Raw genomic sequence first — 144,179 nt, forward strand, 5'->3', positions numbered from 1 at the left:
GTCGGGGCAGTGTAATCTGATACGGGATACGCCTCTGTCCAACGGGAGAGAGCGCAGACAACTACGAGAACATATTTGAATCCTCGACAACGTTCCATCTGAATATAATCCATCTGGAGGACTTCAAAAGGATGGTCAGGAGGCTGAAATCCACCCTGCTCTACGGGAACACTCTTTCCTGGATTAAACTGACAACATATCATACAGGTACGAACTTTTTGTTTAGCTGCTGCTCGTAAATGTTTGTTGAACCAAATGTGCTGAATGCTGTCTAGCATAGCCTTCTCTCCTAAATGTGCTGGACTGTGAACTGTAGCTATAATGGCTTGAACCATGGAATCAGGGAGAAACCATACAGATTTCTCCTTCGTCATCCATCCTTGATCTGTCTGGATCCCTCCTAGTTCAGTCCACTTCTTTATTTCTTCTGCTGTGGCATGTGTCTGTATGTCAATTACGTCAAGTGCGGGATCCTTAATTGTCATACACTGTGTTGGTGTCTGAACTATTGGCTTTGTCATGTCTAATGTGTGATTCTGAGCAGTCTGTTTAGCTGTTCTGTCAGCTAAATCATTGCCTTGAGAAATGATATCAGTAACCTTCGTGTGTGCTTTACATTTCATAATCGATATAGCAGTGGGTAGATGTATTGCGTCTAACAAGGCATGAATGAGGGGTCCGTGCTGAATGTGGGCACCATGGGAAGTTAAATAACCTCTCTCTCGCCACAGCACGCCGAAGTCGTGTACAACTCCGAATGCATAACGTGAGTCAGTGTATACATTAACTTTCTTATTTGTGGCTTGAATACAGGCTTGTGTTAGAGCAATAAGTTCTGCTGCTTGGGCTGACAAAGTATCTATACAATTTGTCTCAATAACTTCAGTGTCTGTTGTGACTGCATACGCGGCCACTAAATCTCCTGTACTTGTTCTCATGCACGATCCGTCTACATACAACGTCAGGTCTGGATCTAACAATGGAACGTCTGTCAAGTCTTGTCTAGGTTTCGTCTTTATTTCAATGATTTCAACACAATCATGAGCTAGTGGGTCTGTTCCAATTACAGGTAATAGTGTAGCAGGATTCAATGTATTACACCGTCGGATCTCTATGTGTGGTTGAAACAATGTCAGTTCATAACCGGTAAGTCTTGCTATGGTCAAGTGTTGTGTTTGTGTTCGGTTCACAAGAACCTCTACTGCATGTGGTACTTGTACTGTCAATGGGTGTCCTAATACTATGGCATCGCTTTGTCTGATTGCTAAAGCTGTCGCTGCCACTGATTTCAGGCATGCAGGCAAAGCCTGAGCTACGGGATCTAATGTACTGGAAAAATAAGCACATGGTTTGCGTGATCCTGCTTGATCCTGAGTGAGTACTGACAAGGCAGTACCTTCGCGTTCTGTAACAAAGAGTGTAAAATGTTTGCTATAACATGGTGTTGCTAAAACAGGTGCTTGACATAAAGCTTTCTTTAAGCTCTCAAAAGCTTGTGTATGTTCCTGAGTCCAAGGGAGAACAGTCGATGTGGCTGCCTCCTGTGTGGTTAACTGAATGAGTGGTTTTGCTAGAAATGCGTACTGAGGGATCCACTGCCTACAATATGAAGTGAGGCCTATGAAAGCCCGCACCTCCTTTTGTGTCTGGGGTATTGACATGTTAGCAATTAACTGGATGCGATCTGGTGTAAGCTGCCTTCCCTCCTTGGACAGCGAGTGACCAAGATAAATAACTCGCTGGACACAGAATTGCAGCTTAGAAGGAGACACCTTGTGCCCCTTGTCGGCTAGGAAATGTAAAACTGTCAGAGAAGCTTTTTCACATTCTGGCTCGCTTCTCGCTGTGATCAGCAGATCATCGACATATTGAAGCAGTGCAGTATTGACTGGCATGTGGATACTGTCAAGTTCTCGTTTCAGTGCTTGGCTGTAGATGCTGGGGCTTTCTGTGAATCCTTGGGGAGCGCGTGAGAATTTAAAACTGCGCCCATTTAAACTGAATCCGAACAAATATTGGCTTTCCGGATCTATTGGGACGCTGAAAAAGGCATTCTTGAGATCGATTACAGTAAAGAATGTTGCTTCGGAATCAATTGCTGTCAACAATGATGATATATCAGGGACCACAGGGAATTGTGGTACAATGCACTTGTTTAGTTCACGCAAATCAATAACCAATCGGTACACCGGTGGGGCAGTAGGATCAGTTCGTTTAAGAATCGGAATTATCGGTGAATTACATACATTGGAGTCTGTTTCTACAACTACTCCCTGGTCAATCAGCTCATCAATGATTTTCAGCAAAGCCACTACAGCATCATGCGGTAACTTGTATTGTCGCATTCGTGGTAGTACCACTCCTGCTTTCAGTGTGACTCGATAGGGTGTAATGTTCATGCAGCCAACATCCGTAGGGCCTTGTGCCCATAGATGTACTGGTAAAGTCTGTAGTCGGGGATCCATGTCTCTAGACACATAGTGACCTTTAAAATCACGTAAAAACAACCTTACTCCTTCCGGAGAACAACATATTATGGCTCCTAGTGCTTTCAGAGTTTTAATTCCTAACAGATTTTCTGGGCATGATTTAGTAAGCAATAAATCTGTAGTTCGTGTCAAAGGTCCTATCGTAAGTGGTAGGGGCTGTGATACTTCATTAACAATAGGTTTTCCTGAAAAACCAAGGGAAACATTTTGAGAGCCTGAGAGGGGTGCCCCTGGAACTTCACTACGTTTTATGGTTGTTCGACTTGCCCCTGTATCGAGTAAGAATTTTCTATCTTGACCTAATAATTCACTATGTACATAAGGTCCTTCTTGATCTACAGGGATCTCGATAAGCGGTAAGTCAACTTCCCTCTCTAGGCTGGTTCATGCGTAACGCTGATACTCAGGGTATTCATACTGTGCAGTCTGATACATTTGTCGTGTTGTGGTTTGTGTGGCAGTAGCAGGCAACGGTGGTGCAGCTGGCACAAACTGTATGGGTTGCTGTGAGGCTGGCATGGACTGTCCATGCTGCATAGCTCCTTGTTCATTCTGATCTTGTCTAACTAATCGTGGTCTCTCCTTTGCAATACCTGTAGCTATATTACGCTTCAGGACTGGACAATCGTGTACATAATGGCCTAGTTGTTTACAGTAATTGCAGGTTCCCTTTACAGGAACTGCAGAATCACCAGAATGTGTCACACCCTTTTTGTGACCATCTGCTGGTACTGTCTGAGAAACTAGCATTTTCATTTTTGTATCCTTCATGCGTCTATGCTCGTGTTCTTGTTCATCCCTAATTCTATTGTGATGATACTGTAACATTTGTAGCATTTGCGACGGAGTGTTACTTTGCCAGGTACTCTCGAATTTCAATATTCTATTCTTCACTGGAGGCAATGCATTTTCCACTAATTTTGTCACAAATAAATGTGGATATGAGTCACTACTTGCTTTTATACCACTATTTATACCAAAACATTTTTCAAAACGAGCATAATAATCGCTTGTGTCTTCATCTTGCTTTTGTTTGCAGGCTGTGATTGCACCCCAATCTTCCTTTTTTGTAGTTAATAAACGTGGCAGTACCTGTACTAGTAAACCTGGTAACAGTTTAACTTTATCCCCGAGCCCTGAACCTGCAGTTCGGCCCCTTTCTTCCTCTGCTAATGCTGTCCAGTCTATCTTTTGGTCACCCACTTCCCACTCTTTTTCTTTCAGTTTTTCATAAATGCCAGCAGGCAAAAGCACCTTTAATATCGTCATAATATCAGGAAAGGTGTACTCTCCCATCAGTAACATGTCTTTAATTTCTCGGTGGAAACCCGCTGGGTCTTTGTCATGACTAGGTACTACTTTTTTCATTTCCAATAATTCCATTTTTGATATGGGTGTGTAAACAAATACACGGTGAAACTCATTGTCTTCGCCTTTTATTGGGTGCACTTCTCGTAAAGGATTTTGTCTATCCATATAGTACGGCGCTCTTTCTCTGCGGGGCAGCGAGAGAGAATCCGGACTTACAAAAAGGACATACTGCTTACGTGACACTAATATCTCTTTAATTAGCTTGTTACTAGAACCTCTCCATCTGTTCGTGAGTAGTTCCGTTAATATATCAGGTAAAGGACCAGGGTCAGCATGTTGGCTCTTATATAATATGAGGAGTTGCTGAATCATATATATTCCAGCTAAACGTTGTTCATCTGCACTGAGATTAAAAAACGTGTGTGCTACGGTCTCATCGCCGTATTTTTCAGGACTGTCAATCCAGTGAACAGCTGATCTGGCTAATTCTTGCTCATCCATGGAATCGAGGAAGTGGTAACCCCTTCGTTCTCGTAGTATTTTATCTGCGGCTTGAAACGAATGTTCAGGAGACTTCAGATTTATTATAAGCGTCGGATACGTTCTGCTATTATTTGGGCATACTGAGTGTATGGGATCAGAAAAACATCTAGTATTTTCACAGGATCTTCCTCTGCCTACATAGGCTATGGTCTCTGACTGTCTTGCGGAATTCCCTGATTCGGACACTTCATCTTGCTCAAACTCGTCTGTTCCCAATCTTTCTTCATGAATACGCTCTATTTCTTTACGGATTTTTCGGCACACGGCTATTATACAATTTTGCTTATCGTGTCTCCCTTCTGATATATTCTGACTCCATCTTGTAAGAATAAGCATTGCATTCGGGTCTACCCCCGGGCGGTCTTGATTTCTGATCACACAGTTTATGAGGAAACGTAACAGTTCCCCCTGTATTTCTACTTTCTGGAATTCCATAGCTCTGTTAATACATCCTGGATCTCGTCCTGTTTGAACAAAATGATATATGTTATCTAGATGCGTAGTCATTCCTGGTAACCTTGCTAAATACTCTGCGGCTCGCCTGATACGTAATGATGCCAGGACCATTTCGTCCTCTTTACCAACCACCGGATCATATCTACAATTTACAAGGAGTTCCTTAAGCGTACGTTCACTTACGAATTTAGGTGTACGTGAATGCGCTGACTCTTGAAAAACAAGTTTATTTATTCTAGGTGGTGTAAAGGTAATGCTAGCACCTCCCGTGGCCCCATCTGGGGCGTCGGGTGTGAATGGGTTCGTTGAACGTGACACGGCAACTATGGGTGTCGATACCTCTGTAGAGTCGACTGCGGAGACAGATGCGGAAACAGATGTGCTTGCCGAAGCTTGTGTCGGGACTTGCTGTTGCACGGGGACAGATACCTGATCCTGACGTTGAACCCCTACACCAGACGGTCTATGTGGTGGGGCGTTAGCATACTCGGGAGCTGCGTCGTCTAGATATGAGGAAAGAAAAACGTCTTCTGCGGTTCTGGGATGCCCTTTTGGATGTACCTTAATTGGAAATAATGGGGGTGGCAAGTCTTTTGGCATCTCTGGAGCAGCCTTAGGTAGTCCTTCGGCTAGAAGGGGATACATACCATTCATAAGAGCATTTCTTTGCCTATTTACTTGTTCTGATTTCACTCGGATACCTTCCTCAATTAATAGACTTTCTTGAGCTTTATTTGAACTTTCTTTACTCCTCTCTTCTTGTCTACGTGCTTTTTCTGTTCGTCTATGAGATTCTTTACGCCATAACTCAACAGCGTCTTTCTGTGACTGTCTGACCTTTCTTTTCCATAACTCTTCCTCTACTTTCATGATGCACTCTGCATCCCAGGTTCCCGCTGCGGGCCACCTTTGACTTTCCGGCAATCCCTTGGTATAGTCTACCCATAGATCAAGAAACAATATGGCATCTAAGCCATGCTTATGGTACATAAAATGCCCTGGAGTGTCCCTAGGAGGAATAGGAACTGCTTCTTCAAGCACCCCTTTTCTGGTAGTAATCTGTCTTAACTTCGAGAAGAGCGGCATATTGACAACTGATCTGATACTTACTCTTGAATTTACTTAATACGAAAAACACAATAATGAACAGTGAACAATGAACAATCATTCATACCACAATATGCAAGACATTTAAACACTTTAAATATTGAACATTAAATATTTTAACAATGACCGACAATGATGACAGTCTGCCTAACTAATCACCACGCTGAATTCTTGACAATAACTGCATACTTCGGAATACTTGATATACTGCTAAACAGTACATATACACTGCTAAACAGTGCAGACCGGATTTGTGTACCCAAATCCGTCTTGACCGGCACAACCTATGTGCGCGTCTACACGCCTCCCCGGCGATGGTACTCACCGAGTAGCTCCTTGAAACGGAAGGCCTCAGAGAATGGACAGGACTCGATGACTGCGGACAGCGGACCCTCTGGACATCGGGATTTCGAGAAACCTGGTGGGCCTCTGTATACCTCGGATCTTGCTCTCTCAGCTAGGCTCTGGTCGGGATACTTCGCACTTCTCACCGCCTCGTCTGGGTTGATCGCAGCCTCAGTCGCCCCCGCTTGACCGGAGGGAGCTTACAGGAAATCCTGCTGGTACGCGTTTATGGTCCGTCCAGCTGTGGCAGGAGACCGGGCCTGCAACGCACCGCCGGCGCGTGAGATGAGAAAGTGTCCCTGTTCGGGCGCCATTATGTGGTAAATAAAATCTTCTTTACCGGACTGAATTTTATACGGGATCTTAAAATAAAGTAAAATAGCTCAAAATAACAAGAGGCAGAATCCGTGGTATAAGAGTTTCTAAATGGGCTTTATTCCATTTTAAATGGCCGACTCGAGTCAAGGCCTTCAGGTTCCGTCACCACGAGGGTTCAGGAAGTGAAGTACAATACTTTATTGTCAGACATGCATTTTTATAATAAGTACATTACAATGAAACGAATGTAGAAGGCGTAACATTTGATAAGAAAAGTGACAAAACAGGTACGTAATCGAAACTAGGCGTAATAAGGAATAAAAGAAACATGATTGGTTAGGATTATCAGACATAGGTGGATTTATAAGATAATACTTGGCATAGATGCGCGCGCAGCAGCATGACGTGTGGGTGACGTGCAACTAGGGGGTGAAGGGACTTGACATTTAGCTCTACATGTGGAGACGAGAAGTCTGGGGGGTCAAGTCAACCTAATCCCAAATCATATCTAACATCCTATGTTTAAAGAACTATGTTATCCACAAGGAAGGACTCTCGGACAGAATCTAGTCTATACTGACTGTGTGCGTGCACAAACGCCTAAGTGTCTATATGAGATGCGAGAGGCAGAAAACTTTCCATGGCAGCAAGGCTATGAATCACTTGCAGGAGGACGGAAAGGCTGAGTCCTTTGCTTGTGAGCTAAAGGAAATGTTTACCTAAATCACTAGACAGGAATGCATCGGCTGAAGAGCAAAATAGATAATTCGAAGGTGAAATACAGCTTCTTGGCAGGCAGGCGAAAACTGGCCGAGGCAGGCACCGTTAGCTGCACAGGGAGTAGGACAAAGTTCATGGATACAGATGCGAGCTCAAGCTGAAGCTGTCAAAGACAGAGAGCAGGGAAAGGCTTTGAGGACAGAATCGGGCCTACTTGCCTGAACTGTAAAAATGGAGTAACTTAGCCATATAAAGTCGGTGGCCTTTCATGCTTAGGAATCGAATATCCAGCCCATTGATGGCGGATCTGACAGAGAACATGTCGACGGTAGACACACATATGTTTGCGTCTTAGAAACTGGAACTGGAGGGAACATACATGTACTTGTAACATGCATATAGAACCGTTGGGGTCCAAGATAGGGGACATAACTGATCAGGAAAATCCACATTTCCACACACCTTTTGCATCTTTGAAACCATTTTGAAGCCAATTCTGTAAATATTCATTGTATGATTGAACACAATAAAAAGAATCGCACATTATGAGTGTGGGGAATTCGCGATCCGTATTTTCAAATGCCATTTTAAATGCTTGTAGTTCAGCTCGCTGAGCTGAACAATCTCCTAGAGATTGCGTTTTTGTGACCATTGGTCTCAATTTGCCATCGAGCATACGACCTTTAACGATCGCGCATGCTGGACTATAAGCTTGCTTACCCTCCATAGCGGGTTGTGCGGATCCGTCAGTATAAATTATAAATTTGTACTGGTCAAGAGGAAGAATTTCAGTAGGCAGAGGAAATTCGTGTTCGTATTGCAGGAATGCGTGTGTTTTTAAATAAGGATCAAAAACATATTCAACACCAGTTGCAGCAAGAGAATTAACCCACTGTATCCATCTTGGATGTAAAGCTTATGCATTCGGAATACTCGCTTTTGTAACTGCCTCTAAGGCTGGTACCGGAGTTACGACCATAATGCGTTTCCCCTGTGCTAGTGCTCTTTCTTTTACTACAGCTGTTTGAACTGCAGTCAGAATTTTTGCTGTTGATGTAAATTTCAGTTCTGCTTGCGTATGCAAATGTGATTTGTATGCAATTGGTACTTTTTCACCTTTGTTCAAAGTTAAGTAGGTGAATCCGCAATCCGCAATGACCCGGAATGATTCGGATCACTAAGTTGCGTACGTTTACGCGTGTTTGTAAGTGTTTTGTTGCTAACATGTCAGCTTGAAGTGAACGCAGGACATCTGTGTGTTCCTGTGTCCAATGTGTGATTTTAAAATCAGGTTTGATTAATTCGTAGAGAGGTTTAACCCTTTCTGCGTAGGTTAGAATGTATGTTCTTTCAAAATTTAGGAAACCTGGAATCGACTGTAAGTTTTTCATTGATTTTGGAGGTTGGAGCAGCGCACACTTTTCTAAAAAGTTGGCTACCAGGCTTTTTCCTTCACTTGATAGTTCTTATCCTAGGAAAAGGATGTTGAGATGAGCAATTCTCGATTTTTTTAAATTGAGTTTATAACCTACAGAGGTGAAGTATAATGGTATTCACTCAGTTCAAGTGTCTGTTCAGGTCATTGACTGTTAGATATCATCGACATATGACAATGCCTTGTCTTCATAAATTTGAGGTAACTCTGTTACCCTTGCTGAGAATAACCCTAGACTATTCTTGAATCCCTGAGGGAGACAACAGAATTGACGCTGGGTCCCCATTATTGAGAAAGCTGTCAAATACCTACTTTCAGGTGGTATGTTTTGACAAAAGAAACCGTTAGAAATATCTAATGTGGTTTTATATTTTTTACGCACGATGTTATTCATTAGTGATGTACTATGTGCATTTTGCACTGCAAATGTTTTACAACAAGAGTTTAGGTGTCTGTAATCGAAAACTAGACGATATGTATTGTCTGGTTTGGAAACAGGAAACAAAGGATTGTTCATTGATGAGGTGCATGTTTCAATCACCCCTTGGTATTCAAGTTAATCTAAGATCTCCATGACCTGTTTTTTAGCTTCTTGCTTAATTGGATACCGCCTTTGTGCAGTTGGTTGGTTTTTTAACTGGACCCTATTGTAAGGTGAGTCCTCATCCCATCCTACATGATTTTGTAATAATGCTGGGGCTTGGGCCACTGCCCATTTCCTGGAATAAGTATATTTTAAATGTACTGGAACATGGTTAGAGAAGTCTGGCATGATGATGTCTTCGCCGTGTGGACACTCTCTGACAAATTCTGGTGACCAGTCCTGTTCTGCTAGAAGTATATCATAACCCTTTGAAAGTCGCTCCCAAAAGAGTGCTTTGACTTTTCTTGGTATGTCTTCCTCCATCCGGAGTGTTATTTCATATAATCTTTGTGGAGAACTATCCCTGGTGTCTGCAGTTTCAACTCGAATGTCTTCATTCAGGTCCACTGTTTCCAGAAGTCCCTTCAGGTTCTGGCGAGCTATTGATACTTCTGCTGCGCTGTCCAACATTGTCTGAGCCCATTCTCCGTCCTTGAGTTGTGTTCTCAGAATCCACGGCATGTATGATCTTCAGACCTGCTAATTTCTTCTTGGAGAATTGAGGTTTTGGTTTGTTTCCCTGAACGTGTTGATCGTCATTGGACTTCACGCGTTCTTCTTTTTCGATCTGACCGTCCTCCTCTTTCAGATGTCTGTGACGATATCTGAAAGGTACGAGAGGAAAGTGTTTCAGTATCTTGATACCTGTCAGGTTTTCTCAAATTATCCCTATTCCTGAGGTTATACCTCCTTTCAGAGGGCTCCTTTTGAGGAGACCTTTCTCTGGATTGAGAATCTTTCTCTTTTGAATGTTGTTTGTTATTTTCCCACTTCTTTTTAGAAGAGGTAGGATTGCTTTTAGTAAAGGCCTTTTCAGGACTTTCAGACAGTTGTGGTTTAACTGTGTAATTCTATTAAATTTTGTATCGGATTAGGTAGTTCTATGTCTGACATTGCTTCAATGTCCGGATGAGGTGTGCAGCCGGTTAAAATCGGCTATGTTGCTCCTGGTCTACCTAGTGGACCGAGCCTGGTAATGTGATTGTAATGTTTTAGGGCGTCTTTAAACCAGAGATCATGCTCCTGGTATGTGAGTGGAATTTCAATATTCTCGAAAGGAATATATTCCTCAGGTGGTTCAACTTCTTTGTAGAAGTGAAACGTTTTAGTTACTGGATTTGATTCTGGGAATACTATCCATGAATAGAATACCTCTGTCTGGTGAGATTTATGTGCCTCTATCACAAAAACTGCTCTACCACCTCTAGGTGTTAGGCCATGTTTTATAAGTTTTAGAGTGATGGCTCTCCTTAAATTAGGAGCGATGATTTTCGCATTTTCATTGGTTTCATTAAAACCTGTACAATCAAAAGCTGCTGCGACATCATCAGGTACAGCTCCACAAGTTCCGGTGTTATTACCCTTGTTTATGGACATTTGTTCAATGAAAATTGCAGAGCACATTTCAAGGGAACAAAGATAAGGTGCACAATATTTTGGAATAACTGTATCCTTCAATGTTGAACAAACCAAATAGCTAATGCATAGGATTTTTTGACCTACTCAGCTATGGCGGATATCATCCCTACCCACTCCAGACGTCTTATGGAGTATTATGAGTAGGAGTGTCTGAGAAAAGCACGACTGAGTTACTTCAGTATCTATCGTTAATTTAGTGCCTTACCAAACCATTGGGTGCCATGTAGTGTAGTTCCTATATCCCTGTAGGCTCTGTGCATTGGAATAATATACACTTTAGTTTTGACATAGGACTGAGGTCAGTATGTCTCTATCGAGTACATTAAACTTAATTACTTGTGTGTGCCAGCTAATTCAGAGGTCACTAGAAAACATCTCAAATAAACAAGAAGGGATTAGTTTCTGACATCCGCATAAACATGACAACTTTGTTTCCCTTAGAATCAGAACCATCTCAGAATCGTGGAAACAATAGATAACAGTTTCACTCAGTCAATCGTGCATGCTTCGTTTCTACAGAGTTACACAGAAATAGATAGACGGGCATTTCAATAAAAAGGGTTTATTGAACAGTCTTATTTCTCATTCAAGAGATATGAACTGCTACAATCGTAAGACAGAATGCGAAGTAAAATATGTACAGCGTTAGCAGTAAGATAAAATAATACTGCAATAGCATGGTTTGTAGCTATGACAGATATTCATAAAAATACATACATAAATAACACAGGCTAAAATGTTAATACTCATCTGATGCTTCTAGCTAGTTCTACCCCAGTGTACCTAACCTAAGTGTAGTATGAGGTAAGAAGTAGATGCTGTTTGTCTATAGTCTAGTTTAGCTATAGTTGCCAAGATTTGCCAAATGTCCCTCTAGGTTCTAGTCTGCTCCATACCTTAGAATGAGTGAGGTTGGAATCTCTTTCCGAGTCTCGATCTCTAACAACCCGTAAGGGGAGTCAGAAACACTGGAGCTGGATTCTCTGCGAGGAGGATGACAGCGTCTGATCAGTGCGTCAGGCGGGGACTTGGCTTCCTTCCGAACTTGCCGTGGCGAGCCACGTCATGCAAGTAGGCAGCCGAACCGTGGTTTGCCATGGTAAGTGAAGGTATATTTATACCTTGAGGGTGTTTAGGAATGCCAGTATTGACGTAAAAGTCGGGCAGAAGAACGTCATGAATGAACCCCTAAGGAATAGCTGTTCATGCATAATAAATGAGTTCTTTGAGAAATCAATATCCAAGCAAGGGGAAGTCCTAAAGGCTTAAGAGCCTGGTTTTCCAAGAACTCGTTGTGATGTAGATGAAGGGATGTAGGTGGCCATGCCTGTATTTGGTTAGCATGGATAATGCCTAAATAAGGGTAGGATTTCTATGCCTAAATATGCGCAATGCGAAATGTGCCCGTATAAGGACATAAATCAGTAAACCTATATACGGTATCTAAATCGACACACAATAGTCTTTTTATTAAAGGAGGGGATGGACAAGAAGTTAAAATGAGAAGATCTTAAGTTACAGCCAAATGTATATTTGTGGATACAAGCCGAGATAAAGGCCGGGCTACAATTCTGTAAAGATTTAAACACAATGCAGCAGGCCTTGAAGACTGAGTTTTGCTCAACTGGTAGCCAATGCAATTTCTGCATCAGGGGTATGAGATGACAATTCCAGGGTAGTTGATACAAAAGCCTGGCAGCTTGATTTTGTATCAATTGCAGTATACCAGCTAGACCATTAGGAAACCCCAAATAAAGGTTGTTGGCATAGTCAACTCTAGAAATAACCAGTGCAATGACAACTTGTTTGATAGCCTCAAAGGAAAGCAATCTCCCAATCTTTCTAATTTAGCAGAGTTGATAACAATAAAATGAGACTGTTGCCCCCACTTGAGATTACATTGACAGCTTAGAGTTAATCAGCACCCCAAGACTTTTAACTTACTTCTTGGGCTGGGGATGAGAGTGGATATAGGGGGGCCAAAAAGCAGAGTCCCACAGATCCAAATGCTTACCAAAAATAACCATTTCAGTCTTGTCTGAATTCAACTTTAGATTATTATTATTATTCATCTAATCACAGATGAATACCGTTGTATTCTGAAAGGATGCTTTCGATTCCGAAGAGTTATTGATGGAGAAAAATCCATTGTAGATCATCAGCATAATTGTACACCTTGACTGGCATTTCGTTCAGGGCACACACTAAGGGATTGATATATAAAATAAAATGATAAGGGGAAAGGGAGGAGCTCTGAGGAAGTCCACAGGCTAAGTTAACCTTTTGAGCTCAAAAGGAAGTCACTTGAATGACTGCAAGCGATCCTTCAGGAACACGATAACCCATTCCCGAACGATACCTTAGAGCCCCGCGGCCAAGACAAGGCCCATCAAAACCCCATGGTTGACTGTGTCAAAGGTCGCCGAGAGATCAAGTAGTACCAAGGCCTGGGTGGTCCCTTTGTCAACAGCCCCCGTAGATCATCCACGAACCACAGGATTACTGACTCCGTCGAGTGAGCAGGTCTAAAACCGGGTTGGTGGGGATTAAGGAAATTGGTTTCTTCTAAAACAGAGCATATACAGCCTGTCACATGTGCTTCAGGTACCTTACCCAAGTACAGAAGAAGTGAGATGAGGTGATAGTTTTTTCAATATAGAAGAATCGTCCCCAGCTTTCTTCAACAAAGGTACCACTGTTGCTTCTTTAAAGGCAATAGGGAATGAAACCACAGCTCAGGGACTGATTTAGAAGAGCTAAAGCTATTTCAGAAAACCGACTTAAAACCGTTACTAACACTTGCGGAGGACAGGGATCATCTGGTGATCCTGATTTCACTATGGTTAAGAATTCCAGAAGGTGCTCCTTGCTGATGGCAGGTAGTTCATACAATGTCACCGGATTGGGGATCTCCCGCTGTTGCCCCTTGATCAGAAGGCCAGGATGAGAAACTAGGCTTATAGCTCTACCTCCATTTGGTAGTCAATTGCTCTTGCCTAACTCCCAGGCTCTATTACTGTGACCAAATATGTTGGTGTATCTGTCAATACTGAGCTTTCCTTCTGCTTGCAAATCAACAAAACCTCGTGTAAACTTTTCTCTCTTTTGAAGAGCATATGGAAAATGTTTTCTTGTCTCCTAGTTAAAGGAAGAAGACGGACGATTCAGGCAGCTATTTCATTTTGTTTGAATTTCAGGAATGCATCTTGCTTGGCTTACCTAAATATCTTATCTGTTGCCTTCAGATTGTGCAAAGAACAGCTGCCACATCTGTTACTTTATTTTTTATACTTTATACTTTATGCTTCTGATAGACCCCATTAGACATTATCCAGTGAATAAACTGATATTCTAAGACACTTTGTGTGGTGTACAGGATGCTTGCTGGCACTTGAAATCTCAACTCTTGGCATCACCCATGCTTGATTGAACAAGACCAGACAGTCACGTTCTTGGGGATTGCTCCAAAACCCAGTACATGAAAACTAAAATGCCCATGTGAATGCAGGGTGAGTGTTGTGTCTTTGAGACTGCAAGGAGCATCACATTAAGGCCAGGCCTGTTGGCATTATCATTTCGTGTTTTAGTTGGCCTCTGCACGGGTCCTAATAATACTGCACTGGAACTTTATACAGTTGTGATTCTAAGCAGCCACGCTTCACTTCATGGTAAGTCTGCCATCTATTGGCACATATTGCATCTTATTTTGCCTTGCTTGATAGTAAGATATTAACATCAGCTAACTCATGGCAATACCTTTTAGCTGTATTTACAGATTGACTCTGCTTAGCAAATTAATGTCGTAAGCATTTCTTTATAATGTTCAAATGTATAAATATAATATTTACATTTTTAAGACCTTTTTTGTATTTGTCAATAATTTTTAAATAATATCTAAATTTATTTCACTGTTAAGTAAAGTCCCTTTTTTCAATTTTGCTACTTTTTTTGGCTATCTGTATTTTGTAGTCTTCTGTTATTCTTTAGTGTGAAGCAGCAGTTGACAAGGATGACAGTTCCGTGGATGCAAACAGTGTTTTTGGTAAGGGTATTCTTTTCCAATTCTTAATTAGTATTAAAAGGTCAGGTTGGTCTATAGGAAGGTTAGTGAAGGTTAGTGGGTTTAGTTATATTGGTTGGGTTAGTTGAGTTCAATAAATTGTATATCTGATAGAGACTTCTAGCCCCATAATCCTTAACTTAGAATATTCCCTATGAGTCAGACTGCATCCAGAAATGTTTTGAGCAGTCCCCTTGCAGGCTGGCATATGGCATCGTTCAGCTCTGCGTGGCGCAGGCCGCACCGCAAGTGCACCACCACAGCATGTTGACATCAGTTTCTTCTTTTCTGTGCCATCAGCATGGATCCAGATGACGTCCCCGCAGTCAATTTCTGAATGAATATTTCAACCGTTTTGTTGATTTCGACCCCCTGCTTCTGGACTATGTTCCAGAAGAAACAGATTGGTTTCAAGCCTTGTGGTGCCTGTCACAGGCTAATGTCTGTGACAGATCTCCTCTTGGTGTGTTTGTGGTGACCCGGCTCAACTCTTCTGCGGATTGCAGGACAATGAATTCAAAGACTGTCTGTGAGCTGGCCATGAAGCTTCTGGCTGTTTGCCACACAACTCAGCACCATTTCAGGTACCATTTACGAAGGAGGTCTGGAGACTGCTCTCAAAGTCTCTTGCACCGATCATCTTCGCAATGACAAACTTTTTCAGGCAATTCCCACAAGAAGAATTCCAAAAGTCATAGCATTCTTAGACTTCTCCATGCCGATCCAATTAATTGAATGAGGCACGGGAATGATGCCACAAGTCAAGGGCCCCCTCCCAGGTCATCCTTGTGGAGCACTAACACTGGGTCGGCTCTATGTTTGGCTACGTTTCCTGAAACCAGTGCGACCCCCACTAAACTACCGCCCAGCGCCAGTTCCGGCACTGACCAGTCCCACACAGCCTGAATTGGAGATGGATCCCAATTTCACTGAAGGGACCTCTGTGCAGGAAATCTGAGGATCCCTATAGCTATTCCGACCTAACATGTGGTATGGGGGCCTGGCTGATGCCAGTGGTCTGAACACTTCACCAGCACGAGGCACTGGCCTTCTCTCTCCTCCCACAGTAGCTACAGAGGAGGGATCTTAATTTGTGACAAGGGTCTGAAAGGTGACTGAGATCCTAGACCTTCAGCTTCCCACATTTGAGGCCAAACCAATATTTTGACAGAGGTGCTTTAACCAGGGTGACCCCTTCAGAATCCCAACTCCTCTTCAATGAAGCCCTCAGTGATGTCCTGCTCGTTCTTGGGCCAAGCCCTGCACTGGCACCCCTATGCATAGGACTTTCTCTCGCCTCCATTGTTCCGCTTCGGGGATCCTTCCTCACCCAGCCCTGAGAGTCTGGTAGTCCAGGCCTCTACTTCCAAAATCAACCCGGGCACATTCCCTACCACACCACTGGATAGGGAATCCAAGAAGCTAGGCACCTATTTATATAGGCTGTTATTCCCATACTTTGTGGGATACTGTTGCTCATGTGTTACCTATGGTCTTGGAGGAGGCGCTAGCTATACTTTCCCAAGCTATTGCTGATGGGAGAGATGCAGCAAAGTTCACAATATGATGTGGATTGGATACAACTGACTCGCTGGGCAGAGCTATTGCTTCCAATGTGGCACTCCGATGTCATACATGGCTGAGAAAAACTGACTTTTCAAGGGATGTCAAGGCATCACTTACGAACATGCCCTTCGACTGCACTTGTCATTTCGGCACAGGGCGGATCTGCTTGAGCGCTTTAAAAACAGTAGGCACACGCTAGTTTGTTGGGTCTCACCATGGCCCCTGACATCCCTCCTTCCACCCCTTCCTTTGGTATAGAATGGGCTATTAGCCACGTCCTTTTCCCACTAGCCACCATGGCCAGCAGACACCTCAGTCCTCTCGTGGCTGCAGACACAGTTTCCGCATACCTCGCGGGAACAAGAGCCAGAGCTCAACCCAATCCATCCCTCCCAATAGCCCTAACCTCAAATCTCTTTATTATACCCTCATACCATCATGGGTACGCGGTTGGTGGCAAGATTCTGCTCCATCTGCTCCAATTGCGGAAGATCAAAAGACAAATGGGTGCTTCAGACAAATGGAGCCACATAGGTGCTACAGATTGTCTAGCGGGGCTTTGCCCTACCTTTCCAAGAGATTCCCACCACCTTGGCCACTGTACCTCAATCAGCTAATGAGGACCACCTTTCGCTCTTGCAACAGGAAATACTGGCTCTACTGGCCAAAGTGACAAGAGTGTGCCGGCATCGGAAGTAGACCGTGGTGAGGGTGGCTCAATAGAGAACTACACTGATAATCCCACAACGATCATTCCAACGCATTCAAGGTAATCATGTTACTCAGTACCTCTTTTAACATACAGACACGAATGAGAATAGGGATTTCATACTCATAAGACCATCCCTTATCATTATCAGTTTCTCACTCACGTTTATATAACTATATACACGTTTGGGATTCCTGTCCCTTAATTTATCTCTCCCTTATATGATTACATCAGATTTGGTTTATGCTGCTCTTCTCGTCTTTATTTACTATATATCCCATATTTTAAGGCACTTTTTGCTTCCAGCTGTATAATATAATGCCTTTTTCCATTCTTATAAAAATTCTTTGTTTTTTTCTTTCCCTTTTTTGTTCTTGTTCATACATTTTATACTTTTTTAACTCCCTTTACTATATGGCTTTTCATAAAATGTGACATTGCAGCTAAATAAACTCATTGTATTTAAACCTTACATTGAGATTGCACGCAAATTTTATAGGAGGAAATATATTATAATCTCCCTTGACAGTCCTAGTCAATGTTTATAAAGTCTGGAGAAAAGTAGAAGATTGTGCCTTCTTGATTTGCGTGTGTTTATGCTGAATAAATTGCAAGCGCCCTTTGGTGCTTTTCAAATACGTAGTATTTATTTATGTTTCCATACATGGAACAGGATCAAGGGTAGTGAAGAAACAGCCGACACGTGTGTCGCCCAAGGGGCCCATCGGCCGAGGGCTTTTTCAAGGCATCGGTACGAGGTATAATGATCTCTGCAGTCAATTCAGAAGGTCTCTGCGGTCTCTTTTGAATTGACTGCAGAGATTATTATACCTTGTACCAAAGCCTTGAAATAGCCCTCGGCATATGGGCCACTCGGGTGAAACACGTGTCGGCTGTTTCTTCACTACCCTTGTTCCTGTTCCATGTATGGAAACATAAATAAATACTACACACTTGAAAAGCACCAAAGGGCGCTTGCAATTTATTCAGCATAAACACACGCGAATCAAGAAGGCATAATCTTCCACTTTTCTCCCGACTTACCTCGTTATGGTTCTTGGGTGTAGCCATTTGTGAGGACTGTGCCACCACAGAAAATTGGGCCCTGACAACTGTAGCACAAAAGCCCAGATCTCTCCACCCATTTCATTTGGCCACAATTTTTATAAAGTACCTGGGATAAGGGTGTTTTCCCACTATGATGATAAGTTATTATATCTGAATACTAGGTAACACTTGATCCATGTGAATATACAATTGAATATTTAAGTTTATTTAATGTACTATTTAATGCTTTGGTTAACATTGGTTCAAGTATTTCACATATATCTCAAATGTTTAGGATATCTGTCTCTCTCCCTTACCTCCCACTTACCTTTCCCTCTTAGCTTGTATTAAAGATTAATTTGTACTTTCTCAAACATCTAAAAAGACATAATATGTACATTTTAATTAACTTATTTATTTATTCATTATAATTGTTTGATCAATGTTATTGTCTTTAAAATTGTATTCTGTTTGCAAAATAACTAATAAAGAATTACAGCATAAAAAAAGAAGTAGACAGTGATTGCTATTCCCACTACTTTCAAGTACCAAAGAGGGATGGAGGCCTCCATCCTATCTTAGTTCTACACCCTCTCAAGTACTTCCAGGAAAAGGAAAGATTCAAGATGCTTACTTTGGCTCATTTGCTGTCTGCCCTCAACACTGTAGACTAGATGGTAGTGCTGGACTTGCAGGACACCTACTTCCACATCCCATCTTGCCTACCCACTGGCGTTACCTGTGGTTCACAGTCAGCAAAGAGCATTATCAGTTCACTGTGCTCCCCTTTGCTCTTACCCACGCCGCTCAGGTGTTCACTAAGGTGGTGGCGGTTGTTGCAGCACATCTGCGGAGGTCACTGTCTTCCCCTACCTCAATGACTGACTTTTGAAGGTGGTAACACCGCAGGCAGTTGTCTCCAACCTCCAGGCTATGGTGAACATCCTGCATTCACTGGGGTACACTATTAACATGCCAAAGTCACACCTAACACCCTCTCAGACATTCATAGGAGTTGTTGCGGATACAGTGCAGTTAAGGCCTTATCCTCTGGAACCGCGATTCCAGGCTGTTCCGGCTATTATTCTGATGTTTCAGCCTCTATCCTGGATTGTGGTGATTCTGACTCTGAGACTGCTGGGTCTCATGGCCTCCTGCATCCTGCTGATAAAACATGCCCGCTAGGATATGCAGGCTTTGCAATGGTATCTGAAGTGGGCACAGCGTCAGGGAATCTCTCCTACCTGACCCAGATATCGGAGGGAACTGCAAAAGATCTGCAGTGATTGCGATTAGGTCAGCAGCAGATGCCTTGTCTTTTCCTCATCCACATCTTACAGTAGTGACAGATGCATCACTTCTGGGTTGATCCTGCCATCTGAGAGAGGTGGAGATCAGAGGACTGTGATCTCCAGCGGGATCTCAGCTCCACATCAAAGTGTTAAAACTGAGAGTGATTCACCTGGCATTGAAATCCTTTCTATCTTTTATCAAGGGAAGGCTGGTCAGGTGTACATGGACAGTACCATCGCCATGTGGTATTGCAACAGGCAGGGCAGGGTGGGGTCGTGGTCCCTGGGGTAAGAGGGCCTGCTTCTCTAGACATGGCTGGAATACTAGGGCATTTTCCTCGTGGTTCAACATCTGGTGGGCTCTCTGAATGCCAGAGCGAACCATATCAGGCATCGATAACTCGCGATAACTCGCGTATCAAAAATAGCATCTTCATCCAGAGGTGGTGCAAGGTCTCTTCAGAGACTGGGTAGAACCTTGGTTACATCTATTGTTATCACTGAGAATGCGTAATATCAGCACTTCTACATGCGGGAGTTTCCAAGGCAGCTCTTGCTCGGAGACACATTTTATCTCGAGTGGAGCTCAGGTCTCCTGTACACCGACCTGCCAATACAATCTATGCCCAGAGTTCTCAGAAAGATCAGGAATGACTGGGCCCAAGTCATCTTAGTGGCTCCGGATTGGGCAAGGAGAGTCCGGTATCCCGAACTCCTGATCATGAGTATCTGTCCCCCAATCAGTTTGACCCTTTGGGAGAATCTCCTGTCACAGCAACAGGGCAGGGTCTAGACCCCAAACAGCATACTCATCATCTACATGCATATTGATTGAGAGGCAACATTTGAAAAAATTTGACTTCCCTCCTGAAATGTGTGATGCCATCCTAGCAGCCAGACGTCCCTTCACGAAAATAATTTACGCCTGCCGATGGTACAACTTTGTGGCTTGGTGTGTTGCCAAATCTGTTGATGCTCTACCTTCGCCCTTATGTGAGGTCCTTTTGTTTTCCCCATCCCTTGCTTTGCAAGACCTTGCCCTGGACACAGTTAAAGGGTACCTGTTCGCCACTTCAGCCATCTACGGTTGCCACAAAAGCAATCCCTGTTCCTGAAAGGTTACAGCACATGTCTCACCCTCCGACTTTCGTCATGCCCCAATGGGATCTGAATTTAGTCCTCACCTTATTAAAGTGTGTTCACCATTTCAGTCCTTGCACAGCTGCCCTCTGAAACTGCTTACCATCAAAACAGTCTTCCTTGTGGCTAAAATATCTGCCACAAGGGTTAGCGAATTGCAGGTGCTTTCTGCGTTTTCCCGAATAAGTTGATCCTCAGGACCCATGCCTCCTTCTTGTTAAAGGTGGTAACTCCTTTTCATGTCGGGCAGAACATAACACTGCCTACTTTACTCTCTCCACCTCATCCTACCAAAAAACAGAAGAGAGACTCCACTGCCTGGATAAAAAAAAGCATTGTCATTCTACATTGATCGCATTAAAGATTTCCGGATCGATATTCAACTCTGTTGGATGTGTGGAGGTAAGGCAGTCCATGAGAGAACCATGTCCAGATGTATTGTCCTAAGTACCAAAATATGCTATGCAATGACCAAGAACCATCCCCATGAGGGCTTGAGAGCTCATTCCACCAGAGCTAAAGCAGTGACCACTGTGCTTGCTCAAGGAGTCTCAGTTCTGGGCATCTGTCAAGCGTTACGTGAGCACACGTTAGCCAAAAATTACTGCTTAGACAGTCAGGTACAGTGAGATGGGCATTCCTCTATTTTAGTCCACAGACCCACCACCGGGGGGAGATTGCTTTGGTAAGTATTCTAAGCGATGGAATCTGTGGCTAAACGTCTTTATCAGATGTGTAAGTTACTTTTGCTAACACCCTGTCTGGGTACAAACTCTATCCAGCTACAAATTCCTTACCAACCCTTCCTTCCTCCTGTTCAGTGTACTGTCATTCTCACATAAAGGAGCTCCTCAGGACCTCACTCTGGTACAATGGTCATTCCGCCTCAGTTTGGCTTTGTGCTAATGGTGCAGGAAAATAGTAATTAACTAAGGTCAGGGCACTGAGGTGGCGCCTACATAGGCCCCGCACACGTCACTTCTCGATCAGATGATGTCGACAAGGCCACACAGAGCCAAATGATGCCACATACAGGCTCACAAGGGAACTGCTAATAAAATCCTTGATCCAATCCGACACCTGGGAGCTATTCTAAGGTAAAGAAACTGCTGCTGGATAGAGTCCAGATAAAGTGCTACCGAAGGTAAGTAACTCATTCAATAACCCTTGTATGTACATTTGGGCCTAATGTACCATAGCTAGATTATTCTAGTTGTGTTATGTAGGATGTGTATGCATTTCTGACTTCATGATGCTTTTTTGTTTTTCAAATAAAATGTTTTGAATTATTTAATCTCCCACATTTTACAAGATTATAAGGAAAACCATGCAATCCAGTTTACATATATCAAAGTGAAGAAACCTAAAACAACCCTGAACAAGGTGGCCATGTCCTGTGCAAAACGGTGGAAGAAAAGAATCGATATTATTAAATTTTATTTGTCTGATCTTGTACCTCCTAAGCAATAACGACCAACGTAATGATAGACAACCCAACATACCTCTGACTAATACTGTGCTAGTATTAGGGAGGAAAACATTAAATCAATCTCCGTAAAAGGTGTATTAAGGATCCAGTGCTTCTAAAAATCCCAGTGTTCATTCACCCTGAGGAGTGACTAGCAAGAAAGAAAATTTGTTTCAAAGGAAATATTCACCATGCATATTAACACAGTTGATGAATACAAAACCCTGTTCACATTATAATGATGAGGAATTGCAATGTTTCGTTTTATTTTCTTCATAACAATGAGTGTATATTAAAATTATGAAGATGGGTTGATGCAACAGATCAAATGGGGGACAGTGAAAATGCTCACGGTATGAAACGTGATACCGACACAAACTACGAGGGACGTTGATAATAGTCCACCCTGAAAGAGAGTTGAGATCGAAATTTAGATGTGCATTGATGCTGAAGTTGTAATTAACAATGCATAATGCTTCAGAAATTGATTCATCCAACTGGTGCTCATTGACGGACAAGAGGGACACTAAAGGGATTGAAGGCTAATATAAAGCTGGGTGTATAATAGTTCCAGTAGGAGTGAAGACCTTTGAGGGAATTAAACATATTGTAATAATGCTTCTGTAATTTCTCATTTGTTTATAGTTAATTGTAGTTAGCGATTAGCTACTGGAAAAAAATGTGGTGTGTACATATGTTGCATCTGTGGAACACAACCAAGAATATATGTATGCTTACCTATTTTCTCATGAATAAACTTCAATAAAAACAATTTAAAAAGGTATCTTCAGCTTGTAAAATATGTAATTTTTAAATTATTTTAATAAAGTCAAAATGTTTGGTGGAATAGAGTTTCAGTTTAAAAATGAGATATCTATAATGATATGTGTCTTATTATATGCTATTATAGTATAGTCTCTATAAGCATTGCTTCGTATAATGTATATTGAATAGTAGATTAATAACGGTATTATATTTGTAATGTTTATTATGAATTTTTGCAATAATTATAAAAAAATTGAATATTAATTGATGTTTTTATTAATGCTTTGTATATGTTTATGAATTGAGCAGGAATATAATTATTTTAATGTAGCAAAATGCTAATATATTTTATATCATTCTAATTTTTATTAGTGTTGTATTTTTAAAGTTTTTCTTATTTTGTAATGGTATAAAATACATTATAATTGTAATTATTTAAAAAAATATTAAGCAATTGTAGAGGTATTCGATACGGAGCAGTTTGCTAATATTTCAGTATGATGTTCCCATGTGTTTACTGTGGAGTATGTGATAGTTTAAGCTATATTTCATAGATAGTGTGGGTCTCGGTTGTTTGGGAAGAGTAGGAATTTGCTAGCTTACATTTCATGCATTTGGTGGGTTTGGAAAGTTTTAGGGTGAATTGTTGGGTTTGGGCTAGCTATTGGGATTGGTCCTATTAGCTTTGTTCTTTTTACATTTCTATTAATAGAAATAGGGTAGGGTAGCTTCTTAAAGAGCGAATTGGAGGTAATTATGCCACCCTCCCACTGCATTGTTCCATGGGATAGTGTACTGTTATACACATTCCACGATGATATATGGAACTTGTGTTACTGATGTGTCCTGCCTGGTGCATGCATTCAACTGTGTTATAAATGTAGTGTATGAATAGAGTTACTTGATAGATTGGTGATTCTACATATATGCTAGGACTTTATGTTTGTTTATTGTTAATGTTAATGTTAAGCCGAACTTTTTGAGCGCACGGCTACCCCAAAAGGGTGTCCCGGCGCTTTAGCAAAGAGGCCCAGAGAAACAGGAAACCAAAGGCAAACCTACTACAGTCACAGCGGATTACTTGGTAAAGAGCAGAGTCTTCAACTCCTTCCTGAAGGCCAGGAGGTTGTTCGCTTTCCGAAGGGAAAGTGGGAGCTCGTTCCACAAGCAGGCTGTCACGTATTGGAAGGAACGACCTCCCATCCGAACACGTTTGACCACAGGCACCTCCATTTTAGCCAGGTCCGCCGACCTCAGCAACCTCCGCGGCACATAGAAAGCAATACGCTTCCTCAGATAGTTAGGGCCAATCGCATGGAGGGCTTTAAATGCCAGAGTGAGGAGCTTAAATCTGATTCTCCCCGAAATTGGCAGCCAGTGCAGCCTAGCCAGGAGCGCAGAGGCGCTAGCTCTCCTGGGCAGCCCATAGATGGCTCTGGCCGCCGAATTCTGGACAATCTGCAGTCTGGATAACAGATACTTAGGTAGGCCTGCAAAGAGTGCATTAGCATAGTCCAGGCGGGAGCCCACAAGCGCCTGGACTACATTCCTACGGTACTGCAGTGAGAGCAGAGGAAGAAATTTCCTAAGCATCTTGAGGATGCTGAAACATTTCCCTGCTAATCCCAGGATGTGTGGACGGAAGGATAGATCATCGTCAAACACCACTCCGAGATTTTTTTGCAAAGACAAATTGAATGTTGGTAGAGAGGTCTACTTAAGGTGGATTTTTTGGGGATGTTTCATTAAAGCTTGATTTAAGTGGAATAACCTTCTTGTATTGCTGTACCAGGGATGTATATTTAGTAAGGGCTGTTTGATTTGTTGCCTGTTCGAACTCCTTAACAATTTTTCGGGGGTTTGAAACTGATATTTTTTCTTTAATTAATTGTAGTATTTTGCGATATGTGGGGCTTTGTTTATTGGCCGAGCACAGTGGCGACTCCTCCGCTAAGGCGGAGGAGTGTTGCCCCTCTGCTGCAGTGCAGCAGTATGAGAAATGAAAAATAAAATGATAATTATGCGATATTATTATCATTTTATTCTTCCCTGCTGTGGCAGCATGTGGGCGGGGCTGCTCTGCTGACAGAGATGGGGAGGAGTAGTGGGCACTCTCGGGCCAGCCAAACAGTCATGCGCACTTTAGCATGTTCTCCATGCAAGCTGCATTACAGCCTACATGGAGAACATACCCAGGCCCCCAGTCCCTGTCTGAGCGCCGAACCACGGCGCTCACAGCAATCACACTCCTGCATTGCAGCGTTGTGACTGGTTTAGGGGAGCCAATCATAACGCTGCATTGCAGCGTTGTGAATGGCTTAGGAAGCATAGCTGCTTTCTGTTCTGAGGAGAGACGACATGGGAAAGACCGGCAAGGAGGTAAGAACATTTTTCTTTTTTTCAAAATCATACCTCCTTACCTTAGCCAGATAGTGCATTGTGTATGTATATTGTTAGATGTGCTGAAAGCTATAATATTTTTTAATTATTTTCATTATCATAAATAATGAAGCTCTCCTTTGCTTAAGTTATTTTTAGGTGGTCAGGAATATTTATTTTTTGTTCACAACAATGTAATTTCTGATTGTAGCACAAGTATAGAAGTTCAATAATATTTACTGCACTTGAAATTGGTTCTGTTTTGGAAGTGTTGCTTCAGTGTAGGTATAACCCATTACATATAAGTAGGAGCTTCACATTCTGTATAGTCATGCAGGTAAATTATATTAGACACATTCAATTTTTCGCATTTGGTTTTTAGTATGTTTGAGTTTTGTTCTGCATTTGAAACATAGTAAAAAATGACTATGCACACTTTTGCTTATTGTAGTTTACTGTGGTTTAGAGGATCAGTTTATTATTTTGAAAGAGCAAGTAAACTTTTTTGATTGTGTAGTGGGAGGTTCCATGGTTCTGTTGAGCTTGCCCTCAGGCAGAGTGATATCAGGCTTTACAATGCAGGGGCCCGATTCACAGAACTAACTTAAGACAAAATCCTAAACTTACTACCATTTTGGTATTCACAGAAGGCACTTACTCTTTTTGGTATTCACAGAAGGCACTTACTCATTTCGGTTTTCACAGAAGTTAGGAGTCCTAACTTTAGGACTCCTAAATGCCTTCTGTGAATACCGAAAGTCTTAAAATTAGGATTTTTCGCAGTTCAGTAGTAGTATAGTTAGGACTCCTAACTTTAGGACTCCTAATTGCCTTTTGTGAATACCGAAAGTCTTAAAATTAGGATTTTTCTCAATTTAGTAGTAGTAAAGTTAGGACTCCTAACTTTAGGACTCCTAAATGCCTTCTGTGAATACCGAAAGCCTTAAAATTAGGATTTTTCTCAGTTTAGTAGTAGTATAGTTAGGACTCCTAACTTTAGGACTCCTAAATGCCTTCTGTGAATACGGAAAGTCTTAAAATTAGGATTTTTCTCAATTTAGTAGTAGTAAAGTTAGGGCTCCTAACTTTAGGACTCCTAAATGCCTTCTGTGAATACCGAAAGCCTTAAAATTAGGATTTTTCTCATTTTAGTAGTAGTAAAGTTAGGAGTCCTAATTTTAGGACTCCTAAACTGAGAAAAATCCTAATTTTAAGACTTTCGGTATTCACAGAAGGCATTTAGGAGTCCTAAGGTTAGGACTACTAACTTCTGTGAATATCAAAGTGAGTAAGTGTCTTCTGTGAATACCAAAATGAGTAAGTGCCTTCTGTGAATACGAAAATGGTAGTAAGTTTAGGATTTTGTCTTAAGTTAGTTCTGTGAATCGGGCCCCAGGTCTTTATCCCACATGCCTTTTACCCCGCGGGCATTACAACACGTTAACCTTTACAACACATTATTATAATGTGCAGGGCTTTACAACCAATGCCCTTAATTTGCACTGTAAAGTAGGTATTTGTGTGTGTTTGTTTGTGTGCATATATATATGACACATATGGAGCAGCCTAATTTAGGCTGTACTTTAACACATCATAAAAGCGCAATATATACGTGCACTTAGCAATACATACTTTGTGTGTCCTAACGTTACTAATGTAAAATTTTGCACTAAAATTCAATACTGAAGTGCATTCCTTAAAGAACTTAAAATCCATATACACCATTTGCCTTAACCTTGTTGAAATTAAATGGAGTCTTTAGAGATTGGATAAACCCATTCTCACACTATTAGAATGTATTTACTTCAGAAACTAGAAAGATTAATGTAAACGTGTACACTAATGTTTTCATATTTGCATTCATAATGTAGTTCTCACTTACACCTATATTCATGTATTTCAATTGATATAGTGCAACCTGAATCTAATGTTGAATTTATGCACTCACGCGTGTCATTTATTTGTAGTTGTACATGCATATATAAGTACCTTTTAAATGTGGACCATTGAATAATACATTTAGAGTCGACCTAAGTAGGCCTGTATTTCTTTTTGCATAAAATGCAGCTTTCCATTTCTGCTTGTGTGTCTTTTTCCTTGCAGATGCATATACATGGTTTGTTAGTTTGAGAATAGATGTAACACTGTACTAGTGATAGAGAGCCTGAGAAGAGGACCTTGACAAGGAACATGGAGATCCGGAGCCTTAACTGACAGTCCCTATTCATTAATATATCGAGGAGTTGCAGGTACCCAGGGACGACATCGTTCCCAGGTCTGGTCTGGGAGACTCTTCTGATTTGACAGCTCACAACATGAGAATGGACAGGACAATGGAGCTCCTGATTGTGTGAACAATGGGTGTTACCCAGAACATGTGTGTGGTATTAATTGGTGTTCTCACAGGTTGATGTTGGCAACTTTCCTTTGGACTTTGAGAGCCACAGACCTTTATGCTTTCATTTTTGATGCTTTGCTAAGTGTGACTTAGGCTAACACTTTTTGTCCTGTTCCTAGAAGACTCCTGACCGGGCTTCAGAAATGCTGACATTTTCCCACATTTTTCTCTGTTTTGACTTTCCCGACCCTTTTAGACTTGATCATCTTTTTAGTTTAGACTCTAAGGGGCATATTATCAAGAACTGGCGTTAAAATTATCGCCGCTTTAGCCGCAGAAAACTGCCGCTAAAGCGTCGATAATGGGCTTGATAATATGCCGCAGAGAATTCCCATAGAAGCCCATGTTCTGGTGTCAACATGGGCTTGTATGGGAATTCTCTGAGGCATATTATCAAGCCCATTATCGTCGCTTTAGCGGCAGTTTTCTGCCGCTAAAGCAGCGATAATTTTCACGCGGTGCTTGATAATATGCCCCTAAATCAGATGATTTTAGAGATGGCTCATGTTTAAAAGAGAGGATCGAAGACTCTTCTCTGAGCACCAGAATTTTCTGTATTGCTGTGACTGAACATTTTGTTTGCTTCATGCCGATGGGCCTGAACTTCTTTAGGATGTTTGGCTATCCCGTTGTTATTCACTATCATTACAGCATGGTATTGAAATTAATTTATTTTAACTTGATGGCTAACTTGTAATAAAACTACTTGACTTTATTCACTTATTCCCGGTCCTCATGGTTTAGCTAAAATGCGTAACATTGTTAATTATATGTGTTTGACTAAATCTAACTCCCTTCACCTCTCAGTTGACAAAGAAAAGATCTATTGTAAATTCAATGGTAAGAGGTTGGCCTACCACTGGATAACATTCATTTTGGTTTTAGGCATTAAGTGATTTACCCAGAATCACAGGATGTTGAGCCAATGCCGAAAAGCAAACCTAGTTCCCCAGTTGCAAAGCCGACAGCTCAGGCCATAACGCCACATGCTCTCCCCCAAGGTGCAACAAATATTCAAGTGGTAAACTGGATAAAATAAGCAATAATATAGCAAATAATTTAAAAGCGATTGGTCACTATTTGAGGACTCAGAAAATGCGTCCTTAATTAAGTTTTTTAGAGCACTAACCATAATTTCTATGTGAAAAAGACCCCCTCATTTTTACAATTTCTTACAATTAAGTCAAGGTAACTTCAGGCATGCCACACTTTTGAAATAAATATAGAAAGTTAGCAATCTAGGCGTTCAATAGAACACTGTGGGGATGCAGAGGTCAGGGGCATGGACTCGGACAATGGAGGACACAGAGGAGGGAGCAGAGGCAGCAAGTTAAACATGCTGGGCAGGTGGGAAGGTTAGCGGCAGCACAACAGACTAAGGAGGGCATGGGAAAGGGGCCGAGGGCCACAAACCAGCAGGACAGGCAAGAGAGGCAGCAGCAATACCAGAGACCATTGAGGACAAAAGGGAGAGGCAGTGGCAGTACAACATACATGCCAACAGACCCGATTCAGGCAGGAGCCCCCCAAAGGTTTTAAGTCCGAATGGGCTTTATTTTAGCTGTCTCTCACCTAAAGTCTCATCTTTTTCAATGTAAGCCAATGAGGGAAATCAATTTCCCAGATGTTGTTTCAAAATGTCTCTCTTACCAAGTTCAAAACATTGGCAAGTATGTGAAATTGGACCATGGAGGACAGGGGGAATAGGGTAGGGGCATGGACTTTTACAATACATGGCAGGAAGGAGGTGGGCAGGGGCTGACCTTACGGGGCAGGCACCAGGGTGTACAGCAGCACAATACCCCACACCATGGAAAGCAAGAGGGAGGAGATAGGGTCCAGCGCGTGGAAAAATGGAGGGCAGGGGGCAGTGCAGGAGCAGCAAGCTGACCATGCAGGGCTGGTGGGATGGGAGCTGAAAGCACAAACCACCATGAAGGGCAACAGGGAGACCATCATGGCATACACACAGACAACAGAGGATGGTGGCAAGTGGGAGGATTTGTGGCAGCACAACGGCCATGGCAGGCAAGGTGGAAGGGGAGGGCTATGCACAAAATACCAGGGAGCGTAAAAGGGAGAGGCAACGGCTGGGCACAGATAAGAGAGGGCAGTGGAAGGGGACAGGGGCTTTTCAACAGATTGTGCAGGGCAGGCTGGAGGAGCAGTTGCACCACAACAGGGCATGGAGCGCAGAAGGGAATTTCAGCAACATGGACCTTGGAGGGCTGGAGGGAGGGGATAGGGGCATGGAACTCGGACAATGAAAGGCGGGGTGGAGGGGGCAGGAACAGGCGGCACCCATCGGACAATGCTGGGCAGGCGGGAGGGTCAGTGGCAACTCAGCAGAACACTCAGAGTAGACAAGAGGGGCAGTGGCAGGTCAATGGGACATGGAGGGAAAAAGGGAGGGAGCAGGGGCATGTGCACAGACCTCGGTTGGCAGGAGGTTAAGGGCAGCAATCTAAGAGTGGAGGCTAAGGAGGGCAATGATAGCGGCATAGCCTCAGGCAATGTAGGGCAGGAATGGGCAGGAACATCAAGCTAACTGGAGGGCAGTGGCAGTATATCAAATCATGCAGGAGGGAGGGAGTAGGTACATGAACTCGGACAACTGCTTTTATCGTTGCATATTAAATCACTTATTACATATTCATTTATAACATCCCTAATCACATCTGAAATGCCATCATTATAGATGTTACTGTGCATGCCAGGGACGTGAGTTATAGTTACTTTAAGGTACGAGTTATAGTTACTCGAGGTAGGCAGGTGTCAGATTGAGCTTCTTCCTCTGGATCTGCTTGAAGATTGTTTATTTCACCTCCAGGCAGCTCCAACTCAGAAGCTATAATAGAACAGAGTATTATAGAGGCCAGGTGATGGAAGGGTAGGAAGGGGACTGCGGGGAGGGAGACCTGGAAAAGAAAGTGAAAAACACCCACACACAATACAGATCATCAAATATTCACAAAGATAACTTAATACGTCTTACGTTATTTGTTTATAAACAGTCTATACTCTCTTGGAGTACCTTTTAATGCTATTGTGTTGAATAAAGAAATATCTCTGCAAAATGAAAGTGCCAAAAGGATAATGCTATGATCCTGAGCAAACTTAATGTGGGATAGAGTGGGTAATGCTCTTATAGCGCTATCTGTATATTGCCTGCCAGTTTAAACCCCACTGGTGTTAGAAACAAGAAAGTGCGCTATCCAAACTCCCATTACCATTTCACTCATGCGAGCGATTGTTAATATCACAAGTGCGCCATCAACGCAACTGTCACTATATAACTCTGAGTGTTTGTTACATCACAAATACGTCATCACTCTTTAATAAGTAATTTATCCAAGTGCGCGAAATGGTTAATTCACCACCTGCGTTTTAATTCGAAACGTTGCCAAAGATAAACAAAACATACACTGAGGTGGAGAACCTACTCGATAAGCCTTTTTACAAGCGTTGCTTGTACAAACCTGAGTGAGTGCTCTTCCACCGCACCGCAAGCTGAATGCACTTGCCGGCCGTGAAGCGAACAACAAAGGGCTTACAGCAAAGACCGGGGAGAACGGACTGAGAAGAATCCCCACAAGCGCAGCGCCACCTATTCGGCTGCCCACGCTGAGGCACGTCCTGTCTGCTGAAGTGATCTCGAATAGTGAGCACCGACGTACGTGCAGACGCTGACTCATGGATCCAGCCTGCAACCAAGATGGCTGCCACCCAAGGATTCTGGGACGTGTAGTCCCTTCAAGAAATGGAGAGAAACACATACATCCAAGGGCTACAAGAGAAAACAAAAGAGGTCTCATTCACCCAGACTAGTGTCCAGCCCCTCATAACATAATCATGACGAGCATACAAATTTCTAGGCAGCGCACATTACAACCTTAAGCGCTTAGTATAGCACCACCACCAATGTGATCGTGTGGAGGGGGAATGGACCCTTCCACATGGTACATTCTGCAGGATAATGGAGGTGGAAGTGCCGCACCAAGTGTGGAGCATGCACGCCCTCCGCAGGCTCCCAGGAATCATTCTCAGAGCCATGACCCTTCCAAGACACAAGATACCAAAGTGTGGAGCCCCGCCATTTGGAATCCAAAATTGCCTGAACTACATATTCCCACTCGCCCTGAACAAGCAACGGAGGAGGAGACGTAGGACTCTCCCACGGAGCAGGTTTCAACAAGGAGGTGTGGGAAACGGGGTGATTTTTTAGTGTACGAGGCAATTGCAATTTGTATGTCACAGTATTGATCTGTTTTACCACACTATACGGTCCAATAAACCTGGGATGAAAAGGTGATTGCTTTTGAAACCGTATGTGTTTGGTGGACAACCACTCCCTGTCCCCTGCATGATAGATGGAACCCTCTACGTGGCTTTTGTCATAATGGTTTCTGTACCTCGGTTTCACCTGATCTAAATGATGATGAATCCAGAGGTGTACTTGATGTAAGTGAGTTATTGCATCCTGTGATAAAGTCCATGGAAATATTTTCCCAAGGTTTTCCAGGCGTGGGAAATGGTTGTAATAAGCCTACTGGTCTTGAATGACTAGATTTAGCCCATGCACATATGTTTCATTCTTTTACCATTTGCTGAACGTCTCTCTTCCAGTCTGGCCACCAGAAATATAATTGGACTAAATCCAATGTCTTCAGGAGTCCTGGGTGGCCTGCAACTGGATTCATGTGCAACCATTGAAATACCCTCTGACGCAATTCCTTTGTAGGAATAAACAACCGAGACTCGTACAGAGGCAGACCTTGTTCTATTGTTCTCTTGGGATCCACAGTTACCCAGTCTTTCCACTCAGGGAGCAAGAAAATGTTCCGTACTGAATCCAAAATGTTTGCAGCCGAAAGTAAACATATTACCTTAGAAGGGGCTATGATAGATTGTGCAGTTTCTTTAGCATGATCAATAGAAGACTCTTGACGTGATAAAGCACCCGCATTCTTGTTATCACTTCCGGGCCGAAAGGTCACTAGAAAGTCAAATTCAGCAAAGAAAGACATCCATCTTAGTTGCCGCGGAGTTAACATTCGTGCGGAACTCATGAACTCTAAGTTCCTATGATCAGTATAAACGGTAGTGGTGAACTTAGCTCCTAACAAATAATGTCTCCACTCTTTGAAAGCATTTCGAATGGCCAGCAACTCTTTTTCGCCGATGGTATAATTCTGTTCTGCTTCATTGAGTTTCCTGGACATATATGCCACAGGATGCAATTGGCCCGAATATGTATGTCTTTTGGACAGTAATGCTCCCACAGCTATATCTGAAGCATTAGCTTCAACGATGAAAGGTTTGATGGAATCCAGGTGAGCCAATACTGGAGCTGACGTAAAAGCAGTTTTCAAAGTGCTGAACGCTTTCTCAGCGACTGGCGTCCAATCAAAAGGTGTCTTTTTCCACAGCAATCGGGTGATAGGTGCAACAGTTTGTGAGAAGTGGTCAATAAATCTGCGGTAAAAGTTCGCAAAGCCAAGAAAGCATTGAATGTCTCGAATGTTTCTTGATTGTGGCCATTTAGCAACTGCGTCCACTTTCCTTTCAGCCATCTGCATTCCGGATGGAGTTAGTATGACTGCCAGAAATTCCACCTGAGTGACGTGGAATTCGAATTTGCTGAGTTTGCAATAAAGTTGGTTATCCTGTAATGCTTCCAAAACCTTTTTGACATGCTGTTCATGTGCTTCTTCAGTGTCCGAATAAATCAGGATGTTGTCGATATATACAATTACAAATAGGTCCAAAAACTCCCTGAAAATATCATTCAAGAAGAATTGAAAAGCAAAAATCCGATTGGCCGCACTCTGCTAGTCCTACCAGCGTGTTACCCCAAAGAATTATGGTCCATGAAGTAGCGTCGGCGGGTACGCCTATGCCGACAGTTTAAAATGAAAATGAATGTCGCGTTAGCCATCCCTAGACACGTGTTTCGAGGTAGTTGCCTCTCGTCAGCAGGGAGTAGGTATGTGTGTAGGGTTGCTGCGTAGGCTGCCAAAAAATATTCTCAGGTAAAGTACCACTCAAGGCGCGCAGGTGCGTAGCCATGGGCTCGTCAGCCCCACCGACTCAAGGGAGCCTGAATATAAACAAAAATCCGATTGGCCGCACTCTGCTAGTCCTACCAGCGTGTTACCCCAAAGAATTGTGGTCCATGAAGTAGCGTCGGCGGGTACGCCTATGCCAAAAGTTTAAAATGAAAATGAATGTCGCATTAGCCATCCCTGGACACGTGTTTCGAGGTAGTTGCCTCTCGTCAGCAGGGAGTAGGTATGTATGTAGGGTTGCTGCGTAGGCTCCCAAAAAATATTCTCAGGTAAAGTACCACTCAAGGCGCGCAGGTGCGTAGGGTGGGCTCGTCAGCCCCACCGGCTCAAGGGAGCCTGAATATAAACAAAAAAAGCAGCCGGGGCATTGCAGAGCCCAAAGGGCATCACCAAGTACTCGAACAGAACATAGCGAGTTTTGAATGCACTTTTCCATTCGTCCCCCTTCCTCATGCGTACCAAATGATAGGTACCCCCCAAATCCAGTTTGGTGTACATGACCGCAGTTTTAACTTGGTCCAATAGCACAGGAATGAGGGGGAGTGGATATCGATTTATGACCGTGATCTTGTTTAGCGCTCTATAATCGATACAAGGGCGCATTTCTCAATTTGCTTTTGGAATGAAAGTCAGGGGGGAGGCTGCGGGAGAGCGAGAGGGTCGAATAAAACCATTTGCTAAGAATTGATCTAAATATTGCCTTAAATGTAAATTCTCTGACTCTGATAGTGCATAACTACGACATCTAGGAGTATTGGTGCCAGGTTCCAAATCAATTTGCCAATCGTATGGTCTGTGCGGACGTAACTGACTTGCCTGTTGTTCACTGAAGACTGCAGAAAAGGCCGTATATTGCTCAGGCAACTGAATATCTTTTTCTGCCGCTGTAAGAAGTGCTAAGGGAGGGTCTTGCAGCTTGGTTGGACTAGGTTTTTAACAATGTTGTTGACAGTAATTGGAGGAAAACTGGATCGACCTCTCACTCCAATTGATCACAGGGTTGTGCAAAGCCAGTCATGGTAATCCCAAAATGACTCCATATTGTGGGGCTTGGATAATATTGAACCTAAGGTTTTCTGAATGTAGTTCTTTGTTGGTTGAATGACTAAGAGTAATTAGTGCCGTTTGAAGCGTCACAGGACCTCCAGATAGGTTGCTACCATCTACTACCTGTACTAATGCTGGAGCTGTTTTTTTCTCATAAGGCACCTTGAATTTCTGCACCATATCAAAGTCTATGAAATTACCAGTGGCCACCGAATCTAAAAAGCATTCACCTGGTACTTACTGGTACTTATCTCTAACATGACATGTAACCGGAAATGCAATGTATCTTTCCCTTCCAATTCAGCTAATGAAGGGATAGTTAAACTGCCCAAGCGTTTCCGTTCTGTCATACTCAGGCTATCTAGTTTCCCGCAGGCACATCCGTGCTGGCAATGCCTTGTTTTGGGGTATAAGGCACCGGAAACTTCCCTTTTGGCTTGGTTGGGCACTCTTTCACAAAATGACCTTTTCGACCACAATAGATGCATAACCCATTCATTTGCCGAGTTTCTTTCTCGTCCTTCGAGAGTGGTTGTCGAATGGTACTGATTTCCATAGGTTCGCCCCGATATTCCGATAGTGTTTGTTGGGTTCGAGGCCGCTCAAACCTCCAAGCAGTTTTCTCACGTTTTTTCTTATCTCCTCTTCTGTTCGATAATCGATGGTCCAACCGTAACGTGAGATTGATGAGATCTGCACACTCTGTGAGTTGGGGGTCAATTTGTACGAGGACATCCTTTAACTCATACTTGAGTCCTTGATAAAACAGTGCTGAGCGTTTTTCTTCAGGCCATTCCGTTTCGGCAATTAGACGTTTGAACTGGGCGAGATATGAAATGAGGTCTTTGTTCCCTTGATGTAGTTCTAATAGTTCCCTGTCAGCTTACAGGGTAACAGCTCGACGGTCGAACATTTTTTCAAATTCTTGGACGAATCTCTTCCAATGATAAAGTAAAGGACTGTCTTGACGCACCAATGGGACTGCCTAGGAGGCAGCGTCTCCTGTTAAGTAGGAAATGAGGAATGCTATTCTAGATTGAGGGTCTGGGAAGGCCGCGGGTCTGCACGTGAAGTGTAACTCTACCTGCATTAAAAAAATTTGAACCTTCCCTAGATCTCCTGAGAATCGTTCAGGTGCTGCTAAAGGGATTGTTGGGGGTACATGCACTGCAATGTTTGTAGTGGGGGTGACTGTCTGATTCAAATTAAATGTTCCACCCGAAACTCTCGCCCAAGGATTAGAGGTGGAATCTACTCCCACTGGCCATTCCCCAAGTCTCCCACTTGAGTTTGCAACTGCGACACCTGCGCGGCCAGGGTGGTGGTGGCTTGTTTAGATTCTGTCAACTCCTTCTGCATCTGTGATGACCCGAAGTAAGTCATCTAAAGTGGTCATATTAAAGAATCCACAAGCAGATCAGGAGGAATATATTAGTTGGCTCGCTATTCTGTCAGCTTGAGCTTCTTCCTCGGGATCTGCTTGAAGATTGTTTATTCCACCTCCAGGCATCTCCAACTCAGAAGCTGTAATAGCACAGAGTATTGGAGAGGCTAGGTGAGGGAAGGGTAGGAAGGGGACTGTGGGGAGGGAGACCTGGAAAAGAAAGTTAAAAACACCCACACACAATACAGGTCATCAAATATTCACAAAGATAACTTAATACGTCTTAAGTTATTTGTTTATAACCAGTCTATATACTCTTGGAGTACCTTTTAATGCTGTTGTGTTGAATCAAGAAACATCTCTGCAAAATGAAAGTGCCAAAAGGATAATGCCATGATCCTGAGCAAACTTAATGTGGGATAGAGTGGGTAATGCTCCTATAGCGCTATATGTATCTTGCCTGCCAGCTTAAACCCCACTGGTGTTAGAAACAAGAAAGCGCGTTATCTAAACTCCAATTACCATTTCACTCATGCGAGCGCTTCTTAATATCACAAGTGCGCCATCAACGCAACCGTCACTATATAACTCTGTGTCTTTGTTACATCACAAATACGTCATCACTCTTTAATAAGTAATTTCTCCCAGTGCGCGAAATGGTTATTAATTCACCACCTGCGCTTTAACCCCTTCGCTGCGGCGCGAATTCCGCCGCAGCGCTGGGGGGATTTGGGGGGGTCGACCGCGCCGCTGTGCTTATGACGGAACCACGCCGTCATGAGTCACAGGTGAGCTGTGCTCATGACGGCGTGGTTTCGTCATGACTCCACCCACTGCGCTAATCGCCCGCACAGGCGGGGAATTAGCGCTGCGTGGGAGTAGCGTCCGCCAACGGCCGCAGCATGACGGAACCACTCCGTCATGAGCACAGCGCACCCGTGGCTCATGACGGAGTGGTTCCGTCATGAGCGGGGAAGGGGTTAATTCAAAACGTTGCCAAAGATAAACAAAACATACACTGAGGTGGAGAACCTACTCGATAAGCCTTTTTACAAGCGTTGCTTGTACAAACCTGAGCGAGTGCTCTTCCACCGCACTGCAAGCGGAATCCACTTACCGGCCGTGAAACGAACAACAAACGGCTTACCGCAAAGACCGGGCCGGTCTTTTCTTGCTTTGGGGAGAACGGACTGAGAAGTGGGACTCTGCCAGAGGCCAAGAAGAATCACTACAAGCACAGCACCACCTATCCCGCTGCCCACGCTGAGACACGTCCTGTCTGCTGAAGTGATCCTGAATAGTGAGCAACGACGTACGTGCAGACGCTGACTCGTGGATCCAGCCTGCAACCAAGATGGCTGCCACCCAAGGCTTCTGGGACTTGTAGCCCCTTCAAGAAATGGAGAGAAACACATACATACAAGGGCTACAAGAGAAAACAAAAGAGGTCTCATTCACCCACTGTAGTGTCCAGCCCCTTATAACTTAATCATGACAAGCATACAAATTGCTAGGCAGCACACATTACAACCTTAAGTGCTTAGTACAGCACCACCACCAATGTGATTGTGGGAAAGGGGAATGTACCCTTCCACATGGTACATTCTACAACTGGCAGCAAATGCACCGCAACTTTGTTGCCCTAATAGAAACCCAGGGTTCTGGACACTGGGGACCAAAGGAGGGTGGGGTGGGCCCTAGACGCGCACCGCCATGTTAACAGCAGGAGAGAGTCTTGCTACATTGCCAGTTTAAAAATAGAGCTTATTCCCAATGTGCAAATTTTCTCCACAGGAGTCCGTGGGAATGAGCACTCTGATTGGCTGCCAGTAACATCAGAAAAATGTTGGTGGCAGTCATTACAGGACCAGGGGACCTAGTCCCTTGTCCTGAACATTAAAAAAAAGTGATATAGGGAAGCAGGATATGGATGCCCTGCCCCCTGCCTAGGCCCCATGGGGTGGGCCCCAGAAGGACCCTCCCCAAGACAAAGTTAAAAACAAAACAGCAATTTTTGCCACGATCCCACAAACTCCTGCAAGATCGAAAAAAACACAAAAAAATGGTGGCACATTCTTTAATTAAGGGGAGGAGGCAGGGAAATCCCCCGCCTGAGCTGTTTTCAGCCCCAGGGATCCTATGCCCAGGGCACAATTTATTAAAATGAGTAGGGGGGACACGCAACCCCGTCCTCTTAATTTGAAAATCAGCCATGGGGAATAGGGGCCTCAGGGTCTAATAAGGCTCAGGGAGAGGGGTGGTGTGGCGCCCCTATCCTTTAATTCATAAACAATTGGCCCTGGGGCATGGGTCCCCAGGGCTAATGAGGGTCGATAAGGTTGGCCACGCGGCTCCCCTCCCTTTTAATTAAAAAAAAGTTGTTGGGAATGGGATCCTGAGGGTCTAAGAAGGCTCGAGGAGGAGGGGCCATGCCGCTGCTCTTCCCTTTCATAAAAAAAAGCCCTGGGGGATAGGGTCCCCAGATCCTAATAAGGGTCAGGGAGGATAGCCATTTGTTCCCCCTCCCCTTTATATAACAAAAAGGACCTGGGGGATGGGATCCCTAGGACCTAAAGTGGCTCAGAGGGGCACGTGGAAACTTCCCATTTAAAAAACATAAGGTCTGGTGGCCAACTCCACGCCGCGCACAGATGAAGGCCGTGCATGGCATAGGTTTGACTTCATGTATGGTAATAAAATATTACTTTACGTTAAAAAAAAAACTAGAAATTCATTGAAAACAACAAAGCTTAAAGTAACATCATAGTTATGTGTGATAAAAAAGATCTATTTTTGTTTTTAAAAAACTTAAAAATTCACTGAAAAAAACAAAGGTAAAAGTAACGTGATAGTTAGCTGAATATGGCATTGACAACATCAACGTTTTGAAGTTAAAAAAACACAGGAATACACGTGCATCCTCGATGTGCCTTGTTTATGACATCACATATGACATCACTTTTGACATGTTTTATGACATAGTTTATGACATCACTCATTATATCTCAAATGACATCATTGATGACATCACTGATGGCATCACAGATTACTTCATCCAATGAGTGTGTTAGTTTGTTTTATAGTTGACATAGTGGCAGATAACATTCATATAACTTTTCTACCTAATTTTGTGTAGCCTGGGTCCAGCTTTACGGTATAACTGTTTACAAAACACATGTGCTCCTAATGTACCATAGGTATGTATAGGTATTTAACACACTATAAATCTTTATAGGCCTGGGCGGAGTTTGTGGAGTACCGATACGTGGAACTCATTGAAGTGCCCGAAAAACTCCTCCATGCTACGCGGAGTTCCCCAAGAGGCGGAGTGGGTTACCTCACGCCGTTCGCACTGATTTTTAGTGCCAGGTGTTTGTCCTGCGCGAGCAGTATACCACACAGAACAAGAGGGCGCTGCTTCTTTCTGCCGCTTGAGCAGAAGTTCAACTCGAACTGCAGCTTCCTCAACGTGAACGGAAGGTTTCTCAAAGCAAGTGGTATCGCCCATCTGCGACCGCCCGCATTGAGAAATTTCGCTGGGAAGTGGTCTAGCATTGGATTTTCCTCGCTAGCACTCACCAACATACTGTTGGCGAGCGCGAGCACGGATAAAACTCCGCTCTACGGAGTGGAGTTTTTCGGAACTCCATAAGCTCTGCGGAGTGCGAAAAACTTTGCATCCTCTGTCAACAGAGCAGAGTTCACCACCCAGGCCTAATATTGAAGAGTAACTCTGGGTGGAGGAGTCAGTTGACTTGTGCTAATTAAGTTTCCCACACGTTTTTTGGTACTGTCGAAAAAGTTTCCAGCAGAGGCAAAGATTCTTCATATTGCCTACTAGGGGGCAGATTTACAACCCCCTGCGCCCACCAGTATGTTACTTTTTGTGATGTCCTGGAGGCGCATTTCACTTCTCCATATTTACAAGGAGAGGAAAAGCCACCCTGTGTGACTTTTCCTCTCCTTCTAAATATGGCCCCTTCACACGCAGAACTTTGCGTGGAAAGGGTGTTCCATGGGTGTTGCTGTGGGTGTTCCTACGCAGCACCCATGGAAAGAGACACATTTCAAAATTTACGAGCAATCGTGTATCTGGAAATGCGTGTCAATGCTATGCCTCCCCAGGGGAGGCGTAGCGAGGCGCAACGAGGAGAAATGTTTTCATTTCTCCTCGTTTTTTCCTCTTTCAAAGCGTGCTACATTCTACAGCATGCATTGAAAGAGGAAAATGCCTGTAGTGATTGTTTTTGTGCAGGAAGGTGCCCCTTCTTGCACAAAAACAATCTCCACATGATGCAGGCATCCTTGCACCATGGTGCAAGCATGCGTGCGCCGGCACATGGCTGCAGTTTGTGCACCAGCGCAAGGGAGAGCACAGGAATATTATTGTAAATATGTATATATATACATATATATATATATATATATATATATATATATATATATATATATATTCACTGCAAAAACCAAAGGTTATAGGTTCATTATAGTTAGACTCGAATTTCACTCTTACAAAACCATTGAAATTCTGAAGTTATAGTTACCTGACCTAACTATAAATTACATCCCCACAATGCACTGCTTATGAACTCACATATTACATCACTCATGACATGTTCAGTGACATCATTGATGACATCACTGATGACATCTCAAATGACTTCACTGATGACATCACCCACAGAACCACTCACACAACCACACACACCCCATACAGACTCTCATACACCCACTCACACACGCACAAAACCACTCACATGAAAACTCTGCTCCCAGCAAGTAGTTTGACAGCTCCCGCTTGCTGGGAGTAGGTTAGTGTTTGCTCTCATTTAGTGGGAGCTGTCAAAGCTCCCACCAAGCAAAAGCAATCTGGTATCTCCTGCGGATTGGCACCTTAGGAGATAGCATGAATCGGCCCAGGGCTGTTGCCTGTGGATCCAGGAGGGGGGCCGAACAGACCCCCTCCTTTCATTTCAAGGGCCTGCCCCACTGGGAGGTTAGTGGTCTCTAGGCCGTACATGGCCCGGTTGTGGGACGTGCAGCCCCCCTTCTTCTATTATATATGTGGCCCCTTTCAGGCAATGGACGGGTGTCCGCGCGGCCCCGCTCTTGTTTTTTTCATAAAGCCGTAGGGAGGTGGTGGTCCCCGGGGCTCTTACAGCGTCAGGAGGAGGGCCTCATGGCATTACTCCACTCTATTTTAAAACTCAGCCACCCCCGGGGAAGGTGGCAGTCCCCGACGCCAAGATTGGCCAAGGGGAGGAGGGGTACGTGTGCAACCCCTCCCCAAAATATATTGTAAATTATGCTCCCGGGACATGGCCCATCTGGGGACTTTAATGAAAACAAGCACAGGAGACTGCACTCTTGTTTTTATTTAAAAATATATATATTTTTTGCCACAAATGCATGCCTACGGGATTAAAGAACCAGGGCTAGAGGCCAGGGCATTCCTACCCTGCCCCCTTTTCTTTATTTTTGTTTGGGACTTCACTTAAGCTGAGTCACAAAATGGCTGCCGCAATGGAGTTCCTTCGCTGACAACATATAAATCGGTCCCTTAATTGTTAGTTTGTGTCTAAGTATGCTATTCTGTGTTTGTATGTTTTTATTTATTTGTTCAGGTTGTTATTGATAATAATAGAAGTCAACAATATGCACAGTGTGCATTTCAGTTTATACATGGTACATAATAGCCACTATAAAAGACAGTTCTGCAACCCATAATCGCAGGTAACATCAGCAAGGGACAAGACAGTAGTAACTTCACGAGGTATTCTGTCAACACAGCTATTTGCGTGTTGTGCTGGTTAATAAATCAACTGTGTTACATATTGAGGCTAAGCAGTGGTAGTAGCCAAGAAAAAAAGTACGTGCTGTTTGTCATATAACTAAACTGTCTCAGAGTCTTTAACCCATTTCTTAGTAGCCGTAGGTGGCCCCTTCATCCTTGCAAGAACATTTTTTGTTTATTTTACATTTGTTTTAAGGTTTTCTCAATATCTTGGCAATCTATGTTTCAGTTTTAAATATTGGTGGCTGTCTGATGTTTTGAATGACTAAGGTACAAAGGGGAAACCTGCTTATTAGGTTTGTAGCCTGCCCCAGGAAAGGTGGCGGTCCCTGAGGCCAAGATTGGTTATGTAGAGGGAGGAAGTGTACTCCCACTCCCCAAAATATATTGTAAATTATGCCCCCGGATGTGGCCTACCCAGGGACTTTAATAAAAACAAGTGCAGGAGGAGACCGCACGCTTGTTTTGTTTTTTTGTTAAGGGTTTACTTTTGCCACAAATTCACAACTCTGTCACAATTGTGTGTAAAAAATGTTTCTAAAAATGCCTGGTGGACCCCAGAATCAGGGCTAGCCATAGGAAGGAGAAGCCTTTGTTCTTTAGGTCCAGGAGGGAAGCTAATTGGACACCAGCTCAATGGGAGGGGGAGCTGATCCCAGAACCAGTTTGGTGTAGCTAGAGAGAGAGGGACTGCTTATTTCTCTAAACACACCCATGCCTGGAACACAAGCTTCCTTCAAGTGCAGAAGGCCTGTGCCATCTTGGATTCCTCCTAGAATAGTGCATTCTAGGACAATGTGCAGTAAAACAAAAAGTATGTGCTGCCAAAGTGTGTAGGGATGTCCCCTGGGACCCATTTCCCCATTGGTTATGGGGTGTCCTGGTGTCAACAGCACCCACTAGCTACTGTATTATAAAAAAAGGAACTCACCACCAGCTCCTCAGAACACTTTCTGGACCTGTGGAAGAACACAATAACTGCACCTGCTGTTTGAGACCTGTGAGGAAACCTGAAGGGCTGGCCCTACTCCCTACTTATACTACAGGACAAAGACGGGGACTACATGGTCAAGCCTTTTTCCTGAAGCGACCATTGGTCAGTTGCTACTGAAAGAGGAGTGGATCCTGGTGGTGATCTCTGCTGGAGTGAGTCGTGACCCCTAAGTGCTGTCCCTGAGATCCTAGGAGCCTTTGTGGTGTCCAGAAGAACTTATTCTGAAACCTCAGAAAATGTTGAACTTAGAAACATCTGGATCTGCCAGAGCTCTAAAAGAGTGTGACCAATCACACAAATGAATCCTCTCAACGCTCAACCTTTTAAGGCACGAAAATCACGGTAGGTTCACATCTGAGATTTTTGCTGCTTGGAAATCCAGTTCAACAAACTCTTGCGGCAAGCTTATCCAACTTTGGTGCAATCTTGCTGTATACAGCGTTGCCCGCTAGAAGAATCCGATCTCCAAAAAGGGAGACTGAGTGCCTCATTTATGAGGGATTAGCATAGGGCAGCACCACAAGTCTTCTTGCTGCACTGCCCTATGCCAATGTGAAAGGGCAGGAATGCACCGTATTTATTAAATACAGTGCATTCCTGTCCTTTCCCCCTGGACAAGCACACAATTTGCTGCCTAGCGCCATGTTGCAAGGGTGCCTCCATTGTAGGCAGGATTGTTCTTGTGCAGGAAGGGGCACATTCCTGCTCACAGACAATCCTAACAGGCATTTTCCTCTTTCCATTCCATTCCATAATTCAGCCCACACGGAAAGAGGAAAAAATTAGGAGAAATACAATTATTTCTCGTTGTACGCCTGCTCTGGGGAGGCGTATGGTTTTGGTGCTGTCCCAGGAAAACCCATTGCAACTTTCATGAAACACCACCTTGACGCAGAGTAAGGCAAGGCAGCAACTTGGTGCTTTGTCTTAACCCATTTTTAGGAGACCATGGAAATCCACACAGAGTGGCTTTGCGTCTGCTTATAGATATGACTGAGAGGCTTGTGTCGCTGGACCGTCAAAAAAAGTGTCACTTGGGTGGCGCAAGCCTCTCATAAATAAGCCCCTGACTCCAAAGGTAGAAATCTTGACCAGGCGAAGGTGTAATGGACTTTTCCCTCTAAGAGCTTTTCCAGCCAAAAACAGTGGCTTTGGCGGCCCTTGCTCAATGCTTTATCTGACTTTGAAAGGAGGTTGCCAGATACAGCCTCCTGCCTTGACCTGCTGAGGTATTTTGAATTCTATTTCAGAGAATAAGCCAGAAGGTAAAATCTTTGACCAGGCTGACCCTGCTTGATAAAAAAAACCTACGTTCCATCACTGTCAACCTGATATTTGCCCCTAGGTCTTGGTCGCTCGCGATAGTGGACATCTGGTTGGTTCTTTACTTTTTTTGGGTGCGTTTTCTCCTAAATCTTTCAAAAAACATATCTTTGGTTACCTTTATTGGATTTATGTTGTTTTGATGTCATTTTATGTCTTGGAAGACACTTGTGGCGCTAATACTTTCAGCACTGTATCAGTGGATACAGATTATGCATAGTAATGCATAGTGAGGAAAAAACTGAGCTGCAGCTTTGAAAGGGTTGTGGACATGAGATTGATATCAAAGAACCAACCTATGGAAGTTACAGTGTGAAAGAGTGAAAAGGTTCCATAGTGCAGTTGGCTGGAGAAGGAAGAGCTGAGTGAAGACATAAAAAAGAAGAGACTAGAGAGTGTAAGCCTGATAGAAGAAAAGGGAGAAGAAAGGCTGAGAGGAGGGAAAGGCAAGATGAAGTCAAAAGGGGTAAAACTTGGGAGGAAGGGTTGGTGAGAGAGGAGACCAATAAGGTGAGTAGATGAAAAGACAGGAGAAGAGTGGAGGGAAAGAAAGGTATAGGCTAGGTGAGGGAAAAGGAGAAGGACTGACCTGGTGGAATACGAGGGTCAAGTGGTTGAGTGGAGAAAGTAGAGAATGGCTGAGAAAAAGAGAGGACAAGAGACTTTTGGACAAGAAGGGCTCAAGGAAGAGGACTGAGGGTAAGAGAGAAAAAGGAAGGCCAAAGGAAGTCGAAAGAATAAGAAAGTCAGAGGGGAAAAGTTAGAAAATGGGCGGGAGTTCCAAAGAGGTAAAACCCCCTAAAGGAAAGAAACTCTTATTGCAAGCGGAGACTCCACAAAGGGAAAAGGGTGAAAGGAAATGACCAAGAAAAAAGGCCAGAGGATACCAGCAAGGAATATGGTCCTAAAGACTGGAACTCCGGGCAAGAGAAAAAGGCTTCAAGGAATCCAAACAAGTTCAGGAAGCGAAAATACACCAGACAGGAGTAGAACGCACCAACAGGAGCAAGGGCACAGCAGCAGGAGCAAGGAGTGTTGCAACACAACGAAATGAAAGAATCGTCCCCTCATATACGAATAGACAGGAAGTGATGTAACAGGAATGTAAGCAGTCGCTATCTTGGATAGGGAAAAAGTAGGCCTGTTCTGACACTGAATGCTACAAAGACATTGTAGGTTCCTATGGTCTGTTCTGATTTCGAACGGCTCTTTAGTACCCTTTAGAAACTGCCTCCACTCATGGTAGGCTAACTTTATGGCTAACAGTTCTTGCTCAAGAACAGAGTAATTACTCTGAGAATCTGACAAGTCATGTCACAAATAAAACATAGGATGTTCCAGCCCATCATCATTTTGTCTTTGGAGGAGAACAGCCGTTATTGCTTTGTCTGAAGCATCTGTTTCTACAATAATCTTTTTTGTTGTATCAGGATGACATCAAAGGAGAGCTTGAGTGAATGCCTGTTTTAAAGACTGAAAGACACTTTCTGCAGCTTCGGTCCATTTGAATCCCTGCCGATTGTCCTTCTTTAAAGTCTGGAAAATATAAATTTGTAGGTGAGAAGAGTTATCAACAAACTGGCGATAGAAGTTTGTCAATCCTAGGAAACATTTGGTTTCTTTGATGGTTGATGGTGAAGGCCAGACTAGAATAGCCTTTACCTTTTGTGGGTCCATGGCTGTTCCCATCTTATTGATCCAAAAACTTCAAATATTCCACCTCAGGCTTGTCGAATTCCCACTTTTAAGGTTTACAGAACAGACTGTTTTGGCGTAATCGGTCCATGTCTTGAGTGAAGTGTGCATGATGCAGCTCTGGAGCTGAAGAATAGACCAGGATGTCATCCAAATATATTACAACGATCTGGTTTAGACAATCCGCAAACACATTATCCATACATCTTTGAAAAATGGAAAGAACATTGGTCATAACTCGATATTCAAAATGGCCCAAGGGGGTTCTAAATGCAGTTTTCCACTCATCTCCTTCCTTGATCGAAGGAGATGACAAGCACCCCGAAGATCCAATTTGGTATACACCCCTGCCCCTCTAACAGAATCTAAAATATCCTCAATTAGAGGTAAGGAATAGCAATCTTTTATAGTGACATTATTTAACCCCCTAAAGTCTATACATTTCTGCAGATCTTCTTTGGCACGCAGAAGAGGGATGTCCGGGCAGGTGACTAGGATAGTGTAATCCAACCACTATGAATATTGTCTAATTGTCTCTTTCTCCAGTTTGGTGAGAGAGTACATGCTTCCAAAGGTTACTGTTGCTCCAGGTTCTAGAGGGATGGCACAGTCAAAGTCCCTATGGGGACGAAACATTAAATGTTTCAGTTTCTAGAAGACATCCGCATACATCTGGTAATTACTAGGAACCCCTTGAACTACACTAATGGAGTTGCAGATATCTTCTCTCGCTATAGGCATCTCTTTGGGTGACCAGTATTCCTCAGTAGCATAGCAGAACTGTTGACAAAAATGTGATGACAAGGAGATAGTTCTGGTTTCCCAGATGATATAAGGATTGTGTCTGATTAGCCAAGGTATCCCCAAAGTCATGATATGTTTGGGTGAGGCGATCAAATAAAAAAACTATTACTCTTGATGTCTTCTGAAAGTCAGTTGTAAAGATGGCGTCATTTCTTTGACTGGGCCAAAGACAAGTAGGGTTCCTTCCACTGTATGTACGTGTTCCAAATTCTCCTTAGGAACTCTAAATATTTTTTTTTCCGTGGCCCATCTATCATTCAAAAACATTCCACTGACACAAGGATCTAACTGTGAGATTACCTTTCCTTCTGTACCATTAGGTAATCTTTGAAGCATATGCAGAAGAAAGAGAGAATTTGAAGTTCCTGTCAAGGTGCAGATTGAATGCATTCCAGACCATCCGGTTCTCGCCCTTCTTAGAGAGGATGGGATCTGGGGTTTCTGATGGCTTTGATGGGCGAGTAGGACAACCAGGGCTGGACTGGCCGTAGCGGGCACCGGGCAATCCCCCGGTGCGCCGCACGGGTGGGGGCCGGTTTTGGGCACATGGGGGCCGTTTTTGTTACAGGGCCGCAAAATCGGCCCTGTAACAAAATCGGCCGAAAACCAGCCCTGGCAAAGAGCTCGGCGGCACCCCCAAGCCCCGGAGGGCCGGCTGAGCACTTTGCCAGGGCCGGTTTTGGGTTCCAGTCCGGCCCTGAGGACAACTACGAATCATATGACCAGAAGAACCACAATATTAGCACAGTCCTTGTTTTCTCCTATCATCACGCAACTGTTGTAATTCTTGGGCTTGCAGTTGAACAGTTTGCACTAAAGTCTGTGCTGCCTCTACAGATTGTTCTGGAGGTGATGCTTGGGGAACATCCATGGCATCAGGATCAAAACTGGGTTTTGGCCATTGCAATCTGTCACAATCAGAACTTCTCTCACCAACTTTGGTGCAGTGGGATGGTCCCTGAATTCGGTTCTTGAAGGTTCTGTTCTGTCCAAAGTAAGGGCGACCCTTTCTGGTAGCCACAGTGCTGCTGACACAGCAGACTGTGTCTTCTAGAAGGAGTTCAAAAAAGGAAAATAATTGAAGGGAAACAAACTCTTATTGCAGGCAGAGACTCCAGGAACAGAAAAGTGTGAAAGGGTGAAAGGAGATGATCAAGAAAAACGGTCAGAGGATACCAGCAAGGAGTATGGATCTGAAGACTGGAACTCCAGGCAAGAGCAGAAGGATTCAAGGAATCCAAACAGGAACAGGAAGCACGAACAGGAAGCACCAGACAGGAGCAGAATGCATCCAACAGGAGCGAGGACACACCAGCAGGAGCAAAGAGATAGAAGATTCGGCCCCTAATATGCCCATGGACAGGAAGTGATGTAACAGGAAGTAAGCAATCGCCATCTTGGATAGGGAAAAATCAGTGAAAAGGATAAGAAAGGTTGCCATCTTAGAATGGTACGACAAAATAACATAACCAGGGGAATAGCTTGGTCAGTAAGATTGAGAAGGGGGATGAGCTTCAGATATTCCAACAATTTAATGTTAACATTTTTAATGATCTTATTCATAGGGAGCTATGACAGATAGATTTCAATATTACAAATGTGATTTATTCTCAAAACGTTTTTGAGCACAAAAAAAAGTTCTTCAGTTTCTTCTTTCAAATCAGTCTTGAAAAGTTTTAAATATACACAATTCGAATAATTCCAAACAACTAATACACTGATTACAATAACAACACCAAAATTCGAGAAGTACTTTCAACCTATTTAATTCAGTCAGCACATATGTTGTTCATTCTCATCTGTATTTATCAACATTATGAATTTTTCAGCCAACAGGTGTTTCACGGCGCAACATGCCGCTTCTTCAGGGCTGAAATATAAGAAGAGAAATTAGAATCACAATATTTGTTGGCATTTGGATATTTGCTATTAAATTAAAATTCCTGAATGTTAATATGCATGGTTAAATATTGCATGAAGACTCATACACATCATTAAACCCAGTGTTATCACGTTTACAACTTTCAAAGTTAAATGCCACATACGGACTCATATACATCCTTCAAACAATTGTTTTTATAGAAAGTGCAGGCTTACTTGTTTGTCAGTTGATTTCTCAAAGAAAATGTAGGATAATTTACATGTTTATACACAAACTATTGGGAGGCAATATAGCATTATTATTAAAAAAAACCTTCATTGCGTTCCAACCACTCTCATATGCATATTCTAGAAAGACTCAGGAGTTCATTGTCTAGCAGTAGGATAATTAGAGAAATTATTGTTACTAACTCAGATTTTCGGTGCTTTAGGGTCCTGCGAGTTTGCATTATTAATTTGGTCTCTGATAGCTGTCCCTACTGACCTTATATTTGATACAAAACATGGGGTTTATTGGTGTGTATGAGTTTTCATGCGGTTTTTAACCATGCATATTAACAGTCAGGAATTTTTGCTTAATAGCAAATATTCAAATGCCTACAAATATTTTGATTCTAATTTCTGTCATTTCTTACATTTCAGCCCTGAAGAAGCAGCATGTTATCCCGTGAAACAGGTGTGGGTTGAAAAATGTATAATGTTGCCAAGTACATATTAGACTGAACATGTTATGTGCTACCTGAATTAAGTCGGCCGGCAGTACTTTTCTAAAAAAAAGTTATTACCATTATATTTCATTCGTTGTTTTAAATTATTGGAATTGTATATACCTAAACCTTTTCAAAACTGTAATTTGAAGGAAGAAAACGAAGAAAACTTTTTTTTGCTCAAAAATATTTTTAGAATAAATCACAATGTAACTTGACATATGGAGTGGACACTGTATGTTTAATTGCAGTTTTGAAATCTATTTGTCAGAGCTCCTTATGAATAGGATGATTATATGTTTGAAGTATCGACCTGGTTGGGCCCCGGTCTAGTGGGTAGAAGCTCAGCCCATGGGCACTATTATCTTTGCCCAAACTTTTTGATGTTAATGTTAAAATACAATATACTACAAGCAGAACGCTTTAGAGGGGCTAAAGGGACGGTGAAAGGGAGAGGAATGCAGATTGGTAGGGACACTAAGAGTCTGATTCTGATCTCGCTAGGAAAGCCCTCTGAACGGCTCGGATCCGGAGCACTTTCCGAGCGAGATGTGCTCCTGGAGTCCGAACGAGCGAGTACGATGCTTATGAACTCATTTTGCTCGGACTCTCATTGAACTCAATGGGAGCCCGTGTACAGATGCCAACACATGCTCCCATTGCAGAAACGGGCGGGTGGAGAAAAGCGTACACCCTGTGGTGGGCACCCCATGGTGCCCACCACACTGGGTATGCCTGGATCGGGGTGACCCATGGCCACACTCCTGTGACAGACTTGGAGGGACCCCTGAAGTACGATTCCGACAGCTGTCTCGTCTCGCTGAGACTGAGGCGAAGCGGCTTTCTGAATTGTGCATATTACTCACTTAGTCGGAAGTCAGCTCCATAACGTGGCACGATTCGGCTACGAACGAGTCATACGGACAGGTTCAGGTCCCGGAAACGATTCGGTCAGCGCGCACTTACCTTCCCATCGTACTTGGTCATTTGGACCTGTGTACGATACGGTCATAAACAAGGGCGATGAATCGGATCTGGGAAAGTCAAATCCGATTCGGAGGTGTAGGATCCGGACATCCAGAGAGAAAGATCAAGCAAGGCAGATTTGAAGATATAAGTTGCAGGTTTATTGTATAGGAAGAAGATCCCATCCAAGCAGGACAAAAGGTACATCAGCTCTCCCGGTTACATTTCAAAAGGTAACATTCCAACTCATAGTAACCAAGCTGTAACAAGGGCATCATAACATACATTCCCTAGTAACCATGACATCAGTAGGAATGCCAAAGATACAAGCAGATGCCACAGGAGGCCTTCCGAACGTCATCGGATTCGGGCCCTAAGTGAGGAAAATCACAATATTTTGTAAAATAACCAACATTTTTTAATTCTTCCAAAACTGAGAGAGGGAGAGAATTTATGTGTGTTTTTGTCTGTGTGTTTGTAAAACGCTGTGGTGAAATCTGAAAGACACCTCACCGTACCGGACTGAAAGCACCTGTACTCAACTATTTCCCAGAAAATATATTTATTAAGAGAGGTGTAACAACCCCCATGAAGCTACACCCCTAAACATAACGTACCATAACATATCATGTTCCTTGTTTCTTGATTTACCTTTCCCTTGACTTTCTGACCAATCATTGTACAGAATGAGGTTGTTATACCATTCTGTTCTTAGGAAGATTAGATAAGATCCCATGATTGCATAGGACTGGTTATTTATTTTAAACGTTGTCCTTCATCAAGTGTACCTTCATCAAATTCCTAAAACAACATTCTTGCTTCTAAGGTAATTCCACTGTAATAATAAAAATAATGTCTGGTTTAAGGTCCTAATCTATGTACTAGCCTGCAATTCCCACGCGTCATGCGGGAAAATGCACCATAAAAGCAGAGAAAAAAAAGGGAGAAAAAAAGAAACTGCGCAGCACCATGGATGCACCCGGACCGAGTGCAGAGACCAACGCAAACCCCACAAGCCCCTCAGACCACCAGCAAGGAACCTCGTGGTCGGGGTAGGCCAAGGAGAAGGAGAAGAGGAAGAGGCAGATGGGGTGCAGTCGGGAAAACCGGATCAGCATCACGGAGGTGACAAAACACTACCATCCACTGAACGTCAATATAACAAACGTGAATGCAGTCGGAGTGTCGAAGGAGGTCTATGGAGGAGGACAAGATGCGCTGGCATGATGTGAAAAGCCAAAACAAGCACAAACCCACTGCCAACAGGAAGGCAGCAACGGTGACAGGAGTCCTGCACCACAGGAGGAGCAGGAGGAAATGGAGGCCACAGTCATCAGGGTGGAGATGGCGCAAGAAGTTGGGAGTCCAGACTCAGCTCGATAGGACCTGACATAACATCAACAGGGTGAGTAACGACCAGAGCCTGGGGGGACGGGGGAGATTGGCACAATGTCACACATGCACAAAGATGTGCAGCACACTGCACACCCACAGTGACCCCGGATCATGTCCCTGATCCCTGTGGCACACTTCAGCACACACACATAGCAGTAACAGCACATCCGACAACAAGTGGCACAAAGTGCAACACCGACACTGCAGAACAGAGGACACAACTGGGTCCGCACATGCGCAGAAACAGGCCAATCACATATAACATAGCAGGAAACTGTGAGTTGGAAATGCACGTGTACAACCACACATCCGTCATGTAGTCCAAATGTCCACTGTCCCACATCAAATACACAGTGTAGGAGAGTAGGGTCTGCAATCCTATGATCACCCAGATTTTTTGCTTTTGCTTCATTGGTTTACGACTTTCTCCGGCTGTGGGCCTGCCAATCAGACCCACAGCCTAGCTGTTCTCTCTCGAAATTAACACACATGTACATTAGGTGCATCCACTAATTGGAACTGGGCCGCCTTGTCAGTCCCTGTCTCAGCATACCACAGGTATCCAGGGCATCGGTGTACCCAGGGCCTACCAGGGGCTGCAGCATGTATTATGCCACCCCTGGAATGGCCGCCCAAATCTGACACAACTGGCTGCACGACAGCTGGGGCCACGTGGTGTAATCACCCGTTGCTGTAGGTGTAGTATTCCTACACCTAACCCTAAAATGGACACATGGATTCCTATCAGTCACTCCTATGGCAGGCCTTATCAATCCTGAAGGCAGAGTGCGGGGAGTCATGTGGGATGGGGCTCTGGCGCGAGCCGAGCCCGTCGACGGCTTGCGGAACCAAGTCCTAATAGCCGTTCCATGGTGACGCGGGCCAGCTATTTGCTAACTTTGGCATCGCATCACCTACACATGTCGAGCAAGGTGTCATACGAATTGGAATACGAACCCCTCGCTAGTTCTGGCGACGGGGTTAGCATTCCCCCCTTCTAGAGGGGCACGACATGGAAGTAACCCTGAACCCCGGTTAAAGTTGACTCAAGCCTCAGCATCACAAAATGGATGCTGCCACCAGACACAAGTCTGACCTCCTGCTGCTGGGGGACCTTCCAGCGAAGGGAGTTTGGACAAAGGGTTTCCTGTCGAGGGCGGTGTTAGCACCATCCCAGACAGGGTTTGTGTATTCCAGGTAGGCAGGGCTGAAAGGAAGGTGATTGCCAGTGGCACCCCGGTGCTCACTGTGCATAGCCCGGCTCAAACCAGTTTCGGGGGCACACCAGCCCCTGAGCTGGCGCGAAGCCGGACAAGGGATAGGGGTGTAACTACCCCCCTCCTGGCTCCACCCATAGGTAGAACCTAGTCACGGGCCAACCCCTTTTTCTTAGAATAAAGGTAGGAGCGAGTCCCCTTCCCAAATTGGATAATCAGATAATCGGATACCTCCGAATCACGAACCACTTTCCACGAAAGGAACTCTTGACTATTCTGAAGACTCTCCCTTGTGGCTAAGGAGTAGCCACCCTGCACCAGCAGGCACCAACTAAGCGCTTGCGGTTTGCTGTAAGTCTCTCCTACGGATCAAGACTGCCCAGCTCGACGAGACCCGAGTACCCTGCCATCTCTGACCTTTTACCTGCCTCATCAGCCCAGCTGAGAGTCGTAGGTGTGACGAGACCTGCGGGACCGGCTATCTTCAGAACCTGCACGACGCTTATCTAGCACGCCCACCGAGGGACCCTCGAGTGAGTGCACCTAGGGTTTGAGAAGCCCTAAACCCTGAGCAGCTCCAGCTTCGAAGTCTGTCTCCCCAGCATCCACGAGATCTGCGTGGGGGGCCCTTCCGCTCCTTGCTGTTCACCGCGTTGTCCGACCACTTGCCGACCGGCTTGTGGCCCTCTTCACGACGCTCCAAGATTATTTTGCATCCCCGGTCTGGTTGCTCCAGACTGGCTCTTGCTCCCCTTCAACAGAGGAGTACCCCGGACCCTCCTGGTCCACTCCCGACGCCATCTTGACTCCCCCGCTTGGGTTGCCACTGCCAAGATCCGCTGCCCCTTCCTGGGCCCAGCCTCATCGACAGCAGACACCTTCGTGGGACAGCTCGCCCTCCATCCTGGTCGCCGCCGCGCCTCCTGGTCCGAGGAACAGCCGAGTCCGACGTCACCCACTCACCTGGTCGAGGTGACTTCAGCCGGTACCCTCCTGGTACCCACACGATCGCTGGCTAGCGGTTGAGAACTGAGTCCCCTCTGCTTTCAGGTTTTCCTTCACCACCGATCCAGGCTTGGATCGCCCTGAACATCGTCACTGGTCGCCTGCCAGCAACTTCTTCTTTCAGGCTCCTGAGACTACACGAGGACTCCCGACATCTTGCCGAACTTCACGCAGCCGCAGCCTCCGGGCTAGGTAAATCGAGCATCTCGGTGCTCCATCGCAGGTTCGCTCTACAAGTGTCCAGTTCCTTTTTCGTTTAGTCCCACTGATCGGAACACTCCGGAATCAGTACCTCCAGACTCTAACCATTCGCATTTCACTGTTAGTGTAGATGGTTTCTCGTGCCCCTCGGGCATTTGTGTAAATTGTGCAACTGAAGTATTTTCCTAAGAGTTTTGTAGTGTGCTTAGCTCCCTGACTCATAAAGAGCCAGGGTAGTCTTGTTATAAATAAATATCCTTTTATTTTCATAACAACTTGTGTGGTGTCCTTTCACTTGGTGTTCAAGGGGTATATGTGATGGTAAACAGCCGGCTTAACACGCCCTCTAGAGTTTAGCCTAAGACTGCTCGTATCCACGCTACTAGGATAGCTGGTCTAAAAGGTTGACTTACAACCAATCATCAATAAGGGTCGTTTGGAATGATACACAGTGATCACTAGAATAGTGAGCACTACATATCAGGCCAACTTCTCACATTGGTGAGCAGCGGTTGGGATTTGAGCTTGCTGTTGTTTTACCACACACGTATCCTAAGAATATCGCAGTGAAAGATCACATAAGTACCCAGGTACATATAACTTAACTTAGAATACTCCGAGTTCTACTGAACCGGCTGTTGTAGTGTAACAGGGCTTAGCACACCCTAACTACAACTCCTAGCAAGGGATCAGTAGGTAAACCCATAGTGTAGGTAGGTGCAACACTTACACCTCACTAGAAAAGCATGTCGATCCACGGAGAGTCTTCGCAGACTCCCTTAGTGGTCAGTGACCCTCCACAGGTCGTGTCACGATATGCAACTCTTAGCTTCAAGGAGATGCGACAACTGTGTGCCTCCAGGAAGCTAAACCAGGGTTCTAACCCTACCATCGCAATTCTGATAGGTCTCTTAGAGGCGTACGATGCTAGGAGGTCCTCTAACACAGGTCCCCCCAGTGCAGATGGGAACATGCCTCCCTTAGAGGGAACCCTCGGTGACCCCGACCTCGACCTCCACACAGAGGAGGAGGACGAGGACGAGTTATCGGGAGACGAGGCAGACAAAGGTCCAGTGGTAGTCAGCAGGCTTACTAGGACCAACTTAAGCAGGCATGAGAATGGAACTGGGGGAGCCCCGGGCCCACGCTCAAGCAGGCTTAACCTTGGGAACGGACGAGCTAGGTCTCTCTCCAGAGGCTCCGGCAGATCGGTTCATACACATGTCTCTCAGGCATCTTCTCAGAGAGGAATGACGTCCCCTCAGAGAAGGGAGCATGAAGCGAAGATGAGGGAAGTCAATCTGAGGATCGAGCGGGAAGAACTTGCCCTCGCCAAAGAAAGACTTGCCTTGGCCCGAGAACAGAAATTGAGTGGGTTAGATCCCACTGGTGGCAGCAGTCTCAATAGAGAGAAAGACAGGGGTATAGACACTAGACACCTGAGTAAAATAGTGCCCCCCTTTAAACAAGGGGACGGCATCCACAAGTGGATAACTGCCTTGGAGAGGGCCTGCACTGTCCAGTGCGTCCCCCCAAGTCAGTGGACAGCTATACTGTGGCTTTCCTTTGAAGGTAAAGGAAGGGACAAGCTCCTCACTACTAGAGCTGAGGATGCTAACAACTACCAAGTCCTGAAGAACACACTGATTGATGGGTTCGGCTTAACCACGGAACAGTACCGGGTGCTGTTCCGGGACACCCAGAAAATTCAGTCTCAGGATTGGACTGACTTTGTTGATTGTGCCACTAAGGCTTTGGAAGGCTGGTTGCTGGGTAGCAAGGTTACTGATTACACAGGATTGTACAATCTTATCATGCGAGAACAGATTTTAAACAACTGTCAGAACCAATTGTTGCATCAGCACCTTGTCGACTCGGATCTGACCTCTCCCCAAGAATTGGGAAAGAAGGCAGACAGATGGGTCAGAACAAGGGTCAAGCAGAACCAGAACCAGAACCAGGGTGGTCAGAAGAAAGCAGACCAAAAGGGTAACAAAAACGAACAAAATGACCAGAAGTCTTCGACAGGTCCCCAACAAACCAAAGAGGGTGGGGGTCAGGCTTCACAGAAGAAGAAGACTCAAGAAGGCCAGTCAAAAAGGTGGTGCCAATACTGTAAAAGTAAGACTCACTGGTTTAGTGAGTGCACCAAGAAAGGAGGGCAAACTCCTACCACTGCAGCCCCTAAGGCACCTGCGCCCCCTAGTACAGTCAGCAGTGGTAGTGCACCTCCCAAGGCATTAGTTGGGTTAACCTTGGGAACCGAGGGGAGTGACGACTTAGTCGGCACGCTCACTCAGGCCGTCCTTGTCTGTACAGGGGATATGGATATGTCCCCTGATGCCAGTCCCAATACTTTGGGCAAATACAGACAGACACCTTTGATCAATGGAAAAGTGGCTCAGGCCTACAGGGACACGTGTGCCAGTGTCACCATGGGGACGCCTTACTTCGTGGACCCTGGACAGATCATGCTAGGTACCAGTTACCTAGTGACCAATGCCAGCAACGTCACTACCAATCACAGTATGGCAGTTGTTGATTTCTCCTGGGGAGGGGTAAGTGGCCCGAAAAAGGTTGTGGTTAGTTCAGACCTCCCCGTAGAATGTCTGTTGGGCAATGATTTGGAAACGTCACAATGGTCAGAAGTGGAGCAGAGGACTCACATGGAGATGTTAGGCTTGCCAGCACATGTCCTTGCTGTGACCAGGTCACAGGCCAAAAGATGCCCCACTGAACAGGTGCTGGATCCTGGAAGAACGGACCAGACACCTTCCAAGAAAAGGAGCAGTAAGGGTAAGGCTTCGCCTTCCCCCTTGCCCCAGGTTGTGGATCAAGTCTCCGAGGAGGCTGACCTTAAGGAACTGAGGGAAACTGAGCCGCAAGAGCTTGAACCTGGTCAGGTTGAGTTTCTGGGCTCAGGGGGACCCTCCAGGGAAGACCTGGGGAAGGCACAGTTAGACTGCCCCTCACTTGAACCCCTCAGACAGCAGGCCGCTGCTGAGGCTGCAGGGAACGCCACAGGTACCCACAAAGTGTACTGGGACGATGGACTCCTGTACTCTGAGGCAAGAGACCCCAAACCTGGTGCGACCAGGAGGCTGGTCATCCCCTTGTCTCTGAGAGGTTTCCTTCTCACCTTGGCCCACGAGATTCCCCTTGCAGGTCACTTAGGCCAGAATAAGACTTGGGACCGAATTGTTCCACACTTTCACTGGCCCCACATGTCCGAAGATACGAAGGAGTTTTGCCGCTCCTGTGTCACTTGCCAAGCCAGTGGTAAGTCAGGTGGCACGACGAAGGCCCCCCTCATACCACTACCAGTGGTGGGGGTACCCTTTGAGCGAGTGGGGATCGACATTGTCGGACCAATGGAACCCCAGACAGCATCAGGGCACAAGTTTATACTGGTGGTGGTGGACCACGCCACCAGGTATCCTGAAGCTATTCCCCTTAGGACCACTACAGCCCCTGTGGTGGCACGGGCCCTACTTGGAGTGTTCTCCAGAGTGGGCTTCCCTAAGGAGGTCGTCTCAGACAGAGGTGCAAACTTCATGTCGGGATATCTGACTGCTATGTGGAAGGAATGTGGTGTCAATTACAAATTCACCACACCCTATCACCCACAATGCAATGGGCTTGTTGAGAGATTCAACAGGACCCTAAAAGGGATGATTCACGGACTACCTGAAAAGCTTCGGCGGAGATGGGATGTCCTGATACCCTGCCTCTTGTTCGCCTACAGAGAGGTCCCGCAGAAGGGGGTTGGCTACAGCCCTTTTGAGCTTCTGTTCGGACATCCTGTAAGGGGACCCCTTTGTTTGGTAAAGGAAGGATGGGAGAGACATCTCAGAAAGCCGGCATCAAACATTGTGGACTATGTGCTCGGTCTCCGCTCGCGGATGGCGGAGTACATGGAAAAGGCGTCTAAAAACCTTGAGGCGAGCCAAGAATTACAGAAAGCTTGGCACGACCAAAAGGCTGTCCTGACTGTGTACCAGCCTGGACAGAAGGTGTGGGTGCTGGAGCCAGTGGCCCCAGCAGCACTCAAAGACAAATGGTCTGGGCCCCACACGATCATTGAGCAAAAGGGAGAGGTCACCTACCTGGTAGACCTGGGAACTCCCCGGAGCCCCCACAGGGTGCTCCATGTAAACAGGCTCAAGGCATATGTCGACAGGGAGGGCATGGGCTTGCTCATGGCCACAGATGAGGGACAGGAGGAGGAGAGTGACCCTCTCCCGGACCTGCTCTCTCAGAACCCTGACGATGGATCAGTAGATGGTGTTGTCTTTTGTGGCAGCCTCTCTGGACATCAACAAAAGGATTGTAAACAGGTTCTTCAATCCTTTCGACATATGTTCTCTCTGACACCCAGTCAGACCAATTGGTGTACCCATGAGGTCGACACTGGGGACAGTCTACCCGTAAAGAGTAAAATCTATCGGCAACCTGATCACGTCAGAGACTGCATCAAGACCGAGGTGCAGAAAATGTTGGAGCTGGGAGTCATTGAACCCTCGGACAGCCCCTGGGCTAGTCCCGTAGTGCTCGTGCCGAAACCTCACACCCAGGGCGGTAAGAAAGAGATGAGGTTTTGCGTGGACTACAGAGGTCTCAATGCAGTCACTAAGACTGACGCCCACCCGATACCAAGAGCAGACGAACTTATCGACCGGTTGGCCTCGGCCAACTACTTAAGTACGTTTGACCTGACAGCTGGGTATTGGCAAATCAGGTTAGCTGAGGAGGCCAAGCCCAAAACAGCATTTTCTACCCCGGGTGGGCATTATCAGTTCGTGGTAATGCCCTTTGGTTTGAAAAATGCACCTGCCACCTTCCAAAGGCTGGTGAATCGAGTTCTCACTGGGTTGGACGACTTCTGTGCGGCGTATCTGGACGATATCGCTGTCTTTAGCTCCACCTGGGAGGATCACCTGGTCCACCTGAGGAAAGTGTTAGAGGCCCTGCAGAAGGCAGGCCTCACTATCAAGGCCACCAAGTGCCAGATAGGGCAGACACAGGTTGTATACCTAGGCCACCTTGTAGGAGGGGGCCAGGTTCAACCGTTGGAGAGCAAAATACAGGCCATACAGGACTGGGCTCCTCCAACCACCCAGACTCAGGTTCGAGCTTTCTTGGGCCTGACTGGTTATTACCGGAAATTTGTCAGAAATTATGGATCCATTGTGACCCCGCTAAACGACCTGACAAGTAAAAAGATGCCAAAAAAAGTTCAGTGGACAGCAAGCTGTCAGAAGGCATTCGATGACCTAAAGCAGGCCATGTGCACAGCACCTATCCTAAAGAGTCCAGACTACTCCCGACCATTCATTGTCCAAACAGACGCTTCGGAGCTGGGTGTGGGAGCTGTTCTATCGCAACTGAATTTTGATGGTCATGACCAGCCCATAGCTTTTATTAGCAGGAGGCTGACCCCCAGAGAGAAGAATTGGTCAGCTATTGAGAGGGAGGCCTTTGCTGTGGTTTGGGCCCTGAAGAAGTTGAGGCCATACTTGTTTGGCACTCACTTCAAGATTCAGACCGACCATAAGCCCCTCTTGTGGCTAAATCAAATGAAGGGTGAAAACCCCAAACTACTTAGGTGGTCCATTTCCCTACAGGGGATGGACTTCACAGTGGAGCATAGACCTGGCACTGATCATGGCAATGCAGATGGGCTCTCCAGGTATTTCCACTTAGAGCAAGAAGACTCACCTGGTCAAGGTTAGCTTATTGTCCCAAAGTTTGGGGGGGGGTCATGTAGGAGAGTAGGGTCTGCAATCCTATGATCACCCAGATTTTTTGCTTTTGCTTCATTGGTTTACGACTTTCTCCGGCTGTGGGCCTGCCAATCAGACCCACAGCCTAGCTGTTCTCTCTCGAAATTAACACACATGTACATTAGGTGCATCCACTAATTGGAACTGGGCCGCCTTGTCAGTCCCTGTCTCAGCATACCACAGGTATCCAGGGCATCGGTGTACCCAGGGCCTACCAGGGGCTGCAGCATGTATTATGCCACCCCTGGAATGGCCGCCCAAATCTGACACAACTGGCTGCACGACAGCTGGGGCCACGTGGTGTAATCACCCGTTGCTGTAGGTGTAGTATTCCTACACCTAACCCTAAAATGGACACATGGATTCCTATCAGTCACTCCTATGGCAGGCCTTATCAATCCTGAAGGCAGAGTGCGGGGAGTCATGTGGGATGGGGCTCTGGCGCGAGCCGAGCCCGTCGACGGCTTGCGGAACCAAGTCCTAATAGCTGTTCCATGGTGACGCGGGCCAGCTATTTGCTAACTTTGGCATCGCATCACCTACACATGTCGAGTAAGGTGTCATACGAATTGGAATACGAACCCCTCGCTAGTTCTGGCGACGGGGTTAGCATTCCCCCCTTCTAGAGGGGCACGACATGGAAGTAACCCTGAACCCCGGTTAAAGTTGACTCAAGCCTCAGCATCACAAAATGGATGCTGCCACCAGACACAAGTCTGACCTCCTGCTGCTGGGGGACCTTCCAGCGAAGGGAGTTTGGACAAAGGGTTTCCTGTCGAGGGCGGTGTTAGCACCATCCCAGACAGGGTTTGTGTATTCCAGGTAGGCAGGGCTGAAAGGAAGGTGATTGCCAGTGGCACCCCGGTGCTCACTGTGCATAGCCCGGCTCAAACCAGTTTCGGGGGCACACCAGCCCCTGAGCTGGCGCGAAGCCGGACAAGGGATAGGGGTGTAACTACCCCCCTCCTGGCTCCACCCATAGGTAGAACCTAGTCACGGGCCAACCCCTTTTTCTTAGAATAAAGGTAGGAGCGAGTCCCCTTCCCAAATTGGATAATCAGATAATCGGATACCTCCGAATCACGAACCACTTTCCACGAAAGGAACTCTTGACTATTCTGAAGACTCTCCCTTGTGGCTAAGGAGTAGCCACCCTGCACCAGCAGGCACCAACTAAGCGCTTGCGGTTTGCTGTAAGTCTCTCCTACGGATCAAGACTGCCCAGCTCGACGAGACCCGAGTACCCTGCCATCTCTGACCTTTTACCTGCCTCATCAGCCCAGCTGAGAGTCGTAGGTGTGACGAGACCTGCGGGACCGGCTATCTTCAGAACCTGCACGACGCTTATCTAGCACGCCCACCGAGGGACCCTCGAGTGAGTGCACCTAGGGTTTGAGAAGCCCTAAACCCTGAGCAGCTCCAGCTTCGAAGTCTGTCTCCCCAGCATCCACGAGATCTGCGTGGGGGGCCCTTCCGCTCCTTGCTGTTCACCGCGTTGTCCGACCACTTGCCGACCGGCTTGTGGCCCTCTTCACGACGCTCCAAGATTATTTTGCATCCCCGGTCTGGTTGCTCCAGACTGGCTCTTGCTCCCCTTCAACAGAGGAGTACCCCGGACCCTCCTGGTCCACTCCCGACGCCATCTTGACTCCCCCGCTTGGGTTGCCACTGCCAAGATCCGCTGCCCCTTCCTGGGCCCAGCCTCATCGACAGCAGACACCTTCGTGGGACAGCTCGCCCTCCATCCTGGTCGCCGCCGCGCCTCCTGGTCCGAGGAACAGCCGAGTCCGACGTCACCCACTCACCTGGTCGAGGTGACTTCAGCCGGTACCCTCCTGGTACCCACACGATCGCTGGCTAGCGGTTGAGAACTGAGTCCCCTCTGCTTTCAGGTTTTCCTTCACCACCGATCCAGGCTTGGATCGCCCTGAACATCGTCACTGGTCGCCTGCCAGCAACTTCTTCTTTCAGGCTCCTGAGACTACACGAGGACTCCCGACATCTTGCCGAACTTCACGCAGCCGCAGCCTCCGGGCTAGGTAAATCGAGCATCTCGGTGCTCCATCGCAGGTTCGCTCTACAAGTGTCCAGTTCCTTTTTCGTTTAGTCCCACTGATCGGAACACTCCGGAATCAGTACCTCCAGACTCTAACCATTCGCATTTCACTGTTAGTGTAGATGGTTTCTCGTGCCCCTCGGGCATTTGTGTAAATTGTGCAACTGAAGTATTTTCCTAAGAGTTTTGTAGTGTGCTTAGCTCCCTGACTCATAAAGAGCCAGGGTAGTCTTGTTATAAATAAATATCCTTTTATTTTCATAACAACTTGTGTGGTGTCCTTTCACTTGGTGTTCAAGGGGTATATGTGATGGTAAACAGCCGGCTTAACACGCCCTCTAGAGTTTAGCCTAAGACTGCTCGTATCCACGCTACTAGGATAGCTGGTCTAAAAGGTTGACTTACAACCAATCATCAATAAGGGTCGTTTGGAATGATACACAGTGATCACTAGAATAGTGAGCACTACATATCAGGCCAACTTCTCACACACAGCACCTCCCAAACAGTGCATTGTCATACAGTCTGCATGTAAACTAGAACAATGCGCCAACATACATGTCAACACAATGTCAACATGCATCTCCCCTTCACAGAGGGACAAACAACACCTTCAGCAGAGCAGACCAGATTACTCATCAGTGATGCTAGAGAGAACCACCACACCTTCGACACTGACGCCCTACAACAGCCCATGGAAATCTTAGGCAACCCACCCCCAGGAGCAGGGCAGCCAAGCTACACAGAGGAGACCCCAGCCCCTGCACAGACCACACAGCAGGAAGCACCCGCCACCACTGCTGGCTCCCAACACTTCACGGAAGAACACATCGAATTCCAATTTCAGGTGCCCGAATGCCAAAAGGAGGTGGCCGAACAGGTGCAGGTGCGATCAGAGCTCATGGAAGCCGAAGTAGATCACATACGTAGGTGTTCAGGTCTCATCAGGAACCACCTACACCCCACAAAGGAGACCCACACCGCGACAGATACACATGCATGTGAACATTTCCTGCAATGAACCAAGCCCAGAGACCTGGAATCATCATTCACACCCCCACGCTGGACCTCATTACGACGGCCCAGTCCACTCCTCTGCATTGAGTGGGTGATGACAAAGCTACATGTCCAAGGTCTTACCCGCTGCCACCGGGACATGGTTGCGTCCGCTGTACACAGCACAATGTAATGTTGTAGGCCACGAGGCCCTCATGCATACATCATGACCACATGGACAGACGCAGATAGTTTGTGGAACTGGCTACGGGCATGTGTGCCTGGCCCCTTTATTGGCAGGGTCACATGTACAGTGACGCCTGTACTGGATGGGTGTGGGGTGAGTGTAATCCAGCCCGCACACAGTGGTTGGTGCTGGCAACAACTTGAACAGTGAACACCATTAAAACGGAACCAGAAAACACCAGCATTACAGAGACAACTGCGGAGCATCATGGTGGTAGCCGGAGCATGTACAGAGGTCACCCAATGAGCAAACAGAAGTGTCCATGAGCTGTGGTACACTGGGTTAGTGGCACCTGTAGTGCTGAGCATGGTATCAGGCAGATGATGGTATCCACGACAGGTGTGAGCAACTCTGATAGTCTGGCAGTAAGACACTTCCAAATCTGGCAGTTGACGTTTGGAGGTGGTCCTAGCGGTGGTGGCGTGTGCCTCCTGCGGTGATGCAAAGTACGGGCCGGTCAGGACTCGATTTGATGTGTGAGCCCTGGTGGACCGCAGTTGAGGCCAGAGGCAGCGGACAGCGCAGGACCACATACACATGGTGTTGATGACCCAAGGCCATCGTCTCAGACGCCATCCAATATCTCATCAGACAGGGTCCCTGACTTGAGCTGCACAGAGTTAGTGGCCCCGGATGCACTGCGGCCGGCACAGGTACACCACCACGGGATGGTGACTCGCGGTGCAGTGAGATAGGGCCACGTGAGCTGAGCGGGTCCTCATCGATGTCCAAGGTGAATGTGGCCGAGGGTTGTGGGGGACAGTGGAAGGTGTACTCCAGGGCATGATGCAGAGGGTAGGAGCCGTCCGGAAGCGGCAAATTGAGGAGTGGAATGCTACTGCCTCGTTTTTGCCACCAAGTCAGTATCACCGACATGATGATGATGACAACCCCAAGACCATAAACTCAGTCTCCACCAAAGCTCAACCAGAAAGTGTCCAAGGATGTCGGGAACAGACTTAGTGGCACCGGAGCTGAAAGGGTATGCAGTCTGCGAAGAAGCCTGTACAATGATATCAAATCTGCCATAAATAAATCAAGACTCAGTTCTGAAAGTGTGACCCACTCGACCGCAGTGTAGGCCCGAGACAGTGGTCAGCACGGGCCAACTGCTGTCCAGTGAGCTCCTCCTGGAACTCTAGCACACGACTTTGAAATGGCATGTGAGGGTGGCTTGTGGTTGACGAAGGTAGAAGCACCAGAGATGAGCGGGCGTTCAGTCAGCGACTATGACGTGTCCTGCCTGGTACGGACTGGATTGGATTGGTGCGAGGCCTGCTGGACCTCAGTGTAGCTTGAAGGCAGCGGTCAGCAGGGGCCCACAAGCACATGTCGTCGGCTTGCGATGCACAGAGTCAGTGACACCAGGGAAGTTGTTGGTAGTGCTCTATCACCTCCGTACGATGATCCTTTTTTCCTCCTGACTGAAACGCGTCTTCCTCTTACACCGCTCCTTGCGTGCAATGATATGGACTCTGCCATGATGAAATCAAGGCTCAGTTCCAAATGTGTGACCTACTCGAGCGCAGTGTGGGCCCAGGGCAGTAATCTGCGAGGGCCCACAGACACTTGTGGTAGGAATGCTATACACAGACTTGGTGGCACCATATCGAAGGGAGTATAGTGACATAAAATCAGCCATGGATATGTACTCTGCCATTGCGTAATCAAGACTCCGTTCCAAATGTGTGACTGACCTGGCAGCTGTGTAGGCCGGTGGAGTATGTCAACGAGAAAGGAGTACTGGGGGCATGTGGCAGAGAGGAGGCTGCTAAGCTCACAGGCCTCGGGCTTGGGGCTTGCGCCGGTATGTGGTGGCCAATCCTTGACACACACCGGTGTCGGCAGGTGAGCAGGCATGACAGGTCGGTGATCAGCAGCCTGGGGTTCAGCAGGCACACACAGGCAGCACCGCTCACAGCGTCGGCTTTGTGGCGGGTTGGTAGGCGCCGCCCTGGCAGAGACGTTGGGCATTACAGAAGAGAACCACGCCCAGAGCTATGTGCTTTTTATTCACACCCCTATGCTGGGTTGGCGTACGCCGGGCCGGCCCACTCCGCTCACGCTTACAGGGGGTTACGTCACAAGCTACATTTCTGGGATCTTCCCCACTGGCTGGGGTGACATGGTTGCGTCCACTGTCCACTACACTCCATGCACCAGCAGTGCATGTGAACATGGATATTCTGTGGTCTGCATACTGCAGTCTGTCCAGCACATCTCTGCCACACTTGGCATTGTGTACCTCCACATTCATGGGTCACTTGCCTCCGTCGCACATGCCTGGTTCGCACCTCACCCCACATTCCGCTATTGTGTGGCTGAGGTGCCATGCCGTTAATGGCTCATGTTCATGGCCCAGGTTGCCACAGTAAGTTATGCTGTTGTGTCTAGTGGGTGGGCATGTTGTTTGGCATGTTGGATGTGAGTCTGTGACATGCGCATTCCCAGAGTTGTGATTCGCATGATTGTGGAGTTGGGGGGTGTGGTGTGTTCATTTGGTACTTGCCAACGAGCAGTGCATTTCCATGGGTGCCATCCTGTTAGCGCTGGTTGATGATGGACTGTCGGTAGAAGTAGGAATCATGCACACTGCCTGGGTAGTTGGCGATGACGTTGGTGGCGATTCCCAGGTGGTCCACTGTTGCCTGCACATTGATAGAACGCGTGTGCTTTCTGTTGAGGTAATTGTGTGCAGTGTCACCAGGGGGCACGAGTAGGACATGTGTGCAGTCAATTACCCCCTAACACGTGCGGGAAGCCCGCTATGACGTATCGCCCTTGCTTGGTCTCCAGCTGTTACTGCGCAGTGTGGGGGGAGTATTGGTACTGGGGTATCAAGCTGATGATGGCATCCAAGACAGTTGTGAGGAACTTGGATAGGGCTGGCTGTGAGACCCCTCCGACTCTGGCAGTTGTTGGTTGGAAGGTCCCAGAAGCCAACATGTGCAGCACAGGCAGCAGTTTTGTCTGCGAAGGGATGTTGGTTGTCCGCTGTGTTGGTACCGTCAGCCTGTGGGCAATGGTGGTCAGGATGCATAGGATGGTTGTCCTTTTAAGCCTGTAGTGGGCAATGACATTCTCTGGTGTTGGGTCTGTGTGGTTGGTGCGTTTTCTGAAGGTCCGCTGTCTTGCTCTGTGCTGCCTCTGTGGTTGTCTGGGGGGGGGCAGGGGTGTACGGGGGGTGGTGGCAGTCCTGGGCTGGTGGCGGTGGGTGTTGTGGCCCTCTTGGGGGTCCGAGCTGCATGATCAGTGGCTCCATGGCATCTGTTGTTCTTCAGGTGTGGCTGTGGTCTGGTTTCTGTTTCTGGTGCTGGTTGTCGTCCAACTTTGCACCAGGTCAGAGCAGGTGTTAGTTTCCTGCTTCTAACACTCCTTATTGCATGTTTTGTGATCTTATTGCCGATCTGGCTGGTCGTTGAGAATGTTGCGGAGTGGTGTTGTCGTGGTTTTTTGCTCGGGAATGCCTACTCTGCATCTCATTAGCGATAGTTGCCGGTCTCATCCGTGGCGATGTTTTTTTAGGATGCGATTACCGGAAAACTGGTGATATGGGCTATTTGCACCAGCTTGTGAATGGGGCAATAGATTTAGCGCAACTTTGGCTGCGCTAAAGTGCCGATAACTCGGCGATAGATCCTTGAGAATATGCCCCATTAAGTCCATATTTGGGCTGAGCTTAACAACCCAGTACAGGTCACGAAGACACCATGGACACAAAACCTGGACATAAACTTAACACAATACAAAATTTACATAAGACTGGTTAAACAACCCAGGCTTCCCAGACTCTAAAAAAACCTAAGAGATTCTTTGTGGATAATTTAGAATGCTAAACTGCAAGCAAACACAATTCATTGTGGCATGCTTAGAACATTTATGGGCATATTTACAAGGGCATTATCGCTGCTTTAGCGGCATTTTCTGCCGCTAAAGCGGCGATAATTTTATAGCCCTATTAACAAGGCGGTGCTAACATGCATTAGCGCATGTTAGCAGCCGTTTTGGTATCGCCTCGCTTCGCATCGCTAATGAGATGCACAGTAGGCGTACCTTTCAGGGAACAACATGAAAATATTCGCTAACCGCACATCACGGTATTTACAAGCCGTGCCAGTACTCGCGTAGGGAAGAAAAAAGCCATTCTAACCGCAGATATCGGAGAAAACTACAAATATTTCAACTTAGCCATGTACATAATGGGAGGTGGATTGTAAGGTTACATCCACCTCTCCCGATTAACAACATGTCCATCAGTGCAGTTGTAATATCGCTGGTTTTCAGGCGATATTGATGAAAATCGCCATATATCGCCAGATTTCACATCGCCTGTTTGGAAATTGTTGCAAATACGCCGCTAACACAGCGATGTGAACCGGCGATATACGGCGATGTTCAAAATCAAGCTAAGCACGATTGCCGATGTTCAATATGCCCCTTAGAGCCGTAGAACTGTCCATGGACACATCTTGAGGCAAACAATTTAACATTTCTCCAATTTCTTTTCTTGCTGCTCCAGATTGCTGCAGTAAGGGCAGGCTGGAGTTCTGAGCAAGTTTTTCCCCCACGACCTGTAGACTCTCTGGGTATAAAACAGAGGGGCATATTATCAAGCATGGAGTTAAAATTATAGCCGCTTTAGCGGCAGTAAACTGCCGCTAAAGCGGCGATAATGGGCTTGATAATATGCACTTGAGAATTCCAATAGAAGCCCATATTGTCACCAAAACATGAGCTTCTATGGGAATTCTCAAGGGCATATTATCCAGCCCATTATCGCCGCTATAGCGGCAGTTTTCTGCCGCTACAGCGGCGATAATTTTAACTCTGTTTCTTGATAATATGCCCCTGAATCTTTCTTATTAATTTATTTATTTGCAGTTTTAAACAGCGCATACTCGACCCGAACTTAAGGCAGCGCTGTACATGCGCACAGTTAATGTATTTAATCATAAATTAAAGAACTGCAACCACTGGGGCATTTCGACCCTTGAACAGTCAGACAATCAGGCATGCTATGGCAGTGGGGTTTCAGGGTGCAGACGATCACAGGTCTGCTGTTTAGTTAAAATCATTGACTGCTGTTCATCAGTTGGGAAGATGTGTGATCACACAAGGAATATGTGAGAGCAAACTAAGGGGCATATTATCATGCACTGCGTTAAAATTATCGCCGCTTTAGCGGCAGAAAACTGCCGCTGAAGCGGCGATAATGGGCTTGATAATACGCCGCAGAGAATTCCCATAGAAGCCCATGTCGCAGAGAATTCCCATAGAAGCCCATGTTGACACCAGAACATGGGCTTCTATGGGAATTCTCAAGGGCATATTATCAAGCCCATTATCGCCGCTTTAGCGGCAGTTTTCTACCGCTAAAGCGGCGATAATTTTAACGCAGTTTCTTGATGATATGCCCCTTAATGAGAATGGATTTCAAGCAAGAAAGCGTGAAGGACAGAGACGCTCCTGAATTTCGTTCACAATAGAAGCTAACCAACATTTGCAGCATTTATTCACGCTTAAGAAATTTCTGGAAGGCTCTTAAATACGAAACGGTAGTGTTTTTTACTACTCAGTTTCTCCCCTTGCATTTTTTAATGTGCTTTTTTTATTGCGACTCCATTTATGATATTGTGACGATCTTAATTGAATCACAGTAAAGATGATTTGGTTTTGTACTGCTTTATGTTTCCCTGCTTCCTGCACTCGAGTCCCTCTTACCTAAGTCCCTCTTTGCTGTCTACCATCATTGAGCCAGCATCTCTGTAGTGCCTCCACAGCATTACCTTCCTGCCTTTTAGTGTTCACATCCAGACAGCCTCCTTGGCTTGACATGTTAAGCACGTGAACCAAAATGAGTTCAGCTCATAAAACAGGCAGCTGGAACGCGTCTGAGTCTTCAATTAGAGGTTAGACATTTCAAGTTGTACTTAGTGCCTGGAGGGTGCACATGCAGCCTGTAAAGCTCATGGCAGGTGTTTCTCCTTTTTCTTATGAATAAATGCCTTGTTTAGCATACCTCCTTTAGATGAAAACGACTCAATTTAAGATTTGTTATGTAACTTCTTGTTTTTTCAATATTATGACTCATTACAGATACTTTCTTTAATAGACTTGCAGCCTTGCTTTCACGCGCCTTGGCTAGATGCAGTCACCATTGCAGGCATGTCTGTCGCTAGCACTAATGAGCTGTTTGTTGGCAGGTTTCATCTACTTCTGGTCGTATGCTGCAGAACAGGTTGATGTGCTGGAGCGGGTAATGCAAAATGTTGTATACCCACCCCATTTTGCATGTCGTTTTATTAATTAGATTAATTAATTAATTATAATCGTACTAATGGTTTGGAGTGATGTGAAAATAACTAACCAACCTTATTAATGATCGAAATACACGTGGGATTTGCATCTGCATGGCCTAATTAATTACGTGAATTAAAATCCGTACGCATGTTAATGATAGATAAATAGAACATTGCATGATATATGTTGCTTTAGTGATGAAATTGTGATTCATGCTTTATTTTGTAAGTATAACCTGCAATGAGTGTTGCTTTTGCTAGATAAATACAAACACATATGGGTATTAGCGAGGGAATGACATTATAATAGTCATTTCTATGTATTAATTACGTTTTTGTGTCTCTTTGCTTAAGTTGTCCATTATGGCCTGCCTAAAGATGGCTGACTTTGGTGCCTAACCCGACTGCCAACGCTGAACAAGGCTTGGGTGAAGTGTGCCTGCGCTAAGATGAGCAACAATGGCCCCGTCCTGACCCCAGGCAAGATGTACTTATCAAGGCCACTGGGAGTGGTGCCAACGCTACAAACAAAAGACTTTACAAAAGAACCAGAACCAGCAAGTATGCTGACATCATGGACTAAACCTTATGGGAACAGAGAGGAGGATCCCTGATTGTCCAATCAGCAAACTCGGATGCCCAAAATTTGTTACTTTTTATCATCAATTTTACTATAAATTATGGTAGAATAGAGAGGTAATTAGATCCGACGGTCGCTCCTTCGATTTCCTGATGATATGCTGACGGAGAGGACGGTGACACTGCAGGACAGCTGTTAGCCCAAATTCTCTGACGGACTGAATGAATGCCCAAATTCCTGATGAACTTTACCTGCTAAATTGATGGGCATAGATTTGCGAGACTGCCAGATTTGACATAGAGGACGACTTTAGCCAGAATAGGTAAATATGAATGGCAACTTGATCAAATGAATGATTTAATCTGCAATTTTAATATAAATTTGGATTTGAACAGCTACAGAAATGAGTCGGGTTGTTTATTCATTGAAATGTGTTAATGTAAAGGTTAATTAGAGTATTAGTATTTCACTTAAACCGCAACTAGCAGATCCGTCCCGGTTATGAGGGTAATACCAAATGTGGAATCTAGGGCCTAATGAGTATTAGAAGGGTTTGTAGGTTTGTTGCTCATTAGGGTAAAGTGTTATCTTCCTCCCTCATTATTCAGCGCTTAGGAGGATAATCGCCTCTTGCACGGACTAATGGTAAGTGTGTGTTGGTGTTATGGGCCCCACCAGCGAATGTATGGATAGTGTGCGTGTGTGAGATCTTTTGGTCCGTGGCAGTAGGGAGGGATTTTGCACTCTGCGCTGGATCAGTTTTTCTGGTAGCAGAATGATGGTTTGTTATTGTTTGGTTTAGTGATTATTGCTTGTACATTGCTTATTGATTTTGGTTATTGATTGGTATTGATTTATGTACTAACACTCTATGTTGAGTTACGTTGAGTTCTATGTTGTATGCACGGCTTCTGGGATGTAGGAAGTCGGAAGTTTGTAACGGTTCCGTAGTAGGGCAGAGGTAAGCGCTGCTCTCGGGAAAGACGGAATTGTTGTTGCCCTGTAGGTACACAGGGGAAACATGTGACAATTGAAGTTGCACTGCGCATTGTCTGGGTTTGATTCGGTAACATCGACGTGTGTTGCCATTAGAGACGTTTTCTGTGTGAGAGAAGTGTGTATGATTGCGAAGGTTACCTGTGAAGTTCTGGTCTTAGGTACCAGGGATCCAACTGGCGTTCTGATAACGCTTATCACTGGAAAGGTAATAGGTACTCTCTGAGCTTGTTAGAAGGACAAAGGAGAGGTAAGCGCTGCTGTAGTAGGACAGACTGTTCGTTGTTCTCGAGAAAGACAGGATTCTGTGTGAATGTACTACATTTTCTGATGTGAACGAGTGTGAACGCAAAGGCATTTGGGTTGATTGCGAAACTCTAGGTTTATTTCTCAGGAGCATTGGGTCTCCAACTATGGTGCCAATTCCGATCCGGTAAAAAAATTCCCCGTCCGACTCGTATCCGGATTTTTTTCCGTCCGAATCGTCAAAGTAGCGTACAAACTGCCAAGTACGATTCGAACGGAAAAAAGTCCATACGAATCGCATTGGGAAGATTTCCCCACACGTCCTCGGGTCGGGAAAAGTCACCGACACGTCCCCGGGCGAGAAACCCACCGTGCGGAAAAATAAAGTCCGACTGCGCAAGTACGATCCCTCCCGTCCTCCCCATTTCACAACCGTACGCAAAAAACACCGTCCGAACCGAACTCCCATAGCAACCATGGAGACATGTGCCCGCATACGCGCCGAACACCCCACCACCCCCCCGCCCGCGTATGTACGCCCCGAACCCCCACCCGTGTATGTACGGACCGAACCCCCACCCCAGCAGAGTATGTACGCCCCGAACCCCCACCCGTGTATGTACGCACCAAACACCCACCCGTGTATGTACGCCCCCGAACCCCCCCCCAGCCGTGTATGTACGCACCGAACCACCAGCCGTGTATGTACGCCCCCGAACCCCCCCAGCCGTGTATGTACGCACCGAACCACCAGCCGTGTATGTACGCACCAAACCCCCACCCCAGCCGTGTATGTACGCACCGAACCACCAGCCGTGTATGTACGCCCCCGAACCCCCCCCCAGCCGTGTATGTACGCACCGAACCACCAGCCGTGTATGTACGCACCAAACACCCACCCGTGTATGTACGCCCCCGAACCCCCCCCAGCCGTGTATGTACGCACCGAACCACCAGCCGTGTATGTACGCCCCCGAACCCCCCCCAGCCGTGTATGTACGCACCGAACCACCAGCCGTGTATGTACGCACCAAACACCCACCCCAGCCGTGTATGTACGCACCAAACCCCCACCCGTGTATGTACGCACCAAACACCCACCCGTGTATGTACGCCCCCGAACCCCCCCCCAGCCGTGTATGTACGCACCGAACCACCAGCCGTGTATGTACGCCCCCGAACCCCCCCAGCCGTGTATGTACGCACCGAACCACCAGCCGTGTATGTACGCACCAAACACCCACCCCAGCCGTGTATGTACGCACCAAACCCCCACCCGTGTATGTACGCACCAAACACCCACCCGTGTATGTACGCCCCCGAACCCCCCCCAGCCGTGTATGTACGCACCGAACCACCAGCCGTGTATGTACGCCCCCGAACCCCCCCCAGCCGTGTATGTACACACCGAACCACCAGCCGTGTATGTACGCACCAAACACCCACCCCAGCCGTGTATGTACGCACCAAACCCCCACCCGTGTATGTACGCACCAAACCCCCACCCCAGCCGTGTATGTACGCACCGAACCACCAGCCGTGTATGTACGCCCCCGAACCCCCCCAGCCGTGTATGTACGCACCGAACCACCAGCCGTGTATGTACGCCCCCGAACCCCCCCCAGCCGTGGATGTACGCACCGAACCACCAGCCGTGTATGTACGCACCAAACACCCACCCCAGCCGTGTATGTACGCACCAAACCCCCACCCGTGTATGTACGCACCAAACCCCCACCCCAGCCGTGTATGTACGCACCGAACCACCAGCCGTGTATGTACGCCCCCGAACCCCCCCCCAGCCGTGTATGTACGCACCGAACCACCAGCCGTGTATGTACGCCCCCGAACCCCCCCCAGCCGTGTATGTACGCACCGAACCACCAGCCGTGTATGTACGCACCAAACACCCACCCGTGTATGTACGCCCCCGAACCCCCCCCAGCCGTGTATGTACGCACCGAACCACCAGCCGTGTATGTACGCCCCCGAACCCCCCCCCAGCCGTGTATGTACGCACCGAACCACCAGCCGTGTATGTACGCACCAAACACCCACCCGTGTATGTACGCCCCCGAACCCCCCCCCAGCCGTGTATGTACGCACCGAACCACCAGCCGTGTATGTACGCCCCCGAACCCCCCCAGCCGTGTATGTACGCACCGAACCACCAGCCGTGTATGTACGCACCAAACACCCACCCCAGCCGTGTATGTACGCACCGAACCACCAGCCGTGTATGTACGCACCAAACACCCACCCGTGTATGTACGCCCCCGAACCCCCCCCAGCCGTGTATGTACGCACCGAACCACCAGCCGTGTATGTACGCACCAAACACCCACCCCAGCCGTGTATGTACGCACCAAACCCCCACCCGTGTATGTACGCACCAAACCCCCACCCCAGCCGTGTATGTACGCACCAAACACCCACCCGTGTATGTACGCCCCCGAACCCCCCCCCAGCCGTGTATGTACGCACCGAACCACCAGCCGTGTATGTACGCCCCCGAACCCCCCCCCAGCCGTGTATGTACGCACCGAACCACCACCCGTGTATGTACGCACCAAACACCCACCCCAGCCGTGTATGTACGCACCGAACCACCACCCCACCAGGGAATGTACGGACCGCACCCCCACCAGTGCATGTACGGACCGTACTGACGCCAAAAAAACACGTACTGAACCCGGACAAACCATATTTACACAAGGAGAGTCAAGTAGAGTTTCCCCACACCACCAAACAGGCCCAACAACCCCACAAACATCACATACACTCACCTGCAACTGCCAAACTGCCAAACAGAGGCCCAAAACTCAATCACTCCTCATAACACACCCACACAAATTTCAAACACAGCCACACCCACAAATGGACCAATATAAATGGACCACACACACAAACCATGAGCCTTTGCAACAGACCCACTGCTGCCAGAGCCCACAGACGACCCACACCACCATACTTGAACCTCACACTTGCATACCTTCACACAACCACCTACACAAACACCCCCTCATCACATTCACACACACACCTCCACTACCACACCCACACACCCACAGCCATCCACACCCACACCCCCACAACCATCCACACCCACACCCCCACAACCATCCACACCCACACCCCACGCCATGTCCACCACCAAGAATCCAAAGTTCACAAAGGAGGAGCTGGAGATCCTTGTCGACGAAATCCTCAGAGTCGAGCCACAGCTCTTTGGGACATTGGTCAGACAGACCAGCATATCCGAAAAAACCGCCATGTGGCAGAGGATCGTCGATTCTGTGAATGCTGTTGGGACAACCAGAAGGACCAGGCACGAGTGCCAATCCAGGTGGTACGATCTGCGGAGGACGGTCAAGAGGAAGATGACTGACAATCACAACCAGGGGAACATCACTGGAGGAGGGCCGCCCCCCAGACCGGTACAATACCATCCCTGGGAGGAGAAGGTGATGTCCACGCTGGCGGTGGAGGGACTACACGGACTGCCAGGACTCCCAGACCCTGGTGAGTACACAAACAACTCACCTCACATGGTGGGGATGCCATACACAATCAATCATGCATGCCACCCCCCCCAAGCCACCACCGGACACAACAACACTCCACAAACACACACATGCCACTGGCGCCTCCATGCCCCATGCATCAATCAGGGCCATGCCAAGTCACAGGCCACACAAAACACCAACACAACACAGGATGTGGTCGATGCTGGGAGTGGGGGCAGCAAAACTAACATTGAGCAACTCACAAGCACACAACAATGCCCTCAGCCCATATGGCCCAGGGCACAGCCATACAAACTGTGTGTACCCACACAGTACTGTCTTGCCTGCAAATGATGGCTGCCATGCAGGATGCCATGGGTCTGAAGGCACAATTTGCACATAACAGCAGACAATGAAGATGCATCGCTCTGATAGAGTCTCAGCACACACCGCCACAGCAGCAGCCTACACTCAGACACACTGCCCAATGGGTGCCCGGAGAACAGGGACTAACTCACATGAACAAGCCAATGGCCATTCAAAGACCGGCTAACTGTGTGTGCCCAGGAAGCTGGCCTGAGGTGACAGAGAGTGACAAAGAGAGGGAGGGAGAGGGGGAATGAGAGGGAAGGAGACAGAGGGGGGACACAGGGAGACAGACAGAGGGAGGGAGTAGGGTGACAGAGGGAGACCGACAGAGGGAGGGAGGAGGGTGACAGAGGGAGGGAGGAAGGGAGACACAGGGAGACTAAATCACCCTTGGGTGGTGTGGCCATGTCCACTCGTCAGCCGGTGGACTGTGTGCATGCAGACCAGGTCTGGCAGTGCCTCAACCCCCCCTTCCGTAGATGAAGACCGGTCCATGTGTCAATCTGTGCACGAGTCCATCCGTGCTGCAGGCACAGACCTAACCACACACCCAGTATACCCACCCACCGTGTCGGTAAGAACCCTGTCACAAATGCTTCAGTCCCCTACCTGCAACATCAAATTGCCTTGCCAAAACACCATTTGGCCACGTACAGTGCAACACGTAAGGCGCCTCTGCATGGCTCGCTACGCCCGCACACCACACTGCTGACTGTGTACCCAAATAGATGCATCAACTAAGATTGTGTCTCACACATGCGTAAAGCCCTGACAGCTGTGGCCAAGGGACATAGCCATGCACAAGTGCACTGTGAGAGGAATGCAGGACAGATCCAACTACCCAGAGGAAGAGTGCCAAATCAGAAATGCATGCAACATGGATGCCACATGTGACACTGTTAACATTGTCTCTCTCACACACAGGTCAACGTCGACGAACACCCCCCAACACTGGGGGGGAAGTCACACAGGACCAGGCTCCGCGGGATGATGACCCCACCGCCAGCGATGACTCTCACCACTCCGTGGATGACCCAGACCAACCTGGCCCCTCTGGTGTCCAACCACCTGCAGCACCTGCGTCAGGTACAACTGTGCCAACCACCACCCCCATTCCTGCCACATCCCAGGAGACGTCCAGGAGCCCTGCCCGCACACGACCACCCAGCCAGTCTGCCCAGGAGGGACACGGTCCTCCGGGCACCCAGGAGGAGGCAGGCGGCAACGCAGATGCCATCCCTCAGGGGTCCCGGAGACCCGATGCACCCACAACGGCAGGCCAGGTGCACGTGGGCAGGGGTGGCGGGAGTGGAGGACGGCGGAGGCGCGAACCTGACCAGGCAGCTCAGGACCCGGTAGTGTCCCAGGTCAGCAACATCCTGGATACATACCGGCGTGACACCAGGGGCATGGACCAGATTGCGTCCACCCTCAATGACATCAAGGGGACCCTCCAGGAGATGAAGACCCTGCAGTCCCAGCAACATGCCTGTCAACTGCAACACCAAGGAAGGATGGAGGATAGACAGGCTGAGCTCGTGGCGGTGCAAACCCAAATGACCGGTGTACTCCGTCGGATTGCCGACAACATGGGCAACCCTCCCTGTGGCACCAGGCGAAGGCCATTACCAGACACAGGGAGGGATCAGGAGGAGGAGGATTCATCCGACGGAGCGTCACAGACATCGTCACGGACTGCTTCCGAGGGTCCCCGCAGGAAGGTGGGTCGTCCACGAAAAAGACTGTGAGAGTCAGCAGAACATCACCATCTCCCAGGTCACCTGGCCTGGCACCTGGCCCTCTGGCCCAATAGCAGCACATGACATTCTCTGCCACATGGACTTGCTGGTCACTGTCTGACCTATGTTGACGAAGACTGTGGCATGGACTCTGACATTTTGCTACGACAAGGATACCAACTCCCCCAGTGAACTTTGGATTCTACACTCCCGCTGTGCACCTCTTGTCATCCCCACAAACCCGTACCCCACCACAAATAAATTAATCACACTTACAAGATGATGCCGTGATTCTACATTATTACAATACATGTGTGTGTCGTACAGTCAAAGCATGCCTGATCTCAGAATTAACTCCAACCATCCAAACCGTGGGGTCGCAGTCTTGCCCAGGACACACATGGGTCCCAATGTCTCATCTGATACAGACATGGAGTACCAAACTCACCTGTGCTGGGCCCAACCAGCTGAGTGGTTCCCGCACAACTGTGGCTACAGACACATTCAGGGGAGCAACAGTCATGCGCAGAGGTCAGGGATCATGTGGAGTGACCTGGCTTGCCGCTCCCAGGTATGTCTAGACATGTGTCCCTACAATGTGCAGCATGCTTGCGTCAGGCGGATGTTGAGAATGGTGGCTAGGCCAAGGTTGGATGCATGGAGATGCCAGAATGCAGTTTAGGATCACTGTGCCACATGGTTGTGTTGGGGTTGTGGGCTGCATCATGAGTGTGGGCGTGGATCTAGAAGGTCATCCTGCAGCTGGCTGTGAAACATTCCCCCCATCCCGTTAGGACGTTGATGTGGCCTGGTTGCCCGACGCAGTAGCAGAGCTGTGCAGATGCACTCCGGATATGGACAAGTACCATGGGAGTCGTGAGGCACATGTCCGTAGACTGCAGGGTAGGATTCGACACGGATGTTGTAGTTGCCCTGGGGGATGGTCTCTCTTGCCTTGAGGTGGATGGAACTGTGCATCTTGTGCATAATACAGTTCCCACTCCCTGACAAACCCCTAGCATCTTGTCACTCTACACATAGACACATATGCACCACCTATGAAAACTATGCCAGACCTGCGGCACGCACAGTGGCAACAGGGCACCATTGACAGGGAAGAGGCACCTTGGAGACAGAGGGACAAATTTATTAGTCATGTGTGTTGGAATGACAATGATACTCTGTCAACACATACACAGGTCATGTGGATGAACATGTGGGAGCAACACTGGCACCCCCCATTGCAACACAGATGCTGGCATCCCATTGACCTGGCACACAAGTGACGGATAACAGCTAAACACCCCCTGCTGCCACGGAGAGGCCGCTATACACCATTGAGGCCCTGATGGGGCAATCACACACCATGTCAACCCGGTGCAACCTGTATGTTTCCGAGGCCAGTGTTACACACAATGATGGCCTCATCACAATCCCCAATCCCCTGCCACATGACAGTCACCAAGTCTGAGCATGGCTCCAGGTGAAGCCTGCCCCATGTCATGTTCCCCATGTAGGATCACCATGTATGCAAATGGAACACACATGAACCGGAGAAGTGCACACAGACTACAAACAATTCACACACCCAAAACGACGTGAGGCATCCCTTACCCTGAGGAGATTTCAACACTTGCCCGTGCATGTGACGCTGAATCAGCACATGTCGCTGTGTTCATGAGGAGTAGCAGGAGCACAACAATGCCACCAGCAGACAGCATGCACATGGACCTGTGGAAGAGAGACACACAAGGATTCAGCACAAAGGAGCACATCCGCAAGCATGTACTTAACACGTATCATGTTGTTAACATGACAGGTGACAATGATGACCCTCAGACAACATCCTTCCATTGCGCCATCACTTGAGTGACACTTCAATACACACCACTGACTCACTTGGCAGACATGCAGATGGACACACACATTGCAACACATGCCACACACGGCCCAATGCGTGCACACTCAGACACTGGAACTCACCACTAAGCAAAGAAGTTGCGTATGAGCCGACTCCGCATGTCCTCCACAGCCTCCTCCTCCTCCACATCACTTGCCCCGTCACCAAGCCCTTCATCCTCCACGGGTGGATGGTCCTGGTCATCTTGATCCAGTATGAGTGGAACAGCTTCCTCCACTGCCATGTTGTGCAGCATGCAGCAGACGATGATGATCTTGCACACCTTCACCGGGGCATATGGGAGTGCTCCGCCGGTCTTGTAGAGGCACCGGAATCGGCTCTTCAGAAGTCCAAACGTCCTCTCAATGACTCTCCTGGTCCGCCCATGTGCGTTGTTGTAGCGGTGCTCGGCAGCCGTGCTGGGGTTGCGGACAGGCGTCATCAGCCATGGCATGTTGGGATAGCCAGCGTCCCCTACAAGGAAACATCATGGACAGAAGTGTGTCAGCACAGGCAGTGAGATTGGAAGATGACGCCAAACACTGAACTGCCAGAGTCTACCCACCAACAATACATGCTCGCTCGTTCCGCAGCTGCAGCATCATTTCTGGCACCCTGCTACGCCTCATGATGAAGGCATCGTGTGCTGATCCTGGAAAGCGAACACAGACATGTGAAATCACCATGTTGGACAGACACACCACAAGGGCATTAATGGAGTGATAATGTTTGCGATTCCTATACACCACCTCCTGTGCCTGTGGTGGTACCAACGCAACATGTGTCCCATCTATGGACCCAATGACATGGGGCATCCCTCCCAGGGCATAGAACTCACGCTTGACATCTGTCAACTGCTCACGATTTGGGAATTTAATGTACTCATCCAGGTGAACCAACATGGCCTCTAAGAAATCATGCAGAACACGGCTGAACATCGTCTGGGACATGCCCCCGACATCAGCAATGGTATGTTGGAACGTACCCGTGGCAAGGAAATGTAGGGCTGCCATCACCTTCAACTTGGGTGTCAGTGCACTTGGATACCTGTGGCGCGGGAGGAGTTGTGCTTCCAGCCGGCCAGTCAACTCATCAATCAACCGTTGGCTGAATCTGTAGCGGCGTATACAGTCCCGTTCATGCAGGGCAGCAATGTCTGGCATACGTCGAGGGAGAGGCGGAGCCCTGCAGTGAAATGGAAGGAACACCTAAGAGTGAGCACTGTACAACAACATCGTCAATGCACTGAGCACATGTTACACAGCCAATACACATATGCCACGTTGTGAGTCAGGTCTGTGCCACAGTTCCTGGACATGTACGCCAGTCAGGTTACACTCCTACCAAGGGACAGCCACTAACGGAGGGGGGCAAGATCACGATGACATGGCATGAGACTAGCTGTGGGCCAGTGTAAGTGAACATGCACACGCATCACAGGATTCACAGACATCCACACATGTGCAGAAGTAGTATGCGTATGGTACAGACAGGTAGTTGGATGCGATATGCACTGGTCACATGTCATAGGAATAGGACAGGCCACACACATTGCCTTTGAGGAGTACATGTCGAGACAGAACATACATAGGGAGCATGTGGATATGTACTTGTGTTGATACTCCGTGTAGTTGGATACATACACACCTCATTGCAAATCACATATGTGGGCTGGTGTGCGGAACAGTGTGCCATGCCCATCGACACACAGACACATGTTGGCAGCAGCAACTGCTGACGCATTGAACCACACACCTACAGCAAAATCATGGAAAGACATGCCACACACATGACATGGTTGCAGCGTGCAACGCAGCCATACACGTGTCATGTGTAATATTCCGTGTACCTGGCATCAGGGGACAGGTGCGGGTGTCCGTGATTGGGACATGCAAGTGACTCATGGCTCCACTAGTGTGTACAACATGCACACATGTCAAAGGAGTGCAGGGGATGTGTGGTACAATGCGCACCATCACACACGACATGTGTACACAGCTCATCGTACATGTGCTTTGCCCACACCTCAGGGGTAAAGTGCCACATCACATCCTGACACACCTGTGTCACACACAGGTGGTATTGCACAGACAATGCATTGGTGTCCACCCTTGGCAATACCTGTCCGCTCCATTCCTGTCTGTGTGCCGCCTGTCACCACTGACAGTTGTTATACGCACCGTACATACGCTCGGAGCGCGTGTATAGGGTCCCTGGGCCAATATTGCCGCTGGCGTATGCGTACGCCACAGTAGTACGGACTGTACACGCGCTTGTGCGGTCCGGATCACAATAAGGGCGCTGGCGTATGCGTACGCCACAGTAGTACGGACTGTACACGCGCTTGTACGGTCCGGATCACAATATGGGCGCTGGCGTATGCGTACGCCACAGTAGTACGGACTGTACACGCGCTTGTGCGGTCCGGATCACAATATGGGCGCTGGCGTATGCGTACGCCACAGTAGTACGGACTGTACACGCGCTTGTGCGGTCCGGATCACAATAAGGGCGCTGGCGTATGCGTACGCCACAGTAGTACGGACTGTACACGCGCTTGTACGGTCCGTACTACTGTGGCGTACGCATACGCCAGCGCCCATATTGTGATCCGGACCGCACAAGCGCGTGTACAGTCCGTACTACTGTGGCGTACGCATACGCCAGCGCCCTTATTGTGATCCGGACCGCACAAGCGCGTGTACAGTCCGTACTACTGTGGCGTACGCATACGCCAGCGCCCTTATTGTGATCCGGACCGCACAAGCGCGTGTACAGTCCGTACTACTGTGGCGTACGCATACACCAGCGCCCATATTGTGATCCGGACCGTACAAGCGCATGTACGGTCGGTATCACTGCTTGTGGGGTGCCCTAGGGCGTGGAACGCACCGTACCTGTGTGTAAATGTATGAAAACACATAGGGGACACATGAGGGACAAGTATAAGGGCCTAAATGCCTGATGGTTGCCATGGAGACTGAGTTAAATTTTTGAATTTGAGCACCAGGTGCACAGCAGAAGTCAGTTTGAAAGAATCTACATTGTTGCAATGTGGATGTTGACTTGACATCATTATCAAAACTGAAACCATGCAAAGCCACACACTGGGGTAGGTTTGAAGGGATTGGATGAAACGTAGGATGCTAATGTGACTGACCAATCAATCTGTACTCCTATACATGAACAGGCCAGCCAGGCATATATAAGGCAGCCAGGTCCCATGAGAGAGCACTTGCCTGCACATCCATTCATCCATGACCACTGCTGCTGATAGTGATTCCTCTGGCACCATGTCCAGGACTGTGGAGAGGTCACAGCCATTCACCCAGGAGGAGAACCTTGCCCTGATAGATGTGATCCTCCCACAGTTCCAGAGCCTGTATGGTCGACCAGGGGTTCAGGTGAGTGCAGACTCCACTAGCTTAGACTGTGCCCCTTTTGTGTGACAGTGACTTCTGGCATTGTGTCCATGTGTGACAGACATGCACTGTTGTTTGGAGTGGGTCCCAGGGTGTGGAAGGCCTCATGTCACCCATGCAGAGCATGCTGTGTTTCCTGTGTGCACTCCTCACTTGCATAGTGCCTACTGTGACAATGAATGCAAGGTGCATGCCACATTCTGCCTGCATACTCCTCCTGGGGATGTTGTTTCCACAGTCCTGATGTGATCCTGTGTTCCCCCCAGTGTGACAGGTGTCAGTACCCATGGATGTGTGTTTGTTCAGTGTACCTGTGCTGTGAGTGTCCAAATGCCGTGTTCGTCCCCTGCACATTGGTGTGTGTGTTAGTCCCCTGTCATGTGGGTGAGTGCATATGGGGAGTGTTGCACACAAGCAGCATGAGGGATGGATATGGCCTGGCCATCGGATGTGAGCAGGGAGCAGTGCTGTGTGCATGCCGTGCTGAGCCAGCCCCACACCTGTGACACCCCCGTCTACTGGCACATGGGCAGAGTGAGGTGTGTACCCGCAGTTGGCAATGCCATGTGATTGTCCTGTACCTGTGTGTGTCTGTGTACTCTGCTGAGGTAGCATCAGTGTGCTGGGGCAGGTGACTGCTGTGAGGTGCTGTACATAATCCTGGTGTAGCCTGTGAGGCACAGTGTGATCCCTGGTCAGTGAGTGTGTGGTACCCCTCATGCCACCCGTGTGCTTCCACTGGCACGTAGTGCATTTGGCCTTCCACAGTGGATAATGTCCCTATGACAAAGGTGCAATTAGTTGCATGCATACCATGGCCTGTTCATAATGAGGATTGTTCTATATGTGTGTCTCTGTGTCTTTGCTCATGTGGATTAATGTATTCTCTCTTTTGCATCCTCACAGGTAGGCGCCATTGCCAAGGGGGAGATCTGGAGGGAAGCCGTCAGTGCCGTGAGGGGTACAGAGGGTCGGAGGCGGAGCCTGTCTCAGGTGAGGAAACGCTGGCAGGACATCCGGTGCTGGACGAGGAGGATTGCACGGCTCCTGCTGGGGGACTCACCTGAGAGCCGTAAGAACCGTGGCCGCCGTCGTCTGACCCACATCCAGAAGCGTGTGCTGGCGGTGGTCTTCCCCGATATGGACAGGCGCCTACAGGAGAGGCAGCAGCAGGAAGGGGGTAGGTACATGTGTGTCAGTTGTGTGTCCCCAGCCAATGTAAGTGTGCAGTTGCATGGATACACTGCCAGGGTTTGATTGTGCAGTGCGTCAACTTCTCCACAAAGTAGCACAGTGCTGTTCTCACTCCCTCCCTTCCCCTCCTTGCAATGTGTTCCCTGGTCTGTCGCCACTCTTGCACAAGGTTATTTAGGCAGGCAGTTCATGCAGGTGCCCTATGCTATCAGCATCATGTGTGGGGGTGATGTGCCACAGGTATGGGGACCTTGCGTGTGCCATGGCCAATTTCAGTCATTGTGGTGTCCATGTCACTTGGCACTGATTGTGAATCACGACATAGGGGTGTGTCTCCAAAATGTACAGCCTTCCAGCATGCATGTCCAATTGTGTGCCCTCTGACATGATGTGCCTGAGTGGGAGGCCTGCTAAGTGCAGGGACGGTTGCTTAATTTGCAGTCATGTCCATCCTGGACCATGGAGGAGTGTGGGCACTACTGTGCCCTGGGGCACCTCTTCCTAGGTATCATGTGCGTCATCCAACAATATGGCCATTCACTGTGTCTTTGCCATGGGTTGCGTAGGGTGGCATTGTACCCTGGGCTCAACTGTTAGGACCTACAGGTTGCTACATGTGTCCACTGTACAGGGGGACCCATTTTGCTTGTGCATACTCACAGTGGGCATTACCTGTGTGTGTTGTTGAGACAATCTGATGATGTTTGCCTGTCAATGATGTGTGGACATGGCCACCAGGGGCTGTGTGTGTACAGTCATGAATTAGTGGAGGCCATGTGTTTCCATCCCAGAGTAAGAGGTGTACATACTTTCTCCGTCTCAATGAGATTGTCTCAGGTGTGGGTGGTTTGTGCGTACAAGGCCTACATGTCAGAAGCTTCATCCTCCTTGCTGGGTTTAGCCTGTGTGTGATGTTTGACTGGACATACGCTCAAGGTGCAGTGACCCTGTCATGTGTGGCCTGGTTTCATGTATTGCCTTTGCAGCATGCGGCAAGAGTAAATGGATATGATTCATGCTCATCCCTTTTTGACGACGCAGTGTGGTGCAGGTGCTGTGCACATTTGTCCCCAGAGGCTGACTCCTCTCTAAAATTTCAGGTGCAGTGATTTGCTGTTGTGTCATGATCTCCATTGTGTCTCAGTGGCATGGTGGGTAGAAAAACTGTGTGTTCCATGGCCTACATGTGTACATTGTTTTGTAGGTGTTACTCCTGTTGCTTTTCAGGCTAAGCAATGTGACCTATGTATATTTGACTCATGTGACATAAGTGTACAGGTGTCTGATTTTCTCCTGTCTCTTCACCTTGCCCACAGCATCGCCGGGGGACACGGAAGGAGACACTAGCACGGACCGGGAGGAGAGATTGAGCACCAGTGCCAGCAGTGCTGTCCTGTCTGGCACATGGAGTGGCACGGAGGCCGAAGGGAGTGAGGCGGAGGACCTGTTGACTGCCAACACAGACTATGACGCAGACGGGTCCGAGGCTGAGCTCCCAGAGGTGGCGGAGTCTGCCCCCCCAGCTGATGGCAGCCCTCCACATCCCCCCGCCACCTCAGGTTCCATCACCGGCCTCCCACATGCTCGTGGCCCTTCCCTCCATGCTCGGTCCCCACATGTCTCCTTCCTGCCAGGCACCGCACCCCCTGCCCCTGTCACCACTGCTGCGGTGAGTGCGGAGTCTGTGGACATCCTGAGGCAGTTGCAGGTTGGTCAGACTGCGATGCTAAATGTCCTCCATGCCCACACCCAGGTGCTGACCCAGATGGAGGCATACATGGAGGGCATGTCGGCTGCGCAGTCTGACCAACGGCAGTTGCTGAGGTCCATAGACTCCACACTGACTGCAGCACTGGATCTCCTGCAGCGCTGCGTAACACCCCCTACCCCTGCCCCATCCACAATTCCCACTCCCGTGCCTGTCCCACGCACATCCAGACGTCAGCGTGCACGCACCCCAACAGACACAGGCACCACACCACCAGGGAAGTCGAAGCGCACACCTCCTGTCACGCACACACAGGGTGAGGAAGGCACACCCACTGGGTCGGGGGGGAAACGTAGAACACGCAGCCACAGTGGGAGTCCGCATTCCACACAACCCACTCCCTCCAAATCCACTCCCCTTAGCTCTCCTGGCCAACAGTCAGTGACAGCATCATCCACTGCGAGTGTGCCCCCCAGCCCCAGGATGACACCACCCCGCAAGCGGTGGAGGCGGGACCCGGCCAGGGGAGTTGAGTCCCCCACCCTGTCCACACCCTCCCCCAGTGGCGCTGCGACCCATCCCTTTGCCCCCCCCCCTCCTTGGGGCCTGTGGTTGGATTGGGTGCGGGGGAGTCGCTGGGGGAACTTGCCGACGTGTGCAGCGCCATTCTGTCCTCCACCTTTGGTGCTGGCACCCCCCCTGTGGCAGATTCATCCCTCCCTGCACCCACAACACCTACCCTTTCCCCTCCTGTCCCTGCGGTGCCTGTTTCCACCCTCCCCCCTGATGCCCCCTCTTCTGTGGATGAAATGGACTTGTGAACTGTGCAGGCAAGCTAGGGGACACACGTCCCGATGTGTACCCCCCCCCCCGGACATTGCTGCTGGGCTGGCCCATGGCCCTTGTACATAGTGGACATTTTCTCTGATATATTTTCCTGCTGAATAAAGCCTTTTCTTTTTGTTTTGCACACTGATGCTTTCCTGGACTTGCTGTTGGTGCTGGTGCTCCCTGCGTTGGGGTGGTGATAATGTGTTAGGGGTCTGTGAAATGTTGGAGTGTGCTGCTCATGGGGTGTACCCTGCCATCTGCGTGCCATCACAAAGGTCTCTGCAAATGGTATTTGGTCATGTTTGCTCTCACTGTATGGTGACATTGTCCCAAGGTGTGTTCCATCCTCTGTGGCCCAGGCCATTTTTCCTGCAGGGTGTCTCCCAAATGCTGTGCTGTGCTGTGTCTACATTTCCTGGATGTGTGAGGGTTGCCGTTCAATATAGCCATGCTGGCTCAGCGATGGCTCCGCCTGCATCTGGGGTATCACCCTTGTAGGTCACTGAACTTGTTGATGGGGTATATTGTCCGATGTCTGGGCACTGCTGGGAGTGATAGGTACACACCCCTCCTGTGTCTGGGCACTGCTGGGAGTGATAGGCACACACCCCTCCTGTGTCTGGGCACTGCTGGGAGGACCCTGCACCCACCCCTCCTGTGTCTGGGCACTGCTGGGGGTGTTTTGCACACCCCATTCTTATAGCAGGTTCGGTGCGTACATGCATGGGTGGGGGTTGGGTGCGTACATACACGGGTGGGGGTTCGGTCCGTACATACACGGGTGGGGGTTCGGGGCGTACATACTCTGCTGGGGTGGGGGTTCGGTGCGTACATACACGGGTGGTGGTTCGGTGCGTACATACACGGCTGGGGTGGGGGTTTGGTGCGTACATACACGGCTGGTGTGGGTGTTAGGTGCGTACATACACGGGTGGTGGTTTGGTGCGTACATACACGGCTGGGGTGGGGGTTTGGTGCGTACATACACGGCTGGTGGTTCGGTGCGTACATACACGGCTGGGGGGGGTTCGGGGGCGTACATGCACGGGTGGGGGTTGGGTGCGTACATACACGGGTGGGGGTTCGGTCCGTACATACACGGGTGGGGGTTCGGGGCGTACATACTCTGCTGGGGTGGGGGTTCGGTGCGTACATACACGGGTGGTGGTTCGGTGCGTACATACACGGCTGGGGTGGGGGTTTGGTGCGTACATACACGGCTGGTGTGGGGGTTGGGTGCGTACATACACGGGTGGGGGTTCGGTCCGTACATACACGGATGGGGGTTCGGGGCGTACATACCAGGGTGGGGTGGGGGTTCGGGGCGTACATACACGGGTGGCGCTTGGGTGCGTACATACACGGGTGGGGGTTCGGGGCGTACATACCAGGGTGGGGTGGGGGTTCGGGGCGTACATACACGGGTGGCGCTTGGGTGCGTACATACACGGGTGGGGGTTCGGGGCGTACATACACGGGTGGGGGTTCGGGGCGTACATACACGGCTGGGGTGGGGGTTTGGTGCGTACATACACGGCTGGTGGTTCGGTGCGAACATACACGGCTGGGGGGGGTTCGGGGGCGTACATACACGGGTGGTGGTTTGGTGCGTACATACACGGCTGGTGTGGTGGTTTGGTGCGTACATACACGGGTGGGGGTTTGGTGCGTACATACACGGCTGGGGGTTCGGGGCGTACATACCAGGGTGGGGTGGGGGTTCGGGGCGTACATGCACGGGTGGCGCTTGGGTGCGTACATACACGGGTGGGGGTTCGGGGCGTACATACCAGGGTGGGGTGGGGGTTCGGGGCGTACATACACGGGTGGCGCTTGGGTGCGTACATACACGGGTGGGGGTTCGGGGCGTACATACACGGGTGGGGGTTCGGGGCGTACATACACGAGTGGGGGTTCGGGGCGTACATGCACGGGTGGGGGTACGGGCCGTACTTCCACGGGTGGGGGTACGGTCCGTACATACCCCTGCCCACGCTCTGCGTGCCTGGGTACGGGCCGTACCCATGCCTTTGGTGGGTGGGTACGGTGCGTCCCACCATTGTTGCGGGGCCGTGGGGTCCGCACCGTACACAGGCCTTGGGGGCGTGGCTACGGGTCGTACCACGCGTACCCCTACATGACCCCAGCAATGCTGGTACGAGCTGTACCAAGGCCTTTATGACGTGGGTACGGGCCGTACCGCTATTGTTGGAGTGACGTAGGGGGACGCGTGGTACGTTCCGTACCCACGCTCTTGCGGCCTGGGTAGGGTACGTACCGGTTCGCGTGACCATCCACTTCCGTTGTGGCGGACGCTTGCGTTGCTGGCCTCGCCCCCACCCCCTGGAAGTGACCAGGCCCTGATGGTCAGGTATGTCCAGGCCATGTGTGATTTGGTACCATGTGTTGGTGTTGTGTGTCCTGCCCCTGCCCCCCCCTTTGCCCCTGGTTGTTGTGCTGACCTTCTGCGGCGTCTGCGTCGGTTCCTGTACGCCAGGTGGACTGCTAGGAGGGCAGGGATGGCACGTAGGTTCGGGTCCATGTCTGTTCGTCGCGTCCAGCTGCTCCTTGCGTGTGTCGTCCTGATTTCCCGGCAGTTTTTGGCAGCCGGTAAATATTTTCCGTACGGGATGACGTCGGTTCGAATCGTACTTCCTGGTTCGTGAAACGTAGGCTGGATGCGTACCGACGTCACGTCGGCTCCTTTCAGGATCGGAATTGTGTTTAGTTTCTGTTCGGTCGGTGTTTTGTTCGATTCGTACGGAAATGGTGTTTCCGTATGAATCGTACTTGCATTTTCGGATGGATTTCGCACCGGGTACGAGTCGGACGGAGAAAAGGCTCCGTCCGACGGTTCGTACCCGGTTTTTACCGGATCGGAATTGGCACCTATGTGTCTTAAATACTAGAGAAACAATTAGCTAATGCTTGTTAGAAGGGTGAAGTAGAGGGATGTGCTACTTTATCAACAGAAGTAATGATTCTGGAGTAGGGCAGAGGTAAGCGCTGCTCTCGGGAAAGACGGAATTCTCGTGAGAAAGGTCTTTTTGCTGTTCTTTGGTTAGGGAAGCGGACAATGGAGATGTTTCTATGTTGTTACTAACAGAAGTGTAGAAATTGAAACAAAAACTTACTGAGCGGTTTTGTAAAGGAGGGGTAGACAGAAGCAGGAGCAGGAGTTGCCGCAGCGGCTGCTGACGTCAGAACGACCGCGCTGGGATCAGAACCGTGAAACGCCCCGGATTGGTGCGTTGGTGTATGCCGCGCTAGGATTGGAGAAGAAACAGGGTGACGTAGACGCTCCTTATTGGTGCGTTAGTGTGAGACGCTCTAGGATTCGAGGACTGTGACAGTGATGTGGACGCTCTGGATAGGTGCGTTAGTGTGAAGTCGCGCTGTGATTGGATAAACTAGAGGTACAGTTGTAAAGAGGGACTAGCGTTGCGTGAAAGACAAGAAAATGCATTACGATACACCAGAAAAGGAGAAAAAGACCTGGTTAGGGAGAATTAAGAAGTGTTTTAAGAAAGACAAACCAGTTAAGACTAAGGAAGGACAGTTACTTCCTCCACCGAAAACCCCTGCATCCTTTATGACTGCGAAATATGGGTATCATACTTGTGTTTGGTTGGATAACTGGGTGAGATACACCAAGGACGACGGAGTACTAGCTTTTCCAGAGCATGGTTCATTTAATTTGGCTGTTTTAAGAAACTTGAGGAAAAAAATGACAAATTTGGAGCCAAGACCTAGACCGACACAGTTTGAGGCTTTAACCGAATGGGAAGACGAGATGCATGAACGAGAAAGAAACAGAAGTGGTAGAGGCTATAGGTATTAGTTTGGAAGACCATACGGACATGAAACGCATAGTGATCGAATGAAAAGATGGCGAGATGCGAGCATGACTGAGGGTGTGTTCCCTGTAAGAACTGTAGGAGAGAATGAAGGTCGAAAGTGTGCAGAAAAGAGGCATAATTTGGAGTTGAGAGGGTATGGAGCGAATGAGTCTGAGGATGATGTTCTTGATGATATGTTTTATAAAAATCCACCACCGTATAGATCTGAACCAGAAATGTGAACACCAAGTGCCCCAATGAGAGAAACAGTGCGAATTATAAAAACGGAACCAGAATCCCTAAGCTTGAGTAAAAACAGTGATACCGAGGAAGTAGAAAGGAGATCAGAAGGAAGAAAAGATGGAGAAAATTCAATAGAATTAGCAAAACCAACTCTGGAATTAACTGAGAAAATAAGAGAATTGACCAAGAATCTAGAAGCAGTAACTGTTCCAGTAACAATAGGTGCAGTAATGCCTATTTTTGAAAAACAGAAGGACAGTGAGCATTGTTTGACAGTCCCTTACAGAAATAGTAACCCAGTAGAACAACCAAGAGTGAGAATCCATGGAGACAGACTATAAGTGTAATGGAACCGAATTTTACAAATAATCCATTTGTAGATCAGAATTGTGCAGAGAGACGTATGACAATGATTGAGACAGTGTCAGAAACACAAAATTATTTTGGACACGGAAGTGTAGAAAAACCAGTAGGACCATCAACAGATGAGTTAAGTGAATGGTTAAAAAGCTTGCAGAGGAAAGACAAAGAATCCCAATCAATTGATGTGGCCAAGTGGTATTGGAAGAGTTAATCGTAGGGACTATCCCGACAGAAAAATTGAAAACCTATCAGGATGAAGAATTGTTATTTTTATGTAAAAGCGCAACCTGGCGAGCGAAAAACTTGCATGAAAGGTTGAAAGAAGTAGCAAATGAAATGGGCATTGATATTGAAAAGGTAAAAGCTTTGCAGAAACCTTATCGAGTAGAATTCACTGAAAAGGACATTGAGAACATGAACACCACATGATGAATAGGTCAAATTAAGGATATAATCATTTTACTGAGAAAATGGGGAAATGTGGATAAATGGAGAAGCAGGTGGTATAGAAAACATGACGATGCCTCAGATAAGACATTTTCAGCCTTTCCTGTAAGAGAAAAGGAGAAGGTAGTGACAGAATACCCCATGAGAGAGATTCCAGGAGGAGGATATGTACATGTCCCATGGACGAGACAGGATATTTTGTCATTTACGAATGACTTCCCTCGACTACGCGAAAAGCCCGTCGAGTGGTACAGACAGGTAGACAGATTTGTAAAATTGTCTAAAGTATTATGGATTGATTTGAATAGTCTGTTTGACATAATAGTACCAGCAGACCTATGGTCAGAGTGCAATCTGATGATAAACTGGCCAACGAAGGAATATCCAAGGGATCCTAAAACAGGAGCACCAGACCCCGAGGTAATGAAGAAGTATGAGCAGGTTATGGTATTTTTGAAAAATAAAGTGCCCCCCAAAGAAACAGACTGGGTAAAAATTGATCGAACACACCAGGAAAGTAAAGAGTCAGTACATGCATACTATGAGAGGCTAATACAAGCTTTTAAGCAGTTTAGCGGAGACGAGAATCTGAGTGAAAAGGATTTGAGCCATTTTGTATACAGATTTGTATATGGTCTACGACCAGAAATTGGTGATATGATTAAACAGCATACGGTGGATTGGCAAAACAAGAAAATAGATGAAGTATTGAGACATGCTAAATACTTCAGTGATGAAATTGAAGCAAAACAGCGAAAGTTAAAGGAGAAGGGAATGTGGGCACAGGTAAAGGTAGCGGAGAGACAGGAAGCACAATTGGTGGAACAAGCAGGGACCAAGCCAAAATTTTATAATGGGAAGTACAAAGGGAACATTGAAGAAGCTAAAAAGAAATTTCCGTGTCATAATTGCGGCAGGATAGGGCATTGGAAACCTGAGTGTAAATTTCCCCCGAGTACTAACAATGAAAATCCATCATTGAACCCACAGGTGCAGCATGAGGTAAGTGGTCAACTGCAGCAACAGCAGCAAGTGGTTCCCCCACAGAATCAGGTGCCAAAGCCGCCTTTTCCACAGAGCAGAAACACACAGAAGTATAGTAGTGAATCGGGATTCTACAATGAAGAACAGGTAAATAAGCTGCCGCGCGCTAGCGCTGTTTCGCAGTATTGGCTACAACGCGATGAGAGTGACGCAGAAGAGAGCTATTGACGGTGCCGAAGGGAGGAAGAAGAGTGCGTACTTGGCGCAACTCTAGAAGTAGACCAGACAGCAGACAGGACCTTTTGTAGATGGAAGGGTTAATGATGAAAATATTACTTTCCTAGTGGATACTGGTGCTACTCGATCAACTGTTAGATCAGCTGATGTTAAGAATCTTCCTCTCTCTGATGAAATGATCCAAGTAGTTGGTGTGTCTAACAGGCAAATTAAGACCTATCTTACAGAACCAGTGAAAGTCAGTAGAGGGAAATTTTCAGAAATGCACCGCTTTGTGGTGTGTGACACCAGTCCTGTGAATTTATAGGGTAGGGACCTGTTGTGCAAAATTAATTTCACTATATTATATAAGTTACTGAAACATATGCTGTATTCAACCCTGATGAATTACCAAAAGAACTAAGAAACTCTGTAAAAGCAGAGGTTTGGGATTTCACTGGAGAGGATGTAGGACTAATGAGAAATGTAGATCCAGTTAAAATAACTGTAAAAGAAGGAGTAACGTATCCAAATGTTCCACAGTACACATTGACACCTGAATTAATTGAAGGTGTAACTCCTATAATATAGAATATGATCAGACAAGGAATCTTGAGAGAAATAATGAGTAGTCCATGTAACTCACCGATAATGGGACTGAAAAAGCCTAATGGGAAATTCAGGATAGTGCAAGATTTGAGAAAGGTGAACAAAATTGTGGTATCATGTTGTCCCATTGTACCAAATCCATCAGTGATTTTGTATCAGATTCTCCATGATGCAGAATGGTACACAGTAATTGATCTATGTCATGCTTTCTTTTCCATCCCATTGCACCATGACAGTCAGCAAATTTTTGCATTTCGGTTTGGTGAGCGTATTTTGGCATGGTGCCGAATCCCACAGGGGTATACAGAGAGCCCCTCAATATTTAATCAGTTATTAAAAAGATCTTTGGAGAGTCTAGAAATGCCAGAAAATTCTGTATTAGTGCAATATATTGACGACCTTTTGGTGGCGTCAAAGACATGTGAAGCCTGTGAGGTAGATACAATAGACTTACTGAATCATTTGGCAGATGGAGTACTTAAAGTGTCACCTGCAAAACTACAGTTTTGTAAAAAGGAGGTGCAGTATCTGGGACACAACATTGAGAAAGGACTAAGGAAAATAACAATAGACAGAATCAGAATAATAAAAGGAATGAGAGCTCCCATGACTCAAAGAGAAGTAAGAATGTTTTTGGGAATGGTAGGGTATTGCCGTCAGTGGATAGGGAACTTCTCCTTGATTGCAAAACCTTTGGTGCGATTAACGAGAAGTGATGTAAAAGATCCCCTTGAATTAAGCAGAGAAGAATTGGCAGCATTTAGACAATTGAGAGATGGTTTGTGTGAAGCACCTGCATTAGGCATGCCTGACTATGAAAAAGAATTCGAGTTGTACTGCAGTGAGAGAAATGGATGCGCACTTTCTGTGTTGACCCAGAAACATGGAAAATTGAGAAGGCCAATTGCATATTTTTCATCAATGCTAGATCCAGTAACTGTAGGTTTACCTGGATGTCTGAAAGCAGTGGCTGAAACATGTTGAAGTTTGGAGCAGAGTGAAGGAATTGTGATGGGATATCCATTGAAGGTGTTTGTACCCCATGATGTAGCAATTCTGTTGACAAGGAGTCGTACTCAGTATATGACACACAGTCGGCTGACTAAGTATGAAAAGGTCATATTGGGTGCAACTAATGTGAGTCTTGCGAGATGTGTGAAAGTGAATCCCGCAACATTGTTGCCTGATAATGAGATTGTGGAGGTAAGAGATGAAGTTGATCATGATTGTTTGGATATACTTGATTTCTGTACCAAACCACGACCAGATATAAAAGATGTACCTTTGCCAGAAAGTGATTTTGTGATGTTCGTTGATGGGTCATGTATGAGTACAGATGAAGGAGTGCTGAGTGCAGCGTATACAGTATGCACAGTCGCAGCAGTAATTGAAGCCTCATATTTGAAAGGAGTGAGATCAGCCCTGGTAGCTGAACTTGTGGCTTTGACTAGAGCATGCAAGATTGGAAAGAGTGTGAGAGTGACTGTGATAACTGACAGCCAGTATGGCTTCTGAGTCGTCCACGACTTTGGCCAACTATGGCTACAGAGAGGTTTCCTGACCTTGAGTGGAACTCCCATTAAGAATGCAGAAGTGGTTGGAAAGTTGCTTGAGGCGATACAGCTGCCTAAACAATTGGCTGTTGTGAAATGTGCTGCGCATAGTCAAGGTGGTGATTATATTGCCACTGGGAACAGGTACGCCAATGACATGGTGCAGTATTGTGCACGAAATCAGAATTCGGTCAATCGGGCTCAGGAAAGAGAAATGTCTTCTTGCTCATTGATGTTCACTAACATTGTGGGAACTTGGGAAGAGGTAAAACAATTGCAGGATGAGGCAGAAGATGGGGAAATGAGACAGTGGGTAAAAGCAGGATGTGCCCCAAGGGAAAAGGATCATGTGTGGGTCTATCGAGATGGAAGACCAGTTATGCCTGATAGCATGATGCCTACCATGGCACGGATGTATCATGGACAGGGACATATTGGACGGGATGCTATGATCAGGTCATTTAAACAGACCTGGTACAATGCAAAATTCAGACTTGTGGCAGAAAGTCTTTATCAGAGATGCTTAATATGTCAGCAGTACAATCCTGGCAGGAAGACAGTAGTGAGTCTGGGAACAATAGGTCAAGAAGGAGGGCTTTTCACCAGAATGCAAGTAGATTTCATTGAGATGCCTCCCTGTAACAGATTGAGGTATGTCTTGGTAGTGGTCTGCTTATTCTCCAGGTGGGTGGAAGCATTCCCAACAAGAAGAAATGATGGGTTGACAGTAGCCAAGCTACTGTTGAGAGAATTCATCCCCAGGTTCGGGTTCCCAGTGACAATTGAGTCAGACCGAGGAGGACACTTCCAGAATGAGATTGTAGGATTAATTTGTGAAGCATTGAATGTACAACAAAAACTACATTGTGCCTACCGACCAGAGGCTTCTGGTGTGGTTGAACAGATGAATGGTACTATCAAAAACAGAATAGGGAAAATGTGTTTGGATACAGGTATGAAATGGCCTGATGTCTTGCCTCTTGTACTCATGACAATTAGGGCCATTCCAGACAGAACCACAGGATTGAGTCCTCATGAAATAATTATGGGACGTGCAATGAGACATGTGTTTATACCAGTCAACAAGCTGATGACAATTTCTGATGACATGGTGTTGGAATACTGTAAAGGCTGACACAGTTCATTCTGTGATTCATCAGGTTGGACCAGATGCCACCACACTTGAAAAGAAGCAAGCCCATGATCTGAGCCCAGGTGATTGGGTAAGGATAAAAGTCCACAGAAGAAGAAATTGTCTGGTTCCAGGGTGGGGAAAACCACGCAAGTCATTTTGACCACGACAACAGCTGTGAAGTGTGCTGGACTGAAAAACTGGATCCATGCCAGTCATACCTTGAGAATTCCAAATCCAGTGGACAGCACAGGAAAAGAATACTTTGATGAATCAGAATCAAGCACTGAATCTGATGACGAAGGGTCAAAGACACGAGGAAACTCTGAAATCAATCAATCAATCAAGCATTTATAGAGCGCCCTACTCACCCGTGGGGGTCTCAAGGCGCTGGAAGGGAAGAAAGGGGGGGGGTGCTGCTACCGCTCGAAGAGCCAGGTCTTGAGGTGTTTCCTGAAGGTGAGATGGTCCTGGGTCATTCGCAGGTGTGCGGGGAGTGAGTTCCAGGTAAAGGCTGCCAGGTGGGAGAACGATCTTCCACCGGCGGTGGTTCTGCGAATCCGTGGGACAGAGGCGAGGGCGAGGCGTGAAACAAGAGGCGGTTGTTGAGGTATTCGGGGCCCTTGTTGTGGAGAGCTTTGTGTGCGTGTGTGAGGAGCCTGAATGTGATCCTCTTGCTGACGGGGAGCCAATGCAGGTTTCTCAGGTGGGCGGATATGTGGTGATGGCGAGGGATGTCGATGACGAGTCGTGCGGAGGCGTTCTGTATGCGTTGCAGTCGTTTCTGAAGTTTGGCGGTGGTTCCTGCATACAGGGCGTTTCCGTAGTCTAGTCGGCTGGTGACGAGGGCCTGGGTGACGGTTTTTCTTGTTTCGGTGGGGATCCATCTGAAGATTTTTCGGAGCATGCGCAGGGTGTTGAAGCAGGAGGACGAGACGGTGTTGACTTGCTTGGTCATTGTAAGGGAGGAGTCCAGGATGAATCCCAGGTTGCGTGCGTGGTCAGAGGGTGTCAGCGCGGGGCCCAGTGCAGTGGGCCACCAGGAGTCGTCCCAGGCGGATGGCGTACGTCCGAGGATGAGGACCTCCGTCTTGTCTGAGTTCAGCTTCATCATTCTGCGACGTCTTTCATTCCTTCCTTGAGGTTGGTTTTTGCGGTGGCGGGGTCTTTGGTGAGGGAAAGTATAAGCTGGGTGTCGTCGGCGTAGGAGATGATGTTGATGTTGTGTTTGCGTGCGATGGCGGCGAGGGGGCTCATGTAGATGTTGAAGAGGGTTGGGCTGAGCGAGGAGCCTTGGGGTACGCCGCAGATGATATTGGTAGCCTCTGAGCGGAAGGGGGGGAGACGGACTCTCTGGGTTCTGTTGGAGAGGGACGAGGTGATCCAGTCCAGGGCCTTTCCTTGGATCCCTGTGTTGAGGAGGCGGGTTATTAGGGTGCGTTGGCATACGGTGTCGAAAGGCTGCCGAGAGGATGAGGGCGGTAGTCTCAGCGTTTTCCATCATGGTCCTGATGTCGTCGGTGGCTGCGATGAGGGCGGTCTCGGTGCTGTGGTTGGCTCGGAATCCGGACTGGGACGGGTCGAGTGAGTTATTTGCCTCGAGGAATGCCGTCAGCTGTTTGTTGACGGTCTTCTCGATGACTTTGGCAGGGAAGGGAAGCAGAGAAATCGGGCAGAAGTTCTTGAGCTCTTTGGGGTCCGCTGTGGGCTTCTTTAGTAGGGTGTTGATTTCTGCGTGCTTCCAGCTCTCCAGGAAGGTGGCTGACGTGAAGGAGCTGTTTATGACGTTCCGGAGGTGGGGTGCGATGATGGTGTCGGCTTTGTTGACGATGTGGTGAGGGCATGGGTCCGAGGGGGAGCCGGAGTGGATGGAGTTCATCACGTAGGTGGTGTCTTTCGCGCTGATGGGGGTCCAGGCGTCAAGGGTGGGGGTGGCAGTTGCTGGTTCCGTGGCTGGAGGCAGAGTCGGGGTCTGAAGCTATCGTGTATGTCTGCGATTTTTCGGTGGAAGAACGTCGCGAGGGAGTTGCAGAGTTCTTGTGACGGTATGATGTCGTTGTTGCTGGCGTTGGGGTTGGAGAGCTCTTTGACGATGTTGAAGAGTTCCTTGCTGTTGTGGGTGTTGGTGTCTAGTCGTTCTTTGAATGATGTCCTTTTGGTTGTGCGGATCAGCTGGTGGTGTTTACGGGTTGCATTCTTGAGGGCGGTCATGTTTTCTGTGGTTCGTTCGTGGCACCAGGTTTTTTCGAGTGTTCGGCAGGTTTTCTTTGATTCTTTGAGGGCGTCTGTGAACCATGGGGTTTTCCTGCTGTTGGTCGTGCCTGGAAGGTTCTTCAGTGGTGCGAGGTTGTCGGCGCAGTTGGTGATCCACTGTGTGAGGCTGTGGGCTGCGTCGTTGGTGTCGTCGGTGTTGGCTGGCGGGTTCTGGCTCAGTGATGTGAGGAGCTGGTCTGTGGTGATCTTGCTCCAGCGTCTTCGGGGGATTTGTAGCGTGTGGTGGTGGGATGTGTTCTTTTTGAAGGTGAAGTGGATGCATCTGTGGTCGGTCCAGTGTAGTCCGGAGGTGTGGCTGAAGGAGACGTGGTTGCTGGCGGAGAAGATGGGGTCGAGCGTGTGGCCTGCGATGTGGGTGGGAGTGTTCACCAGTTGCTTGAGTCCAAGGTTGTTGAGGTTGTCGAGTAGGGTGGTGGTGTTGTTGTCGCCGTTTTTCTCGAGGTGGAAGTTCAGGTCCCCGAGGAGGATGTAATCTGGTGAGACTAGGGCGTGCGGGCAGATGAAGTCGGCGATGGTTTCAGAAAGGGGGGAAACAGAACAAAGATGAGCTTTAGTCCCCAGAAGTGTCGCTCTGAGAAGAAGATTGCAGATTTCCGAATCCAGCGATTCTGAGAACGAGCAGGAAGCGCAAGGTTCCAAGAAGGAACACAGGAAGAAAAGAGGAAAGAGTACTGAAGATGCAACAAAAGAAATACATGATAAGGAAGTATCAGATGAGAGACTGAGAGAAATTCCACCTGAAGTAACAAATCTAAGTGAACAAGGGACAGGCACAGAGAGAGAGGGACAGATTGCGGAAGACCCCAGAGGAGGTGTAGGGAACTGCAACATCCAGTTAGGTGAAGGGACAAGTAGTCAGCAGGAAGATTGCGTGCCGGAGAACCGAGGAGGGACAGAAGTAGGGAAAACAAAACAAGTGGTGGACAAGGAAGTTGCTGAAAAGACAAAGCAAGTTGAGACAGAATCTGAAGAGAGTGAAAACGAAATACCTGAAAGTCGAGTCCTAAGAAAGAGAGCTTGGAGGAATAAAAAGAATGACAAAGGAAGTAAAGTAAAAAGAGTTGCAAGAGATGATGTTTGGCCCAATAAAATAAGGAAACTAAGATACTGACTAACACGAGTGAATTCACCAAGAGCTGAACAGGTGAATGAAGTGACAAGTCAAGAGAAATCAAAAGAAGACGAATTAACTGAAGACAAAGAGAGTAGAAGAACAAGGAAACCTAACCAGAAGTATAAGTCACCAGAATGGACGTACGTGGCACTGCCTGAACAGGGAGAAGAGGCAGATAGTCAAGGAAATCCAGAGGAGACTGTACTGAAAGTGGTTGAGGATGAAATTGAATCGGAAATCCTGAGAGTTCTCTTGTCCGACATTGGAGAAGAAGAAACGGAAGTTCAGGAAAATCCATATTTGAAAGACGAGAGGGGAGTGAAGAATGATGAGATGCCAAACTGAATAAATTAAGAAAATTATTGATGAAGAAAACAAGATATTGAATTAAAAATAGTGACTGGTAGAACCAAATAGGTGTTAGAATCTTAGGGTAGAAAAACTAGTTGTGAAGTAAAAGAGGCTAAGTCAGAAGACACGGTCCATTTTAACAAGATGGCTAACATAGAAAATAGTAAAGGCAGATGTACATTTATGAAAAGATGGTGTAAAATGTGTTGTTGTTGTACAGGATTATTAATGCTTTTATGGAGCATCCTTGCTCTTGTCATTTCTTTTAAGGTCACTATAGACACTTTAGAAGGACATAGTGAGAATAAAACTAATATAGGGAAAATTCCTAAGGTAGTTCCAACTAGAATAGACAAAAAATATTTGCATAAAGATAGGTCAATAACAGATTTTTCTAACAATGTGTTTTCAAAATTATTGTATGAATATGTAAAGACAATAGACGTACGGGACTGCTACGTATGTATGCAGTTACCTGCATCTGTTTCTGAGGGAGTGACATATCATCACCTTCCAGCAACGTATGGTATAACATGTAGTGTAATAGCTAGTTTGTTTTATGAGACAGGAAAATTAGAATATTATTTTTCAGATGTAGATAACATTTTTGCAAGTAAAGCCTGCTAAGGTATTAGGTGAATTCTTTTTGGAAACTAATGAACTAAAATGAGAGTATATTTTTAGAAACAATTTAACATGCAGTTTGAAGAAGGAGGAAAAGACATTCCTAGACATGGTTGAGGAAAGGAGATTGAAAATGCAAAAGAAAGCAGCAGAAGGGAAAGTGGAGAAAACAATCTGGGATATAGAGAAAGAAAAACATTTGAAAGGAGAAGCTAGTCCAACTATAGCTTTAGATTGGCCTCAGAAAGGGAAATTTTGCATTCGACGGAATCAAACAGCGTATGATAATTATTTTCTAGGTAATAGTGAGTACCATGATACATATCGAATCATGGGTGGATGGGGATTCAAAGGTGGAAGAGATCCAGTCTTTCCTGGATTATATTTTATTTGTGGGAACAGGGCATATTATCGTTTGCCAGACCATTGGTATGGCACAAGTTACGTAGGCCTGGTCTTTCCAAAAATCTTTCATATGGATAGAGGAGAAGATGGTGTACATAGCTTAAGTAATCATTTAGCTAGGTCCAAGAGAGAATCTTGGGCAGAAATTGTAGGTGATATTTTTCAGGCATTGATACCAGCAGTGGGAATAACTCTGAATGCAAACAAAATTAGAAAATTGTCAACAGTAGTGGATCGCTTGTCAATAAGCACCGCTGGAGGATTTTTATTGGTTAATACTGAAGTGGTTTCCATGCGTGCTATGGTAATGCAAAATCGACTTGCCCTTGATATTTTATTGGCAAAAGAGGGTGGAGTCTGTGGAATGCTAAAAGTTCAACATTGTTGTACTTACATTCCTGACGAAAGCAAAGATCTGAAAACTTATATTAAGAATATTACTGAATTGCATGATGAACTTGCACCACTGGAGGTTGAAAGTGTTTGGGATAGAATTGGTAAGAAAATAGCTGCTATTAAGAATTTCTTAGTAAAAATAGGTAGTACACTTATAGGTAAAATATTATTTCCATAGTTTTAATGATAAGACTATGTTGTATGTGCTGTAGAAACAAGAAAAATAAGAAAAGAATAAAAAAAGAGAAAATTCAAAAAGAAAAGATAAGAAACAAGAAAGAGAAATTGAAGAAATAGAATTGGAGGAGTGCAAGGAGATTATGTATGAATCGGTAAAAAGAGAAGACGAAGGTGAAACTGAATTGTGATTAAGAGCAAGAAAACATTTTAAAGATTCTGTAAAGGCAGAACAACATTTTGGGTGGTGTGGTGATAAAATCACCAAAGGGGGGATTGCTGGAGCGGATAATGCAAAATGTTGTATACCCACCCCATTTTGCATGTTATTTTATTAATTAGATTAATTAATTAATTATAATCGTACTAATGGTTTGGAGTGATGTGAAAATAACTAACCAACCTTATTAATGATCGAAATACACATGGAATTTGCATCTGCATGGCCTAATTAATTACTTGAATTAAAATCCGTACGCATATTAATGATAGATAGATAGAACATTGCATGATATATGTTGCTTTAGTGATGTAATTGTGATTCGTGCTTTATTTTGTAAGTATAACCCGAAATGAGTGTTGCTTTTGCAAGTATGCTGACATCATGGACTAAACCTTATGGGAACAGAGAGGATGATCCCTGATTGTCCAATCAGCAAACTCGGATGCCCAAAATTTGTTACTTTTTATCATCAATTTAACTATAATTTATGGTAGAATAGAGAGGTAATTAGATCCGACGGTCGCTCCTTCGATTTCCTGATGATATGCTGACGGAGAGGACGGTGACACTGCAGGACAGCTGTTAGCCCAAATTCTCTGACGGATTGAATTAATGCCCAAATTCCTGATGAACTTTACCTGCTAAATTGATGGGCATAGATTTGCGAGACTGCCAGATTTGACATAGAGGACGACTTTAGCCAGAATAGGTAAATATGAATGGCAACTTGATCAAATGAATGATTTAATCTGCAATTTTAATATAAATTTGGATTTGAACAGCTACAGAAATGAGTCGGGTTGTTTATTCATTGAAATGTGTTAATGTAAAGGTTAATTAGAGTATTAGTGTTTCACTTAAACCGCAACTAGCAGATCCGTCCCGGTTATGAGGGTAATACCAAATGTGGAATCTAGGGCCTAATGAGTATTAGAAGGGTTTGTAGTTTTGTTGCTCATTAGGGTAAAGTGGTATCTTCCTCCCTCATTATTCAGCGCTTAGGAGGATAATCGCCTCTTGCACGGACTAATGGTAAGTGTGTGTTGGTGTTATGGGCCCCACCAGCGAATGTATGGATAGTGTGCGTGTATGAGATCTTTTGGTCCGTGGCAGTAGGGAGGAGGGATTTTGCACTCTGCGCTGGATCAGATGCACACTTAGGAGTCTGGTATGATGTCAGCTTTCTGTCTTGTCAATGAGTGCGTGATGTCTCTGTGGGATGGAATACTCACTTGTACATACAAACTGGCAACCAACGCCAGAGACAAGGACACACACTCAAAACTACAAGATGCGACAGTCATGGCTGAGGCTAAGGGGAGGTATGGACATGATGTGGTGATTGTACAAAAGAAATAAACTAGGCCTCCTAACGATTCTTTCCCACGTGCAGGCCTGTTGCAATGATTGAATGGTAATAATTTCTGTGATGACAGTTATTTGTGTGAAGGGAAAAACAGGAAGTGTACAGTAGAACAGTGCACAGAGCCACACATTAGACCTAACACAGATGCCACACATCATGTTTGGAGCCTGAGGGGCCCACCCATACACCTGAACCTCCTTTAATTAGCCTTTTGGCTCAAGCTACCTGCGCATGGTATGGGAGGTGCGCTTAATGTGGTTAAACTATGTATAAGTTTCTCAGCATAATGACATTAATAACAATGATGGGCTGGCGCGTTGTAGTGGCTGAATTACTTTGTTGGGGTGATAGCAACTGTATCTCACCACAGCAGGAAATATTGTAACGTTTCAGACCTTTGCTTCCCTTGGCCTGCTTCAAAGGTCAGACTGCTTTGAAGAGGGATTTCAATATGGCTACCAGCTGAGAGACAGACAGCTACTCAGTAACTTTTGATGCTGTGCCAGGGCCCACAACAAATAACGTTCCAACAGGAGAACCAGAGAGAAAGTTAAAGTTAAGAGAGGGATAACCTACTGTCTACATTGAACGTTGTACAGGGCATGGGAACAAGGTCAGAATCAAAGACGAGAATATAACGTTTCCTAGCTATCGAGAAGGAATGTTTGAATTCTATTAAGGATACAGAGGCTAAGATTATGCATCACCTTTCTCAGTTCATTCTTTTAATAAACTTGAAAACTACAATTTCCAGAGAACCTTGGGAGACAAAGTAAAAAAGTGGCTATATCATGTAGCCAACATGGTATAACTGATATTGATTGACACTTCTCCCTTTTCTTCTTTCTTTATGCAAGGCTCTTACCCATTGTTTCTTTTAACCATATTTTTTCTGGTCTACTACTACAAAAGAACAGCGTAAAGACTGTTATCTAATACTTAAATATACACTAACTACTTGCACTCGACAAAACCGATAAGTTACAAATCATTTTGAAACAGATAAGCTATACATTCAGTTTCTTTTCAATCAGAAAGAGTGAAATTACCATTATCCAAACAACTTATACAAAAAGTAATTATAATGCATTGTTCCAGTAAATTATGAACTCCTTTACTGACTCTTAGCTTTACCAGAAATACTCCTGGGAGGGATAATCCTCACCTCTGTGTCCTTAATAGAATTTCAACTTTCCTTCTCATAGCTAGGAAATTGTATATTCTCTGACAGTACTGGGGGAGAGGATTATGCATGTTTAAAGCTTGCTTACCACCAATGAAGCTGCTTCCAAAATGGACATAAAATAGAATTTCCTAAAGGTTGAATCAGGCAACCAATCATCAGTGTTCATGATACTCTAATCTCTCTCGAACAACAATCACTTTAGAGGCCATGGCTCCACTGGTTGAATGGGCTCTGAAGAATGCCATTTCATTTCTGGCCTTTTGCATAATTCACCTTACCCACCTGGTAATTGATGGAGAAGTCACCACCTTGAACTGCTACTTCAATATAATCGGAAGTTGTTTTTCTCTCAGTGGTCTTACCTCTGCTGTCATGTTCCATACACCTTAATTTATCTAGTCACTCATAATTTAGGCTTGTAAGGAAACACTAGGCATGACACTGACCTGGCGCTGGTTTTAGTCCTTCTTGTTAAAGCAAAGGTCACTCAGTCTAAAATAACCATTCTGCTTGAAATATCCAGAGCCCTGCCATCGGAGAACCTCTTACATGAAATCATACATACAGCACCATACCGAATTTTGCTGAGAATTCTTTTCTAGAGAGGAATTTGTTATCTGGCCAGGAGAGAAGCATATGCAAAACAACAAGGTTGAATATCTAGAAGCATTCCCCTCATTTGTTTGCACAACCAAGGGTGTTTGCCCACTGCGGTTTCATTGATTGGATGTTCTGCTGATCTAGCCGATCTGAGTCTATTGATTGTCCTATAAGCCAATCCTGAGCTAGCTTTATCCATGAGAAAATTCAGAATATGCATAATTCCTGCCCCCAAGGGATCCAAGTGTTTCTCTAAACACCAAAGGAATCATTTTCTCAATGATGTCCTGTAGTTTTTGATGGCGTCCTCAGCCCAGGCACACCTGATGAACTCTGCACCTTCTCTGGACAGTCCATTGTTCGTCCACCTTCTCCTCAAATCCTCCAGGCCATAAGCTTCAGGTGTCCCTGCGGGACTATGAAGTGAGTTATGCTGGTGCAGTCCTCCAGTATTCTGGGAATAACCGGTAATGCGACAAGTAGGTCCAAGACAACTCCATCAGTATCGGGAACCATGGTTGCAACCCCACATGGGAGTCACCGGAATCAGAGTTGCTTTCTGTCATCTGGCCAGAGCTGTTACTCTGGTGATTATAATGAAAGGGAGGAATTAATAATTCTGGTTGATTGACCACTCCTGTAAAAATGCCTCCACTGCTGCTGCCCACTGGGCTCGTCTCCAACTGAAGTACAGGGGAAGCTGACTGTTCAGTCTGGAAGTAACCAGATTTGTCTTGCATTATCCCAATCTGATCATCAAACTTTTGAAGACATTCCAGTTAATTTTCCGGTTGCTGTAGTCTGCGGTGTCCCTGAAATTCCAATCTCCCACTTAGTTCTGCCGGCCTGGTAAATACTCAGCTGTTACTGAAATATGGTTCTCCAGACAGCAGTGCCAGAAATTCTTTGCCAGCTGTGAGGATTATCAACCTTGTGACTCCCAGGTGGATCATGTATCTCACTTCAAACATGTCATCCATCTTCAGAAGTACATAACTGTACACTTTGTCCTATGTTTTGAATTTGATGGTGAAGGAACTCACTAGGCCTTCCAAACAGTTTATATTAAGTTGTAATTCTTCCTCAAACTATCTACTGCACGTTTGAAGTATTTCCGCTCCTTGCTCCCAAGCCCCATCGACTGGCATTGGAAACTATGATCAGAGAGGTACCGATTATTCCTCTCCCATTCCATGCTTCCATAGGATCTCTGTCCTGGCTTCTTGCAATAATGAGATCCTTTGATCCTTCCCTTTCTGAGATGCATCGCTTCTCTTTAAGGAAGTGGCCCGTAAAGATCACTTAGATCGAACACAATAGGAGTCCCACAATTCTGGCCAGCAGTCTGAGAGAGATCATGTCTCTCCTTGATGATTCTCTGATGTTCCTTCTTGAAGTTTGTCATCTTTTTCTCCAATAGGCTCATTGTGGCTGCCATTGAATCTATGATGAAGCCCAGAAAAGGATATAGAATGGTTTGGGGTCAGTTCTGTAACAAGGCAAATACTGTGATCTAATTTTATTGCAACAATGAATCTCAACTATGATACATTAACAGGATTTTACCAGGTTTATTAAAAGCCTTATCCATGTCATCCTCAAATGCTCTACGACTTGGCGTAGGAGTTTTGGGAAACACCACAGCGCTGAGGACATGTTAAATGGCAGTGCCACAAACGCTCATTGCTCCTCCACAGCCTCTTTTATTGATGATATGCTTCTCGGTGCTTGGGGGCTGTTTTGATGGATGGCGCCGTGTATCGAGCGCACTCAGTGAGTCTCATTCTCCCTTAGGTGATCTGCCAGTGACAGTGCGGCCGGCCTTGGTGTTGTAAAACCTCGATTTCTTGCCACTAACGCCTGGAGTCTTGGGGGTCTGTATTTCGCTCAGCGCATAGCGCGATTGTCAGATTAATGCCTGTTACATGAGGACACCAGCCCAGACGCAGAACCTGCCCCTGAGAACATGTGCGTGACTGTGGTGTCCTGCAGGGTTTATATATGATTATTATTATTAATACATATTGTCTGACTGGGAGACCTCCACCTGTTTTCATACCCTCTACATCAGCCTGGTAACCAGAGAGCCATATGTTTGTACAGTGGGTGATCCCAATACCTCTATAATGAAAGCAGTTACACAGGTGGTGGCTCTTATGGAACAGAAACTTTTGCAGTATGCTGAGTGCTGCTTTAAACCCTTCCCTGGGAGGGAAAACATCCTTGGGCTTATGCTCCCGCTACCTCCGTGCTCGAATGACTAGCCTGCTTTTCTCCCGAAATGTGAGAGGGAACCCACCCCCGGCGTTGACCTGGATGCTTTCAATAACGTGAAGAGGGCCTTCCCGGACCAGTCTCAGCCTTTAGCTCTAGATTTCCCTATGACTGGACCTTGGGGATCCAACCCATTGGGGTTACTCCCAACCCCCACCCCGCTCCAGACACTGACTCCTCCTCTGGCTCAGATGTGGAGCCCGATACGGGGTCCTGCCCATAATACCCCTCTTTCCACCAACCTAGCGGCAACATGCCAACAGGCGATGCTCCTCAGGGGACCTCTGATATGCTAGTCCCTAAACAGTTCCTGCATTCCCGCTCATTGAAATGGGCCCGGTGGACAAAGCCACAACCTATATCGGGGGGGCGACTGCACAAGTTGGTGGATAAGGAGATCTATAACTGCCTATAACTCTAGGCGATAAGGTGGTGCTAACTCTCCGAGATTGACAAACGCATGGGCACCTTTTTTAGGGAAATACATGAGTGACCCTAGGATAGGTATCAACACATCCTGGCCTTCCAATGGCAACCTATGGGTGCAACGTCTGGGGGTACAAAGATGTTGGGGAGCTCCAGGCGATTGAAAATAAATTCCTGCATAGTCTCCTCGCCGTTCCCGCCAGTACCCCAACGTACTCAGTTCATGAGGAAGTGGTTCTAGGTTACATCACTGACCTCGTTGCTCTTGCACCTATTTTGCTGTGGTTTAGAATTTTGTCTAGCCCAGCTCTTAATTTAAATCAGCTTGTGATTGAGGACTGTAGATCACTAACCGCCGTACAAGTTGATACTGAATAGCGTGGGTTTTATAGATCTGTTTACCAACCCTAGACAACGACGGCCAGGGGAGATGCAGGATATAAAAATATGTTCCTAACTAGGTGGCAATGCAAAGGAGAGGATAGAGAGTTGCTTGAACCCACAGTAAAACAATACACTCTGTTGAAAACATGCCCCCTTGTGGAACCCTAATTGTAATGTGTTACCAATGCCCACCATAGTTGTTTATTAACAGGGTTCAGGTTTAACTTAATTCATTGTTTTTTTAGCCGTTCCCAAAGGATTTCAAAAGCTGGGTGATTTAAAACAGTGTCCCTGTGAAAAAGTTTCTGATCAAGGCATTTCACACTTAAAGTATTTTTGTGATTTTTATCAGGTATTAAGGTCTAGATACATCCTCCCGTTGGTAAGAAACAATTTGCACAAGTAAGACCAGCTATGATGCACTTACAAATGCTGTCTTACCCTACTGATTGCTTTGGGGTGGCAAGTTTCATCACCGGAGCACTGAAACTAAGGAAAAAGCTATTTACTGATGAGAGGTCATTTTCAATCACAAAAGACAGCGCCATTGAGAGCTAGTCCTGGGGAAGACCTTGCGTTTGCACTTAATGTATCTGGTACTGTAATGACTCATTTGCACTTAACATGATTGTTGGATGTTGCCTATGACTAGCGCCATATAGTAATTTTTATATTGGTTCTTAATTGATATAACTAGATTAATGGTCCTAGGTGGTACCGATTATTTCCTGCTAAACTAGCGGACCCTTAATGAGAGGTTTTTGGTGTCAGGTTTTTATTAGGATTAGCCCTATACTGGTTATTTAAGCCATTACTTTTTTAGATGTTTTTCCTTTTAACTTGCATTTTGCGCACCATATCATGGAAAGCTTCATATCCATGTTAATGAAATTGTAAATGTTTTTACCTTCCGCTATGTTCAGGTTTTATATATTTGTCTGCACACTTATATCTGTATGCATAGCTGTGATACGATCTGACTTGTGGGTGTTTATATGTGCTTTTTTAGCCTGCATTGGTCGAATAAAAGTTATTGACTGACTACTTGACATATCTCGCCCTATCTTGACCTGCATCTTAGACATGGCAGAGGATGCCCCGATGTCGATACCTTTGATCTCGCCAGATGAATTGTCAGGGTTGGCCCAACGAGCCATTATCTTTTTGGGGAATGCGAACTGAACCATCTCAACAAACAGGCACCATTCACTCCTCATAAAGATAGACCTCAAACTGGGGGGTTTTGTTACATCAGAAACTGGCCCAAATTTTCCAGGGTGGACTGTTTGACGACCCGTTGATTCATGAACTAGGCAAAATTGTAGCGACGTTCAACTTGTTAGACAAGGTCCCGGTGCCTATCAAATACATCTTCATGCCCTGGATTTGGCCAAGGCAGAGGGCTCTTAGCCAGCTGCTCTCACCCTCCAGCCCACGCAGAGTCTATAGCAATAGACAAGGGCAGTAGAAGGATATCTCAAAGTTTGGTAACTTCTACCCCACCAGAGGATACCCCCAACTCCGGGGCTCAAGAGGTGGCCACAGAGGTGGTGGCCCTCAAAGCTCCAATCAAGGTGAGTGTGCATCTTTTCCTGCATCAGTGCTTGTTGGGCAGGCTACAGGGGTTTGTTCTCAACTGGGCGGCTACCACCTTAGATGCCAGGGTACTGCAAACCGTACACGATTCTGCATAGAATTCTACGTCTAACCTATCCAAAGGAGGCTTCCTATCCCGCTGGTTTTCTTGTCCGCATATGCCACACACCAGTAGATACGGAGGTAGAGTACCTACTCTGCAAAGCGGCGATCATATAGACGTCCCCTCACCCAGCAGGGTTTCTCAGCAACCTCTTCAAGATGAACAAGAGGTACGGTGGCCAACTGCCGGTACTCAATCTGAAGGAATTCAACTCGTGGCTGATTTATCGCAACTTCAAAATGGAGGGTATGTACCTCTTGAGGGATCTCCTTCAACTCAACAATTAGATGATGCACCTCGACCTCAAGGACACTGTCTGACCATATCGATTTTTTCGCATCACTGTTGCTTCCTCCAGTTTCAGTGGTGGGGCGGACCTTCGAATTTTCCACTCTGCCATTTGGCCTATCATCTGCCCTGTGATTTTTCGCCAAAATAATGCACCCGGTGCTAGAATTCTTCTGGGTTTAGGGCGTCCGCCTCATCGTTTACGTAGATGATCTTCTACTGATGGACCACTGCTCGTGTTATCTCTCGGTGCACCTTCAGATGGCGGTCTCCATGCTGGAGTCCCTTGGCTTCATTATCAGCCAACAGTCGGTCCTCGATCCATGGCGTTCCTCAGTTTCCAAGTGGACTCGGTTTGAGCCACTCTTAGCCTTCCTTCCAGGAAAATAAACAAAACCAGGCACAAACTGCGCCAGATGGTGGCCAATAGATCCACTTCCCTATGTCAAATAGCGAGGGTGGTGGGATTGCTGTCCTTCTCAATCCAGGCCATCTTTCTGAGGCCACTTCACTATTGGGTGTTACAACGACTCAAGGCATTCCACTTCCGGACAGGGCTCATGTACTTTCAAGTAGTCCTATTAACAGAAGAAGCCAAGAAAGAGATACAGTAATGGCTTATCCACATGGAAGCGTGAAATGGCTGAGCAATTTCTGGCTCCTTCCTGGATCTAGTCATAGTTTCAGATGCTAGCGGCAAAGGCTTGGATGCGAGATGTGGGGAATTCTGAAAAAGGAAAATGAAAAATCTCTGCACATCAACTATCTCAAGCTCCTGGCCGGGTCCTTCACAGTCAGGTGCTGGACCGAGGGCCAAACCAAATGCTGTGTCCTGCTCAAGATGGACAATGTAGCAGCAGTGCGTTTTATAATCCATCTAGGGAGCACTCAATCCAAGACCTTCTCGGACTTGGCCAGAAATTTCTAGGAGTACTGCCTTGCGACTCAGGTCTCTGTGACGGCGAACACCTCCTGGTAAGATCCAACCACGTGCTGATTGGCATTCCTGACATCTGAAAGATGCAAGTCTTTGGCAATTACACCCGTTGGTCTACGAGGCCCATCAGGCCAAATGGGGTCCATTCTCGGTGGACCTCTTTACATCTTTTCTAGACCACTATCTCCTCAGGTACCTCAGTTGCCGGCCATACCCCAAGGCGGTAGCTACAGATGCTTATATCCAGGGCTAATTTCCAGAACAGGGGTACGCCTTTCCCCCATTTGCGATTATAATGCACCTCTCGGCCCAGGTATGGAGACAAAGCAGTACAAAAGGGGGTGGTGATGGACGGAGCATCAGAACCAATCAAATACTCACACCCAGTCAACAGATCTGGGTTTGATCCATCACCGTTCTTTAGCCCACTCTGCCACCCCCAGTTCAGACATGGCCATACGCAAATCAGTCTGACCCTGTGCCTCATGGGAACAGTCCAGCCCGAACTGCCAAGCCATGCCTTCCCTGGACCGGAAACAAGCTTCCTAGGACCGGTTTCTGGCATTTCAGCCGTCTTCAGCTAGGCTTGCTTGAATCCAGTGGCAAAGTGAGCAAGGGACTCACGTCTGAGCATACCCTGCCAACTTATGGCGAACAAAGCAGTACAAAAGGGGGTGGTGATGGACGGAGCATCAGAACCATTCAAATACTCACACCCAGTCAACAGATCTGGGTTTGATCCATCACCGTTCTTTAGCCCACTCTGCCACCCCAGTTCAGACATGGCCATATGCAAATCAGTCTGACCCTGTGCCTCATGGGAACAGTCCAGCCCGAACTGCCAAGCCATGCCTTTCCTGGACCGGAAACAAGCTTTCTAGGACCGGTTTCTGGCATTTCAGCCGTCTTCAGCCAGGCTTGCTTGAATCCAGTGGCAAAGTGAGCAAGGGACTCATGTCTGAGCATACCCTGCCAACTTATGGCGAACAAAGCAGTACAAAAGGGGGTGGTGATGGACGGAGCATCAGAACCAATCAAATACTCACACCCAGTCAACAGATCTGGGTTTGATCCATCACCGTTCTTTAGCCCACTCTGCCACCCCAGTTCAGACATGGCCATATGCAAATCAGTCTGACCCTGTGCCTCATTGGAACAGTCCAGCTCGAACTGCCAGGCCATGCCTTCCCTGGACCAGAAACAAGCTTCCTAAGACCGGTTTCTGGCATTTCAGTCGTCTTCAGCCAGGCTTGCTTGAATCCAGTGGCAAAGTGAGCAAGGGACTCATGTCTGAGCATACCCTGCCAACTTATGGTGAACAAAGCGTATCCATGCTTACCATCGGGTGTTTGCGCAGCAACCAGGGATACTGACTCTGGAGTGCGGGGCTCACAGTTCGATCCCCAGCGCCAGAGGTAGATCATCTCTGCATCATGGGACTCTGGGCATTAGCTCACTTAATCTCCCCGATGGCCACCAGCCCCTTGATACCCTTACGGGTGATTAGTTTGTGCATAAAGCTGACATTGATGCTGCAATATTTGGTGCTCACTCTGCTAAAGGAGCCATGGCTTCAAAGGCCTTCTCTCTCGGGGCTCACCTGAAGTATTTTCTCATTCTAGCAGACTGGTCTTCAGATTCTACCTTCAAGAGGTTCTACTTTAAGTCAGTCAATAGCACGGCAGCACTGATTGTGGGGAAGCTTTAAACCAGCATAATCCTTGCCTCCGGTCCTATCCTAGAATGAAACATTTTCTAGCTGTCGTAACAGAAAGTTTCAATTCTATTGAGGATATTGGAAGCGAGGATTAGGCCACCCATTGCTGAATTTAGCTATGCCCTCCCTAGGATGGGATACTTTCGTAAAGCTGGGTATTACTGTACGTTCGAATTTGGTACCATATGGACTTTGTGAGGAATACATGCGTTGATGTTATTTCAAGGTTCTAGATAACCTGTTACGAAGCCACAGGTATGGGATTTTCACTTGTATCTGTTTATTCTTCCTTAGGATCTGAGGGAGCTAAACAAGACTGAAGACTACGTTAATCGATTTCTACCACAGGAAGAAAGAGGATGCAACAGGGACGAAGGACGATCAAAGGCTCCCTAATACTGTTGATTGGACATTGACTTAATGTTGAATTTTGACATTTTCCCAGGGTTTTATGGGAAATGAGGTCTATGTTGTTGCTTAACATGGCTGCTGTATAATAAAAAGTGAAGAAAGTACAGCATAATCCTCGCCTCTGTGTCTTTAATAGAATTAACTTTGGGTTAATGTCTCTGTACTACTGCCAACATGCTAGCTGGTCACTCTTCTTCTCGGAGTCCCATGAAGTGGACACAGAGAGCCTATACATCACCTGTAAATCTGACTTCACACAGTTAAGTGCAGACTTTGTGCACAGAACACAAATATTTTGAATGTTTATTACTATACGAGTTTGTTTTTTCCTAAGTGTGACTGATCGGATAATGCCGTGTCTGCACTACTGCCCTCCTGTGGGCTCATGTCCTGCTAATCCTCCCCATTGGCATGCAGAGTCTGACAATTTTATATCCAACAAAGATGGTGTCAGTGTTCATTTACAGGGTAAAAACGCAAGACTTCATCTGGAACTTGTAAACTGTATATAGAGAGGAATAAAGCCAGAACAGGATCAGCGAAACAGGAGAAAACTAATGAAAGAAGCAGTACTTGCCAACAACATTAGGAATCTGACTGCTGGGCGTTGTGCTGTTTCTCCTCATATGAGTATCTTTGTATCACCCCTCACTCTGTCCTCATCACGCTTAATTGACCCTTTGACCAAAACCTTTCTCGGTTGACTAAGTGTAGTCTGTATATGTGTATTCATTCCCTCTCTCCCCCCTTTGCCCTCTCCCTTTGTGTCCTTTTATTTCACAAAGGTGCTATAAAACCCATAATTCATAGAGACCTGTGAAATATAGAAAATATTTATTGTGACTCTTTGGAACAAAACCTAAATAGCCTAAATCCAATCAGTGCATATTGTTATATGCACTTTGAAATCAATGTATTTATCAAGCTAACAACTCCAAAATTACCCTGTGGCATCAAATAATACATAATGGGTCACATATGTAATATAGTACAGTATACCCATCTGGGGGTTCTGGCGACATTTACAAACAACTTGGCATTCGGCCTCGAAGTTTATGATGTCACCAGAACCCCTTTTTGCAATATTGTAGTATATTACATGGCACCCATTATGTATCCTTTATAAATAGTATGTGTAACAGGTGACCATATAATATGGTCTAACATTTCCATTGAAGGTCTCTGGTGACATCGTAAACCATGAACCCTTCTTAATACAGTTCATGAAAGACTTCCTCTGCTGACCTTAGTAATTACCCCCACAGAGGGAACGAGACTGGGTTTAAGGGTCAATCACGCCTGTACTGCTTTGACACCAGATTGCACCAGTAGAGCCAGAGCTGCGTGGGGAAGAGATCTGGGACGTCTGATCCCTGACAAGGTCTGGTGGTATTGTTGTACCCAAAGTGAGTCCATTTGCCCCCAGTCATTGGCATAAGCATTTACACTATACGTTTCTCCATTGCGCGTACATCTCCCGGCATAGTGTGGCTAGGATTGACCCTACACGCCCACACCACTAACCTGAATGCAGGGCTGACAATGCAGATGCCATACATCTAGGCTGGATCTACCCAAATGTACTGGACGAAAATTCTCATCCTTGTTTCCATTATGACTGGTAACACCGGATCCCCTACAGGGCTTGCTTGTCTACGTCAAGTACATCTCACCTAATACACGCAGATGCACCACCATAGCACTGATGCTTGCTAAACAAAGACTGGCGATGTGCAGGGGTAGTAGACGTTGCCCCGCTGATTCCCAATGGTTGAAAGATATGATCTATTGTGACACCACCACTGAAGTGTACGCGTGCCTGCAGCCCACTATGTCGCGACATATGGCACCCACTACGTTATTACCTACTGCCGCTGGACTCTGATGCTTCTGATTAAGATAACACGAGGCCTGACTTATGTATGTGTTGAGCACCCCAATTTCGATTCTTGCGCATAATTCTGTCCACATAATAGACAATTTTTTTTTTAACGCTCTTTTTTATTGGCGTTCATCTATACACAGTTGAATGATACCGCAATAAACATCGTAGTAATACAGCACATAGTTTGCGGTCAGTACCCACATATGTGAGTTATGTTCTAAAACTTGCCTTTACCAGCTTGCACTATTTCCCCCTCTTGCATCTCTCCCAAAGGATGTTCTATTTCTTGGAATTGCTGGGGCACACACCTGACCCCTATGTGCATTCCACTTACTCCAGATCGGATCCCATTTTTTGGGACTGCCACTATTTTCATAAACGGTCTTTTCTGCAATCATCGACCAGTCCATGTCTCTTTCTCATTCCACTAGTGTGGGTGGTTCACTTACCCCCTATTTATAATAGACCATTTTTGAGTTCTAACTCCGTTGGGCCAGATGCACCCTCTGTCTCCTAATATATGACTAACCTGATTCTCAGCTGCAGTTTTAAATTGTAAATGCCTGAACAGCTGCCTGGCTCTGTTCCTGATTTTATACATGTTTATGGTGTTTATGTTTATAACACATGAAAACGAAAAATAAAGGATAAAAAAACATAAACCAAACAGTTACGAAATAAAGATAGGAAGGCTGTTGACAAATTTATTTTGTCAATTTTACCTTAGGCTATAGTGCGGACCGAACACCATGGCACTTTACGCAGAACATTCTTTCTACACTTAAGCATTTCTAATATGCGGTTCTGTAGAGAGAAGCGCATGATGTATACAACCAATTTGAGGATGGAGGATAGCAACCTGGAAGGAATGGGGAGAGAGGCAGGAACACGTAATGGTGCAGGACACTGTCCAGGTAACTTTCACACATTTAAATATATTTATATTTTCAGGCTCAGAAGTATTAGAGCAGTCAATACCAAGGTTTGAATAGCCCAGTGGTCTTCAAACTTTTTAATGACGCCCCCCACTCCCACCCCCGTGTCAAAGAAAATCATCGGGCCCCCCTCAGAATTTTTCACAATTTTTATATTAAATTGTATCTATTAAAGTATCCACAGTGTGTGGCTGGGGCTTTTGACAAACATACTCCCACCTGGGATATAAATGACAAAAGATGTTGCTGATGGCCCATTACAGAGCATAATGCTTCTTTTGACTAGAGCATAAAGCCCCGCCAGGGATCACCTGAGGCCCTCCTAGGGGGCCCTCCCCCCAGTGTGAAGACCCCTGGACTAGCCTATTGTGCAATCAGGTAGTGCTTGATGGGCTGGTCTGACAGAACAGTGTGTGCGCCGTTTGTTTATCAGCTTATCAGCAAGTGGGTCTGTTTTAAGGCCATGTGGGCCTATTTTTATTGTTGATTTCCCAGATATTACCACAAATATTGTATGTAGTGAACACAAATGCATGCAGTCTCCCATGGATTGCAAAATACTCATACAGCGTTTCTTTGCAAGTTCAAAACTGATTCTAGTTCGACCCTGGCCAATACAATTGGTCTTAATTGTATGTATTCATTTTGCCACAGCTTATTCTCTCATGTTGCAACACACGGTGCTATAAATTAATGGATCAAAGAATACAGTTTACTTTTATAGAACATCTGCCTCCTACCAACTAGCACCTATAACATCTGTCCTACCGCCTGTAGGAAGCTGGCTCTTTATATACTATACAAAAAGAGGTGTAGTATGCAAAGAGTCCTGTTGATCCCCAGAGGCTTTACAGGGGCTAAAGTAGATAATACTAATGCTCTCTTTTGTGGTAGTGTGGGCGACCAGTTAGTGCTTATCAGAGAGTAGTGTTAAGTATTTTTTGTACTCACAGAGACAATAAATGAGACACACACTCAATGAATGAATCCGAGACCAATTTATAAAAATATTACTTGGTTATATTTATTTTGTAGAACCAAAGAATTTTGTTTCAGGTAAATACGTTTTTTAATAGAAATATTTCTCAATACAAAAAGTAGACAGTGCAATTCTTGAGCTCGGCAATTTAAGCCTATAGGAGAAAGAAAACATTCAGCATACCGGTAGGTAACATTGACTTACAGATCTAGGGGTCGATTCCGATCCTGGAGAAATATTCCCCGTACGAATCGTATCCGGATTTTTTTACGTACGAATCGTACAAGTGCCGTACAAACTGGCAAGTACGATTCGTATGTAAAAAACACCATACGAATCGCATTGGGAATATACCCCGACACGTCCTCAGGTCGGAAAAAATGTCCGACACATCCCCGGACTTTTTTGCGTATTACTCGGTAAACCGACATCCGAACGCGCAAGTACGATCCGTCCCGTCCGTCCGAATCCACAACCGTATGGTAAAAACACCATACGGAGCGAACCTCCACAGCAACCATGGAGACGTCCAAACATGTGCCCGCATACACGCCGAACACCCCCCCCCATGTCCGCGACGTCCCCCCAGCCCCCCCTATGTCCGCGACATAGGGGGAGGGCTGGGGGTCCAATGCTGCAGGATTTGGGGTGTGTGTCTTTTGAAGAGATAGCAGGGTTTAGACCATTGGCGTACTGGAGACGCTTGTGGACCACCCCAGAGTTAGCACCTTACGCTTTGGCTCTTAAATATCTTATAGGGGTGGACAAGTCCCGTAAAATCCCTTGGTTGTATAACATCAGAGCAGTCCTTATGGCTATGAATCTAGGTCATCTTTGGTTAGATCCAGAAGGGACTCCCTTCCCATCGAAGAGTGAGCTTAAGAGACTGTATGTTGAGATGTTTCAATTTAAGTCTCACGCCCAGATTACCAGGGATTCATTAACTGATCTCTTTATGGACAATAAGGTTGATTATTCATTGGAACCCTATTGGGACATTATTATTGGAAACGGTGATAGGAAGTTGTACCATCAATTCAGAGTTGGAAGTTTACCCTTAAAGTTTTTTACTAAAAATTGGGGCAAAAATCAGGGTTTAAATATGGATACTTCCTGTCACTGTTGCCCAGGGATCCCTGAGACTATTCCACATGTGTTATTTGTCTGCCCAGCATACAGAGCACCCCGTATGAAGTGGATCAAGCCCCTGTGCAAACAGTTAGGCATAAGTTCCGCGCAAACAGCTCTGCGTATCCTCAAGTGTGACACTAAGGAGGTCATTGTTGTTGCTGTGGCAAAGTTCTGGTCCACGTGTTGGGCTATAAGAAGGAAATATCTGTAAATCTAAAAGCTATTATTGGGTTTTTCGTGTGAATACTGTTTTATTGATTACTGTTATTATATTAGTCTTGGTGTATTTAATACTTATTTTATGTAATTTATTGATGTGGCTTATACATTTGTTGATGCTGTGTCTTTTATGATTTTTAATCGAATAAAGACTAAATGATGATGATGACTTACCTTCATTGCAATCGATATTACTAACTTCGATATTAACAAAAACGATATTTCTTACCTTCAGGTCGATATTCTGGTCACCGATATACTTGATGTCGATATTCTGTCCCTACGATATTTAAAACTGGATATTTATGTAGGTCGAAAAAAAATGCTCGATATTATGTCTGTGCACCACCGGTACCAACAAGGTTCCCCAGCGCTCCAGAGCCTGAGTAGATTGTGGGATGACCCCTCCTGGAATTCCCGACGTCTCCTGCAGCTTCTGCACAGAGACCCCCTAGACTGCGACCTGCTCCAGTAAGCCGTTTCCAACATTAAAAGACACCCTTGCACCCGTCGGCCCTGGGCCTTGATGAAGTGGACCAAAGGTGTCCCTACATCCCTGAGCATCGCAACTTACCTCTCCCGCTATTAGTTTCTTCTGATCGGCCTCCTGGCCTGAGCCTGCAGCCCTTTTCCGATTTGAACATTCTCTGTTGATTTGTAATGGGCACCCGACGCTGTGTTTGCACCCTGCACCGGCTGCTCCTTTGCCACTTGTGGTGCACTGCTGGTGCTGCTTTAGACCTTGCCCAGTGCTTGCCTCAACCCCCGGAGACTGGTCTCCCAAGCAGCTGTTACTTACCTGGAAGCAGCCTCTTTGCAATTTCACCCTTCTCCATTTATTTTGTATCAGGCGCCCGATACTGTGTTTGCACCCTGCACCCGGCCGCCCCTGTGCCGCTGGTGGTGCACTGTTGGTGCTGTTTTGAACCTTGCCTAGTGCATGCATTAACTCCTGAAGACTAGGGGGTCGATTCCGATCCTGGAGAAACCGGGTACGAACCGTCGGTCGGAGCGTTTTCTCCGTCCGACTCGTACCCGGTAAAAACACCATACAAACATGCAAGTACGATTCGTACGGAAACACCATTTCCGTACGATTCGTACAAAACACCGACCGACACAAAAACACATACAAATGGGATCCGGGACGGCACGTACGCGACAGGCGGACGGACTTAGGCAGCTTTTTACGTACCAGCAAGTACGATTCGTACCGACAGCACTCCGGACGGCTATATTTTACCATCTTCAAAACCAAGAGGTTCGAAGGTACAATTAAAATCTCCAGCAATAATTAGATTCCCAGAATTTTTTTGGGACTGCAAAAAGGTGTCAAGAGCAACCACTGTTGGGGATATTCTTCCACCCACCTGACCTCTAGCATAGACATTCACTAAGGTGCACTTGAGGCCATTATCAACCGAAATAGAGAGAGCCAGGATATCCGAATCTTCTATTTCCATCTCCTTAACTATAATATCTGCCCGTTGTCGAACCAAAATTAGAAGACCTCCCATAGATCTACCCTTATTTCTAGGTGCTGGGGTGGCCAGTTTCCCAAAGGACAGGAAACCTGGCCTAAAGTGCATTTCCCTTGCCCAAGTTTCTTGTAACATTATAATATCAGCCTCTTCTATAAAGGAAGACCAATCCTCTGAGTCAACTTTAGATCCTAAGCCCGCTATGTTCCATGAAAGTATTTTAAATATACTGGACACAAATAGACTAGGTGACCCCGAGTTGTCAGCTCTCTCGGCGACAGGAATAACTCTAGAGTTGCCATTGTCAACAACAGGGATCTCAGTAGAATCTTCCAAGGTGATGGATGGCAGCTTGGGGTTCACAGCTCCCCGCCCCTCCTGCAAATGTCAGTCACACTCTTCAAGCCCTGATAGCGGAGCAAACCGGTTAGAGGTAGGGACCGCCTGGGATCCTACCTGTGACACCCCTCTATCTCTTGTAAAGACACCCTGCCTTCTATGACTTAGCGTGAGATTACTAGGGGGATTATAAAATGAGCTTAAGGGGCAAACAATGATGTTGGATGGATAACAACCCCCTGCGTTTAAACTTAAGTAATCCAATATCATACTGGCTACTTTAGAATTATTAAAATTAGCCACAACACAGTCTCCACTCTCTGTTTTGGCTGTCGAGCCCAACCAAGAACATCGCCTCGCCATTAAAGGATACCCACTAATATCCCACTCCGGGCTTACTCTTTTTTTCATTTGGGTGTTGAGCCAATGCATCACCTTCAGCATCAGCTGATCAGTCGTTTCGCTTTGTCCTCCCTCCAGTGTGAAGACCCCTGGACTAGCCTATTGTGCAATCAGGCAGTGCTTGATGGGCTGGTCTGACAGAACAGTGTGTGCGCCGTTTGTTTATCAGTTTATCAGCAAGTGGGTCTGTTTTAAGGCCATGTGGGCCTATTTTTATTGTTGATTTCCCAGATATTACCACAAATATTGTATGTAGTGAACACAAATGCATGCAGTCTCCCATGGATTGCAAAATACTCATACAGCGTTTCTTTGCAAGTTCAAAACTAATCCTAGTTCGACCCTGGACAATACAATTGGTCTTAATTGTATGTATTCATTTTGCCAAAGCTTATTCTCTCATGTTGCAACACACGGTGCTATAAATTAATGGATCAAAGAATACAGTTTACTTTTATAGAACATCTGCCTCCTACCAACTAGCACCTATAACATCTGATCTACCACCTGTAGGAAGCTGGCTCTTTATATACTATACAAAAAGAGGTGTAGTATGCAAAGAGTCCTGTTGATCCCCAGAGGCTTTACAGGGGCTAAAGTAGATAATACTAATGCTCTCTTTTGTGGTAGTGTGGGCGACCAGTTAGTGCTTATCAGAGAGTAGTGTTAAGTATTTTTTGTACTCACAGAGACAATAAATGAGACACACACTCAATGAATGAATCCGAGACCAATTTATAAAAATATTACTTGGTTATATTTATTTTGTAGAACCAAAGAATTTTGTTTCAGGTAAATAAGTTTTTTAATAGAATTATTTCTCAATACAAAAAGTAGACAGTGCAATTCTTGAGCTCGGCAATGTAAGCCTATAGGAGAAAGAAAACATTTAGCATACCGGTAGGTAACATTGACTTACAGATCTAGGGGTCGATTCCGATCCTGGAGAAATATTCCCCGTACGAATCGTATCCGGATTTTTTTACGTACGAATCATACAAGTCCCGTACAAACTGGCAAGTACGATTCGTATGTAAAAAACACCATACGAATCGCATTGGGAATATACCCCGACACGTCCTCGGGTCGGAAAAAGTGTCCGACACATCCCGGACGTTTTTGCGTATGACTCGGTAAACCGACATCGGAACGCGCAGGTACGATCCGTCACGTCCGTCCGAATCCACAACCGTATGGTAAAAACACCGTACGGAGCGAACCTCCACAGCAACCATGGAGACGTCCAAACATGAGCCCGCATACGTGCCGAACACCCACCCATGTCTGCGACGTCCCCCCAGCCCCCCGTATGTCCACGCTGTACCCCCAGCCCCCCCTATGTCCGCGACATAGGGGGGGGGGCTGGGGGTCCATTGTTGCAGGATTTGGGGTGTGTGTCTTTTGAAGAGATAGCAGGGTTTAGACCATTGGCGTACTGGAGACGCTTGTGGACCACCCCAGAGTTAGCACCTTACGCTTTGGCTCTTAAATATCTTATAGGGGTGGACAAGTCCCGTAAAATCCCTTGGTTGTATAACATCAGAGCAGTCCTTATGGCTATGAATCTAGGTCATCTTTGGTTAGATCCAGAAGGGACTCCCTTCCCATCGAAGAGTGAGCTTAAGAGACTGTATGTTGAGATGTTTCAATTTAAGTCTCACGCCCAGATTACCAGGGATTCATTAACTGATCTCTTTATGGACCATAAGGTTGATTATTCATTGGAACCCTATTGGGACATTATTATTGGAAACGGTGATAGGAAGTTGTACCATCAATTCAGAGTTGGAAGTTTACCCTTAAAGTTTTTTACTAAAAATTGGGGCAAAAATCAGGGTTTAAACATGGATACTTCCTGTCACTGTTGCCCAGGGATCCCTGAGACTATTCCACATGTGTTATTTGTCTGCCCAGCATACAGAGCACCCCGTATGAAGTGGATCAAGCCCCTGTGCAAACAGTTAGGCATAAGTTCCGTGCAAACAGCTCTGCGTATCCTCAAGTGTGACACTAAGGAGGTCATTGTTGTTGCTGTGGCAAAGTTCTGGTCCACGTGTTGGGCTATAAGAAGGAAATATCTGTAAATCTAAAAGCTATTATTGGGTTTTTCGTGTGAATACTGTTTTATTGATTACTGTTATTATATTAGTCTTGGTGTATTTAATACTTATTTTATGTAATTTATTGATGTGGCTTATACATTTGTTGATGCTGTGTCTTTTATGATTTTTAATCGAATAAAGACTAAATGATGATGATGACTTACCTTCATTGCAATCGATATTACTAACTTCGATATTAACAAAAACGATATTTCTTACCTTCAGGTCGATATTCTGGTCACCGATATACTTGATGTCGATATTCTGTCCCTACGATATTTAAAACGATATTTATGTAGGTCGAAATAAAATGCTCGATATTATATCTGTGCACCACCGGTACCAACAAGGTTCCCCAGCGCTCCAGAGCCTGAGTAGATTGTGGGATGACCCCTCCTGGAATTCCCGACGTCTCCTGCAGCTTCTGCACAGAGACCCCCTAGACTGCGACCTGCTCCAGTAAGCCGTTTCCGACATTAAAAGACACCCTTGCACCCGTCGGCCCTGGGCCTTGATGAAGCGGACCAAAGGTGTCCCTACATCCCTGAGCATCGCAACTTACCTCTCCCGCTATTAGTTTCTTCTGATCGGCCTCCTGGCCTGAGCCTGCAGCCCTTTTCCGATTTGAACATTCTCTGTTGATTTGTAATGGGCACCCGACGCTGTGTTTGCACCCTGCACCGGCTGCTCCTTTGCCACTTGTGGTGCACTGCTGGTGCTGCTTTAGACCTTGCCCAGTGCTTGCCTCAACCCCCGGAGACTGGTCTCCCAAGCAGCTGTTACTTACCTGGAAGCAGCCTCTTTGCAATTTCACCCTTCTCCATTTATTTTGTATCAGGCGCCCGATACTGTGTTTGCACCCTGCACCCGGCCGCCCCTGTGCCGCTGGTGGTGCACTGTTGGTGCTGTTTTGAACCTTGCCTAGTGCATGCATTAACTCCTGAAGACTAGGGGGTCGATTCCGATCCTGGAGAAACCGGGTACGAACCGTCGGTCGGAGCGTTTTCTCCGTCCGACTCGTACCCGGTAAAAACACCATACAAACATGCAAGTACGATTCGTACAGAAACACCATTTCCGTACGATTCGTACAAAACACCGACCGACACAAAAACACATACAAATGGGATCCGGGACGGCACGTACGCGACAGGCGGACGGACTTAGGCAGCTTTTTACGTACCAGCAAGTACGATTCGTACCGACAGCACTCCGGACGGCTATATTTTACCATCTTCAAAACCAAGAGGTTCGAAGGTACAATTAAAATCTCCAGCAATAATTAGATTCCCAGAATTTTTTTGGGACTGCAAAAAGGTGTCAAGAGCAACCACTGTTGGGGATATTCTTCCACCCACCTGACCTCTAGCATAGACATTCACTAAGGTGCACTTGAGGCCATTATCAACTGAAATAGAGAGAGCCAGGATATCCGAATCTTCTATTTCCATCTCCTTAACTATAATATCTGCCCGTTGTCGAACCAAAATTAGAAGACCTCCCATAGATCTACCCTTATTTCTAGGTGCTGGGGTGGCCAGTTTCCCAAAGGACAGGAAACCTGGCCTAAAGTGCATTTCCCTTGCCCAAGTTTCTTGTAACATTATAATATCAGCCTCTTCTATAAAGGAAGACCAATCCTCTGAGTCAACTTTGGATCCTAAGCCCGCTATGTTCCATGAAAGTATTTTAAATATACTGGACACAAATAGACTAGGTGATCCTGAGTTGTCAGCTCTCTCGGCGACAGGAATAACTCTAGAGTTGCCATTGTCAACAACAGGGATCTCAGTAGAATCTTCCAAGGTGATGGATGGCAGCTTGGGGTTCACAGCTCCCCGCCCCTCCTGCAAATGTCAGTCACACTCTTCAAGCCCTGATAGCGGAGCAAACCGGTTAGAGGTAGGGACCGCCTGGGATCCTACCTGTGACACCCCTCTATCTCTTGTAAAGACACCCTGCCTTCTATGACTTAGCGTGAGATTACTAGGGGGATTATAAAATGAGCTTAAGGGGCAAACAATGATGTTGGATGGATAACAACCCCCTGCGTTTAAATTTAAGTAATCCAATATCATACTGGCTACTTTAGAATTATTAAAATTAGCCACAACACAGTCTCCACTCTCTGTTTTGGCTGTCGAGCCCAACCAAGAACATCGCCTCGCCATTAAAGGATACCCACTAATATCCCACTCCGGGCTTACTCTTTTTTTCATTTGGGTGTTGAGCCAATGCATCACCTTCAGCATCAGCTGATCAGTCGTTTCGCTTTGTCCTCCCTCCAGTGTGAAGACCCCTGGACTAGCCTATTGTGCAATCAGGCAGTGCTTGATGGGCTGGTCTGACAGAACAGTGTGTGCGCCGTTTGTTTATCAGCTTATCAGCAAGTGGGTCTGTTTTAAGGCCATGTGGGCCTATTTTTATTGTTGATTTCCCAGATATTACCACAAATATTGTATGTAGTGAACACAAATGCATGCAGTCTCCCATGGATTGCAAAATACTCATACAGCGTTTCTTTGCAAGTTCAAAACTAATCCTAGTTCGACCCTGGACAATACAATTGGTCTTAATTGTATGTATTCATTTTGCCACAGCTTATTCTCTCATGTTGCAACACACGGTGCTATAAATTAATGGATCAAAGAATACAGTTTACTTTTATAGAACATCTGCCTCCTACCAACTAGCACCTATAACATCTGATCTACCACCTGTAGGAAGCTGGCTCTTTATATACTATACAAAAAGAGGTGTAGTATGCAAAGAGTCCTGTTGATCCCCAGAGGCTTTACAGGGGCTAAAGTAGATAATACTAATGCTCTCTTTTGTGGTAGTGTGGGCGACCAGTTAGTGCTTATCAGAGAGTAGTGTTAAGTATTTTTTGTACTCACAGAGACAATAAATGAGACACACACTCAATGAATGAATCCGAGACCAATTTATAAAAATATTACTTGGTTATATTTATTTTGTAGAACCAAAGAATTTTGTTTCAGGTAAATAAGTTTTTTAATAGAATTATTTCTCAATACAAAAAGTAGACAGTGCAATTCTTGAGCTCGGCAATGTAAGCCTATAGGAGAAAGAAAACATTTAGCATACCTGTAGGTAACATTGACTTACAGATCTAGGGGTCGATTCCGATCCTGGAGAAATATTCCCCGTACGAATCGTATCCGGATTTTTTTACGTACGAATCGTACAAGTCCCGTACAAACTGGCAAGTACGATTCGTATGTAAAAAACACCATACGAATCGCATTGGGAATATACCCCGACACGTCCTCGGGTCGGAAAAAGTGTCCGACACATCCCCGGACGTTTTTGCGTATGACTCGGTAAACCGACATCCGAACGCGCAGGTACGATCCGTCACGTCCGTCCGAATCCACAACCGTATGGTAAAAACACCGTACGGAGCGAACCTCCACAGCAACCATGGAGACGTCCAAACATGAGCCCGCATACGTGCCGAACACCCACCCATGTCCGCGACGTCCCCCCAGCCCCCCGTATGTCCAAGCTGTACCCCCAGCCCCCCCCTATGTCCGCGACATAGGGGGGGGGGCTGGGGGTCCATTGTTGCAGGATTTGGGGTGTGTGTCTTTTGAAGAGATAGCAGGGTTTAGACCATTGGCGTACTGGAGACGCTTGTGGACCACCCCAGAGTTAGCACCTTACGCTTTGGCTCTTAAATATCTTATAGGGGTGGACAAGTCCCGTAAAATCCCTTGGTTGTATAACATCAGAGCAGTCCTTATGGCTATGAATCTAGGTCATCTTTGGTTAGATCCAGAAGGGACTCCCTTCCCATCGAAGAGTGAGCTTAAGAGACTGTATGTTGAGATGTTTCAATTTAAGTCTCACGCCCAGATTACCAGGGATTCATTAACTGATCTCTTTATGGACCATAAGGTTGATTATTCATTGGAACCCTATTGGGACATTATTATTGGAAACGGTGATAGGAAGTTGTACCATCAATTCAGAGTTGGAAGTTTACCCTTAAAGTTTTTTACTAAAAATTGGGGCAAAAATCTGGGTTTAAACATGGATACTTCCTGTCACTGTTGCCCAGGGATCCCTGAGACTATTCCACATGTGTTATTTGTCTGCCCAGCATACAGAGCACCCCGTATGAAGTGGATCAAGCCCCTGTGCAAACAGTTAGGCATAAGTTCCGCGCAAACAGCTCTGCGTATCCTCAAGTGTGACACTAAGGAGGTCATTGTTGTTGCTGTGGCAAAGTTCTGGTCCACGTGTTGGGCTATAAGAAGGAAATATCTGTAAATCTAAAAGCTATTATTGGGTTTTTCGCGTGAATACTGTTTTATTGATTACTGTTATTATATTAGTCTTGGTGTATTTAATACTTATTTTATGTAATTTATTGATGTGGCTTATACATTTGTTGATGCTGTGTCTTTTATGATTTTTAATCGAATAAAGACTAAATGATGATGATGACTTACCTTCATTGCAATCGATATTACTAACTTCGATATTAACAAAAACGATATTTCTTACCTTCAGGTCGATATTCTGGTCACCGATATACTTGATGTCGATATTCTGTCCCTACGATATTTAAACGATATTTATGTAGGTCGAAATAAAATGCTCGATATTATATCTGTGCACCACCGGTACCAACAAGGTTCCCCAGCGCTCCAGAGCCTGAGTAGATTGTGGGATGACCCCTCCTGGAATTCCCGACGTCTCCTTCAGCTTCTGCACAGAGACCCCCTAGACTGCGACCTGCTCCAGTAAGCCGTTTCCGACATTAAAAGACACCCTTGCACCCGTCGGCCCTGGGCCTTGATGAAGCGGACCAAAGGTGTCCCTACATCCCTGAGCATCGCAACTTACCTCTCCCGCTATTAGTTTCTTCTGATCGGCCTCCTGGCCTGAGCCTGCAGCCCTTTTCCGATTTGAACATTCTCTGTTGATTTGTAATGGGCACCTGACGCTGTGTTTGCACCCTGCACCGGCTGCTCCTTTGCCACTTGTGGTGCACTGCTGGTGCTGCTTTAGACCTTGCCCAGTGCTTGCCTCAACCCCCGGAGACTGGTCTCCCAAGCAGCTGTTACTTACCTGGAAGCAGCCTCTTTGCAATTTCACCCTTCTCCATTTATTTTGTATCAGGCGCCCGATACTGTGTTTGCACCCTGCACCCGGCCGCCCCTGTGCCGCTGGTGGTGCACTGTTGGTGCTGTTTTGAACCTTGCCTAGTGCATGCATTAACTCCTGAAGACTAGGGGGTCGATTCCGATCCTGGAGAAACCGGGTACGAACCGTCGGTCGGAGCGTTTTCTCCGTCCGACTCGTACCCGGTAAAAACACCATACAAACATGCAAGTACGATTCGTACAGAAACACCATTTCCGTACGATTCGTACAAAACACCGACCGACACAAAAACACATACAAATGGGATCCGGGACGGCGCGTACGCGACATGCGGACGGAGTTAGGCTGCTTTTTACGTACCAGCAAGTAAGATTCGTACCGACAGCACTCCGGACGGCTATATTTTACCATCTTCAAAACCAAGAGGTTCGAAGGTACAATTAAAATCTCCAGCAATAATTAGATTCCCAGAATTTTTTGGGGACTGCAAAAAGGTGTCAAGAGCAACCACTGTTGGGGATATTCTTCCACCCACCTGACCTCTAGCATAGACATTCACTAAGGTGCACTTGAGGCCATTATCAACCGAAATAGAGAGAGCCAGGATATCCGAATCTTCTATTTCCATCTCCTTAACTATAATATCTGCCCGTTGTCGAACCAAAATTAGAAGACCTCCCATAGATCTACCCTTATTTCTAGGTGCTGGGGTGGCCAGTTTCCCAAAGGACAGGAAACCTGGCCTAAAGTGCATTTCCCTTGCCCAAGTTTCTTGTAACATTATAATATCAGCCTCTTCTATAAAGGAAGACCAATCCTCTGAGTCAACTTTGGATCCTAAGCCCGCTATGTTCCATGAAAGTATTTTAAATATACTGGACACAAATAGACTAGGTGACCCCGAGTTGTCAGCTCTCTCGGCGACAGGAATAACTCTAGAGTTGCCATTGTCAACAACAGGGATCTCAGTAGAATCTTCCAAGGTGATGGATGGCAGCTTGGGGTTCACAGCTCCCCGCCCCTCCTGCAAATGTCAGTCACACTCTTCAAGCCCTGATAGCGGAGCAAACCGGTTAGAGGTAGGGACCGCCTGGGATCCTACCTGTGACACCCCTCTATCTCTTGTAAAGACACCCTGCCTTCTATGACTTAGCGTGAGATTACTAGGGGGATTATAAAATGAGCTTAAGGGGCAAACAATGATGTTGGATGGATAACAACCCCCTGCGTTTATACTTAAGTAATCCAATATCATACTGGCTACTTTAGAATTATTAAAATTAGCCACAACACAGTCTCCACTCTCTGTTTTGGCTGTCGAGCCCAACCAAGAACATCGCCTCGCCATTATAAGATACCCACTAATATCCCACTCCGGGCTTACTCTTTTTTTCATTTGGGTGTTGAGCCAATGCATCACCTTCAGCATTAGCTGATCAGTCGTTTCGCTTTGTCCCTCTTGCACTGTGGGCACTTGTCTAAGTATTACCACCAGCGGGGCTGCTGCCGGGGGCAAGTCAAAAACTCCCAGCGCACGCCCGTAAACTGATCTAGCTTGGCCCAAATTATTAGACAAGCTTGCTTGGGCAGTGTTTCCCAGTTTCCGGGTATGCCTGGTCTCAAAATCTGTAATTGGCCCTCTTAAACAATCGTCTACAATTTTGGGGGGGAAGATAGAAATAAACAGCGCTGATTCCCCTGACGAATTTGCAGATTCCGAGCCCTTAACTTGAGTACAATGAGTCAAAGGACACAAATTAAAATCCTCCACTAAATAACTCGAAGATGAAGAAGCAATAGAAGGGAACGGAACAGAAGGATTAGGCAAGGCAATTCCACTAGATGAACTGGAATTAGAAGCAAGGGGAGCCTCAGAAATAGTTTGAAGGCCCACAGATTTAATAGCCCCTGATGCTATCTTAGCCTTAGCACAATGGTCGCAAAGCAAGAATTTCTGCTCAATCTGGGCCAATTTATCCAAAACCGGATTCAGCATGAGGGTTAGCATTTCCTTTAATTTCGGTAAGAGTTACTCCTCGTAACCGCTAGGCAGATTGGAGCTCAACAAAGGAGGGTCTAAGTCAATAGTGGTCACAGGGGGACTATCAGTTACCAAAAGAGAAGGGGAAGGCAATATATTAACATCGGCAATTTTTGCGGACCTAGACATTTTTGCGGGTTTTCCTGGATGAAGCTTCCCACCTCGCTTTCTTTTAGTTTTAACAGGGTCCTTGCATGAAATTTGTGGCACTGGCTTTTTTATTGACTTAGATCTCGGGGGCAACATTTGGGCAGATGATAAATCCGAATTTATAGGTATTGGAAATCTTGCAATTGGGCTATATTTTGGGCTATAATAATATCCACGTTCCCCGCACCAGGGCGAGGAGAGTGCAACAAGGTAGGAACACTAGCTCCTAGGGAATGGGAAGCTGGTTCTTCATTTATAACAGACACCCTATCGGGGGTTATAACGGCCGCTAAGGGGCCCAGGGACGATCTTCTATTCCCATGGGGATCCAAGGACAGCCACGTCTCAGTTAGTGTAATTTCCCGTTCTAATAGGGAAGCAGCCCTAACGATTAAATTATCCAAAGTCCCTGTAACACTCCCTCCCGAATGACATTTTGTGGATCTCCCATCCCTCAAATTCATGGTAAGGTGGAATTGAATGGCCAAGACTGGATGAACAACACAATAAATGGGACAAGAGATAAACCTGCTAATGGCCAAGACGGGATAAACAACACAATAAATGGGACAAGAGATAAACCTGTTAAGGACAAGAGATAAACCTGTTAGGGACAAGAGATAAACCTGTTATCGATTGCAAAAATATCAATGTTAATAATATCGATGTTTATGTTAGTGTTTAGTATGTATTTTATATGCATGTGTTCCACATGTTTTGTATTTTTTTAAATGTATGTATTAAATGTTTAGAAGTTAATACATTTTTTTAAAGTACATTTTGCGTTTCAGTACCGTAGTGGGTTGTGGGTTTATAGGGGAATAGGGTGGGAAGTAATTTAATTTTAGTAAATCAAATCATAATTTTTAGAAATTATTAATTATTTTTATTTAAATTTTGCATTTTTGTTCCGTAGTGGGTTGTGGGTTTATAGGGGAATAGGGTGGGAAGTAATTTAATTGTGATTAAGAAATGATTAATTTTTATTGGTATTGATAATTAATTTATTGTTAATTAATTATAAATTAGTAATTATTTTTATTAATTGATTATTTGATAATTATATTAATTGTGTTCATTTTTATTAGAGTGGGTTGTGGGTTTATAGGGGAATAGGGTGGGAAGTAAATTAATTATAATAGATTAATGTATAATTTTTATTTTTGGGTATTGATAATTTATTTATGGTTTATTAAGTATTAATTGGTAATTAATTTTTATTAGTTAATTAATTGATAAATATATTAATTGTGTTCATTTAGTTTAGGAGCGGGTTGCATGTTTATAGGGGAATAGGGTGGGAAGTAATTTATTATAATTAAGTAATTATTCATTGATATTTATTGGTATTGAAAATTGATTTATTGTTAATTAAGTATTAATTGTTTTATTAATTATTATTTATTGGTATGTATAGTTAATTTATTGTTAATTATTAATTGGTAATTAATTTTTATTAATTGATTAATTGATAACTATATTAATTGTGTTCATTTTGATGCGAAGCGGGTTGTGGGTTTATTGGAGAATAAGGTGAGAAGTAATTTACTGTTAATAAAGTAATTATTAATTTTAATTTATTGGCATTTATAATTAATTTATTGTTACTTTATTATTAATTCATTATTTAATTAAAAAAATTATTTAATTGATAAGTATGTTATTCTTAACCCCTACGCTATCCAACACTTTCCCTACTGTTGCACTCTCTGGAGTGGGAACAGTCATTTTTACCCCTACGCTATCCAACACTTTCCCTACTGTTGCGCTCTCTGGAGTTGGAATAGCAATTATAACCCCTACGCTATACAACACTTTCCCTACTGTTGCACTCTCTGGAGTAGGAATAGTAATTTTTACCCCAATGCTATCCAACACTTTCCCTACTGTTGCACTCACTGGAGTGGGAATAGTAATTTTTATCCCAACGCTATCCAACTCTTTCCCTAGTTTTGCACTCTCTGGAGTTGGAACAGTAATTTTATTCCCTCTGCTATCCAATATTTTTCTGTATTGTTTTAGTTAATATTGTGTTAAATTTATTTTAAAAACGTTAAAAATATTGGTGTTTTTAATTTGTTATACATTTTTTATATTTTTATTTATATCATTTTTGTGTGTGTATATATGTGTTTTTAATTTATAAAATGTTTTTAACAATTCATAAGTTATTAAAATAATTATTTATGAACATTATTAAGTAAGTATATATATAATATTTTATATGTATATGTTTAATTCATTTTAACATTATGGGGCCGATTCCGATCCGGGTCGGAAAGCACTCCGACCGAGTCGGATCCGGAGTGTTTTCCGACCGAGCCGGACCCCTACAGTCCGACCGAGCGAGTACAATGTGCACGTATGCTGTCGGACTCGGTTCGGTCAGACTCCCATAGAAGTCAATGGGAGCCAGTTGTACGAAGCGTGCACGCGCTCCCATTGACTGAATGGGTACATCTCGAACAAGTGCGCCCCCTACAGTGGGTACGCGTCGTGCCATCCGTGCTGTACATGCCTGTGTGGGGGAGCCCATGTGTCTCCCCCTGTGTGCGAGTCGTACGGCTGCCGGTGTCGGGGGTTCCGATGCGGACCCCCGAAGTCCGACTCCGGAAGCTTTTGCGAGCCGGACACTCCGGCTCGCACAGGCTGTCCGACGCATGCATTGTACTGGCTCGGTAGTGAATCGCATCCATTGCACACCACGGTTAGCTTACGACCGAGACGTACGGAGCGGTTCCGACCTGGAAACGACTTGGTCATGTAGCTCGCATCGTACTGGCTCGCTCGTACAGCTGTACGAGTCGTACGGCTCGTAGTTTTTCTGGCCGGATCGCGTTCTGTGCCCTCCCGACCCGGATTGGAATCGGCCCCTATATGTATTAGTTATGATTTTTACACATTTTAAAATATTTTTAACTATGTTTCTTTTAATTATATGTATTATTTACTTTATTTTACATTATTTCTTTAACATTTAAAAAAAAACAATATTTTTAACAAAATGTTTGACATCGATATTTCTTTCTCAATATTGTTGTACTTACCATGATGTAGATAGGATGTCGATGTTCTTGACTTCTATATTTTTGTCACGATATTTTTGTTCCTCGATATTGTTGTAGTCGATATTTTGTCAGTGATTCGGTACCGGTGGGCCACTTCGACTTGGGCCGGAGCGTCGGGTTCAGAGGTGGACCCGGGTGTTGGGTTTCACAGACCTTCAGGTCACAGAGTCCTTGCTTGGAGAATGTTGCTTTTGAACAGGTCTGCTGTTCTCTAGAGGTCTTGGTCTTTGTCGAAGGCAGGCAGGCCTACAAGGGTTTTGGAGGTTGCTGGACTAAAAGACAAGACGACTTTGACGCAGCCTTCGACAAGGGCAGCAGATAGGTCATCAGGGCTGGAGCAAAGTCAGAGGCTCTCTTCAGTCTTGTCTGCTTTTGCGGCTCCTCTGTGTCCGTTTCTTTTTAGATCGTCAGGATCTGAGTTCTTGGGTTCAGGGGTGGGCCCTAAATATTGAATTTTGGGGTGTTATAGAGGAGTGACAGGTAGTAGTCAATGGGCTACCTACCTTTAGAGTGTTTACAACCTCTATATGACCACTTTCTTTGGGAAGTGGGCATACCCTGACCCTAGAATACTACTTTCTCTCAAAACACGATGGAGGAATTTGAACCGGGGCGTTCACTTCAGGTCAGGGCATCTTAGGGGTGGCACTGGCAGAGAGTGGCCACACCTACTATTCTCACTACTTTTTCTACCTGTCCCGCTGCCAAAAAGTGGGGCATTGCCAGGGGGCAGGCAACTCTTCTAGCTGGTGTGGTCAGTGGTCGCAGAACAAAGGACAGGAAGCCTCTGAGGCTCGCCACCTTGCTATGCTGTTTCTGCAGGGGAGGTGTGAAGCAGCTTGCCCAAAGCAGGTTTTGTTTCTGACCCACGAGAGCAAAAGGCTCTCACCTCAGGGGGTCAGAAACATTGCTAGAGGTGGCAGGCTGGTGGAGATCAGTCAGGCACACACAGGTGGGTTGGTAGGTTTTCAGGGGACACGTCTGAGATGCCCTAGGAGTGCATGTTTTGATAAATCCCCCACTGGCATCAGTGTGGGTTTATCAAGATGAGATGTTTGGTACCAAACATCTGTGAGTACAGAGAACCCATTATGGAGCAATGAAACTCGTAATGACGTGTGCCCATTCCATGTACTCGGTATGGCTTCCCTGGGCACTTGCTATATCTAAGAATGGACTTAGATATTACAGGCACATATCTGCTCATGCAGTCATGCCCTCACATGAGGTACACTGCGCCCTGCCTTAGGGCTGTAAGGCCTGCTGTAGGAGTAACTTACCTATGTCTCATGCAGTGTGCTTTAGGTATGGCACACAGGGATGTGTGCTATGTCAACTCTTCCCTTTTCTCTACACCAAGACATGCAGGCTGCAGTGGCAGTGTGCATGTGCTTGGTGAGGGGTCCCTAAGGGTGGCACTATTCAAGCTGCAGCCATTAGGGACCCTCATTAGTCAGTAGGGACTTATATATGAGTTAAAGTGGTGCCAATTTTGGAAACAATGGTACAGTTTTAGGAAAAGAACACTGGTACTGGAAACCTGGTTAGTAGGAACCCAGTACACCTCAGTCAATGTGTCATCAAAAAACAGGTAAAAAGTGTACTGCAAGAAAACAATCCAGCTTCCCACACCACCATTTTGAATCTCCCCTCCACCATCGCATCTGCCACACCATCTTTTTTTGATTAGTACTCCACAGCAATCATTAGAGAACCCCAGTCTATCACCCTACCTCTCCCAGTCTCCCAGACTAAGAGACGCACCTCTGTGACAGTTTCCTGTTTGTACCTCTCCTGGCCATATTGGTCTTACTCTTGTTGAAATTGATGCAGATTTTTACTTTTTAGGATTTCCTGAGGGTATTGAGGGGCAAGATATCCGCAATTTTGTTGTGGAATTATTCACTGAAGCCTTCCCAGAATTAAAAGACTGGAATTGGTCCAATGAAGTGCAGAGGGCGCACAGGTTCCCATTTAAACAGAGGCCTACAAAACTTGGAGATAAGGATGTCAGACCGAGAGCAATTTTGATTTTTCTGAGCAACTTTCTGGCACGCCAGGCGATATATGACCTGGCTCGGCCAGATAAAAAGCGGGCTGCGAAGGGAACCCAATTTTTTGTGCGACCGGACTTTTGCCACCAAACTGTGGAGAAAAGGTGGCAGTTGCGTCAGTTAATAACTCCCTTTCAGGGTAAAGGAGTGCAAGTGTTTTTGTTAAACCCTGCTACACTTAAAGTGATGGTGAAAGGTCAAACACGGTTCTTTACTACAGAATTAACAGCAAAGGACTATTTGGCCTCATTATAAATGTTTGATTTTGCATTTCTCTGTCTTATACTGCCTTTATAGTTGTGTATAATGGTTGAGAATTGTATAGCTGGTATATTATGGCAGTGTCAGTTTTCACCTTGGGCTATGTGCATTGTTTTTGAGCATTGTTGTTTGATTTAGAAAGTGGTAACGTATAGGAAACCCAAGTAATCTATTCAATTTTGTTTTGTGACAGCCAGACAGCGATGGGTAGGATGGGGGAACACACAGGTGGGAGAATTCACTTTACATCAACAGGTCCATGGGCCTGTTTGCCTGCAAATTGGGGAGCGGGAGCGGGGAGGGGAGGGTGGTACGGGGAGGGTTGAGGTTGGGGGCACTGGGGGGTCGAGGGTGTGGTGTAAGGGGACTCTGGGGGAGGTGTATTGTATAAAAATCAATCCATGCGCAAATATTTTTGATTTTTTTAGGATGGCGAAGAGGTATCAGAATAAGGTTAGGACTAAGATTCAAAATGAGTCAATTATCACTAGTTTATTTTATGAGATTTTGGAGATATGGCGGCTAATGGAATTGCATATGTTCCTTTAATGTCTGCGGTTTAACCCCTTGTATGCCCATGACGAGCTGGACTCGTCATGGAGCACAGTCGCGCTGTGCCCATGACGAGTCCAGCTCGTCATGAGGCATACCCTAGGGAAAAATAGCCTCGGGAGCTGGGGAAGAGCTTCCTCAGCACCCGAGGCCCCCCCCCTTTCACTGTAATGACGATCGGCGCGCACGTTGCCCCAACGCCATTACAGTGAAAGTGAAACTGAAATGAGCCAAGAGGCTCATTTCAGGTTTCACTTTGTACGTGCTCAGGGGGCTATCTCAGCCCCCTGAGCACGTAGAAAGACAGGAGAGGTATCGTTGGAAAGGGGAGAATCTCCCCTTTCCAATGGTACCTCTCCCCAGTGGATCCCTGCTTGAGGATCGCCACAGGAGGGCAATCCCCAAGCAGGGATCCACCTACCAGACACCAGGGAGGGGGGAGCGGCCCCTTGGGCAAGGGCCTTTGCTCCCCCCTGTTTATTTTTGGGAATTTTAGTCTTTTTGCCCCCCCTGGGAGGCGGATGGGGGCATTAGCCCCCAATCTGCCCCCCCCGAGGGGGTAAAAAGCCCACTAGACACCAGGGCATTTTTGTAACAAAAAAAATAGGGGTGGGGGCTGCCCAAAACGGGCAGGCCCATGCCCCCCCCCCCACAATTACTACAGTCTTTCTGCCCCCCCCCCGGGGGGCAGATGGGGCATTGGCCCCTAATCTGCCCCTCCGGGGGGGCAGAAAGCCAACTAAACACCAGGGATTAGTTTTTATTTTTATTTTTAGAGTGGGGGCTGCCCGCAATGGGCACGCCAATGCCCCCACGCACCCGCCACCATTACAGCCCGGCACCGTTTTTATCCGGAGATCCGGCGGAACGCTGGGTGGTAGGAAATTTGTGTCAGCCCGGTGATGCCTCAACTTTCCCACACAAAAATGTGTGAAAAAGGTGATTTTTTCAGCTAAATTTGAGGTTTGCAGGGCATTCTGGGTAAGGAAACGTTGGGGGATCCACGCAAGCCATACCTCCCTGGAATCCCCCGGGTGTCTAGTTTTCAGAAATGTGTGGGTTTGGTAGGGTCCCCTTGGTGGCCGCCGAGCACAGGCCAAAAACCCAGGTGACCCCCCTTGCAAAACCAGGTCGTTTTGAGGTAGGCAATTTTCATGTCGCCTCAATACGTTGTGGGCCCTTGCCTGTCGCGGGTACTTGGGCCTCCCACACAAGTGAGGCACTGTTTTTATCGGGAGACCCGGGAGAACGCTGGGTGGTAGGAAATTTGTGTCAGCCCGGTGATGCCACAACTTTCCCACACAAAAATGTGTGAAAAGGTGATTTTTTCAGCTAAATTTGAGGTTTGCAGGGCATTCTGGGTAAGGAAACGTTGGGGGATCCATGCATGCCATACCTCCCTCGAATCCCCCGGGTGTCCAGTTTTCAAAAATGTATAGGTTTGCTAGGTTTCCCAAGGTGCCCGCAGAGCTAGGGTTCAAAAACTACAGCTAGACATTTTGCCAAAAAAGGGTCATTTTTCACTGCGAAATTGAGGTGTGACCACGTTGCGTTTTGCGCCGTTTCCTGTCGCGGGCACTAGGCCGACCCACACAAGTGAGGTACAGTTTTTCTCGTAAGACTTTGGGGAACACGGGGTGGGTGGAAATTTGTGGATCCACGCAGATTCCGGAACTTTCCACCACAGAAATGTGGGGAAAATTTGATTTTTTTGTCAATTTTTTAGGTTTGCAAGGGATTCTGGGTAACAGACCCTGGTGGGAGGCAGTCAAGTCACCCCATTCTGGATTCCCCTGGGTGTCTAGTTTTCAAAAATGTATAGGTTTGCTAGGTTTCCCAAGGTGCCCGCAGAGCTAGGGTTCAAAAACTACAGCTAGACATTTTGCCAAAAAAGGGTCATTTTTCACTGCGAAATTGAGGTGTGACCACGTTGCGTTTTGCGCCGTTTCCTGTCACGGGCACTATGCCTACCCACATAAGTGAGGTACCATTTTTATCGGGAGACTTAGGGTAATTCAGTTTTGTAAAGGAACTGTTATTATCTATTGACTTTCGATGCATTTCTGCCTTCCAAATGAAAGATATTGTGTAAAAAAGAAGTCATTCTAAAAAATGACTGATAATTCTCATGCTAGTATGAGTATTCCTAATTTCAGAAATGTGCAAATATCTACTGTTTCTAAACTCTATATTTTGTTCCCATTTCAGAAAAACATAGGTGTCTTTCATACCGATTTTTCCATGTACACATTTTTACAGAATAATTACTATATACCCGGTACATAATAAAAAACCATTGCAAGTTGCTGCTCAGTTTTTGGCTCTGGGTTCGTCTGGGTTCTTGGTGAACCTACAAGTCCTATATATCCCCACAACCAGTAATGTCCAGCGGATGTAATGGTATATTGCTTTCAAAGAGCTGTCATAATTAGAAGAAGTTACAGGTGAAAACGTTGACACGTAAGGCTTTTTTTTCAACTAATTTTCAATTTATCCTATATTTAACTGTTAGATACTATAAAAAAAACCTTGATGGATTTACACAAAAGACCCCTTCCTGAATTCAGAATTTTGTCTGCTTCTCGAAAATGTATAGCTTTCCAGGATCCATTATTGCTTTTGTACCCATTTCTGCCATTAACTGGAAGGAGGTCAAAAGCACAAAAAATAGCAAAATTAGGCTATGTCCCAGAAAAATGCCAAAACTGCGTAAGAAATGTTGGGTTTCTGACAAAAGTCTGGTATCCCCGAAAAGCTGGGTAAATGGTGATTTCAACCCCATAAACCCTTTTTTGATAACATTTGCAGGGAAAAACCCAGATGCTTTCATTTGCAGCCCGTTTTTCCAATTTTTCAAAAAAAAAAAAAATGTTGCTGTATTTTGGCTCATTTCTGTGACCCCTGTAGGAGAATCCACAAACCCTGAGTACCTTTAGAATCCCCATGATGTTGGAAGAAAAGGATGCAAATTTGGCGTGGATACCTTATGTGGTCAAAAAGTTACAGGGGCCTCAGCGCGCACTACCCCAAATAGCCAAAAAAGGGCGTGGCACAGGAGGGGAAAAGGCCTGGCAGCGAAGGGGTTAAATAATTGTAACAAAAGGCGTAGGATAGCTACAGAATTACGTATTATAAAACCAGATATTTTGTGTATCCAGGAAACACACGTGGGCTAAACGCAAACTGTTGGAAGAATTAGGATACACACTTCTGGCGGCAACTTGTCAGACCTCCACTAATAGGGGAGTTGTTATTTTGGTATACGGTGGTATCACTGGGACAGGTAGGGTAAAGACGGATAATTATGGGAGATGGGTGATTGTTGAATGTTTAATAGGAACAATTAAGCCTACTATTTGTTCTGTTTACGGGTCAAATGCTGATGAACCTGGTATATTGGAAGATCTAAATCTTGAATTGGCATCTTGGCCCACTCCACTATTTTTATGTGGAGACTTTAATATTCATTTAGAAGGGCAAATTTTAAGTCCTAAATATAAGTATACAGGCTGTAAACCTAAAGTTTTTAAGGCACTAGTTCAAGTATTGAGGGACCATGGGCTAGTGGACACATGAAGGACATTATATCAATCAGTTCCAGGATTTACATTCTATTCATACCCACATCAAAAATTGGTAAGACTAGACTATATTTTTATATCTAGGGCACTTTTAGCTGGGGCAAAAATGCAGGTCTGGCCTCGAATCACTGCGGATCATGGTCCTCTTCTGGTGGATTTATATTCGATTAGACAGAGGAAGGGTGGAAGGACATTCTCTTTTAACAGGAAATTATTGAATAATAAAGCATTCAGAGATCATTTGATTAGTTGGGCAAGGGATTTTCTTGATGTAAAGAGGGGATCTGCCTCGGTTCCCATTGTATGGGACACCCTTAAAGCTGGAATACGGGGTGAGGCACTTAGCTTTGGGCTAGCTAAACTTAAACAAGGGTAAGCAATAACCCATCAGCTCTTGGACGAGCTTCGGGAAGCGGAACGGGTACTGATAAAGATCCTTAGACAGGGGTTAGATGTTAAAGCCATAAATAGTAAGCTAGCGTCTGTCAAAGCAAAAATTAACGCGACTTGGTGCAATGAAATTGCCATTCAATACAATACCTATAAACAAAGTAGATATGAATATGGAGAGTCGACTGGGCGATATCTTGCACAGCGACTCAGTGTTACACATTCTTCTCAAAGAATTTCGGCCATGATGGATGCGGCAGGCAATACGGTTGAAACAGAGGAGGGTATTATGGGGGTTTTTCATGAGTTATATCAGGGGTTATATAAACAACATGATCTTGAGGAATTAGACGTGGAACATTTTTGTCAAAAATTTGTATCAAATCGGGTAAGTGTTGAGGAGCGAGCAATATTGGAAGAATCAATTACAATTGAGGAAATAGAGGCAGCGGTAGGACAGCTATCACAGGGTAAAGCTGCTGGTCCGGATAAACTGCCATTGGAAATCTATCAGCTGCTTGTTCCTGTTGTGAAAATTGACATGTTAGGTGTTTTTCAGGAAGCACAGCTGGGGAATGCACCTCCGTCCTGGGATGAGGCCAATATCATTGTGTTTAAAAAAGAGGATAACCCCCCTAATACCTCAGGGTCATACAGACCAATATCGTTGCTAAATGCCGATGGGAAGATTTATGCTAAGATTTTAGCTAATAGGTTAATACGGGTTATTACGCCCTTGGTTTCAGTGTACCAACAGGGATTTATTTCTGGTAGAAGTACCATTAACCACATCCATAGAGTTATTACTCTTATCGATTTTGCTACTGTGTATCATAAAAAGTTGGGTTTAATATTCCTCGATGCCAAGAAGGCGTTTGACCGTGTATCCTGGGTTTTCCTGTGGGGTATTATGTGCGTGATGGGGTTTGGGACAGATTTTATTAAGTCAATTAAAAGTATGTACAAATCTCCGAGAGCTAGAATTTCTGTCATGGGGAGGGAATCCCAGCAAGTTTGTATTTACAGGGAAACAAGGCAGGGGTTTCCTTGTTGCCCAATACTGTTTGCATTGTATATTGCTCCATTTGTGCTGATGCTAGAACAAAGTAGCAGGATAAAATCAATGGAATGTGGGCTTTACCAGATACGAGTTCTAGCATATGCGGACGATATTGTTGTTGCCTCGTCTGATCCAGCACGGGCCATAAGGGAAATTGAAAAGTTGGCTGAGGAATTTGGGGGGGGTGTCGGAATACAAACTTAATGCGGACAAAACTCATATAGTATGCACACATCAGGCCTGTCTAGGGGAGAGTCGGGTAAATGAAGAAGTTTGATACCTTGGTATAAAAACCAGAAAGCCTATACAAGAACTTATTGAGGTTAATTGGGGCGCTATTATTTTAGTGGTTAAGCAGCAGCTAGATTGCCTGGAGTGTCTGCATCTGAAGTTGGTTGGGAGACGGAACATTTTAAAAATGACCATTCTTCCTAAAGTACTTTCTTATTTTAGAGCAGTGGCATTAGAGCTAACAAATAAACAGCTGTAAGGGCTCCAAGCTATATGTGATAGATTTATTTGGGGCCAACGCAAAGCTAGGAGAGCTTTTAAATACATGATGCTACCATTAGACAGGGGAGGGTGGTCTCTTCCGAATTTTTTTTTATACTATTATGTTTGAATATTGCAAAATATATGTATTTTATTGACAAGGGAAGATGTGGTAGAGGCAGAAGCTCCTTCAATATATCAATTAATGTTGGGGGAAGAAGCTAGACATGTGCTACTAAAATTCTCCGAGCCCAGTTATTACAAAAAAACTAGGTTTAAGATTATGATTTCTGTCTACAAGGCTTGGAAAAGAGTATGTTAGTGGTTGAATATTTCCCAAATTAATTACTACACTCCACTCGACTCGGCTGTCAGGTTCGCGGAAATATTTTGAGATTTTAAGATGCTGTATTGGAAGACGCAGGGGATTCGATATTTGGGTGATTTATACATTGGTCGGGTGATATGCTCATATGCGGAATTAGTTGAAAATTATCAACTTCAACATCAAGACTTTTTTAAGCATTTACAATTGCGTGATTATCTTGTCAGACATCATCTGTATGAGGGGATTATGACGCTACCAGTGGTAGAGGCTATTAGAAGGAAAGCTAAAATAGAGGCATTATATGATATGCTAATCGAATCTCAAGACGACGATTTAGCTGCTTATGACTTGAAGTGGACTACACGCTTAGGGATTGAGGGAGAGGTGATGCAGACCTCCATAGATATCTGAACTGGGGTGGCAGAGTGGGCTAAAGAACGGTGATGGATTAAACCCAGATCAGTTGACTGGGGGTGAGTGCTTGCAATGTTCAACACTCCGTCCATCATTTCCTTTGGTTTTGCTGTGTTCGCCATAAGTTGGCAGGGTATGCTCAGACGTGAGTCCCTTGCTCACTTTGCCACTGGATTCAAGCAAGCCATGTCTGAAGACGGCTGAAATGCCAGAAACCGGTCCTAGGAAGCTTGTTTCCGGTCCAGGGAAGACATGGTTTTGCAGTTCGGGCTGGACTCTTCCCATGAGGCACAGGGTCAGACTGATTTGCATATGGCCATGTCTGAACTGGGGTGGCAGAGTGGGCTAAAGAACGGTGATGGATTAAACCCAGATCAGTTGACTGGGGGTGAGTGCTTGCAATGTTCAACACTCCGTCCATCATTTCCTTTAGTTTTGCTCCATAGATATATAAGGAAAAATACTTTTATCATCGAACTTACAAACGCAGCATTTTAAGACCATTTTTGATTTATATCATACACCTGAACGTATGATGAAATGGGGTGGGAACAACGATGGTAAATGTTTTAGATGTTAGTGTGATTTTGCAGATCCTGTGCACGTTTTTTTTAATGTACTGCACTGTCGCAATTTAAGCAACAAATAGCATTATTCTTGCAAGAAGTCACAGGTATTTCTTTATCAATAACGATATTGATGTTAATGGGGATATGGGGGAATGGTTCAGATGTCCAACCAATGTACAAATTTAAATATCTATTATTTATTGCTTTTGCAGTTGCTCGTATGTGTATCGCCTCATGATGGCTGCAAAGAGAGGCTCCTACATTTGAGATGTGGCGGGCAAAGTTTTATCATGTCTTTAATATTGAAAACAGTCTATATGCGGTAAAATAAGTTAAGCGGCAAAAACTTGGTACTCAGATATGGGAGTCTATGATACAGTATATGAAATAGATAATTGATTTAGCTTGCTTAATGACAATACGACTATAATTTGTTTAATTGCTCCTTCCCTCTTGAATCTACTTTACGATTGTTAAACTGTACATATTGACATGTGTGTTAGTTCTGATCAGAACTGTTATGTTATAAGTTTGTGACATGGATTGAATTTATAAAACAAAAATAAAAAAAAGATGCAGCTTTTTACTTAGCCATCTTTGGTCATCTCACAGCGGTTCTAGAATGAGGCCTAGTCAGGATCTTAGGGCCAGGTATACAAAAACATTTTCTGTTCTCAAACCCTGAGATTCTGTAAACGCAGGGGTTGTGACAAGAAATTATGTCTTTAATGTACTTAATCAATTTAGCAATTCAGTAACATGTTATCAAATCGCTAAATGGATTTAGGAAACCATAAGGAATCTCTCCTTTGAAGGCGCGTGTTTAGGACGGTCTGAATAGCGATTCCTTATGGCATGCATTAATGTTTTGCTGGCAAAATGTGATTGCAAAACATTCATGTAATACTTCAAAGGCGGTGGTAACCCATTTGCTAATGGAAAGTTGTCCCACTCTACGAACACCGAGTGCGGCTTATACAAAGACTGCAGCCTTTTCATGAGGGTGGCTTAAGGGACAAGAAAACATGTACAAATAGCGGCTGGCCTTGATAAGGCCGCATTCTGGAACATGCTTTAAGGCTGACCCTCCTGACCTCAACATGGAAACACAATCTTGCTGAGGTCATACCCAGGAGGGTCACAGCTTGCACACTTTCGGAGAAATGGGACGTACTGGCCCATCAGAGGCAAAAAAGAGTGCATTCCTGTAGCAGTTGCAAACATTAAGGACTCCCAGCCAATTCATTCTTTCTAAATTCATCACCAGTCACACGAAGTTCCCAAAATCCCGCCAGGGATTTGCAGATAAAGAGATAGAGGACAGAGAGGCGCGGGGGCTGATGGGAGGATGGTCGAGACATAGAAAAGGGGCAGAGGTGAGGGAACAGTAATTATGGAAGTCAGGAAAGATGGGAAAGAGGAGGTTAGGAGACTAATCGTTTCCGACTGCGGTTCTGTGCACCAGGACTCCTTGGAGAAGACAAGAAACAGATAAATCAGAGACATAATAATTCAGGGGAGGAGGAGATGACAGACGCAGCAAAAACGTTATTACTTCTCGTTACGTGGGAGTTGGGCACAGGGCTGGATTGCCGTGTAATTATCTCATCAGCGGCCATCTTTAAGCTTTCTGTCATTGCCTGGAAACGCTGCTCGGAATTACTTCTGGAGCCTCGCTGCCTCCTCCGTGCGGACTTCTAGGAAGGCAGACAGATCTGTCTGACACGCTCTCCATAACGAGCTGAAAACCCCCAGAGCTGTCCAAGATAGGGTCTGTAGGAAAGGATCCCCAGCCTTGGTTTCTGCCACACTCTGTCCAGTCCTGGAGGGGTCACAGGGTGAAATGACGTTAGACTATGGCACTCGATTAATAACCCTTAGCTCTTTTACTAGGGTCTATGTCCCGGATGAAAGCAATCATTCGTTCTCCAGCCTCTGGTGCCCAGACTTAGGTCCCAGACTTCCTTCCCGACTCTGCTCCTCAGCGCTTGGGCCAATCTCGGAGAGTGCCCGTGAAATCCAAGAACCCCTCCATAAAGACTGCTCAGGAGAGCATCACTTACCTAGACCTTGGGGCAGTGGCGCTGAAACCAGTGCAGGAGGTACTGCAGCACCCCCATAAAACTTGAAATGGTTTAGATAGAGAATTAACAATAACATGTTTTTCTTCTGGAAGCTTTTTTTTGTGTTTTCTAAGAAACGCTTACAAATATCCCCTATGCCTTTTGTGAAGTTTGACAGTTTTTGTGCATTTATAAAAATTGTTCAGTCTCAAAATATTGCAGAATGTGGTTTTACACTTGAAATTACATGTGTACACGCACCAGTTGCTCCACGGGCCGGACTGACTACCAGGCGTTTCATTCTAAATAAATAATGCAAAATCAAATGCTTTTAGAGTATGTTTTA

The sequence above is a fragment of the Triturus cristatus genome, chromosome 3_2, assembly GCF_964204655.1.
Source record: "Triturus cristatus chromosome 3_2, aTriCri1.1, whole genome shotgun sequence".
NCBI lineage: Eukaryota > Metazoa > Chordata > Amphibia > Caudata > Salamandridae > Triturus > Triturus cristatus.